General features: G+C 40.6%; 3 protein-coding genes and 1 long non-coding RNA gene across 9 annotated transcripts; 2 read left to right on the top strand and 2 right to left on the bottom strand.

The window, feature by feature from the left end:
• Positions 1–19,252: 19,252 nt before the first annotated feature.
• dnajc12 (DnaJ (Hsp40) homolog, subfamily C, member 12) lies at positions 19,253–120,701 on the top strand. Of its 5 annotated transcripts, XM_065959548.1 has the most exons (7): positions 19,253–19,533; positions 35,794–35,872; positions 44,040–44,090; positions 79,550–79,689; positions 79,785–79,902; positions 118,005–118,092; positions 118,416–120,701. In XM_065959548.1, exons 1-7 carry the CDS (start codon positions 19,456–19,458, stop codon positions 118,420–118,422), a joined length of 561 nt encoding a protein of 186 aa, XP_065815620.1. In that variant the 5' UTR covers positions 19,253–19,455; the 3' UTR covers positions 118,423–120,701. The 5 variants fall into 5 exon arrangements, with proteins under 5 accessions (XP_065815620.1, XP_065815623.1, XP_065815622.1 ...); XM_065959551.1 differs by lacking the exons at positions 118,005–118,092; positions 118,416–120,701 and adding an exon at positions 91,556–96,917 and having other exon boundaries at positions 19,254–19,533; XM_065959550.1 differs by lacking the exon at positions 44,040–44,090 and having other exon boundaries at positions 19,258–19,533.
• On the bottom strand, positions 53,281–56,175 carry LOC136180399 (uncharacterized). Its single transcript, XM_065959800.1, has 2 exons — positions 55,180–56,175; positions 53,281–54,902 (listed from the first exon to the last, which is right to left on the bottom strand). Exon 2 carries the CDS (start codon positions 54,853–54,855, stop codon positions 54,223–54,225), a length of 633 nt encoding a protein of 210 aa, XP_065815872.1. The 5' UTR covers positions 54,856–54,902; positions 55,180–56,175; the 3' UTR covers positions 53,281–54,222.
• On the bottom strand, positions 56,371–60,068 carry LOC109999423 (uncharacterized). 2 transcript variants are annotated; one of them, XM_065959798.1, is made up of 5 exons: positions 59,119–60,068; positions 58,532–59,030; positions 58,173–58,352; positions 57,097–57,968; positions 56,371–56,915 (listed from the first exon to the last, which is right to left on the bottom strand). In XM_065959798.1, exons 4-5 carry the CDS (start codon positions 57,570–57,572, stop codon positions 56,435–56,437), a joined length of 957 nt encoding a protein of 318 aa, XP_065815870.1. In that variant the 5' UTR covers positions 57,573–57,968; positions 58,173–58,352; positions 58,532–59,030; positions 59,119–60,068; the 3' UTR covers positions 56,371–56,434. The 2 variants fall into 2 exon arrangements, with proteins under 2 accessions (XP_065815870.1, XP_065815871.1); XM_065959799.1 differs by lacking the exons at positions 58,532–59,030; positions 59,119–60,068 and having other exon boundaries at positions 58,173–58,509.
• On the top strand, positions 79,909–84,414 carry LOC136180352 (uncharacterized). Its single transcript, XR_010667044.1, has 3 exons — positions 79,909–83,086; positions 83,266–83,315; positions 83,672–84,414. It is a non-coding gene; the product is annotated as an uncharacterized lncRNA (long non-coding RNA).
• Positions 120,702–140,391: the final 19,690 nt, after the last annotated feature.

Below are 140,391 nucleotides of genomic sequence, written 5' to 3'. Positions count from 1 at the left end.
CAGTGTTACAACATGGAAGCAGATCACCACGTACCCAAATCAGAAGCCATGGATGAACAAGGAGGTGCGTCTCCTGCTGAAGGCCCGCAACACCGCCTTCAGATCAGATGATGCAATGGCCTACAGCGTATCCAGGGCAAACCTGAGGAGGGGCATCATCAAGGCCAAGCACTGCTACAAGCTGAAGGTAGAGGAACACTTCTCCAACTCCGACCCCAGACGCATGTGGCAGGGCATCCAGGCCATCAGTGATTATAAACCCAGAAACTCCACCCCGATAACCACAGATGTCTCCTTCCTGAACGAGCTAAATCACTTTTATGCTCGTTTCGATAGAGACAACAGGGAGACGCAGACCACGACCAGACCTCCTGCAGACAACCAGCCCCTCTCATTCACCTCCACAGACGTCCACGCTGCACTGAGCCGGATCAACGCTCGAAAGGCTGCTGGTCCAGACGGCACCCCCGGGCGCGTGCTTAGAGCATGTGCGGAGCAGCTCACTGGGGTTTTTACGGACATCTTCAACCTGTCCCTCGCCCAAGCAGCTGTGCCAGCATGCTTCAAAGCCACCTCCATTGTCCCAGTGCCGAAACACTCCAGCCCGACAGGCCTGAATGACTACCGCCCTGTAGCACTCACACCCATCATAATGAAGTGCTTTGAGCGACTGGTCCTAGCACACCTGAAAAACTGCCTCCCACCCACACTGGACCCATACCAGTTTGCCTACCGCAGCAATAGGAGTACAGAGGATGCAGTTTCCACTGCGCTGCACTCTGTGCTCACACATCTGGACAATAACAACACATACGCACGAATGCTGTTTGTTGATTTTAGCTCAGCATTCAACTCTGTCATCCCCTCCAAGTTAAACACTAAACTCGGAGACCTGGGCTTCAACACCTCCCTCCGTCACTGGATAATGGACTTTCTGACCAACAGACCCCAGTATGTTAGGTCAGGACACACCTGCTCCACCACCATCACACTCAACACAGGCGTACCACAGGGCTGTGTGCTGAGCCCATTCCTCTTCTCCCTCTTCACCCACGACTGCAGACCTGTACATGGATCCAACACCATCATCAAGTTTGCGGACGATACGGCGGTGATTGGCCTCATCAGCAACAACGATGACACAGCCTACAGGGAGGAGGTACAGCATCTGGCCGCCTGGTGTGCTGACAACAACCTGCTCCTCAACACCAGCAAGACGAAGGAGCTCATCGTGGACTTCAGGAGAGAAAGAGGAAGCACGCACAACCCCATTCACATCAACGGGATGGCTGTTGAACGTGTCTCCAGCTTCAAGTTCCTGGGGACCCACATCACAGAGGACCTCTCCTGGTCCACTAACACCTCCAGTCTGGTTAAGAAGGCTCATCAACGCCTCTTTTTCCTGAGGACACTGAAGAGACACCACCTGTCTTCAGCTGTACTGATGAATTTCTACCGCTGTGTGATCGAGAGCATCCTGACCAGCAGTGTCTCAGTCTGGTACGGAAACTGCTCTGTCACAGACCGTAAGGCGCTACAGCGGGTGGTAAAAACCGCCCAGCGCATCACAAGGTGTCCACTTCCTGCCATTGAGGATGTCCAAAGAAAACGCTGTCTGCGGCGAGCTCACGGCATCCTTAAAGACTCCTCCCACCCTGCCCACAGACTGTTTACCCTCCTGCCCTCCGGCAGGCGCTTCAGAAGCCTCCGGACCAGAACCAGCAGACTGAGGAACAGCTTTTTCCGCAGAGCTGTCTCTCTACTGAACTCTACCCCCCGAACTCTGAACTCTGTCTCTCTCTCTCTCTCTCCCTCTCCCTCTCTCTCTCCGCCCCCTGCTGACCCCCCCCTTTCCCCTGCATATCACCTCACACCCATCATCCCCCCACCACTCCTCCTGGTCACACACACACATCTCTCATCCACCTGTATTATTGTATTATAGTATGTTCATATTATGTCCATATTCTTTATATTATCTGTAAACTAGTATAGCATGCTCACTGCATCTTAATCTGTATATTATTAGTATAGCATGCTCACTGCACCTTAATCTGTATATTATAATCTTTAGAATACACTTATATTTATAGCATCCCATTGATCCAGCCATCCAGATATACATAATTCACTTTTTTATAGTCAACATCTGTAAATTTTGTAATTACTGTACATAGCACAGACTCTTGCACTTTCTGCTTATTTGCACTTCTGGTGAGATGCCAAACCTCATTTCGTTACTCTATACTTGTATATGTGTAATGACAATAAAGTTTAATCTCATCTCATCTCATAACTAGGAGCTGGTCTACACCAACACCGGCCCTAACTATAAGATTTATCAAAAACAAAAGTTTTAAGTCTGTTCTTAAAATTACAGACTGTGTCTGTCTCCCGGACCCCGGCTGGAAGATGATTCCAGAAGAGAGGAGCCTGAAAATTGAAGGCTTTACCTCCCATAGCACATTTAGAGACTGTAGGTACCACGAACAGGCCCACATTCTGGGACCGTAATGTTCTTGAAGGATAGTACGGCACTATTAGCTCCTTAAGATATGATGGTGCCTGGCCAGGATCTTGAATTCTATTCTAGATTGTATAGGGAGCCAGTGCAAAGAAGCAAACAGAGGAGTAATGTGGTCCTAATTCTAGTCAGTACACGAGCTGCAGTGTTCTGGACTAGTTGAAGAGTCTTTAGAGACTTCCAGAGCACCCTGACAAAAGAGAATTACAATAATGTCTGTTGTTGTCCAATGACAGATGAGATTATGCTTCTTACTGAGCGAATCAGGCGCTCCCAAACACCGCCTTGATGGGAGGCTGCAGGCGTGTTAAAGCTCCGTTTAATTCTATCATGAATGAAGGTGCTCTGGATTTTGGCATGATTCAAAGCAGCCAGGCCCTGCTTCAGCTCCTTATTGGTTGCAAAGTTTGTTTGTGCCATTCTCAGATCTCATCGTTGATACAGGACCTCTTCTACACATAAACCGTCTCGCAGCATTAATGCAAGAGTCCGTATTGAGGGAGTGTGCCACCTCCAGATGATCCGCACGACTTGTCACACAGGTGAAAATTACTCCATACCTTTTCAGAAGGTATCTTCCTCTTTTGACCTCCAGGGGGCCAAAATAATCAACTCCTACATCTGTGAAAGGAGCGTTGTCTGGCATCACCTTCTCCACAGGTAGATCTCCCATTTTCTGCTCTTCAAGTCTCCTTCTGTAGCGCCTACACACAGGGCACCTGTTGATCACTTTTCTTGCAACTGAGTTGGCGTTAACTATCCAATATTTCCGTCGCAGCATGTGATTCCTGCCAGTATGTGATTCCTGCCAGTATGTCCCAGCTGCTGATGGATATGCTCAAGAATAAGCTTGGAAACATGCAGGTCTTTCGAGAGAATGATCGGATGCTTGGTCTCAGATGGTAATGCAGACTTGTGTAAGCGTCCTCCAACTCTCAAAATATCCTCCTCCAGCACTGGATCCAGCTTGTACAGAGGGCTGTCTTTGGAGACATGACCTGTGCCATTCTTCAATGAGGTTATTTCACTGTTGAACTGGCTCTTCTGAACAAAACGAATGATTTCTCTTTCTGCTTCATCACAACTTTCTGGATCTGAAGCTTCTCATTTTCCTTTCCACACCATCCTTACTCTCTGTGCTTTCCAGCTCTTTCCTCTTTTGTCTCAGGCTCCCAAGAACCCTTCTGAGCTCAAGACACCATGCAACAGATGTTCTCAGCTTCTTCCAAGATGAAAAGTAATGGATGAGATGGTCTGTGGGATTCACTGGATGCATGACAATGGCACACACTGTCTGCTCTTTCTTCACCTCTGGAACTGTCGTTGGTTCCACATCAGAGGTAGGCCACTCAGTTTCTGACAAATCTGGGCCTTTTATCCATTTTCCTTGCTTGAGAAACTCCACGGCTCTCAGTCCACGAGAACTTTTGTCTGCAGGATTATCCTTTGTTCCCACATATCTCCACTGGTCAACCTTTGTTGCTTCTCTTACAGCAGACACTCGGTTGGTGACAAAAGTATGGAAACGTCGAGTCTCATTTGCCACATACTTGAGGACTATAGTGCTATCAGTACAGAACAGTGACTTTTCCAATGGCATCTGCAGCTCCTTTTGCACCATTTTATCCATGCGGAGAGCAAAAACCGCCGCTGTGAGCTCAAGCCGAGGAATGTTGATTGGCTTCAGGGGCACAACTCTGGCCTTTCCAGCAAGAAATGAGACATGCACCTTTTCTCCATCATCCAGTCGCAGGTAAGATACTGCACCATAGCCGGCTTGACTGGCGTCAGAAAAGTTGCAGATTTGTGCCGTCACAATGGCTCCAAAACCCTCAGGTTTGATGCAGTGATTCACCTTGCATTCACTCATCCTTTGGAGGTCACTCAACCAATCAGACCAGTTCTTGGAGAGGGAAGGGGGAATTGGTTCATACCACGTCAGGTTCTGCAGAGCTCTTGCAATAGCAACTTAGCAGTCAGGGAAAAGGGTGCCACAAACCCTAATGGATCGTACAGTGAGCTGACCACAGACAAGAGGCCTCTCCTGGTCTCAGGCCGCTCCTGTGCTGATGCTCTGAAGCTGAACTTGTCAGACTCTATACACCATCTCAGGCCAAGTGTTCTTTCGATGGGAAGCTGGTCTTTATCCATGTCCAGTTCCTTCATCTCCTTTGCTCTTATGTTGACTGGAATCGATGCAAGGATCACAAGACTGTTGGTCACCCACTTTTCAAGGCTGAATCCGCCTTTGTCACAGAGCAGTCAGGTCCTTCACTATCTCAACTGCCTCTTCTTCGGAGGCTGTGGACGTGAGACAGTCATCCACATAGAAGTTATGATTGACTGTGCTGATGACTTTGGGAGGAAAACGATCTGTGTTATCCTCTGCTGTTTTTCTCAAGACATAGTTGGAGCAACTTGGTGAGGAGATGGCACCGAAAAAATGTACCCTCATATGGTACTCCATTGGTTCTTGGCTAGTGTTGCCATGAGGCCACCAAAGGAAGCGGAGAAAGTTTGCATGCTTGTCAGGGACCTTTACCTGATGAAACATTGCCTAAATGTCGGCCATGATTGCAACGGGTTCTCTCCTGAACCGCATGAGGACTCCCACAACCGTGCTTGTTAGATCTGGGCCCTACAAAAGCTGAAAATTCAGTAATGTGCCCTTGAACGTGGCCCCACAGTCAAAGACCACCCTTAACTTTCCTTTGGTGGGGTGATGCACCCCGTGGTGGGCGATGTACCACATCTGTCCTCCATCTTGTTACAGCTGATCACTGGGAACCAGTTCAGCATAGCCATTATCCAATGTCATTGAGAAATTAAGTGTATTCCTCCTTGTACTTGACATCCTTTCCAAACTTCCTTTTCAGACCTTTAAGTCGCTGCTTCACAACACATTTGTTCAGAAAAATGGGCTCCTCTGCCCTGAAAGGTAAATCAATGCAATAATGCACGGTTTTCAACTCTGCTGATTCTTTCACAATCCTCATGAATTCAATGTCCTCCCTTGACATTTCCAATTGCCCCTCTGATGTTCTGTTAAAATCATGATTGTATTGCTTTGCGAGCATTTCTTCCAAATGTTGCACAGAAATCCGACTGGATGTCACAACAGACCATCCAGTCTTGACTCCATTGCTCTCTCCACCACGCAGTGGTCCATTGATGACCCAGCTGACTCTTGTCCGTACTGCGTATAAGCCTTCACCTTGACTATTAATGACCTCCCAAGGCTCCACCACTTTGGGTGCATCGGTTCCAATGAGCAAATCAACATCCACATCCAGATCATGAAGATTTACACTCCTCAGGTAAGACCACTTCTCAACATCCTTCTGTCGTGGAACATTTGCTCTTGACTCTGGCATTGATTTCTGAGTTATGACACTGGGCAACTCAAGAAAATCATCCATCTCTATGCCAGACTCTTCCAAACCATTCACTTTGGTGTCGTTCACAACCTTTGTTTGACCTATTGTCTTTAACAATATGTTGGTGGGTTTTCCTGAGGTTCAGCCGCCTTGCCAAATCATCAGTACAAAATGTACATGAACTCCCAGGGTCCAAAAATGCATGCGTTAGCACCACTTCATTACTCATCTTGTTTTTAACCTGAACAGCAACAATGGAGAACACAGAATTGTCCTCATGACCGGCCCCTATATGAAAGGGCTCTTTTTGAAACTTATCTTGTCCTTGTGCATCTTCGGTTTAAAGCGTGAGCAAGTATCCAATGAGTGACTGTTTTGTTTACAAAATAAACAGCTTTTGAAAGTGCTTGAGGCAGAAGAGGATTTGGGGGCTGAAAAGGGTTTGACCTTCTCAGTGTGCGCAGTTCTTCCTTCCTTCACTGTGGAAACACTTTCACTCTTCCTTTGCTTGACTTGGCCAACACTGGAGGCTGTACTGTGACTGACAGGTGACACATGCTGGATGTTGCCAAAAAGTGGATCAGAGACAATCTTGACTTGTTTCTCTATGAAGGCCACAAGATCAGTGGACATTGCTTTGTACCCTCTTCTCTCTTGTAAGTCACATGCAAAACTTATGAATTTTTCCCTTAATTTCTAAGGAAGTTTCAGCACAATTGCTCTGATGTTGGATGGTGTGTCAAGCTCCTTCATGTACATGATTTGCTCCGTCAAGTTGGAACAGCCTCGGAGAAACAGAATATGATTGTAGTGCTTTTACATCTTCTGATTTGATAAGAGGCCAGTTTAAGATCTTCTCTAAATACGCAGCACCAACTTTGTGCTCATTTCCAAAGTGTTCAGCTAGAAGGGCTTTAGCTCTGTAGTATCCCTGGTCAGGGGGTAAGTGCTGACAGCTCTTCACAAGATCCTTTGGCTGCCCCCTGGTGTACTGTTCCAGAAATGTCAGTCATGTTGTCAGTTTTTCCCTCCACACAATTTTCAAAGGCTTTAATAAAAGATTGATACTGAAGGGGGTCACCCTTAAACACAGGAAGATTCCTTACTGGCAGAGAAGATGCAAGATTTTGTTGAACCAACAGTGCAGTAATGTCATTCTGACGCTGCATGATGTTCACAATGTCATCACTGGTAGCATCAGATCTTGGGTTAAGGTGAGACTGATACACCTTTTGTGCCATTTGTGCTTTGGTGTCAACTTGTGTTACTGACTTCTTTTTAGGCCTCACATTTTGAGTCACAAGACCGGTTGTACTTTGAGCATCATCATTCCTCTTCGGTGGGATAAAATCCCCTGTATTTGGATTCAGTTGACTGATTCCAAGGCGATTGGATTTTTACAGCGTCAACCAAGAAGAATTAATCGAAAATGAGCAAAACAGTCTCTTGAGTGTCACAGAGCGGAGCTCAGACAGAGTGATAACTTTTGTGTTTCAAATGTTGCTGTCGGTGTTTTCTGCTTTCTCTCTGTCTTTACAAGTTACTAACAAGCCTATCCACTCGAAGTTCACCTGTTGTGATAACGGAACCTATAGGGATTAGGCTAAAAGACGTTACGGAGGGAGCGTCCATGCATGCTGCTTCAAGTGTTTTCAGTCAGCAGCTCTTTCTACTCTCATTCCGTATGCAGCAGGAAGTGAGAGTGAGTAACCATGGTGACTGTCTGTCTGTCAATCAAAGATGTCCCGCCCTCTCTATGAATAAAACTCACTTACTTTGATCATGTGTCACAGAATGAGCACATTCTGTTTTATGTTTGGTTATATTTAAACAAAACTAAATTTAGTCCAATGATGTCATAAAAACAAAATAGCCTCTATGAAGCTCCAGCTGTAGGAACTCTGCAGGGCTAAATACAGAAACACAAGAACTTGAAGTCTACATGTTTTCAAATGAATGCATCACTGCATGAAAATGTTCCTGATGAACACAAAAAGAGGACACATTACTAAATCAAAATTTCTAAATGGTGCAGAAAAAGGGAAATACATTTCTGATGCTTAAAATGTTCTTGGGGGGGACCTCCAGACCCCCAACAAAGACGTTTTTCAAATATAGACTAAACTTATTCGCAAAGTTTCTGTGCATTTAAAAAACTTTTACAGGGAAATAAGTTTGGTTGAACTGGTCAGTAACTTGCAAATTAGTCATTAAGATCAGTATGAAAAAAATTGTGATTGTGAATCAGCCATAAAAATAAATTGTGATATGACATTTTTTACATATCGCCCACCACTACTATTGCTGTTGTTTTGTGCTTCCTTTTTGTATTTGTCCCCTGATAGTTGAGGGGCCCATGATGATGAATAGACTGACTGAAATTGCTGACTGTATATATATATTTTTTTGTTTTTGAGCTAAGCAACTGTTATGTCAAGTTAATACTACAAAGTATAATTTTGGCTGGCATTAGTTATTGTCAATTTAGGTTAAGGTGTTATCACATTGTAAAGGACATCTATGGCATATACATTTTTCAAATAAAAAAAATGCCCAAAGTAAGCGCAGTCATAGTGTAAACATCTATTAATGTTCATAAGTAGAAGAATTAGCAATACTACAATTGCTGAAGTGTTCTGTTGCAAATCACTTGCTTATCTGTAATAAATACTAAACTCTCAGGGTTAGTCACTCAAAACAACCATCTTGTCGAGGAATCTATTTGCTAAATCGTCAGTAATATCCATTTACACACAAAACCTACAGCATCATCATTTTCTCATTACTGACAGTACTTTTGTACAGTTTAGATACCAAATAATCTTGTTTGTTGACACGTAAAGTCATACAGGGAAGATAGGAATATCTGTAGTAAAGATCACTATTTTGTTTCCTTTCACTTCCTCTCTTTTCCTACTGCACCTCCTTTAGTACACTTCGTGGTTTCTCCCTTTCTCCCCTCCCCCTTGATTGGTTACTGTTTACACTCTGTCCCTCATTAGTTAGATTGAATTCACCTGCTAGCTGCTTATTTAAGACTGCACTCCCTTACACTCTTGTTTTTCATCTTCACATGGGGCGGCAGTTCAGCACTGCACTGATGGTCCAAACATCCTGTGTGTGTTCTGTTACTTTCGTTATTGAAATGAATTGGACAAAATAAACTGTTTACCTAAAACTCAAGTTTCCTTGTTGGTTTCATGCATCCTGTCCCGATGCCCAGGGTGATAGTATCTGAACTTTGAACCCTTCCTAAAAATATCTGTAAGAATCATTACAAGAAAATCTTTGTCCTGACTGTATATCTTTTTTTGTTTGTTTTGTTTATAAGAAATTACCATGTTGTTGCATGGACTGTGTCGTCATGTTCTTTTATTGACAATGTTTTGAAAAATGTAGTACTGTAAAATATATGGTGCACACTTTTACAGATGCATCTGTACTTAAAGGGCATGCGCAAGGCAATCCGGGCAATATAACAAAAGTTCCCTCTGTGTGCACTTGTGTCACCAAAAACAAAGATAATAAAAAGACCAGGATGTTACTAACACTAACATGTAGATGTACAGCAACTGACCACCCACAAGGATGTTGAATAACCAAAATCAACTAATGAATAATAGAATATCAGGATGTATCAGCTTGCCAGGCGTACTCCCACTGATGAACAGCGTTGGCCAATGCTTGCCATGCACCGTCACTGTCTCTACACAATCGGCAACACCATGGACAGTGGACAGGTAAGGTAATGCAATTTCGGAAAAGCCTGCGAATTGAAATGATTCAGCACCATGGACAGCACCCTGCCCACAGACAGGAGGAGTGCGTTTATTCCTAGGATATCAGACTGTCAATTAAGAATGAGATTGGAATTGCTGGTGTACTCTGATTTGATTAATTTTGTTACATTTAACTCTATATTTACAGAAATATTTTGTACACAGATGAAGTTTCATATAAACAGCCATTTCTGATAACAAAAAGCATTTATTATAAAGTGGCATTTAATGATTTAAATAGGCTAAGTAAAGCATGTGTTGTCTAGAATGAAGAAAAAATGTGAACTGGAGTATAGCGTTGAAAGTAAGTACCTTTGTTGGGTAGTATAAGGCTATATAGACATGGAGCTACAAAAACATCAGCCTATAATTTAAAGACAGTGTCACTAATTTATACACCCTGTGTGCCTGTATTTCAGATGGCATGCACATTAAACAATTCAGGGCATATTCATTTACAATGGTAGGCCTATTTGACAAAGTCTAAGATAAAGGTCAATAAATTCATACACATCATCAGACATTGCCAGGTCGTGCTCTTCATTTTATCAGCTGGCTGCAAGAAAGTCTGAGCCCAATAAAGATGAGAACTGCATACATTATGGAAGGGCGACCATTAGGAGCCCGACGATTGTTGGTTGTTCTTATGTGATGGTCATTCCAGGCAGTTACAACTTCATCAAGCTCCTCCTATATAATGGACAGAAGAAGAGTGAAAACGTTTGTTAGAGAAGTTAGTTACATTTGTGTTGATAAGCAACGTTTTTAGGATACTGTACACACAATTCTACAGGCGCTGAGAGTCGGCAGCCTGTTGCAGCAGCTCCGACTCTTTTTTCTTTATTTCGTCTATTTTCTTACTTTTATTAAGTATTTTTGCACTGTTTCTGTGTTTATTGTTGGACACTGCTGCAGCGTTTTAGTTGCGGTATTACTTGTGGAATTACGTGTTTCTTTCGGGACTTTTTTTTCTACTGTTGGAATGATCACGTACACTCGTGAGGAACTACTGAGCTTCAGGCATGGAGCCGGTGTTCCTCCTACATGCATCCCTGAGGAGTTATGGAGAGGTGTCCGCCGGGGGAAGAAAGCCGGCGCTAAAGTCAGGGAGCGGATTGAGAGAGACAGGAAATTTAAACCCTTTCTACCGTCAGTCATCATGGGGAACATCAGGCCAACAAAGCGGACGAACTTACAGCTTTAGTAAACAGCCAGAGTGTCTACAGGGAGTGCAGTTTACTTTGCTTCACGGAGACATGGCTACATGGGAATATACCGGACAGTCACATCGATCTGGCTGGCTTCACCCTGGTACGAGCGGACAGGGGGAGAGAGAGCGGTAAGAAGAGAGGAGGAGGTCTTGCTGTCTTTATTAACTCTAAATGGTGTAATCCCAGACATGTAACTGTGAAGGACTGTGTCTGTACCATAGACTGTAAATATTACTGGACGAACCCTGACCCGTCTGTGACATAGGCAGAAAATGAGTCCAATCGACGGCCGCATCCATATTGGATTTGCAGTTTCAACCTAACTTCGGATCAACCTAACGACAGCAGTAAGGCGGGACCGGCGGGACTTAACTCTGCCCATTCAGCTCGACGTTAGCAGTCCACTTGACAGCATAGCTAACAGCTAGGCTGCTATTATCCCCGATTCCTGCTCGTCCTGAGAAAACTCTACAAACAGTAAGTTAACGTTTAACTTTTCTACAACACAGTTAAAACGAATTATATTCAACCCAAATATTTAATTAAAGTCTTAAAACTACACTTTTTTTAAATATACAATCATGGTTATTAGTTATTTGTCAGAGCAGTTAGACTTTGTCACCCCTGAGCTGTCACATGTAGTTAACTGTACATTTTGTCTTGTCTGAGGTATTAATTGAACACCTTTGTATTTCTCCTATAGACACAGTGTGGATTATTGGTGACTGGTCCATCGAGGTGCCCAGAGAGCTGCAGAGACATAGGAAGAAACCTGAGCCTCAACAACATCTGCATTTGTTGGTTCTTCTGGGGTGGACTTCAGTTGCTTCTCTTCAACAGCTCGCTGTGAGGGAGGTCTCCCCCGGATGGCCTGAGTGATGTCACCCACAGGCTGAGAGCTGGAGCTGAGGCGTGTTTTAAGCCTCTTGACAAACCGTTACACCGCGCCCGCCTGTCAAGCTGGTCAGCTACACGCCTTATTGTGAATAACTCTTATTCTTCATCAAATCAAAACTGATGAGTCATCAAAACATTCACCCCCCCGTACAGTGTCCATCGAGACATGAGCTGATCACACCTATTTGTTTGTTTTGTACCAAGCTGTAAACATGTTCATCTCTGCTGTAAAAACAGACTTTTTTTAATGTTGTTTTTCAGATTAAATAAATATTTCTATATAAATGCACTCCTTTATGTCTACTTATGAGTATACATTTCAGATTTGAAATGACAAGACTAAAATGTGCATTAATGCTCAACTTAATAGCTAAGGGAAGGAAGTCTACTTTTACACAACTTCTTATTCTTTCGACATTTTTTTTTACCAAATACTAATGTAGTTCATTTCTGAAAATGGGATGGAACAGAGTCATTGCAAAAATATGCCCTTAAACACAGTCCCATTCTTAAATCAAGATACATGGAGAGTAAATAAGATCAATCACTTGTGAATAAAAACACAGTTAAAAATGATTTAGAAATGTAGTCTTCCCTGATCAATATCACATAATATCAACTTCTCCCATCTAAACTGGACAAAGGGTTTTAAAATGGGAAGAAAATGGTTTGATTGCAAGTTGTTTGGAGGAGATCTATTTTTATTTGAACAGCATGAATACAGTCTTCCAAAGTGCAAACCCTCCTCCTTCTTCTGAAGCTTGTGGAGCTCGTTGATGTACTGCTGTCCTATCTGCTGGCCATCTTCTCTCAGCAAAACTTTGACTGTTGAAAAGTCATTCTGAAGAAGCTCGAGCGTGTGACATGGATCCAGGAGAACATGGACTTTTAGTGAGAGGTCTTCAGGATGGCAAAGAAAGAGAGAAAATATCAGTTATTCATTAAATAATTTTTTTTGTTCTCATCTATTTTTCTGTATTCATCTGTGTGTAAGAGCACATTTATAAATTCAACAGTGTACTACCCAGACAACAAAGGTACAGTATTCAGGTAATCAACATCTATTCAAAGTGAAGAAGATAAACCTTATTGTAACCATGTTGTATTCAGCTCTCTCACTCACTTGCACAATGATATTCCACATCAAATTGTCTCAGATTTTGTGAGGAAAAATTAAGCAGTTTATTGTGGATAGTACTTCATCTTTACATGAAACAAATATAATCTGAATTATTTAAATCAGTAACAGGTCCCAACTCTCTGTGCTTTAGTACAGAACATACAGTAGCTCATTTATGAGCTCAGTACATGGCTGTATTCTTCAAACTATTTCTTATAATTTATATCTATGTGCTTTATATCTTATTTTCATTCCATATGTTATTTATATTTTATATTTCTACTGCTATATTCTGTGTATGAGTTCAGTGAAAATTAATATGGTTATTAATATAGTTCTTAATGGTTACAGATGCTCTTACAAAGTGCATTTTTTTTAAATTTGTTAACAGTTTGCTCAAATCTTAAGACACTACATCAACCATGTAACTTTAATGTCATCCTCTATAACCTACACAGCAGATTAGGTTCAGTTCAGTTTATGTAACTGACGGATAATTACTACACAAAGTTTGTTTTTTAATGTCCACATTATGTGGAGTATAACATTCCTCATAACGTCAGATAACCATATTTACAGTCTGTGGTTAACCACCGAGATGAACCTTTAGCTTCTAACATCACACAAACTCATTATTTTCAACATCTTAACAACAAACATTTCTAAACCATTGGCCGTAAATAATGAGCTACACAGTTAGTCGACTGGTTTACAAGCTAATGCTAAACAAGCTAGGTCCGTAAATATAAATACAGACACTGAGTAAGCAGTAAATATAACACTACTATGTCACTTACCGAAAAAAACTGAAGCATCAACTTCTTGGATGGTCTGTTAACCGCACAGCAAGCCATGTATGTTGTCAGATATGTGTTAAACAAACTCTCCAAACGAAGTAAAAAATAGGAGAAATCAGACGGATCAAGCTGTTAGCCTCCTGACCTGCTGACCTGACAGACAGATGCAGCGCGCAGAGCTGTCAATCAAATCTGACACAACCAAATATGGGCATAGCCGTTTTCCTTAATAGAATAAAATCCGATGAGTTATAAAAAAATTCACCCCCCCACCCCACAGTGTGAGGAGAAGGGGCTGTCAACTTATCAGATATATCTCGTTTTTTGAACCAGGCTGTAAACATGTTGATTCCTGTGGTAAAAACGGGCTTTTTTGGCTGTGGGCTTATGGCACTTCCGGCGCTGCAGCCAGCCTCAAGCGGAACCTCGAGGAACTGCAGTTTTTTGTACTTCCGCATAGGCTTCATTTTTCGAGACCGGAGGTTGCCCCTTGGTCTGTACCCCAGACGTTGAAATGCTGGCGGTGGGATTACGCCCGTACTATCTGCCACGGGAATTCTCACATGCCATTGCTGTTGCTGTTTACGTCCCACCATCAGCTGTAGCCGCTAGCGCAAGTGACATCATCCACACTATGATCGCGGGACTACAAACCCAGCATCCCAGCGCCCTCATACTGATCAGCGGGGACTTTAATCATGTCTCTCTCTCCTCTGTCCTGACGAACTTTAAACAGTATGTGCACTGTGCTACAAGAGGGAATAAAACCCTGGACCTCCTGTATGCCAACGTGAAGGGAGCATACAGCTCTTCTTCTCTCCCCCCTCTTGGGGAATCAGACCACAACCTCATCCACCTTGAGACCACCTACAGGCCCCTGGTGAAGCAGCAGGGGGCCAACACAAGGACTTTGAAGGTTTGGTCTAAGGATACAGAGGAGGCCCTGCAGGAGTGCTTCAATGTCACAGACTGGGAACTGTTTAAAGAGGAATATGGTGATGACATTGACGGCCTCTCTCACTGTATTACAGACTACATCCGTTTCTCTGAGGACACCATAGTCCCTACCAAAACGGTCCGCTGCTTCTCAAACAACAAACCATGGATCAATAAAGACATTAAAGCTCTCCTCAACAGAAAGAACAGGGCCTTCATTACTAGGGATCGTGAGGAGCTCAAGGCTGTCCAAAATGAGTTAAAGAAGAAGCTGAGAGAGACCAAGAACAACTACAAGGACAGGATTGAGGCCAAGATGGGACAGAACAACTCAAAGGAGGTGTGGAATGGCATGAAGCAGATGACGGGCTGCAGCAGGCCAGAACCCAGAATTAAAGGAGACCCAGTATTTGCTGCTGAGTTGAACCTATTTTTCAATAGGTTTGACACATCCCCCGACCCAGTGAGCTCAAATAGTGGGTCTAGGTCTCCCCCCACCACCTCAGCCCCCATTCACACCTCTGCTGGAGACTCTGCTCTTCCTCTTCCTCCCATCAAGGTCCTGACTACCTCCCCCCCCTCTCTCAGCTCCTCATCAGCAGCTTCAAAGGACAGCCCACCCTCACCCCCCTGCTCCCTCCCTTCAGGTACCTGCATGACAATAGACAGTTCCCCACACCCCTCACTGTCCCACTCTCACTCTTACTACCAGCCAGGTACAAAGAGAACTCTCCAGACTCCACATCAGAAAAGCCAGTGGACCAGACAACAGGAGTCTTTCAGCACCTCTTCAACCTCTCCCTGAGGCTGATGAAGGTGCCTGACCTGTGGAAGACCTCCTGCATCGTCCTGATACCAAAGAAAGGTCGTCCCAGCGCTCTCAATGACTACAGACCTGTGGCACTCACGTCACATGTCATGAAGACATTTGAGAGGCTGGTTCTCCAGCACCTGAGGACCCTGCTCACTGCTTTCCAGGATCCATTGCAGTTTGCATATCAGAGGCACATTGGTGTGGAGGATGCTATCATCTTCTTGACCCATAAAGCCCTGTCACACCTGGAGACGAAGGGAAGCACTGTGAGAGGCATATTCTTTGACTTCTCCAGTGCTTTCAATACCATCCAGCCCTGCCTCCTGAGGGACAAACTGTTGGATATGCAGCTGCGCCCTGACATCTCAGCCTGGGTCTTCAACTACCTCACGGACCGGCCACAGTATGTCAGAGTCGACGGCTGTGTCTCTGATGTAGTGACGGGCAACACAGGAGTACCTCAAGGAACTGTTCTGGCGCCTTTTCTCTTCACTCTCTTCACATCAGACTTCAGGTTTAACTCTGGTTCCTGCCACCTCCAAAAGTTTTCAGACGACTCCTCCATTGTTGGGTGCATCACTGATGACGACGAGAAGGAGTACAGAGGACTGTTAGAGAGCTTCATCACATGGTGTGAAAGCAACCACCTGAAGCTCAACATCAGCAAAACAAAGGCGGTGGTAGTGGACTACCGGAAGAAAAAGAGGCCCCCTGCCTCAGTCATCATCCAGGGGGAGGAAGTGGAGAGGGTGGACTCATACAAGTACCTTGGGGTCCACATCAACAATAAACTGGACTGTTCTCACAACTCTGACGCCCTCTTCAGGAAGGGACAGAGCAGGATGTTCTTCCTGAGGAGATTCAGATCGTTCAGTGTCTGCAACAGAAGACCTTCTACCAGTCTGTGGTGGCCAGTGCCCTCTTCTTTGCTGTGGTGTGATGGTGGGGTGGCATAAAGACTGGTGAGGCAAACAGACTGAACAAGCTGGTGAGGAAGGCCCGCTCTGTAGTGGGTCTGGATCTGGACAGTTTGGAGACAGTGGGTGAGAGGAGGATGAAGGACAAAATCTTTTCCATCCTGGATAACTCCTCTCACCCTCTACATGGTGAGCTGTGGCAGATGGGCAGCTCCTTCAGCCAACGCCTCATCCCCCCCAGGTGCAAAACAGAGCGCTTCAGGCGCTCCTTTGTGCCCACTGCCATAAGACTGTACAACAGCAGCCTATGACAACAATAACAGTCCATCCTTGACACTAAACTTCACCCCCATAAAACACTACCCATATGACCTGCTTCATTATTATCATTGTATTATTGTATTATTATTATTACTTAGGTCAATATATATATACATATATACTGTACATTCTATATATTTATTATTATACTAGTCTATATTATATAACATTTCATTATATTACACTATATTGTTCATATTGCACTATATTATATTTTTACATTATATTATATAACTGCACTCTGCATTACTGTGGTACAACACTGCCTCTCTTCTCTGCTGTTTACATTACTTGCTGCTATTTATTTATCATACCAAGACACTTTAATCATCACTTGTCACTTTATCTTGTCATTCTCTTCAAATACTGTTTCAATTCTCAATTCCCCCAGTTAACTTCAACATTCATTTTTGTACTGTATATACCCCCTGTTTTTATTTTTTATTTTCATTTTTATTTATCTTATCTATTCTGTTTAATATGTATTTGAGCTTTCTTGTCTGTGCTGCTGTAACGCCCGAATTTCCCCTCTGGGGATCAATAAAGTATTATCCTATCCTATCCTATCCTATCCTATGGTATTTTGGAAGCAAAACTGGATCAGTGATTTGACAATGAAGCTGTCAACAAAATAGCCATCTGCTATCAGCTGGTAGAAGTGGTCCATCCAAACTGGGCGAATTCACTTCTCAAGGTGCACCACCAACATTCAATCCTTTGATTGCCAATACTTGGACCTAAAGTGACACACTCTGAACCTTTCTCATCCTCTTGCTTCACTGTAATGTGGGTATTCTCAGTACCGTGATCGAACCTGACTTTTTTGTGGACATACATTGTTTTCGGTCACAGGATCTATAAAATTACCTGCAATAATACGAGGGTCGCTGTTGGTTTTATATGCTTCTAGCCATATCATTTTCAGGAGAAAAACAACGTGACAGCCGGTTCCATTCACAGAGCGCTGGCTACGGATCTCTGACGTGCTCTGACCGGACCTGACTGTGAGTGGTTTTGAACTGAACGGACAATTATTTCTTTTGGACTCTTTTCATTTAATTTTTTGACCCAGAAAGACTGGGACTTTTTGTTTTTTAAACTGAACATTAAGGGCCTGAAAAAGGATAACTTTTGTTGATTGTTTGTTTTATTACTGGAAGAGTGAGAGACTGAAAATCTTTTGTTTTGATCAGAGTTGCTGGAAATATATTTTTGTGTTGTTGTTTTTTTTTTATGTTACCTAATACAAGAATGATTTATTGAAGTGAACTTGGGTGGCAGTTTCTGTTTCATTCTTATTATTTATTTATAAGGTGGTTTAGTTTAATACTTTTACATCCTTTGTGTTGGTTTTTTGACAATAAGTGTGGTGACTTAAAATAACAAACCAAAATGACTTTTGCCAGGGACAGCCTGACTGGCAACCCAGAAAACAAACAAATTAAATTAAAAGTCTTGCCACTAAAACCGTCACAGTACTTCCAACGTCAGTGTGTTCACATGATTTCAGTTCGGAAAGTCGGAATGATGTATCAAAAGCTAAAAATTGCGATGATGCTACGAAGAACATATGTGAAATTAAATGTAACTGTTAAAAGTTATATTTGAGAAAAAAGTTGATTTGCAATACCTGAATTTAAAAAAAATATATTAACATTAACAAAAAATATTTTTCCCCTGAAGTTAGCTTGTTAACCCCAAATCCTGCTTCTAACCCTAATATAAGAGACTGCGATTAACAGTCATACAAAGCTGGTTATCAGCCTAATAGGTAAACCCAGAGTTTCCAAGAGCCATTCACATAAATGGGGCAGTTAGCTTCATTTTTTCCTGCCGTAAGCAGGTCGTCATATCTAACTCTGAAGAAACTATTAATAATAAAAAGACGAAGTTTAAGACAAACATGCTCCCGAAGACTAAAGTTACACAGCTGCAGGAACAAATGCAGGATGGACAATTGGCAGATAAAATAAAAATCTGCGTGTATTAATGTGCATAGTGAGGCTTATAATATTTTTCCTGTCGTTATTTCACCTTAGAACTGACTAGAATAACTCCAGTTTTTTCCCTTAACTGAATGTGTTGCTCTGAGTCTTTCATTTTGCGAGTAGGCTATAACAGTTTGAGAAGTTATATTTCAGCGATAACTAACAGAGCGGCATGGAGAAACTGAACACTAAACTGCTCCGGAGCAGGTTTGTCAGTTTTTTGTGATTGTGGACCAGAGCAAGAAACAGTAGAACATGTTATTTTGTATTGTCAGAAATATAAATCCCAGAGAGAAAAGTTAAAGGAAAGGCTGACAAAATGTGGGCTTGAAATAATGAGTCTAAAATTGTGTTGAATAATGGGGAAGGGAAATATAAAGCCTTGTTTACATTTCTAAAACTGGAATAGTTAAGATAATTAAATTTGTTTTCTTAATTTATTGTTATTATTTTTGTTGTTGTTGCGTGTATTATTTTATTTTTTCCTTTTAATAGTAATAGGTATTCTGGTTCACACTCCAGCATAGTAGGTGGCGGTAATGCACCCTAAAAGCTAGTTGCCAGCCGCCAATAAACAAAAAGAAGAAGAAGTCTTGTAATAATTAAGCATCGCGATCCTTCTACCAGCTGGCCGAGGGCTATCCGACGAAATAAAAATTATCTTCTAGAACTTCGACAAGATTTATTAAAAAACTAAGCCTTAGAGAGGGACGTCTCTTGGATCAAACAACTGTGATCTAAGGTAGCTGCTCCCGTTCATAAACTCAGGTTGTTATGGAAGCTGTTTTGAACTACAAAACTGATGACTTGGAGGATTACTACGGGTTATTAGGATGTGATGAACTATCGACGGTAAGTGCTGAATCGTTTGTATTAGGATCTGCTTTTTTGTTGGGCCATATGCAGCAATGTTATCCGTAGCAGAAAAATAATGCTTCAAGAAATCAGAAATAGGAAAGGAGACATTTAAGCATTGTCATGAGAGACAGTGATATAGGCTAGCCTATCTAAATTATTAAGTAATTAGGTCATTCAGTTTCTAAATTGAAGGCTAATACATGTGTACAAGCTGAGTTGTACAAACACTCATTTGGCTCAATTACTAGGCTTGTAAGCATCCCTCCGAAAGATGGTCAACTGTTGATCTGATGATTTTAGTTTCTGGTTTATTTTTACAGCACTCAACGTTCACATAAACCACTTAAAACCACCATGAGAGATTAAAACTTCAACTTTCACCGTTCCTTTTAGCTGTTTACCTTTTCTTATTACCTTATCACGTTCATTTCTCAAAGTCAAGTTACCTTAACAATATTCAAAACCGGAAGTTCCTTCAAAATAAAAGTCAAATTTTAACCAAACTGGAAGCAAATTAACCTTAGCTTGACACTGTCTAAAATAGAAAATAAAAGCAAGACAAATATCACTCTTGAGAAAGTCTCCCATTTTTTAGCAAACCTTAACTGGGTTACTTACACTCCCACCAAAATTATGAATTTTCATTTACATTAACATGCATAAAGGAATAATTTTCACATGAGATAACATTGTGTTCCTTTTACAATCTGTATCTTAAGAAGCTTCTAACAGTAGAACACTTCTGCACTGGACACTAACACTGTAAATTTACCACTACGCTCACCCTTCTTGTTTAGTCTCTTATCTCCAACTGAGATTTTCACCCTTCCTTCCTTAACACTGACAGTCGCTAAGACCTTTGCAAGTCTCCATTCTCCAGTGGGGGCAGTGCTGGGCTGGATTTTATATTGATCAGATTATTTAGGGTCAGTGGTTCAGGGCTATCAGGGCTGTTTAAGTTATCCACAGTGAGGGGTCAACTGTTGACTATGGCCATGGCTTCAGAGAAGTGTGCATAGTGAAGCATCATTGAGTCTGCCATGGAAAGGTGACAGAGTAGAGTTTAAAACACTCCTATCAGTTTTTATCTGGCGCTCCCACACACCGCCAGCATGACTAGAGTGTGGCGCATTCATGACAAAGTCACACTGCTTTTGTGACAAAAATGTACTTAGGGCCAGATTTACTAAGTTCCCAAGTGAAGAGTACTAAATTGCTTGTTCACTCCAAAAATTTGCACATTTGGTTGGTGGGCGTTTTTTTTATTTTTTAAAAATATATAACATCTGTGATATGTAACGTGCATAATATAGGCTATAATAAAAACAATTAAAATACTTTTAGTTTAAAAAACCTGGTCAGACCATACAATCGCTACAATGTAGCCTAGTGTTGTGTCTTAAAAGAAGCAGCTCCTGGAGCGGACCGGAGGATACCAGCCGGACCCCACCTGAAATTATCCCAGATCGTGGAGCGAGTGACTTCTTTCATCGGTTCAGCCTCAATATCAGGCACAAGTGGTGCAGGCGAACCTGCATCTGTGTCGGATAACGTCGGCTGCACTGGCAGCTCGCCATTAATGAGACTTTAAAAGACAAGAGAAACCTGAAACGTCCTGCATCACATGAATAAAGTGTTTGATCAAACGCTGTGTAATGTGCACTTCTCATCCGATTAGCCTTCTTTCCAAACATAAGAATTTAACACTTACATAAAAGAAAGTCCTGACTCCGTCTTACAGCCCCCGGATTTATTTATTCGTTATTATGTCACATGTAGTCTGGCCTATGTACTTCTGCTGTGCGCAATTACGCATGTGGCACATCAGCGTATTTATTATTTTAATCTCCGGACATACTGATTAATTATGATCTAATGTTAATGTTCTGTATTCCTAAATATTTCATATTTCCGAGGCTAAAAGTTGTATTTAGTATCCTCTGGAAGTCTGTCTACTTTAAAGTAAGTGTTTTTAGTTTTTCTGTTTTCATTTGTCTCAGTATTTTCTGCAGTGATATTCCTGTGCGCTGAATGTTTAACATGTATTTACTGAAAGCAGCCTCTTTAATCTTTAAAGTAAATCGATTAAACAAACAAAAATTTATCAAATAAAACACACAACTTAATAAATCACCTGACAGCTCGTGCTGCTCAGCATTATTTAAAAAGCAATATAGCCTACAGCAGGGGTGCCCAACCTTTTTTTAAACCAAGATCTACTTTTAAAGTTGCCAGTCTGCAGAGATCTACCAGTCCACATAGTGAGCCGTAGCCTTTACCGACAGCCAAATGCATTTAATACTCACACAACAAACAGAAAATAATTTCAGATATAATAAATGAGAGTTCTGTAAAAAATAATGCACATTTTTTAAACTCTTATTTTAGGGTAGGCTACATTTTAATATTACGTTTGTATTTATATCAAATATGTTTTTCCCTTAATTTAGTTCACAACAAACAACTTTAATCTGTGTGGAGATGTTCACAGACTACAGCAGGCTGCTGTGAGATGATGTTGCTTTTGTTAAATTAGCTGCAGACACGGTGAGAGTGAACGGAGTAAAGTTGAACCGACCGTTTGACGGATCACGTGTGTTCACGCCTCGGTCCGTACGGATCACGGATCAACTGTGTGCTGTAGCACTAAAAGTAAAAAGGTTTGCGTGGTGGCTGGCGCTCCTGTGCGTGCGTGCGTGCGTGTGTGTGTGTGTGTCTCGTGCCCCGCGATGCTCACAGTCATGACAGCAGAGAGGAGCAGAGAAAAGTAGCTGCAGCTACATCAAATGCGCTTAATACTCGTTGCATAGTTTCTATATATGACTTTTTGGTAAAACATTTAGCCCCCCCCGGTTTTACCTGCACGTCCTTGCGCATGCCTGCTCATGCATGCACGCAGCAATTTCATGAATAAATGAAAAAAGTGTGTGTGTGTGTGTGTGTGTGTGTGTGTGTGTGTGTGTGTGTGTGTGTGTGTGTGTGTGTGTGTGTGTGTGTGTGTGTGTACAAGCCTATCAACTTTTTTAAGTTAGCAGTACTGTTCGGGTTTACAGTGTAGTGCTCGCTCCAGCTGCATTTTTTTGAATGTTAAATCCTTTGTCTTGGTATCGACTGCACACTCTGATGGCGGTATGCTTTGTAGCACAGTTTGGTGAATATTTGTGAAGACGAAGACCACCTTTGGCACATATCTCTCGTGTCTCTTGTGCCAGCTGAATGGCATTTTCAACAGTGTCTGTGCTTGTGACTCCATCATCCACACAAAAGTCTCTTTCAACAAACAGGGAACCTACTGGATGTGAGTTTTCTTTGTCTAGGTGTTTCAGCCTATAGTTTGCACAGCCAGGGGAAGACACTGTACAGAAGAGATGCACGCTATATCTGCATGCATTCTATGCTGTTGTTGGTGTGTGCTCATATCGCCATTTCTCCACCAGGGGAACCGTAGGTAGTTACTGTTGTTCTCCGGTACATGAAACTGGTGAAACATTTTCTCTATGTCACAAGAGCAATTGGATGCTGTCTGAACCTGAGGAGGACGCCTGTCAGGTTAAGATAAACTTTATTGATCCCCCGTGGGGGAAATTTGTGCATTACAGCAGCTCAAGAAAACAGGACGGGAATATAATTATTAAAAATAAAAATAGAAGTTAAAAATCAAATCAAACATATTTACATCAGTTAAATAAAAGAAATACAATAATGGAAAATTACACAGTAACTACACTGGAAAGAGTTATTGTTATTAAAAAAAACACAGTGTGTAGCATGAGGTGGTGATGCTGTTAAAGAGTCCAATTAAACAGTCTGATGGCAGATGGAATGAAAGACCTGCGGTAGCGCTCTGTCTTGCAGGGTGGGTGTCTCAGTCTGCTGCTGAAGGAGCTGCTCAGGGCCCCCACAGTGTCATGCAGGGGGTGAGAGGGGTTGTCCATGATGGATGTCAGCTTCACTAACATCCTCCTCTCATCCACCTCCTCTACAGAGTCCAGAGAACAGTCCAAGACAGAACTGGCCCTCCTGACCAGTCTGTTCAGTCTCTTCCTGTCTCTCTCTGTGCTCCCTCCTCCCCAGCAGACCACTGCATAGAAAAGTGCTGACGCCACCACAGTGTCATAAAAAGTACGTAGCAGAGTCCTGCCCACTCCCAAGGATCTCAGTCGCCTCAGCAGGTGAAGTCGACATTGGCCCTTCTTGTACAGGACGTCGTGTTGTGTGACCAGTCCAGTTTATTGTTGAGGTGAACACCCAGGTATTTGTACGTTTCCACCCTCTTGATGTCCAAGCCCTGGATGTTCACATGTCGACAAAGTCCATGATGACCTGCCTGTACTCCTGTTTGCTCCCCTTAGACACACACCCCATGATGGCTGTGTCATTGGAGAACTTCTGCAGGTGGCAGCTCCCAGAGTTGTAGCAGAAGTCCGAGGTGTACAGGGTGAAGAGAAAAGGGGAGAGAACTGTCCCCTGCGGGGCCCCTGTACTGCAGACCACCATGTCAGACTCACAGTCCTGAAGCCTCACGTACTGTGGTCTGTTGGTGAGGTAGCCCGTTGTCCATGCAGCCAGGTGACAGTCCACTCCCCTGAGCAGTGCAGGCTGGATGGTGTTAAAGGCACTGGAGAAGTCAATGAACATGACCCTCACAGTGCTGCCGGTGTTCTCCAGGTGAGTCCAGGATCTCACAAGATTTGAAGTCACCAGGCGGTGGAGGTTGTTGAGGGTGAGCCTCTCCATGGTCTTCATCAGGTGAGAGGTGAGGGCCACAAGTCTGAAGTAGGCTCCCTGCGGTGAGATGTCTTTGGGACTGGCACCACGCAGGATGTCTTCCACAGAGTCAGTACCCTCCCCAGTCTCAGGCTCAGGTTGAAGATGTGCAGAAGAACCTCACAGAGCTGGTCTGCACAGTCCTTCAGGAGTCTGGAGCTTCGCAGGAGGAGGAAGAGGAGGAAGAGGAGGAGGAGGGGGTTGTTGGGGGGGCGTCTGTGGAGGAGGAGGAGAGGGCTGTTGAGGGGGGTGGCAGGGTACTCAGATGGAGTGTCTGGGAAGCGGGCTGGTCTGCGCGCTGGTGGGTGGGGGTGGGGTTGGGAGCAGAATCAAATCTATTGAAGAACAGATTCAGTTAATTTGCCAACTCCCTGTCTCCTGCTTCAGGGCCCCTCCCACGACCTCTGCTGTGACCTGAGATGTTATTCAGGCCCCTCCAGACTTCTCTTGCATTTGTCTGTCGTAATTGCTCCTCCATCTTTTCCCGGTAGCTGGCTTTCCCCTCCTTGATTTTTTTCTTGAGCTCCTTCTGCACCCTCCTCAGCTCCTCTCTATCTCCAGATCTAAAAACCCTTCTCTTTTCATTGAGCAGGGTTTTCCGCTCAGGGGTCACCCAGGGTTTGTTGTTGGAGAAACACCATATTTTTTTGGTGGGTACAGTGTTCCCAACACAGAAGTTTATGTAATCTGTGATACAGATGGTTAAGCCGTCGATGTCCTCCCCATGTGGGCTGCACAGCACCTCCCAGTCGGTGGTGTCGAAGCAGTCCTGCAGCGCCTCAGTGGCCTCCTTAGACCATTTCTTCACATACCTGGTTGTGGGGGGTTGTTTTTTCACCATAGGTATGTAAATAGGCTGCAGTCTCACCAGGTTGTGGTCTGAGCGGCCCAGGTGGGGGAGGGGTGATGATCTGTATGCATCCTTGGTGTTTGCATACAGTAAGTCCAAAGTTTTATTTTCCTTTGTATGGCAGTCAACATACTGAGTGAAAGTAGGGAGAGTGGCAGACAGGGAAGCGCGATTAAAGTCTCCTGAGTGTGATGTCTGGAGCTGAGACACTACACTGTGGATGAGTTCACAGGCTGCAGCAGCGTCTGCTGAGGGGGGGATGTAAACAGTGACAGAGATCATGTGTGAAAACTGCAGATAATATGGCCGAATGCTTACAGCAAGCAGCTCCACATCCTTATTGCAGCGCTGTTCTATAACGGTGATGTGCCCAGAGTTACACCACCTCTCATTCACATACATCGCTATTCCCCCGCCTTTCTTCTAACCGCTCTCCCTCGCGCTCCGGTCCGCTCTGACGAGGTGAAAGCCGTCCAAGTTTACGAGCGTGTCCGGGGTGAGTTCATTCAGCCATGTCTCTGTGAACTGTATGATGCTACACTCTCGATACTCCCTCTGAAGCCGGGTGAGCGCCGTCAGCTCCTCCATCTTATTAGGGAGAGATCTTACGTTCCCCATAATTAAAGACACATTAACACGGATGGTTTGTACCGTCTTTTCTTTTCCCAACAAGTCACTCTGGCTCTGCATCCCCTTCTCTTCCTCCGTAGTTCTGCGGGGATGTACGGTCTTTCGGCTGGATGTATCTGAGGTTGGCACAGCGCAACCAGCTGTTCATGGGTGGAAACAATGGAGCCATGACTGAATGAGTCTCCTGAGGAAGTTTTAAAGAGTCCACAGAGAAAGAAAAACAACACCAATACTCCAAAAAGAAGAATGTCCATGTTTGTTGTTTGGAGTTGGAGTTACTCGCGAAGTTACAGCAAAAAAAAAGTCAATATAAACTAAAAAACAATAACGAGGGGGGTCGGAGCTGCTGTAACAAGCAGCCACCCAGAGCGGCACCGGATACGGAATGTTGATCATGTGAGAAGATGATCATTAAGACTTGTGCCACCGTACTTTGCAGAGCAGTCAAACACAACACACAGTTTTTCAGGTTTTTTTAGGGTGGTATATGCCATGATGGGGAATGTACCACCTGGCTCGCTTCTGACTCTCTCTCTAAGGCTCTGAAGTGCCCATGTTCAGAGTCCCCATGTGTGCCAAGTCTGATCTGATTGGTCGGCCTGTCGGCTCTACCGTAATTGGTCAGTCGCTCAGCCACTCTGACTCCGAGGGCCGGGGAGCAAAAACATTAGCACCTTAGCACTACTGTGCTACCGCAGGCTGCGGTGCCACTGAAGTTAACGGGCATACAACATGAGCTGCTGGGCTTGCCACAACGAGCCAATGGGCTTAGATCAGTGATATCACACTGACAAGACGTCACACTGACAATTTTTTTCCGAAGGGGGCTAGAACCGAGCGTTACATGCAGCTAATGCTACAGCTAACAGGAGGACATAGGAGAAGCTGCGTTTCCGCGGACTTTGAATTTTTGCAAATAGATGTGCCTAAACATGCACAGGACACATGGAAAACACACTAAAGAGCATATAGAACTAGAAAAGCATAATATGGGCCCTTTAACATGCTTTTATTATAGGCCGATTCATAGTCTTTGCATGGGTTGGCCTACAATCTGTGAGCAGATGTTTAACTGCTGGAGCAGTTTAGACTTCAGAGTGGTGGACAGACACACATACCATGAGGTATTACAATACTGTATGACACTTAGAATCACAGAGGTAACAAACAAAAGAAGAATTTGTCGACTCGCCCCAAAAGATCTCAGACGGCGGAGGAAATAAATTCTTTGTTTTGTCTTTTTACAGATGTAGTCTATGTGATATGTCCAGGACAGCAGATACTCAATCATTATACCCAAATATTTGATGACGCTTGATTTTTTCTTTATGAATGAGAATAGGGGCCTTATGAGCATCAGATGGTAAACCAAATACAATTTCTTCTGTTTTCTTTGCATTGATCTCTAGAGCGTGTTTATCTCTCAACATAACCATTTTGTTCACAGCATGTTGGTGCAGTCCAGGGTCGTCAGAGTTACTTAACAGAGAAATCAGAGCTGTATCATCAGAATACTTCAGAGTGTACTGATTTTGTGAATAAGACCGACAGTCATCTGTATAAAAAGTGAAAAGCACAGGTGAGCTCACTCTCAACCCTGGGGAGCTCCAACATTAGTCGAGATGAAAGGGTGTTATTCACCTTCACAAACTGGACTCTGTTGTTGAGAAAAGAAGCATACCAAAGGGTCAAGTAGGGATTCAGGTTTTTTCAAATCATTTTTGACACTAAGATGTCGATCACAAGTTACGTTTAATTTGCAGAACAATCTTAAAAACAAACTCGAACTAGCAAAGTTGTCCCATACTGTGCTTAAGCACAATTGTCCCCCCTCCCCATTCCCCTGCTGGCCTGCACTCGCACTGTTCCAGGACCAACCGGACCTGAGCACGGTCATTTCTTGTACATAACGTCGTAATACAACACACATGCATGGCTTTATGTTATTATGAAGCGTGCTTAGTTTACAAGACAGTAGGACTGAAAAAAAATTAAATGAAGCGAGGGGCTATTGGGTCCGTGTCCGCTCATCAGAGAACAACACAGAGACAATGACAGCTACTTTACTGACTTTATAGCTTATTTTGAGTTACTTCAGTCAGATCTTGTAGTTCTCCAGTGATGTGCGCTCCGCTGATGTCCCCGAAAATGGTTAAGTGTGAATGGGCGCGAGCCGTCCGACGGACGTGGCGCTGATGGACCACGGCGTGCTCGGAGTATGTTTGAATTGGGGGTAAGCCGCGCCCCCCGCTGCCGCCACCGAATCTTGGACTATTGGCTGTTGATAACTACCGAATCTCCGGAGCCCAAAAAAATGGTATTCGGGAAAGCCCTAATGATAAATCATCAGTAGCTAGACATTTGAGTAGTTACAATCACACTGAGCGACTTACATTACACGAGCATAGAAGTTTAAATATGCCACGCAGAGGTGGGGACAGAGACAGAATCTTTCTGCAGAGAGAAACTGTTTGGATTCATTCTTTAGATACCCTCATTCTGAATGGTTTAAATGTGTCAAGGTTGTAGAAAAACAAATGCAGAATTTACTAAACATTTATTTTAAACAAAAAGGCAAACAAAAACGTACGATTCAAAATGTCCAACAAAAAGCCACAAAGATCAAAATCTAAGGGAGCCACGAGGAAACACTTACATCTGACATGGACTGGGCACATAGCCAGGAAAGTTCAGGACGACAGCCAGGAGGCCAACCAAACATGGACAACAGTTCAGGAGGGCGGACAGGAGTCCGACCAAACACGGAGAACAGTTCTGGTGGGGAAACTGAGGTGGGCAGGGCCTCCCACAGAGACACAGGAGTGCAACTGCAAAATAAATCATGAAACATTGAAGACACTGAAACTCAAGAATGTAACATCAAGACACACTAAAACATAAAGAAACACAAGGATAATAGATTACAAAATAAAACAGGAAACACTAAAGATTAAACTAGGAAACACACTAGGGAAACAAACAACACTAAGATAACAACAATAAGGAAACCTAAACTTTGATAGAAACAAAATACTAAACCAGATCAAATTATGACAAAATTAGGAAGTTTCATTTATTTGTTTTTTGTAAACTGATCACATATATTTATTTACCTGCTGTAAGACTTGTATTTATGTTTTTTGTTTTTGTGTGTATTTATATTCGATATGTACCTTGAGTTAAAGAAGCTCATATAATGTAAATGTACTACTTGGGTTTTGAAAGAGGTATGGTAGTGACTCCTGCTATGACAAACCCTTTTAACATTAAACCAGTCCGGCTGACAAATAGCAATTTTAGTTTTTACTAGTGGAAACCCTAACCCTATTTCAACATGTCAAAATGTAATTTTGACATATTGAAATGTTAATTCAAGATATCTGTAAAACCATTTTTACATGTTACAAATACATTTCAACATGTTCAAATTGATTTGCAGATATCAGTAATTAATCTTTCACTAGTAAGAATAAAGATTACAGACATCTACAATTGAATTTCCACATGTTGAAAAGGGATTGTTACTAGTGGAAATGTAATTTCCCATTACAAATATCAAAAATTATCAAACCATTTTGGATATGTGTAATTGCAGATATCTACAATGACATTTTTACATTTGGGAATCTTCTTTGATATCAACAATTCAATTTTGAATAGTTAAAAAGAAATTTGTAGATACCTCTAATATAATTGTAACACGTAAGAACATAATTACAGATATCAAGAATTGCATTCCAGATATCTGAAATTCAATTCTTGATATCTGTAATTACATTCTTTCTTACGTGTAATAATTCCAGGTCAAGTTATCAATAATGTAATTTTGATTTGTAAGAATTGCATTTTAGATATCTATAATTAATTTATGATAACTGTAATGGAAGAACAATTGTAGATATCATAAATGAACTTTGCCACTAGCAGTGTTTCCCCTACCACTATATTGGGGGGGGCGGCCCGTAGTCCGTAATCAGGGAAAGAAGTCATTTAAGGATACCTTTCCGATAGATAAGGACAGCTGTCATTAAAAGTAACCCATGAACACCAAGATTCCTTCAAGTGTTTGTGTCGGCATGGAAATGTTCATTGTAGATATCTGTAACTTAATAACAACTTGTCATGTTGTGCCATTGACTTCAATTCAAATTGAATTACAGATATCTGTATTTCAACTTTTACATGTTGTAATTCAAAGTCCCCAATGCTGTAAACCTAGGGGAAACACTGCCACTAGAATTGAATTGTTGATATCAAGAATTAACATTTTTACTAGTGAGAATTGAGTTGTACATATCATGAATTAGAATTGCGCCATGTCATTATGTATATGTCGACTTTGAATTACAACATGTACAACATGAATTGTTACATGTTAAAATACAGATATCGGTAATTCAATTTGAATTGAAGTCAATGGCACAACCTGACAAGTTGTTATTAAGTTACAGATATCTACAATGAACATTTCCACTAGTGAAAAAATTATATGTAGATATCTTTAATTAGAATTATTACTAGTGTAAATTGCATTGTGGATATGTCTGCTTGGAATTCTTAAATGTCAAGAAGCAATTATTGTTATCGACAATTGCTATTATCGTTAATCATTTAATGTTAAAAGGGCTTGCCATACTCCCTCTGCAGGGATGGACTAGTAACTATTCTGGACAAGTATAAATTAGTCTCACCTGTGTATATTTGAATAAATTGCCTGTTACACGTTGAAGAGTGTCTGCTCGAAACGGCTTTGTGGCAATTAGATTACAATTTTGAAGTGCTGTCCGTATTTTTGTTCTTGTTTCTAAATATATAATATCGGCATTCAGCACCCATTTGTTTTACGTTAAAAGGGGGGTGAACATGTTTTTTTTACCATCACTTTACATAGCAACCACTGCCATCAGTGTGTGAACGGGTAGGTGTGACATGCGGTATAACATTTACCAAGTCCATTAACCATCCTCACTTTTAACAGGTGACCAGTAAATAATCTTTTTACAATTTACAATTCACTTAGCAGACGCTTTTATCCAAAGCGATGTACATCAGAGAGTAAGCCACCGAAGGAGCTTGAGCAATGCGGGGTTAAGTGTCTTGCCCAAGGACACATCGACATGTTGTTCAGCTGGGGATCGAACCCTCTGGTTGAGAGGCGACGACTCTACCAACTGAGCCACAGCCGTCCCCATTTCACTAGAAGTAACAAATACATTTCTTCTACACATAGGTATGATTTCATGTGACCCTGTTTTATAAAAATATTACATTGCGGTAATAATAATACATTTTGAAGCGATATTTAGTATTTTCCAGAGAGTTACTGTAACATCTTTTACATCAACAAATTCATTGTAATTTGTAGATTTTTATGATATCAATGTTGTTGCGCTGGCATAAATCAAAGCTCACTAATCTTGTCTTATACAACAATTTATTGCAGTGTTAGAAGAATTAAAGTTAACTCAGAACTGAGAAGAAATATTACAGCCTAATTTTAATGTCATGGCTACAAGTGTGTCAGAAACTTATACCAAAAGGCAAAGAAATTTACTTATTCTAAACTAGTTAAATGTTATTTTATGTTAATCATTAATGCCAGTATAATTTTTGAGACAAGAACCTCACCAATAAAATCACTTTTAGAAAGTAAAAGCCTAGTAAAAGCTAAGAACATGAATTATAGCAAGTTCAAAAGTAAAACAATAATGTTGAAATGCTGTAAATGCCTGAAAGGTGCAGCAGGCCATGCATAGCAGCAGGTCGTTCCCACCAACATTCCCGGGGAACCTACAAGCTGTAAGAGCTAAGGAGCTCCCAGGAAAATGTGTCGTTAGTAACTAAGATTTACAGATGGCAACAAACAGTAGTAAGATGTGAATGCACAAAGAAGAGAAGGAGAGATAGGAGCTCAAGGTGCCCGTTCCATCTGTAGTCTAAGCCTACAGCAGCATAGCTAGGAGTTAACTTGTAAGATTTATCAAAAAGGAATGTTTTAAGCTTACTCTTAAAAGTACAGTGTGTCTGCCTCCTGGACCCTGACTGGTAGATGATTCCAAAGGAGAGGAGCCTGATAACTGAGGGCTTTACCTCCCATAGTACGGTATTGGAAGTATCGGAAGTTAGACTGTAGCCACTAGCAGGCATTCTGGGAGCCTAATGTTCTCGAAGGGTAGTACGGCACTAGTAGCTCCTTAAGATAAGATGGTGCCTGGCCATTAAGAGCTTTCTTAGTGAGAAGAAGGATCTTGAATTCTATTCTAGCTTTTATAGGGAGCCAGTGCAGAGAAGCCAACACAGGAGTGATGTGGTCCCTTTGCCTAGTTCTCGTCAGTACACGAGCTGCAGCGTTCTGGACTAGTTGAAGAGTCTTTAGAGACTTACCAGAGCACCCTGACAAAAGAAAATTACAATAATCCAACCTGGAGGTAACAAATGCATGAACTAGTTTTTCTGCATCATTTTGCAACAGGATATTCCTGATCTTAGATATATTACGAAGGTGAAAATAGGCTGTCCTTGAAATTTGAGGTTAAAGGACATATCTTGATCAAATGGAACTCCTAGATTCCTAACAGTGGTGCTAGATGCCACGCTGATGTCATTAAGGACAGTCATATCAATAGAAAAAGTCTCTCTGAGGTTTTTAGGGCCAAGCACAATAACTTAAGTCTTTTCTGATTTAAGTAGCAAAACATTTCTGGTCATCCAGGTCCTAAAGTCCTTAAGGCGTGCTTTCATTTTACATAACTGATTGGTGTCATCAGGCTTCATTGATACGTACGTATAGCTTGGATGTAAGTCCATAGTGTTTTGAAATACTTAAATTTATTCCATACATTTCTAGATTCTTCACATATGATGTTTTCATAGTCACATCTCATAATGAGTTGACAAAGACTGGGCAATAAGAGGGCACAAATGTAAAAAAATAAAGAAGCTAGGCATAACAATTTCTCATCCTCTACTCAGAGCTCTCACTTGCCTTCATTTCCAGTCATATATTAATAGATACATTAATTAATCCTCTAAATTAGGCCTACATTTTATTCTATGCTAAAACAACTGGGAACCCTGGGCATGTGGTAGGAAACGTGATGGTGTAATCATGTTTTTTCCACTACCACTACATTAATTATACTATTTTGACAATACTACTAGCTATTATTAGGAAATACAATTTTTAAGTAAACGCGGCTTCTCCTACGTCCTCCTGTTAGCTGCAGCGTTAGCTGCTGCGTAACGCTCGGTTCTAGCCCCCCTCAATAAAAATTTGTCAGTTTGACGTCTTGTCAGTGTGATATCACTGATCTAAGCCCATTGGCTCGTTGTGGCAAGCCCAGCAGCTCATGTTGCAGGCCCATTAACTTCTGTAGCATGCCCACGATATGCCGTAGTCTGCGGTAGCACGGTAGTGCTAAGGTGCTAATATTTATACTACCCTCGGACGGAGCCAGTGGCTGCATTCCCAATATGGTAAAGGGGGCCGGACATTTCCAAGAACCGTGCTGAGCGACTGACCAATTACGGCAGAGCCGACAGGCCGACCAATCAGATCAGACTTGGCACACGTGGGGACTCTGAACGTGGGCACTTCAGAGCCTTAGAGAGAGTCAGAAGCGAGCCGGTGCATGGAGCGGCAGTACATGAAAACAGACACTTTTTTAGAACTTTAGCTATTGTGAACATACTTTAGTAGGTACATAGATTAAATATATGAACCCCAAAAAGGGCATAATATGGGCTCTTCAAAACAAATGACTCACTCCCAAAGTGGTTTGGCACAGTGCTGTGCACCTTCACTGGTCTCACAATTCAATTCGATTACAATTATTATTATCCAGTCAACAACTTAATTTCGATTTGATATAACGATGCATCTCGATTCATCGTCAGTTTTCTGCAATACTGCACATGGCTACTATTTCATAAACAAAGACGAGCAGTCATACATATATTACTCCTTTTTATCATTTAGAACAAGCTTTAGACATCAATATCAATGTCTACATAGTAAGCCAAAATGGATACATTATATAGATTATAAGTATAAGTTTCTGTGTGTTTGGGTGGCTGTGGCTCCGCTGGTAGAGTCGTCGCATCTCAACCGGAAGGTCGAGGGTTTGATCCCTAGCTGGGCAACATGTCTGATGTGTCCTTGGGCAAGACACTTAACACAAAGCTCCCGCAGCTTCGGTGGTGGTGTATGAATGGGATTAGTTACTTCTGATGGATGATACTACATAGCGATCACTACCATCAGGGTGTGAAAGGGTGGGTGTGACCTGCAGTGTAAAAGCGCTTTGAGTAGTTGGAAGACTATCAAGTCCATTTACAAAACTGAAGGTTTTTGCGGCCATCTAGGTGGCGCTCGCAGCCCACACCCCATGCTCAAGTATCACTGCATTATAAAGATGGATAAATCCTTTATTATGCGCTTATTAACAGTTAATAAAGCTCCTTCGCAGCTACTGGATCTAAAGTGGGAACAGTGTCTTATAAAGATGAATAAATCCTTTGTTATGCACTTATTAACAGTTCAGTGTGGACAGGGTCCAGATGAGTAAATATTTAAAATAAATCATTGATAAAAGAGGGATGTGGAGTTTTTCATATTTCACAACTTTCAAGTAAACAGAATCAAAAAGGATGTCTATTTCACCTTCAAATCAAACAGTTTTTGGAAAAAACAAATGCTATTACAAATAACTTTATTTGTAATAGGGTTAGGTTTCTTTAACATTAACTGTAAACAACATTATGAAAACATTTGGTGTGTCATAGCTACCACCATATCGAGAAAAAGCATAGTTGTATGTAACCCTTGTTACTGTAAATAGCTGTAAATAGCGTGTTAAGAGTAGACCAACATCAGAAGACTAGAACATCTGGAGCCCAAGATCTGAATACCAGGAAAGAGGCACACACAGGAATACATTTGCAAACTTTGTATGTAAGGAACACAAATATTGCCATGGTCAATATTACAATAATATAATTTACCCAATGAAAATAACAACTCAAGTAAAAAAGTGTGCCAAGAAACAAAAAAAACCTTTGCAGTGTCTTAAGTCCAGTCTTTTTCGTCAAGACCCAATCCAGATGTGTGTTTCTTTTTAATCTGTGCTTCTGCACTATGAAGTAGTGAAGGAAGTTCATCCTGCACTTATTGAGCACTTCAAGTCTGTCTTTACACGTCATGGAATAACAAAGTGGTACGCTCGGACAACGGACCACAATTTGCCTGTGTCAAAGTTTGCACAAGAGTGGTTTTTCAGCCATGTCACACCCAGCCCACAAAAAAACCCATAGAGACACGGGAAAGCTGAGTGGGCTTTAACAACTATGTAAAATCTCCACAAAAAACCCCACAATCCCTACTTGGCCCTCATGACATACCGCTCTGCTCCTCTGGCTAATTGATACAATTCCACTTAACTTGTAATGGAAGGAAAATCAGAACCCCCTTCCATTCATTAATTTCCCAGGACATCCAGACATAGTAAATGTAAACAGAGCTTAACAGAAATGCACACAAAAACAGAAGCAGAACTTGGATCAAAGACACAGAAAAACACGTAGCACCTGCAAACTGGCAATCATTTGTCGGTTAAAGTTGTGCTGGTGAGAGGCACAGTAGTATTTACAACAGAATAATACCCACACTAAGTTGGAGGGTTTGGATAATCTACTCCATGCAGTAATGGTTTATCTCTGAAAATATATTGTTTTGTTATACCTGTATGGTAATGTATTTATAAGAGCAAATTTCTTTGACTGCGTAAATTTTTTGGTTTGGGCAAAAGGACTGTAAAGCCATACTGTAAGTGTTGTTACAGATAATTCATCTACATTACATGTTGTTGTTTATCTGTTTTAGGGTTGTAGTATTAGGTTGATACATGTGTGGAAACCTTTGACATGTGTACTGTGTTGCCTTTTTGTTTTTGTGTTGAATCTTGAAGATTGATAAAAGCTAAATATTTGTTTAATCTCTTACCTTTCAGACTGAACAGATTCTCAGTGAATACAAGATTCGAGCCTTGGCATGTCATCCAGACAAAAACCTGCAAAACCCAGGAGCAGGTAAATTTACTGTGTATTTTGTGGATGATTTTTTAAAATACAAATAAAAAGGAAAGTTTGAAGACAAAAATGGTTTATTGAACAGCTATTCTGTTCCCTAAAAAAAGGAAAGCTTACTGGCTTCAAGAGGAAGTTGGAGGCTGAACAAGATGAATGCCAAATAGCAGCAGGAGAGCTTTCAAAAAGCAAATTTACAATTATAGTCAAAGTTCTCTGTTGTTCCAATAATTTCATTATTGTGTTTGTATTTGTGATGAGCAGTTAGAAGAAAAAATAAATGGGAAGGGTATGACCAGAGTGATCAAAAAGTTAAGTTGTAAACTATTAATCGGTTAAGACGTTAACTTCAATAGCGGTTCATAAATGTATTGCGTTAACGATTAACTAGTTCTGCTGTTACAGTTTAAAGCAGTGATTCTGAACCTCAGGGTTTCGACCAAGATCATTTCTGGGGGTTGCCAGAAGGTTTTGGAGCTGTTTGATAGTGCTGTTAGGAGGATGTATAGGCTGTGTGCTAGGCTGGCTGGTATTGATAATTGCCATGTCATGATTTACTCATGTTTAGTTTGTTTTTTTCATTGTTGTTGTGCTCTCCTGTTTTATTTTGCCAATAGCATCTTTGTGTTTCTCTGTTACCTTTTGTAGTTTTCTACAAAAGGTAACAGATGGTAACCCGTGTGTAATGTCTATAGTGTTTCTCACTGCCTCCGTGTGTTTCCCTACAGTTTTGATTGCCCTCATTTCCTCACCTGTGTCTTGTTGGTCTCACCTGTGTTTGATTACCCTGTCTATTTTGTCTTGTGTTCATTGTCCGATTTTCTTTGTGGTCATACTCTACCTACCTGTGTCTCTGTGCTTCGTGTAACCTGCCTCTTTCCAGTGTTCTATTTGTTTTGCCTTTTGTGGATTTTGTTTGGACTTTTAAAAATGTAAGCTTTCGTTTTTGCCTGTTGGGCTTTTTTTGTAAAATAAATATTTTTTTGTTTCTGCACTTGGGTCCTCTTCTGTGTTTTTTCAACGAATATGACAGAATGAACTGACTTGGTTTCTAAAATTAACTACATTCAGGACAATTTTTTAAAGTCTTCCTTGAGTGTGAACGATAATGGAGGATTTAAGCAATCACCTTGGACTAGTACACGACTGGCCAATTTTCCTGGTAGTTGTGGAGGCCAGAGATTGGCCACCATTGCTCCCGGCTCCATTTTCTGCCTTCACTTCATGGTCCAGTGCCCCAGAGTCTTGGCTACCTAGAGCCATCGCTGCCCAGTGCTCCAGAGAGAGAACCAGCCTCCAGGCTTCAAAGAGCCTTGACGGCGGTGTCCTGTCGATGCCTGGTCCCCCCCTTGAAGCTCCAGAATGCATGTGTTCTCGTTGAATGCTCTGCCCAGTCCTTTTTCCTCATGGGAGATGACATCTTGTCTACTCCTGTGTCTCCGAGGGAAGTCCTGCAAACTCCTGTGTCTTTGGCGGAGGCACTTATTTCCCTGTTTTCGCCATATCTATCATTTAAAATTGATGTATAATTAATTATGACGATACTTAAAACAGACGCTAGATGGCACCATGAGACTGTGTAGTAGGAAAGTGAAGTTTCCCTTCCAATTTTTTCTATCAGTAAACACACCGTCTGAACAGATTGAATGAGACAGTCCAGCTGTGTGCTGAACATTTAAGGAGCACTGTAAACATTTTGTTAGTGAGTACTAAATCTTATATTCCTGGATTGTTGATGTTTTTTTTTTTTTGGACGTCGATGTTTTGATTTGGATTTATCATTGAATCTCCGGTGAGCTACGTTCTGAATAGTAGCATTTAAGCTAGCGATTAGCCACGTGTTAGCCATAACGTCGTTATACTTTGAGACCACAGTATTATTTTTATGTTGTGTATTTGATTTGTGAATATCATAAACCAATCGCTGATATTTATGTCAACATTTGGAAGTGGTTTTCTATGTTTAATTTTAGTTTTGTCATGAGTAGTAAACTTGAACGGTCTTTGAAAATGACATTGTTAAATGCAATTTTGTTTCTCCCTAGTGTAGTAACGAGGCAGATTTGTTATAAAAGAGAAATGGGTTTTACTGTGTTCGCATTTTTCGAAATTGCATTTGTCTCCGTCCCGCGGTGCAATACAACCAAAATAAGGTAAAAAAGAGATAAGGTAAAATAGATAAAATAAAATGAGGTATAAATAAGATAAATAATATTTACAGTAATAAATTCTAAATTGTGCAAAAGGTACAAAATGGTAAATAAAATAAAATAAAATTTAAAGAAAAAGTAAACTTGCGCAATATGTGCAATGTGCAGTAAACTGAGTGTACTTTTGAATAGTTAGCTTCAGAGTTATTAGTTATTAGTTCTTGGTGGCAAAAGGGAGGGGGTTTCAACGTCCAGTGTTTGTGGGGGTAGAGGGGAGGGAAGGAAGAGAGGGGAGAGAGTTAAGCTTCCTGACAGCTTGGTGGAAGAAGCTCTTTCCCAGTCTGGTGGAGCTTGCCCGCAGGCTGCGGTACTGTCTCCCCGATGGCAGGAGGCTGAAGAGGCTGTGTGAGGGGTGGGTGGGGTCACGCACAATGCTGGTTGCTATTTATTTTTGAGGCGGGTACCGTAGAGGTCCAGAAGAGAGGGGAGTGGGACACCGATAATCCGTTCAGCAGCCTTCACTGTGCGCTGCAGGGTCTTGCGGTTGGCAGCAGTGCAGCTCCCAAGCCACACAGTGATGCAGCTGGTCAGGATGCTCTCGATGGTGCCTCTGTAGAAGGAGCACATGATGGATGGGGGGGCTCGTGCTCTCTTCAGCTTGCGGAGGAAGTAGAGGCGCTGCTGGGACTTCTTGGCCAGTGATGTGGTGTTGGTTGTCCAGGAGAGATCCTCACTGATGTGAACCCCCAGGAACTTGGTGCTGCTCACTCTCTCCACAGCAGCACCGTTGATGGTCAGTGGGGGTTTAGGAGTGGGGACTCTCCGGAAGTCGACAACAACCTCCTTGGTCTTGTCGACGTTCAGGAAGAGGTTGTTGTCTCTGCACCATGTGGCCAGTTGGCTGACCTCCATCCTGTAGTGCGTCTCATTGTTGTTGGAGATGAGACCAACCACTGTTGTGTCGTCCGCAAACTTCACAATGTGGTTGCTGCTGAAGGATGGAGCGCAGTCGTGGGTCAGCAGCATGAAGAGCAGGGGGCTGAGCACACAACTTTGGGGGGCCCCCGTGCTCATGACGGTGGTTTTTGATGTGCTGCCGCCGACCCGCACTGTCTGAGGCCTCTCACTGAGGAAGTCCAGCAGCCAGTTGCACAGGGAAGTGCTGAGCCCCAGCTGGTCCAGTTTGCCGATCAGCGGGATGATGGTGTTGAATACTGAACTGAAGTCTATGAACAGCATTCTGACGTATGAGTTTTTGGTGTCCAGGTGGGTGAGGGCTGGGTGAATAGCAGAACAGATGGCATTCTCAGTGGATCTGTTACCTCGGTATGCAAACTGGTAGGGTCCAGGGTGGCGGGGAGGGTGGATTTGATGTGGGCCATGACTAACCTTTCAAAGCACGTCATGGCGATGGGGGTCAGTGCAACGGGTCGATAGTCATTGAAAGTGGATGGTGAGGGCTTCTTTGGAACGGGTATGATGGTGGTGGCTTTGAAGCACGACGAAACAACAGCCTGACTCAGAGAAGCGTTGAAAATGTCTGTGAAGACATCTTTGAGCTCCTCTGCACAGTCCTTCAGCACACGGCCAGGAATGTTGTCTGGACCTGCAGCCTTGTGGGCACAGGGCACAGAGTCAAGCACAGGGTCTGGTCGTGGGGGGGGGGTGGTTTTCAAAACTGGCAAAGAAGCTGTTGAGGTCGTTCAGCAGAGAGGTGTTGCTGTCACAGGTCTGTGGCTTGGGTTTGTAGTCCGTGATGGTCTGGATACCACACCACAGGCTCTGCGTGTCTCTGCTGTCCTTGAAGTGTCCGGTTATTTTTAGTGTGTAGCTGCGTTTGGCTTCCCTGATGCCACGGGACAGGTTGGCCCTCGCTGTTCTCAGGCAGGCTGCGTCCCCAGCTCTGAAGGCGGTGTTCCTGGCCCTCAGTAGCCCGCGTACCTCTCCTGTCAGCCATGGCTTCTGGTTAGCCCGGGTGGTGATGGTTCTGGTGGTGGTGACATTAGCAATGCATTTGCTCATGTAGGAGGTCACAGTGTCAGAATACTCCTCAATGTCTGTGTGGTTGTTGTAGGTGGCTGCCTGCTTAAACATCTTCCAGTCTTTGATATCAAAGCAGTCTTGTAGTGCAGCAGAGGCCCCCTCTGGCCACACACATACCTGCTTCAAAACTGGTTTGGTGACTTTAACCCTGGGTCTGTAAACTGGCATTAGCATTACACTGATATGGCCAGAGTGGCCGATGTGGGGGAGGGGTGAAGCTTTGTAAGCACCTTTAATTGATGTGTAAATCATGTCCAGAATGTTACCTTCTCTTGTGGGACAGGTCACGTGTTGGTGGAAGTGGGGTAAAACCGTTCTGAGATTTGCATGGTTAAAATCCCCAGCGATGATGAAAAATCCATCTGGGTGGGCTGTCTGTTGCTCACTGATGGCGTTGTAAAGTTACCAAAGTGCGTCGATTCTATCAGCGTTGTTGGTGGTGGGGGGAATATACACAGCGACCAGCAAAGTCGCTGTTATCTCTCTCGGTTGATAGAAAGGACGGCACTTTACAATCATAAACTCCGCCAGCGGTGAACAGTGTTTACATACCACAGCAGCATCTTGACACCAAGCATCACTGATGTAAACACAGACTCCACCACCTTTCTTCTTTCCTCCTTTAATAAGGATTCTGTCCGAACGGTAGCATGTGAATTGTTCAAGCTGAACGGCGGAGTCTGGGATGCGTTCGTTCAGCCATGTCTCTGTGAAAATGTACGCACAGCTGTCCCTCACGTCGCGGCTGCGCAGCTCTCAGTAGCTCTATATGGTCCATTTTATTGTCCAGAGATCTTACATTTGCCAGTAGAAGAGTTGGAAGAGCAGACCTGTGTGGTATTTTAGCCAGTCTCGCTCTTATGCCTCCACGTTTACCTTGCTTTTGTTTCCGCTCGCACCGTTTACGTCTCCTCTCCGGGGGGTAAACCGGCTCGCGAAGCAGTCCCAAAGTTTGAAGCTGTTGTCTCAGTGATTCGGGTAATAACTCCACAGAAAGGCTGTTACTGTTTAAGTCCAGTAAAAATCGACGACTGTAATTGTGTTTTTCCATCGTAAAACATGGAGAAAAGTCAAAAGAAAAGTTAGAAAAAGAAGAAAACACCGCTCTATCGGGAGAGGAAGGGGCCGCTGCGCTTTCTTCGACTTTCTTCTGAGTCTGAGACTATTTCTGAAGTGAGGTGATCCAGTTGATGGCAAGCTAGAATCCATACCACGCGCAGGAAGCAGATTATTGAGAATCATCCTGGAGTATCAACTATGTTATTTCTGTCAGATAAGCACATGAGATCTCATTCAAACTTAACACTACCTGGGGAGAGTAAAAGCTAACCCTAGGACACACCTGAACTGAACGGAAACTATAAAGAACTTTGAACCTAAAAGACTGAACTGTATGCGGACTGATGAAAGGAAACGAAAGGACTAAGAAAAACAGCGTCTTGCTGTGTAGAAATACATTGTATAAGATTGTTTGTCTTTATGTTTTGTAATAAAGCGCTTGTTTTTGTAAACCTTGTTCGCTCTATGTATCTTGGTCCTTGATCGAACCTAGAGGTGATTTGTTGAGCTGTGATACCAGGTCACAGCAAACTGTAAATTCATCAGTGTGCTAGTACTCAGTGTTACACTAGTCTGAAAATGAACACCAACTCAAAAAGGTTGAGAACCACTGGTTTAAAGAGCGACCGTGTTAACTTGTGAATGCGTCCTTGGTCTTAATGGTGAGACAGGTATTTTTGACATTACAATAAATAATAAACAGAAACGCATTTGTTAGTACACTCTCCGTCTTTAATTTCAATTTTAGCTATCATAACAGACGCATATGGCTAAAAGTCGCCAGTTACCATGGTCACTTTGTTAACCAATACACTTACATTAAACAAAGTTCTTAAGAGGTCATGATGACTTAGAAAACTCAAAAATGCACAAGTATCTCTTGAATATATACAAACAATGGAAACTGTTTTTTAAAATACCAGAACTATCGTCATTCTAGCGGCTCACCTGAAGTACCTTCATGTAGGTCAAAAAGCTTTTTACAATAAAAGCACCCAAAGCAGAGATGGTCATTTTAGCAAATTATTCAAAAAGCTCTCTAAGGGCGCGGTCACACTGGTCATCTGTACCGTGCTGTACTCAAGCACGATTGCCCCCCCGCTGCGCCAGCACGGCCCGCGGTCATACTGGCCAGGACTAACCGTGCTTAAGCACGATTACCTCTTCCTAATTCCTAACACATGCACGCTTTATGTTACTAGGAAGCGTGCTCAGTTTACAAACAGGCGGACGAGAGAGAGAGAGAGAGAGAGAGAAAGAGATGTGCAGTTGAGTCCTCATTAGTCCAGATTATCCAACACACAATATGAGTAAAAAACACAATGTTAGCAAATGTAAACATAATATAATATTAAATACAAAGTAAATAAGTACTAAAAAATATCAAAACTAAGAATGTGAATATATACAACCAGGATTTAACTAAGCATTACTAGTCTTAAATAGGAAGATTACATATGGAAGATTAAATGTAAATGTGCAAAAAACAGTCGTAAATGGTTGTAAATTAAATATGAAAGATTAAATGTAAATGTGCAAAAATAGAGTTGTAAATGGACAGTACTGACATAAGTTAAAGTGCATGAGTGTAGACATATTATAAGCAGAAACTATACAATATAATGGCGAGTAGACAGCCAAATGAAGTGAACATGAGTGCAGGGATAATTTGTAAATTTAACATGTGCAGAACAGATTACAGTATGGAGAGACAGATGATGACAGTTCTCTGCTCGCAAGAGGTGAGCTGTTGTACAGAGTTATGGCCTTCGGTAAGAAAGATTTCTTATATCTGTCCTTGTGACAGCGGAGTTGTATCAGTCTGTTGGAGAAGCTGCTCCGCTGATTGTCCAGTTTTATTGTCTGGCTGGATGTGTAGAGTGGGGACACTGTGCTGACTACTCTTCTTCCTGAGAGACGGGAACAGATAGAGTTACCAGTCATCTGAGTGGAGGAGCTTGTACTCCATAGTGCTATCCATGTTGTACCTAGTGGATAGATGGATAGAAGAAATTGGAAGGGAAAAGTGGGAACTTTATAGAGGAGAACAAAAGTGAAGTTTTAATTGATTACACAGTGTGTCTATTAGAGCAGTCAATTCATATTCCAAATTTGAACATTCATTCAAACCTGAGGGAGAAAGTTCACATTCAAACAGTATTGAGCCGTTCTAAATATACAGTCTATCAGCGCATCAGGCTTTCTGAAGTAGTTTGCAGTTTGATCCAGCAGAGGGTGCTCTCAGCGTAACTTGACTACTTCATGAACTCTTGAACTTAGTAAATTACGACATTAATGTTGTAGCAATAGAAATAGGGACACAATCCAGTGATTTTTCCCGGTCGAATTGACTTGCAGATGTTCAGTTGGCTGAAGTCTGTGAAAAAGCTGTGGTCCACATACCTCACATGGTATGGTCTGGGATTGGAGCGAGCTTCCCGGATCACTGCAGCGTACTCAGCTGGAACAAAGATGTCTCTGTTTCTCAGTCTTCTCTCAATCACACTATACACACAGTCGCACTCCATTTGTGTGTGATCTCTCTTTAAGTACTTCTGTGTCACTGGCTTCTGATTTTGAGTAGCAAACTTGAGTAGGGCATTGCTTAGGAGCATATTTCGGTTCTGATAGCTACATCCATCACTCCACAGGATGTACTCTTCATATGAAGGGTTTGTTTCCAGAAAGTGCACAATGCATTAAGCAAACTCGTTGGCAAAGAGACCAGCTTCACTCTCATGCCATAAGTAATTTGTTGCATCGTGATGTCATGTTGAAGATGCTAAAGTTATGGACACTCAGCTTGGTTTTATAATAGAGGGCGCATGCTTGCAGAGCAGGAGCCCCTGTAGATCCATGCATACCACAAAGGTCTTTTTAAACTTCTTTGTCTTTCTGCTTTGTCTTTTTTAACACAGTGCTCCTCCCATGTGGCAGCTTCCATATTCCCAGCCTTGAATGCACAACAGGTATCACACTGGTCTTTCTTTGGATGGAAAATAGACAAATTTAAATCGTTGAAACATTTGTGAACACTTGCCGTGACAGAGGCTGGAAGCCATGTTTTTCACTAGAGCGCTTATACTCTGCATGGAGGTGGCTGATGGACTAACACAGAGGCACCAGGTACATTTTCCATGAGGAGGACCTCCAATAGTGCGATTGGAACTTTTGGAAGGTGCAGAAGGAAAGTCTTCAGGAAGTCCTTCTCTTCTGTCCTCACCCTCACTTTCTCTGTCTTCTCAGGACTTTCCCCTCTTCCATTTCAAAAAAGTCCACTGCTTTATGCCTAGGGTTGACAGGAACAAACACTGACACACTCTGAGTCTTCTACCATCCAGCACAAGGTGACAAAAAGTAGATGCTGACCTCCTGGATATATCTGCTTCTGTCCGGCATCACTTTACACTGCTCACCTCTAACACAAACTTTTCTCTCTTTCCAGTCTAATTTATGCCAGAAGTACTTAAAAGATATTCTCCCTCTTTGACTCTTCTAATTCTCTGCAGTGCATCGTTTTAGACTTTTGACAGGCAGGATTGGCATGGCTTCCCGATTTTTCTTTCCTCCTTCAACACTTGCTCTGGATTCTTCCTCCCACGTTAGGACTGGCCCCTCGTTCTTCTCTTTGTTCACCCTCCAGTTCGCGGATTTCCCCTCTTCCTTCCCTGACATGCCTCATCACCTTGTGACAACCTGGACACTCTGTTGTTTTTCACCACAAGTTTACACCCCCAGATCACCTACATTCACACCCACTTCCCTCTGTCTACTCACCAATTCGCTCCCCGTTCGTGCCCCATTCAATTTTCCCCTGTATTTCATTCACTCGGGCTGGGCAGTGGAGGAGGCAGCAGGAGAGGAGAGCTGAGTGCTATAGAAAGATTGTCGGTAAAACAATCTAAAAAGCAAGGTCGAAAATCAGCAAGGCAGTTAATCCCTTCACTCATTTTCCACCGTCATCAACAACTCCAATCACTCTCATCTCCATAACCCTCACAGATAGTTCGCCTTTACTCTTTACCTGTCATCCAAACACGGAAGTCAGTCACATCCCTCAACACAGCAGCCAAAACCAGCACTGGGTTCCAGATTGACTGGACTGGACTGAACTTTTTGACAAGACTGACTGACGTGAGTAGCCTCCAGCTAAAACTGACTTCTTTATTTTCGCCGAAAGGTAGATATTATTTTGTTTGTTTTCATAAACTGAACTGAAGATCTTTTTTGTTGGAAAAAGTGGAATTTTGAGTTGGATTGTTTTTTTTACTTTGTGAGGACTGAGGGATTGTGGGATATTGAGTATTTGTTATTTTTTGAGTGTGGTTTGAGTGTGTGAGTTTATATTGTGGTTTATTAATATAATACATTGGTTGTAGAGTTTTTATTTGTGGTTTTGTCATTTAATGTAAGGGTGTACACTTTTTGTGTACAATCCTTGTGACATTTTTTGGTTCAAATAATCCAAACAACAATACGTAAATCTCCTGAAAAACTATCCGCAGAAAATCTGAGTGAGCTGATGTCTGAACGAGGCAGCATATACTCCGGAGATTTCAATTCAAGCCAATGAAAAGAGAGTGACGTTTACAGTATATACAGTGACTGCTTAAAGTGTCTGCACGCGACTACTACGATCCCCGTGCACGTAATTAAACGGCTGCATTATGTTTTCTGTTCGTCAGTATGTTGTTCTCCACTCTTTTGTGGATGTTGTCATTCCATTGGATTACACAGCGTTGATATAAAGCCAAATATTCTCATTATAAGGTCGCGTAGCGGACTCTGTTGCTACGGCTGCTACTTCCGGCTTGTTTATTTACGTCACGTCTTCCTCCTGTAATTATCTAGATATTATCCAGAGTGCATATGTGAAAACGGATAAACAGTAGCTTGAAACCTTTGAATCAGGTTTTTTTGGAGACACATTTAAAACATTTCAGGCAGTGAAGCACCATGGCAGGATTGAGAATCATTAGGATATTCTTATTCATAATAAAAATAATTACCTTAATTTCCAGATTAATCTGGGACAAAATCAGCATCCAGAGAATCAACCTAGTTACATTCAAGTTCATCTTTAAAAGAAAGAGGAACACATTTAGTACATTGATTGCTATGTTGACATAATTCATTGTTGCTAAGAGTTTGCATGGCTAACTTAATGTCTAACTTAAAGGGGTCATATTATGCTCTTTTATGGGCTCATATATTTAATTTATGTGCCTACTAAAGTATGTTCACAATCGCTAATGTTCGAAAAACGTGTCTGTTTTCATGTACTGCTCCTCCTTGCACCCTCTCCGCTCTGACACTGTCTGCAACGCTCTGTTGTGCCCACACTGCAAGTCCCCACGTGTGCCAAATCTGATCTGATTGGTCGGCCGGTCCGCTCTGTCGCAATTGGTCAGTCGCTCAGCACAGTTCTCAAAAATGTCACGCCCCTTTTACCATATTGAGAATGCAGCGAGAGCAGCAGAAAACTCCGGTAAACAAACAACAATGGCGGCGGTTTTCAATAGGGATGGCACAATACCACTTTTTTGTTTCCGATACAGATACCGATACCGATACCACAACTTTGAGTATCTGCTGATACCGAAACCAAAATCGTTACTGAAGTAGCAAAAAGTCAAAATCAGGTTTGTCTTGTAACCTCTTTTTTTGTTTTTACCACCTTGGAAGGATCGGGAACGGTTCATCAAACGCGCAGACTTCCTCCAAAATAAATCCAGTGAGCGTTGATTCTTTAAAGTTGCTGATGAGATGAGATGAGATGAGATGAGATTCAACTTTATTGTCATTACACATATACAAGTATAGAGTAACGAAATGAGGTTTGGCATCTCACCAGAAGTGCAAATAAGCAGAAAGTGCAAGAGTCTGTGCTATGTACAGTAATTACAAAATTTACAGATGTAGACTAAAAAAAGTGAATTATTAGGTATATATGGATGGCTGGATTAATGGAATGCTATAAATATAAATAAATGCTATAAATATAAATGTATTCTTAGGATTATAATATACAGATTAAGGTGCAGTGAGCATGCTATACTAATAATATACAGATTAAGATGCAGTGAGCATGCTATACTAGTTTACAGATAATATAAAGAATATGGACATAATATGAACATACTATAATACAATAATACAGGTGGATGAGAGATGTGTGTGTGTGACCAGGAGGAGTGGTGGGGGGATGATGGGTGTGAGGTGATATGCAGGGGAAAGGGGGGGGTCAGCAGGGGGCGGAGAGAGAGAGGGAGAGAGAGAGAGAGAGAGACAGAGTTCAGAGTTTGGGGGGTAGAGTTCAGTAGAGAACCAGTTCTGGGGAAAAAGCTGTTCCTCAGTCTGCTGGTTCTGGTCCGGAGGCTTCTGAAGCGCCTGCCGGAGGGCAGGAGGGTAAACAGTCTGTGGGCAGGGTGGGAGGAGTCTTTAAGGATGCCGTGAGCTCGCCGCAGACAGCGTTTTCTTTGGACATCCTCAATGGCAGGAAGTGGACACCTTGTGATGCGCTGGGCGGTTTTTACCACCCGCTGTAGCGCCTTACGGTCTGCGACAGAGCAGTTTCCGTACCAGACTGAGACACTGCTGGTCAGGATGCTCTCGATCACACAGCGGTAGAAGTTCATCAGTACAGCTGAAGACAGGTGGTGTCTCTTCAGTGTCCTCAGGAAAAAGAGGCGTTGATGAGCCTTCTTAACCAGACTGGAGGTGTTAGTGGACCAGGAGAGGTCCTCTGTGATGTGGGTCCCCAGGAACTTGAAGCTGGAGACACGTTCAACAGCCATCCCGTTGATGTGAATGGGGTTGTGCGTGCTTCCTCTTTCTCTCCTGAAGTCCACGATGAGCTCCTTCGTCTTGCTGGTGTTGAGGAGCAGGTTGTTGTCAGCACACCAGGCGGCCAGATGCTGTACCTCTTCCCTGTAGGCTGTGTCATCGTTGTTGCTGATGAGGCCAATCACCGCCGTATCGTCCGCAAACTTGATGATGGTGTTGGATCCATGTACAGGTCTGCAGTCGTGGGTGAAGAGGGAGTAGAGGAATGGGCTCAGCACACAGCCCTGTGGTACGCCTGTGTTGAGTGTGATGGTGGTGGAGCAGGTGTGTCCTGACCTAACATACTGGGGTCTGTTGGTCAGAAAGTCCATTATCCAGTGACGGAGGGAGGTGTTGAAGCCCAGGTCTCCGAGTTTAGTGTTTAACTTGGAGGGGATGACAGAGTTGAATGCTGAGCTAAAATCAACAAACAGCATTCGTGCGTATGTGTTGTTATTGTCCAGATGTGTGAGCACAGAGTGCAGCGCAGTGGAAACTGCATCCTCTGTACTCCTATTGCTGCGGTAGGCAAACTGGAATGGGTCCAGTGTGGGTGGGAGGCAGTTTTTCAGGTGTGCTAGGACCAGTCGCTCAAAGCACTTCATTATGATGGGTGTGAGTGCTACAGGGCGGTAGTCATTCAGGCCTGTCGGGCTGGAGTGTTTCGGCACTGGGACAATGGAGGTGGCTTTGAAGCATGCTGGCACAGCTGCTTGGGCGAGGGACAGGTTGAAGATGTCCGTAAAAACCCCAGTGAGCTGCTCTGCACATGCTCTAAGCACGCGCCCGAGCATGTGCAGGAGACGCACCTCCTTGTTCATCCATGGCTTCTGATTTGGGTACGTGGTGATCTGCTTCCATGTTGTAACACTGTCGATGGTGGTATTGATATAGTCCAGCACAGAAGAAGTGTAGGTGTCAATGTCTGTGTGAGAGCCCAAGGTAGCCTGAGAAGCAAACATACTCCAGTCTGTGTGATGGAACTTGTCCTGAAGTACATAGTCTGTCCCCGCTGGCCACACTTTAATCGTTGTCACTGATGGCTTCACATGTTGGATGAGTGGGGAGTACTTGGGGATGAGGAACAAAGAAAGATGGTCTGACTGTCCCAGGTGGGGGAGGGGGGTCGTGGTGTAGGCTCCTGCGATGTTTGTGTAAACATGGTCCAGAGTTTTGTTTCCTCTTGTATTGCAGGAAACATGCTGGTGAAATTTAGGGAGCACTGTCTTTAAGTTTGAGTGATTAAAATCACCTGCAACTATAAATGCAGCCTCCGGGTGAGCAGTCTGTTGTTTACTGATAGCGGTGTAAAGTTCCTTCATAGCAGCTTTTGCATCGGCATCAGGGGGGATGTAGGCTGCAGTTACAATAGTGGAGCTGAGCTCCCTTGGCTGATAGAAAGGTCTACATTTAACCATGAGAAACTCAATGTTAGCTGAGCAGTGTCTCCCAATAATGACAGAGTCTGTACACCAAACTTTGTTAATATAGATGCACAGCCCTCCTCCTCTGGTCTTACAGGAGTCCTCTGCTGTTCTGTCTGCCCGGAGTGTGTGGCGACCGGCTAGCTTGATAGCATCGTCCGGTACTCCGTTGTTTAGCCATGTTTCCGTGAAGATCATGACATTACAGTCCATAAGTCTCTTACTGTGGATGATGCGAAGTCGTAACTCGTCCATTTTGTTCACCAAAGACCGCACATTAGCGAGGAAAATGCTGGGTAACGGGAGACGGTGCGGTGTTAGCTTTAGCTTAGCTCTTATACCTCCGCGCTTCCCCCGCCTTTGTTTACGGTCTCGACGCCGCCTGCGAGCACTTCCGCCCGGCCGGGTAGAGTGCGTAGCCTCGGGTGTTTTGGCGATCTCGGGTATGAGTCGAAGATTGTTGATTAGATCGTCAGGGAGGTGTATTCCAATATCCAAAAGTTCCTGTCAGGTGTAGGATGTTAAGGCGAGGCTGTTCTGTGCGAACAGACCCGAAATTAACAATAAAATTACTGCAAAATTGCAAATCTGAGAGAGACGCTGGGCCTCACGATGCGCTCGCGCCGCCATCTTGGTCAACAAGATGACAACTGATAGTTTTATTGCAAATAAAAGTAAACCAAAAAGTATGTGTGGTGTCTCCAATGACCTAAAAAACATGTAATTCATATAATTAAATGCGACTGCTGAGCCTGCGGTCAATGACGGTATGCGCCGTGACCTGTCTTCCTCCCAGGTGCGCTCTGCACTTCCCCTTATAGACGCGCCACTCTGCCTATAGAGGGCGCACACAAAATTAGTAATAAATTAAAATGCAAACACAATAAACTTAAATGCTGCTCCTACAGATACCCTTTTTACTCTTGTTCGGAAACTTGTTGAGAATAAATTTGTATGGATTTGCTCAAGATAGCCATCTAAAAAGCATCATGGTCAAACTATTAGACAAACATTCTGTGTCCCTAAAGGAAAAAAATACAATAGCCCACAACATGACTCAAGTTATGCAGCAGTACGGCTGCTGCATTTTATTTAAACTTTAATTTAATCTTTGGTCAGCAGCCTCAGCACCATTCAACATCAAATTTAAAGTGCAACTTTGTGTAAAAGTTTTAATCTGAGTATTAAAACAAATTTAAAAAATGATAGCTCCAGTGTAAAGTGACATGGCTTAGCACTCAGTGTAGCCTGAATATGCCTCAATGATATACAGTGGCAAAAAACAAGTTGCTATGTAGATTGTAACTTAAATAACTATAACTTAAAATAAATAATAGCATCACAAATAGAAAAGGTATAGTGGAACACAGTACTTAAACATTACAGGCACTCACAACAGAAACTCTAGGCTGTTACACCTGATGTCTAATTAGCTGCACTGAAAAAACAAATTAATAAAAAATCTAAAGGTAGAAAATGAAACAGTGCCAGCTCTGTTTCCCTTTTCACATAAAACCTTTGGGTTGAACTGTATGTTTATAATAATAATAATAATAATAAAGTTTATTTATATAGCACTTTTCGCAGACAAGGGTCACAAAGTGCTTTACATCAACAAAAAACACAAAAACAGCATACATACAATGAAAGAAGAAAATAAAAAATGAGTACGTCATGGACAACATTATAAAATCCTGCTATAACCAGGAACAATAAAACATAGGTAGGTACACTGGGTGGACCTGATTACCCATAGGCCTGTCTAAACATTAACGTATTTAATTGACTCAACAGAGACAGAAAGACGTAGTGAGATGGGTAGAGAATTCCAGAGGATTGGTGGTATGGACTGAAACGCACAATCCCCACTAGTCTTAAAATGTGTCTGCGGGACAGACAGCAGGTGTAGGCGTTTGACCTTAGTGAACGGGTGGGTGAATACAGGTGAATGAGTTCTGACAGATAATCTGGGGCCTGACCGTGAATGTCTCTGAAGGTGAGAATGAGAATTTTAAACTTAATCCTATATGCCACAGGGAGTGCAGTGTTTTCAGTATCGGAGTGATGTGAGACCGTTTGTTTGACCTGGTGAGTAATGGAGCAGCAGCATTATGGATTGACTGGAGACGGTTTAGGGCGGAAGTGCTAAGTGAGGTGAAAAGAGCATTACAATAATCGATACGAGATGAGACAAAGGCGTGCAAAATCATCTGAAGTTCTGTGAAAGACACTAATGTTCTCAGCTTACTGATATTTCTTAAATGAAAAAAGCATGATTTGGTTAGCTGTTTAACATGGCTGTCTAGTGATAAAGAAGAATTTAAAATTACTCCCAGATTACGGAGGTTGGAGCGAACAGCAGAGGAGAGGGGCCCAATGTTTTGCATGATTGTTGAAACATACTTGTCTTGGGCAATAACTAGGACTTCTGTTTTTTCTGCATTTAGTTGTAGGAAATTATCGGTTGCCCAGTCGTTGATAGTATTTATACAGTCTAGGAGCTAACGTAGAGGCTTCGCTAGGTTTAAATGAAAATTGCAGTTGTATATCATCTGCATATAGATGATATGCAATATTAAAACTTTGTATAATCATTGCTAGGGGAAGTAGATAGAGAGAGAACAACAGAAGTCCCAGGACTGAGCCTTGCGGGATTCCACATGATAAAGGAGAGGAGTCAGACATAAACTCTCCAACAGAGACAGTGAAGGTCCTTTCACTTGGATACGAAGAGAACCAGTCCAGGGCTGTACCTGATATTCCCACCCAGTCATGTAGTGTCTTTATGAGGTTAGGGTGGTCAACCGTATCAAAGGCGAAGCTGAGATCAAGAAGAACCAACACTGAACAATCACCTCCATCAGCAGACATTAAAATATCATTGGAGACTCTTAATAATAATAAATACTTTATTGATCCCGCGAGGGGAAATTTGTTTTTACACTCTGTCTAGTTAACATGCTACACAAACACAGGCCGAAATACACACACGCACAAACAGGACCCTATGGACATGCACTAATGGAGAGGTCTCAGAGTGAGGGGGCTGCCCGCAGTGGGCGCTCCTGAGCTGGTGGGGGGGTTAGGTGCCTTGCTCAAGGGCACCTCAGCAGCGCTCAGGAAGTGGACTGGCATCTCTCCAGCTACCAGGCCAATTTCCGGACTTGGTCCGTGCTGGGACTTGAACCAGCGACCCTCTGATTCCCAACCCAAGTCCCTACAGACTCCGCTAAAGCTGGGGAACAATGGACTGTATGGGGGGGGGGAGAAGGGGGAAGGAGGAAAAGGAGGAAAAGGAGAGGAAAAAGAGGAAAAAAGAGAAAAAAGAGAAAAAAGAGAAAGAAAGAAGAACTCTTAATGGCCCTTCTGCAAGTCAAAAGTTACTCCAAGTCATTAGTTTTCATAAAATTTTAGAAATTACTCAAAATGATGAATATTTCTAGTTTTCATAAGGGGCATAATAGGGGAAGATTGGATCCGAAGGACGGGGGTTCGAACCCTGCCTGGACCAAAACAAACTTCACAAAGTGTTTTGGATTGTTCAGATGAAAAAGTAATTTTAAATAAGAAAACAATACTTGATTCTGTTTAGCATTCAAAATGTGTAGGAAAGTGATATTGTGTTTGTTTTTCATTTCTTCTCAGAAGTTAAGTGGTATTGACATAAGTCATCTAATTGTTTTCGATATAAGACTTTACTTACTAAAAAATAGCAAATATTATTGTAATATAATTTTTATATTACTGTGTCAAATTGCTAAGAAATAAGTCAAATGTAAGAATTGGAGTAGAAGCACACACATTTATTGAAATATTTCAATTAAAAAATCTAAAAACATTTAAATAAAAGGCACATTTCACATTTTAGGACATTTCCTTTAAACAAAATAATGATATATTTGGTGTTTTAGCCTCTAGCCTCAAACAGACTAATGCTGTAGATTGAATCTGAATCTCTGAACTTGAGATTTTACACCTGCAGCAGACTCTGTGAGTCATGACTGTCTACAATGAGTGGGACACTCGAGTCCAGCTGTGGTTGATTTTCCAAGCAGTATCTACAGCGTGTTTACATGGACGGGACGGTACACACTCCTTATTTGAATGCCATGTAAGCATTTTAAAAAACTAAAATGTGAAGAGACAGACAGGACGGGGCAGACAGAAGGGGAGAACAATGAATCATCATTTATTCTCGGCACTTTTCCTCCTCATTTCTTCCAGCCACTGCTCCAGTGGCATCCCTGCGAAAGTGGGGCAATAAATGTATCCATGAAATTGCCTGTGGCCACTGTCTTTGTTCCGGGGCTGATGGCATTTGCGGCACTTATTATGTTCCACCTGACGATTGTAGGGCCTCTGGGAAGGGGGTGGAGGGGGAAGAGGTCCAGCAGGGGCGATAGGCCTGGGAGAGGGGACAGCCAACATTAACAACAAGGGGCTTTGGGCAGGGGTAGGGTTTACAAGGGCAGGAGCAGCTGTAGGCAGAGGTGCAGGCAGGGAAAATAACTGCCTCTGAATGGGCACCTTTGGCTGGACAGTGGCTGGAGCAGCAGTGTGTGGCGCAGCATACTTTCTTTTTAAAAGTGCCTGTCCTGCAGTGGATTTGGGCAGACTGTAGACATGCTGAGGTCCACACTGCTGAGGGACAAAGGTGGGGCGCCCTAGAGCTGGTGGCAGAGGCACAGGGGCTACAGGAAGAGGGGCAGGCAGGTTGACCCCCAGCAGAAGGACTGCCAAATCCTGCCTCTTCACTCTCTGATTGTGCCACTGTGTGAGGGTGGTCTGGTTGACCTCATACAGCTGGAGAGTGGTGGCCTTCATTAGAGCTCCATTGTCCCTCACCAGCTGCCTAACCTTCCGATAGTCCTTCAGCAATGAGAGACCATCTTGTCAGGCTGCCCTTTCCCTTTTTCTTTGGGCTCTTGTGCAGCTGACAGAGCCTGACAAAGATGGCCTCCACAAGCCGACAACAGTCGGGCCACTGTGCAGGTGATCCACTTGACCCCAGGACGCAGCGCCTCATGCTCTCCGCACCGGGGGTGAATTCCAATTTATTTTTTGGTGACCTGAAGTACCCCGTCTTCAGCCCCGTTGGAGCTGGGTAGCCAGAGGTCATGCTGGTGGTGGGAGCTGGGTAGCCAGAGGTCATGCTGGTGGTGGGAGCTGGGTAGCCAGAGGTCATGCTGGTGGTGGGAGCTGGGTAGCCAGAGGTCATGCTGGTGGTGGGAGCTGGGTGGCCAGAGGGCATGCTGGTGGTTGGAGCAGGGGGGGCAGAGGTAATGCTGGTGGTGGGAGCTATGGGGCCAGAAGGCAAGCTGGTGGTGGGAGCTGTGGGGCCAGACTGGCTGAGGGTTTTACCCAGAATAATGTCAAATGTGGGGTCATGTCCGCCATCATCAAAACCCTCATCCTCTGGCTCCTCAACAGCCACATCCTCCAACAGTTGCTCCGTCTCCTCTGTTTCAGGGTCAACATTCTGCATTGCCCTTCCTGTCTGGCGGTACAGGTAGTCAATACCTATCAGCTCTCCTGGGAACGAAAAGAGAATACTCATTGCTCATTTCTGAAAATGTGTTTTTTGGCTTAACCATGGTTGAATTAAACAGAACCATACAACACAACAGAGCTTCTGAGTTTTTAAAAAAGCAGGTTAGCTTCTTCAAAAGACAAAACCGTTGCAGGGCCTTTTTAAATATGTACTCTGAGTTAGCTGTTAAACTTTATTATAAAACTCACTCAGTAATGATAATGATATCTAAAAGGTATGAAATAAAACCATTAATTATGATGGGAAAGTGACACACACCAGTATACACTGCAGGGGGTTGGAAGGAGGGGGCAAGTTTCCTTCCAAGCACCTTGACACTGAAGGTGTTGACACAGTGCACAAGGTCCCCTGAGTAGGTGAGGAGTGAGGGAGGTTTGACAGCCAGTGCCACAGCACCACGGTCCTGGTTCCACCTGTTCAGGCCTTCCAGGAGGTACAGCTGAAAATTCAAACTGTTGGCACTGGTTCCTTAAAATAAAAACAACATATATTTTAAATTCATACAATGAGCTATTTGTACAATGTCAGGTGACACATGTTCTATGCTAAATACTTTATGTCAAAGAGCTAGGTTATACTTAATTGAAACTGACCTGGAATGAACCTGGCCAGGTGGCAGTGGAAGGACTCCAGTGATGTTTAGCCCCTGGCACACCTGTAGGTGGTGAGGATGATGCCCTACTTGGTGGATGATCCTGTCTCTGTGTAGAGAGGAACACCTGGCTCATCCTGGATGCATTTTACATGCTTCCTCTGCTGTTCCCAGATGTTCGCCATCCTATCCCTGTCCAGGAGTGGCACACCAAGGAAGTCACTGCCCTTCTCCCCCATAAGCTCTTGCAAAAGGAGGTAAATCATTGAGATGGTCTCCTTCTCTCCTCTTGTCCTCCTTCTGCAGTAGAGCACCAACTCACTCTTTCTAATGTTCTGGTTCACAAGGCCATCAGTGATGCCAGGAACCCCCTCCCGTTTCAGCTGCTCCCTCTTGACCCGGCGCAGCAAGGCAACGTCACCTGCATCCCACTCAAATATGCAGCAGGACAGACGGGCCATGAAGATGGGGTAAAGGGGATGGGCATCCTTGGTGCATCCTGATGCCAGCCGCCGCATGAAATGATAAATGTCCAGCTTGACCACAACGTCTGGCCAGCCACCAAATCGTGCCTTTAGCTTGGTCTCCTCCCCATCCTTCTTGCAGCATCCACAGTCCACATACAGGAGCTTTGGAGGAGCCACACCTGCTTCCCTGTACCTCCGGATGAGATCAGCCACCATCAGGTCCAGCCCAGAGCCTTCCTGAGCAGTCAGGACACGGATCAAGATCTGACCCACCTCGTTACTAACTGAGGAAAGCCAGAGGGCAGTCCCCTTGGCAATGCCCGATAACTTCCTGGTGATCTGAAAGTATACAGAGGAAACATTCAGTGACTTAGGTCTAACTAGCATATCATTTTGTCTGGTATTGACTTATGTATTTACATTTTGTAAGTATACCATTCTTTTTCAGTACAGTTTAACAGCCTTTTACAGGTAAAATCATTTTAACATTGCGACTTGGGGATGAAGAATATCCCTTTTTAGTCATTTTGTCAGTTTGAGTGATGCTTTGATACACGTTTTTGTAGAATTGTGACATGAGAATAAGAGCAGTGATGAGGAATTGTATCTTCTTTGTGGAGTCCATCTTCAGGATGGAGCCAAAGGTAGATGTAATGCTGGCTTTGATGTGCTCCAGCCTGCTTAAGATGTCCCGCCCGTAGACCGCCAGCATCCACTTATAGGTGGGAATGGCCACAGGCTCAGGCGGGTCCTGAAACACCACAGGGAACAGGCTGGGCCGGCCCACAAAGTCAGAGCATGCCCCGAGGTACTGGCAGAGGCGCTGCAGCCACTCCTCGCTGTGGTTCTCCCTCAGCTGCTTCACCAAGCGAGACGGGCTGTTGCCCAGGGTCCTCTCCCGCAGGAAGCGGATGACCCGAATGTCACAAGCATATCTGTATTAAAAGAAAGGGAAGAGACAGAGACATTTAGACAAACACAAAAAGACAGTCCAACCTCTTATATCAGTCTGTTTCAATTACAGACAATTTTCAAATAAACAATGTAACACAATAATATGTATTCTCATTAACATTTTTTTGTACATGCTTGTTACAGTGGTGTCTTTATATTCACTTCTGAGTCAGGATGAGCCTGAATTCGAGCCGGTGAGCCAGGTCAAGCTGGTCCAGGATGGTCTTGCTGCTGGACAGGTAGTTGGTTTTGCAACCAATGCTGTTGCACCTGAGGGTCTCTGTGACCATCAGGTAGTACCTGTCCACGTCAAGGACCTGACAGGCTCTCTTGTGGGCACCGTATCCCACCAGCTGCTTCCCACACACAGGACAGGTTAGCCTGACCTTCCACAAGTGGTACGGCATCCACACAAGCAGGCGATGATTAAAAAAGCGCTCTGGAGTGGGGGCCTGATGGTAGATGAGCGCTGGCCCGGGTGGATCGTACCACAGCTTGAGGTCGGTTCGTAGCCGCTGGTTTCTCCACAGAGCTGCAGAGATCCATCTCTGGTCCTGGAGGGGGATGGTCTTCCTCATCTTCACTGGCAGCCAGGGTAGGTCAGGGCCAGGGGCAGCCAACACATCCTCCGCTGACATATTGCTGAGAGGATCAGGACCAGGAGTGGTAGAGGAGGCACAGACAGGAGGGTCTGAGGAGGCACTGGAGGGAGCAGCTGTTACAACCTAATAATAAACAAATTATGTACAGAAAGACACACACAAGTAAAACATTAACACATCATAAATCACTGAACTGCTTAGGTTAGGGTTTGATGTTTGGCAACAACAACAAAAAATTATCAATAGGATTCTTACAGCGGCAGTGGCTGGGGGGATTATTGAGGCTGATGACACAGGAGAGGGGGGAAGAGAGAAAGGGGAGCTGGTCCTAATATATTTTCTGGGACTCTGGGCAGGGGATGATGTCCTCCCTGATGTTGGTGTTGCAGTGCCAAAGTTTGTGGTGGTACTGGTCGATGTGCTAATAAGGGGCTGAGAGAGAAACAGGAGGAAATACAAGGTTATAAACTAAATTGTGTATCATTATTGGGCATATAAGATTAAAACTTGAAGTATAGCTTCATGCAATGATAAGGCATTTAAGCACATGAACACACCATTGATCACTGAACTGCTTAGGTTAAGTTTGGCACACAAAAATTATTTGTGAACAACACAATTGAAAAGGGTTCTTACAGCTTTAGCAGTGGCTGGGGGGATTATTGAGGCTGATGAAAGAGGAGAGGGGGGAAGAGAGAAAGGGGAGCTGGTCCTAATATGTTTTCTGGGACTCTGGGCAGGGGATGATGTCCTCCCTGATGTTGGTGTTGCAGTGTCGACGTTTGTGGTGGCACTGGGGGACGTACTAATAAGGGGCTGAGAGAGAAACAGGAGGAAATACAGGCTAATGAATATCTACAAAATCATGTATCACTACTAGGCATAATAAATCATTGTGTCATAATAAGACATGATAAAGCATTTAACCAAGGAGAAATTATGTCACAAGCAATACTATAAATCAAATGTATGCCTAGACTGTCACCATACAGTACCTTTGCAGGCTTCCTAGCCACAGTTAAATTTGGCTTCAAAGCAGCACCATGCGACCCGCGACCTTGCTAAGAAAATGAACAGGATGCATGATCATGTTATTTATTCTGTAAAACATAGAAGTCAGTAGTTAAGAGTCATTGGGTAAAAATCACAAACAGAATAAAGATTTACCATAGCTAGATTCAAAGCAGGCCTCTGCACAGGTCCAGCAGATGTTGATGCTGAGGAGGCAGCAGCAGCAGCGCTTGAAGGGCCTTGCCCTTGACCAGTGCCAACAGTGGTACGGGGAAATGGGGTGTCAGGGACTGAGCTGGAAGGCTAAAGATTTACAGAGACTTTTGAAGTCATTTCAAGCAAACGACACAACAACAAAAATGTGCACACAACAATTTGATGTTAGTTTAAAAATACCTTCTTAGTGTGGAAACCACTGCCACATGTCTGTGGCCCCCCAAACAGAGATGCCTGTCCCCTCCGTTGCATCGGGCATTTGTCAATCTGTAATATTTCATGACAAAAAATAAGCAAGTGTTTCTATTAGCTTTATCATGTGTGACTGTATTGTAATTGCTTAATACAACTATACCTTCAGATAGAGGTCATTCCACTTCTTCTGGCGGGGAGCAGGCCTGTTTCCTGCATCAGAGGGCCAAACCCCTGAAGCAGCGAATCTCCGCAGGCGTGACATCCACTCCTCATCACCCATAGCCTTGTGCTTTTTTTGTTTTGTTGCCATCTGTGGCCAAAAGAGGTCAAAATTAATATCCCATCAACTCCCTTCATATGTACACATAGGCTAATGCTGTGACCATAAGATGATGTAATATAAGACAGGACTTTATAAATCTCTGTGGGATAATACCATTGTTAGACCAGCATAACTAGAACAAAAACTGGATAAAGTATGGCAAAAGTAAAATACAGAACTGAATAAATTCAACGAGGGGGGGGGGCAGTTTCCCGCTCAGTTTTTCCGTTATTCAGTCGTGGCTATTATGAAATCTATTGATAAACAGCCTACCACAACTAAACTCTGCATTATGTTTTACTAATACATCTGCTTTTCGCATTAAGCTCGATGCAGGAGCCTGAAACCAATCGCTCCCACCTAAAGATAGCTATGGATGATGACGATGTTAACACGGCAAAATAAGATAAAAACATAACTTACACGTCTCTAACTCTAGCAGCAACAATCATTTTAGTGAATGAAGATATCCTCTGTGTTAACCAAGGTGACTGGCCGGCTTCTTACCGTCAAGTTATTCAACACCGTCAAGTTCACGTTAAACTTGGATAACAAAGTTTCTTTAACTAGCTAGCGTTTACCCTGTATACATTCAGTCAGTCAAACTAACCACAATGAACAATCTAACTACGGGAAAATAATATATTATGAGTGACAATAATTTAATTGATGACAGTTTACCTTGAGAGATGAAGTCGAGTCCCGTTCAATGGATTCTCCGCTACCGGCGAAAATGTATGGGCGGGATATCGAGGCGAGCGCTCATTTCCGATTGGCTCGCACGTGCAGCGCAAGCTTGCAGGGCTGCGATTGGCTCGGAGTCAAAAGATGCAATGCCAGCCACGCGATTGGCTAACATTTTTGAGGAAAGATGAGAACGGGGCGACGCGATTGGCTTACAATGATGAGGAAAGATGAAAACGGGACAGAGCGATTGAAAGCTGAGATACAGTCGTACTGCCGTCGCTCACCGCTACTGCCGCCCCAAATAGAGTGGTTTCAGTGGAGTACCCTTTCCGGAACCCTGACTGGAATTTGTCATAGATGTTATGTTCCTCCAACACAGCAGTGAGTTGATTGGCCACAACTTTTTCCAATATTTTGGCAACTTTGAAATTGGCCTATAGTTCATAGTCTAAATTTGGTTTCTTTAAGATGGGCTGAATCATTGCATGTTTAAAATAAGTAGGGAAACATCCTGTAAGCAATGAGGAATTTACAATGGATAAAACAGCTGGACCAGTAGTAGGTAAAAGTTTTAAAAACAGTGAAGGTGGTAAGACATCCAAGGAGCTATTAGTCAGCTTTGTTTTTATTGTCAAATCCGTAAGATCCTCAAAGCTAACAAGGTGGAAGGAGTCCAAGACAGTAGGGGTAGCAGAGGAGCTGTCTCTAGGTGGGTGAGAGTTCGGCTGCATATTGGACCTTATAGCTAATACCTTATCAACAAAGAAGGAGAGGCACTTATTGCAGTCATTAGTTGAGCAGCATGGTAAGGTGGATGGAGATGGTGAAACAATATTGTTGATTGTGTCAAATAAAACTTTTGGATTCCTTCTAGAGGAAGAGATTCAAGTGCCAAAGTACCGTATTTTCCGCACTATAAGGCGCACCGGATTATAAGGCGCACCTTCAATGAATGGCCTATTTTAGAACTGTTTTCATATATAGGGCGCACCGGATTATAAGGCGCATAGAATAGAACGTGTTTACAACTGAACAAGGCTGGGAGATATTGTGAATATATAAATATAAATACTTATAGTGCATTCACAATAACTCAACGTTGTTCAAACGTTAATGTGCATATTCACAATATCTCCCAGCCTTGTTCAGTTCTAAACATGTAAAAGAAACACAGTCTGATACCGCTAATTCAAACGTTAGTGCATAACTCAACATTGTTCAGTTACGTATAACACGTAAAGCTCACTTTTTCAGTTCATTCCCCGTCCACGAATCCCTCGAATTCTTCTTCTTCAGTGTCTGAATTGAACAGTTGGGCGAGTACGGCATCCAACATGCCCGGCTCCCTCTCATCATTATCCGAGTCAGTGTCGCTGAGCGCCGTGTACAACCAGTATGGATCAACCAATTAACCAATTGATCCATATATAAGCCGCTCCGGATTATAAGGCGCACTATCGTTTTTTGAGAAAATTAAATGCTTTTAAGTGCGCCTTATAGTGCGGAAAATACGGTAAGCAGTTCTGGCTTCCTGTACTGCTTCATTAAAAGAATGCCGCAAATGTTTGTGATAAAGGCAATGTACCTCTAGTCCAGTGGATTTCCATAGTCGTTCAGACTTGCAACATTGCTGTCTCAGGCAGCGGACAGCATTGGTCATCCATGGGGATGGCCTTAGTCCTTGTCTTTAAAGGTGTGTCCAGTAAAGTGGCACAATGAAGATTAAAAGATTGTAATAAAAGGTCAGTCTTGTTTAGGTGTGAATGACAATCCCAATCATATTGTGCTAAGAACTGATCGGCTGTATCTGTTGTAATGATGCGGGAGTGAAGTGTTCTTACAAAACTGGGAGGATCAATGGTTACACAAAGATCAAAGAAAATACTTCTATGGTCACTGATCAGTAGGTCTTCACATCGGACATGGTTGACATCTATCCCTAGAGAAAAACCAGGTCCAAGGTGTGGCCTTTTGTGTGCGTGGGGCCTACAACATGTTGCTTGAGGTTAAAAGAGTCTGTGATATTGAGAAATTCAGTGGATGCAGAATTGGAAACATCATCAATATGCAGGTTAAAATCCCAGCTAAAAGTATTCTGTCCAGTTTAATACAAGATGTTAAAAAGTCAGTGAACTCAGTTTAAAACTGTCCTGCTTGACCAGGAGGTCAGTAAATTAAAATACATTAAAAGGGATTGATACTTCCAATTTTGGTAAGTTGTAGTTCAAAGGTGTTGAAATGATCTTAGCTCACCAGTTGACATGAGAATGTGTTTTTCCAAACAACAGCGAGACGTCCCCCACGGCCAGACAAACGTGGGGTCCCAATAACGGTACAGTCACTGGGGCATAGTTCATTTAAATGAACATATTCCATATCCCTCTGCCATGTCTCAGTTAGGAGTAGAAAAGACAAATTTTCTCTTGAAAATAGGTCATTTAAAATATGTGACTTATTTGCTACTGAGCACTGATCAAACACATTTTAATAGAGTCTGTGTTAGGAGCTTTAAAAGCTTTGGGGGAGCGAGAAATTAGTCGGATCACTTGCCCATGATGGTGATCCTGACAATCACGAAGGCGTGAGTGGTGGTAAGTGATTCTGACTGGTATGGCCATGGTAGGAGTAGCAGCCCCACCTAACCTCAAAAGGGAGCTATTGGGGTCTGCATGAGGGAGAGAGCGTAAGTTAGTCTGGTGAGTGGATGCTTGTCTGGGGGAGGTACCTGGAGAGCTGGATAGTGACGGCTGAGGTCGGAGGGAGGAGTGAAAAAAGTGATGAATCATTGAGGGCGTGGAAAAAGGTGCAGCAGGTGGTGAGGGGGTGTGTTTAACACTAGAATAAAATGAAGAACTAGTAAAAACACAATTACAATCTGAAATGATAATTGTAAGGTAAACTAAAATATTTGGTTTTCCCTTAAGATGACAAGACATAGCAGTAGCTGCCTGACCTTTAAACTGTCACAACCACTTGCTATTATAGTCCTTATGTGACACAAGTTAGGTCACTTCAACATAAGGGGCAGGTTCTTCTTCAAAAAGATTAACACTTCAGCCTTCTCAGCCGTCAGCCTGCTCCTCCTTTCATCAATAATAATGGAGGCTGTGCTGAAGAGCCTTTCGCTCTCTACACTTGTTGAAGGTGCACAGAGAAATGTAGTTGGCTCACCTATGTAGGTCTGCACTTCAATAATATCATAATATAATTTTGTCCTCACGAAAACTCTCAAAAACAAGATTTCCCAACTCATACACAACTAGAAGTTGTCATGAGTTCATTCCACAAAACCAAATTCCAAGTCTGGACGCAGCTCTCAAAGAGAGTGACTGGAGTGAAACTCTCGAGTGAAAATATAGAAAATGGTTGTGATATATTTGGTTTAAAACTAAGAAAAAATAAAAGGAATCCACTGCCTTGGATAGATGGAGAATGCAGAAAACTAATGAAAGACAGAAATATGTTGCTTAAAAATCATTAAAATCAGGTATCACCACAGACAGACAGAGATTTACCTCAATTAGAAATAAAGTAATAAGCACAATGCGGAGGGCGAAGACAAATTTCTTCATGACCATTATTGAAGATGCAAAAGGAAATAACAAAGTTACATGGCAAAATTTTAATAAACTAATTGGTAGGCAACCTAAAAATGGCACTGATAATTTTGAAATAAAACTTAACAACGTACCTGTGCAAAATCCCTCAACTATAGCCACTGAAATTAACAAACACTTTATGAATTCGATTAACACAACAGTATACCCCCCCTAACTGTATACATAACCTTCCTAATCCCATGCGGCTTTTAAGATACCGGAAATATCTGAAGTAGAGGTGATGACTATTATTAACCCCCTCAAACAGTCAAAATCCAAAGATGTGTCTGGACTTGACACACATAAAAATAAAAAATAAAAAATAAATAAAAATTGTATAAAGAATCATTAATTTTACCAATTACACATTTGCTTAATTTATCCTTTTAAACAAAGTGTAGTGCCCTCAGCGTGGAAGCTTGCTGTTATCACCCCTAAATCTGGTGATAAAACAAATGGCAAATTACCAACCTATCAGTATTCTACCTGTAATCTCCAAAATAGCAGAGAAGTGGGTCGCAAAACAACTGAATATACACTTAAATGATGGCCACACACCCCTGCATCTGATGCAGTTTGGGTTTCGTAACCACCATTCTACAGAGTCTGCAAACTGCATTTTTGTTGAAAAAATCAAAAGCCTTCTTGATAGGAATGCCTGTGTAGGTGCTGTAATCCTGGACCTCTTACCTTGATTGTCCAACAGGGGTCCCACAAGGCAGTATTTTGGGACCTATTTTATTTACTATTTATAGAAATGACCTTCCGGAAGTGTGTAAAAATGTAAACATTCAAATGTATGCTGACGATGCCGTTGTTTTTACACAGGGCAGAAATACTCATAAAGTTTCACAAATTTTAACAACAGCCATGACCCAAGTGCAAAGCTGGGTCAAAGATTCATGTCTTCAATTAAACACAAAGAAAACGGTCTGCATGATGTTCACTAAACAGCCAACCAGCTTTCAGCAGTCCGGCATTTACCTGGAAGGTGTAGAGCTTAGTCTAGCTAATGAGTTTAAATATTTAGGCCCAACATTGGACCCAACATTAACATTTAAAAAACACATCAAACAATTAACAAAGACGGTAAATTTTAATATAAACAATTTTAGACAGGTAAGATCCTTCATGACTATCAATGCTGCTCGAATGTTTTTACACGATGATTTTTTCACATATTGAATACTGTATAACCACATGGTCACTTTCTGCTGGCACAACACTTAAACCAATACAATCTCTTTTTAAAATGGCCATAAAAATCTTTGACAAAAAGCCATTTTCGTTTCACCATTGCACTGTTTTAGATAAACATAATTAAACCATAACCCTAGTTATAGTTCGCCTTCACTCGTCACCTGTCATCCAAACATGGAAGTCGGTCACATCCCTCAACACAGCAGCCAAATAATCCAAACAAGAAACTCAACTAAAACTTAAAACAACAAAAAAACAACCGACTTATCTTAAATGCCAGGAGAGAGACCTGGCTGGCACCCCTAAAACAAAATATTAAAGGATCATCACATCTCAAAGTCAAACTGTCACAGTGCACGCACGTACGCTCAACTCCTCGAAAGGGGCTATAATTGTAACAGACTTTTCCAGTAGCCACCACTGGCTTGCAGTTAATGTGGCTGGCAGGTCATACTCTGCTGCATATATGTTACCACGTTACTGGCATTGTCTTGTAAAATAACATGGACTTGGCTCTTCTCAATTTTCCATGCATTTAACATCTCCTCAGTTGCTGTAGCTATGGCCTCTCCTGTGTGTGAGCCACGAAACTGTTTAACATGTAGCATCTATCCACTGAGCTGTCAAACTCATTAAGGACATTAGACACACGTCTGAGCTCCATAGATCAGTTGTGAAACCACAACAACGTTTTCCAAGCATTTCGAAATTAACTCACAGACTTCTTTGTGCTTCAACGGGATAGCCGTTTCGGAGATGAAATGTCGGTTTGGAATTTTGTAACAAGGCTCCAAATGTTGAAAACCCACATTTTCAACAACAGAAAGTGGTTGGTCATCCAGCAAAATGAATTCAGTAACTCTCTTCGTTATTAGCTTTGCTTTGTTGCTGTCTGGAGGGAGTTTCTGCCGCTTCTCAACAGTTTCCTGTAATGTTTGTTGTTGCGGCTCACTTTTTCTCTTGGCACTTGTTGCTAGCACAAAGTTGGCATACTCCTTTCCATGATTCTTTCACAAATGTTTTAACAAGTTTGTGGCGTTGAAGCTTCCAGTGCTGCTGCCATCCCTCGACACACTCGCGTTGCATAAATAACACTCGGCTCGGTCTCACTCTGGCTCTAGTTTCTGCTCACGGCTATCTCTTGACAGCATGTCGCGTAAAGTAATGGTAGCGGCTTAAGGATCGGATTGGACAACTTGTACTATGTTGTCCAATATATCCGATCCCGTAATTTTGGCTAGTATCGGACCGATACCGATACTGAGTATCCCTGATACGGCGCATCCCTAGTTTTCAACTTTACCAATCTGACAACTGAGAGGAGGAACAACCACCACAATCATGAGCATTAGCACGACGTTTCAGTGTTGCAGGTATTTATTTTGCAGCCTTTTCAGATGTAATATGTGTGTAGTATGTGCTCATCGGGTAGCTTCATTGTTGTGGTGTATGTGTGGAAACTGCAGCTAACTGCCTACCGAAGCAGAAAACGTGTGCTGCAGAATACTATAACCGGGATATAGCAACGTAGCCTATGTTACGTTTGTATCAAGTCTTTTTATCATTAAAACACTCACTGTTATTGTGTTGAAAAATATGTTGGCCTCTTCCAATTTCACTGACTGGAGCTACCAACATATTTATCTCATATTTATCTTACTCGTGGCTTCACAAAGTTTGGCTTGATTACAATATGATTATTGGCCACAAATGTGTTCTGTACAATAAAATTTTTTACTGTTTGTTGTTGTACTGTTAGAACTGTTGTTTTGTTGTTTATTGCAGCGACTCACCTTGTTCTGCATTGTAAATCACCTCCTTGATGTGATTAAAAATTCAATGAGCAATTGTAAGTATCAAGGTCATCATAGACTGCTATAGTTACTTTTACTACAAAAGCCCAGGTGATAATCACATGTTTTTTGGATCAATATCTCATGCAATAATGTTTCCTCTGTCATTATTTTCCTTCTTATTGAACATTATTTCATTTTAATCAGTATCTTCTTTCGTCAGGAGAATGAATCCGCTGCCTGTTCCTTGTGCCAAAAATATCCAGGGCTAGAACCAAACTGTTATAGAACTAATGTATCCGTAGCAGCTCAAAAGTTGTTTTCAAACAAATAAAAAAGACAATAACTTAAGCGTACTTACATGTTGTGGTTGTGAACTTCCAGAAGCATCAGAATCTCCATAGCTGCCAAAGAGAGTAGAAGCTGAAACTTCTTTCCAAGTCCATTTTTTGCTCAAGCTTACATGTCTTAGCACCTATGCACTGTATGGCATATTGGGGGTGTGCTACAGAAGTTAACGGGTGTGCAACATGAGCTGGTGGGCTTGCCACAACGAGCCAATTGGCTTAGATCACTGACATCAAACTGACAAGACGTTACACTGGCAAATTTTTTCGAGGGGGGCTGAGCGTTACATGCAGCTAATGCTGCAGCTAACAGGAGGACGTAGGAGAAGCCGCGTTTCTGCAGACTTTGATTTTTTTCACATAGATGTGCCTAAACATGCATAGGACACATGGAAAACACACTAAAGAGCATATAAAACCAGAAAAAACATAATATGATCCCTTTAATCCTCATTTTCAACAAACCTTCCTCCTCACTGCTGTCTACCACTGCCCCTGTCTCAAGCTCCCTGTCATATCTCACACTGACCAATGCACACAGCTCCTCTAATGAATAAGACATGTCTATTCTGAAAGAGAGAAAACAGAATGCACGGTGCAATAAACAATCAATATTATGTTAATTTACTCGATCGGAGAAATCAGATGTTTATGAACATATCCCGGTCAGTAATAAAATGCATTTGTATAAAAATAAATACAAAGGGATGTGGAGATTTGATAGACACTTCTGACATCCAAAGGACATGCTTGTTATATGGAACACCAAATAAAACTTATTTTCATTGGTTATCTGGATTTATACAAACACCAGATAGAAGGTGACAAGTGCATCCCATCTATCATAAAAAGTCAAAATCATCAAAAGTGGAGATACATGGACAGCGACGATATATAAACATTGCACAAAAAGTAAGGGAATTTGTGTTTGGTAGATTATTTATTTGTTGTAACAATGCTTCTTGGCAATAAATCTTATACTGTTGGAAAGCCTGTTTATTTCCCATTTAAATGGTGCCACATTTGTATGGAACATGCATTTGTGAGATAAGCAGTAGAGCTGAGTATATGGGTTGCGCCCATGAAAAACTTGCCAAATCTTCTCAGCCAATGCATTTGTGTATGAGTCTACACTCTATGATGTAATACAATTATTACACTATTAGGAGAAAAATATTTACCTGCTCCGAAACTTTGTTGGCAGCAATCCTGTACAGCAGCATGTTGGTCATATGTATAAAAATATATACAGTATATATGGCGAATATATTCAAAGTTATGTACATAAAATAAAAGGTTGTTCTAGAGTGAGAGAGAGGCAGTAGCTATAAATAAGTAGGCATTAATAATAATTTTTGTGCAGTGACTCAGTTAATAAATAAACAGTTATAGTACAGTGAATAATTAAACAGTTGTTGTGTGGTGACTAAATTAGTATATAAAGAAATACACAGTTATATTGCAGTGAATAAATAAACAGTTAGTACAGTGACCAATCTGTAATAAAGTTGGGGTGCAGTGACTGAATTAGTATAAATAGACAGCTATAATGCAGTAACTAAATAAACAGTTCTAGTGCAGTGAATGAAATAGTTATTGCACACAGTAAGAAGATTATTATTATTACCCCCTTGAAATTTTCAAAATGGCCTCCCCATCGAGGTTTTTTTCACGTAAACTCACTGAAATTGGTACACATTGAGCTTGTCAGGACCAACAAAAAATCCTCTTGCACCGTTTCAAAAAAACAAAATTGCAGATTTCAGCCTTCCTATTTCAACAAACTTTTCCGAGGGTGTTCATCCAATCGACTCAAACTCAGTGTTAGTGTGTTCTAGACATGTTGGAGATATGTAGTTGTGCGACGCACAAAGATTTGTCAAAGGGGGTGGCTCAGTAGCTCCCCCTTCACTATTTCAAACATGTAGCCCGTTTAACAAACAATTCAGAATTTTACTATGCATAGCCATCATGACAACACCTACGAAAAAGCATCTTGGACCCATGCCCAAAATCAAACAGGAAGTCCACAAATTACATTTGATTTTCAAAATACTGCCTACTGCCTAAGTAATAAAAATTGTGTTTATTTGAGTCATCTCCTCGGAGGGGCTTGATCTGATAGTAAAACTGTTTTGGTTAGCTTATTGTACACATCGAGCAGATCCATAGTTGTTTAGTATGACTGTACGTCAAGGGGTGTGGCCACAGCAGGAGGTCAAACTTTGATGTTTTCAGTGTTTGCCTGTTTTAAATCATAAAAACACTGTTTGTTTAAATCATCTGCTCGGAGGGGCTTGATCTAATTGTTATTTTTTGGGTCAGCTTATTGTACACATCGAGAAGATCCATAGTTGTGCGCAGCATGACTGTATTTCAAGGGGCGTGGCAACAGCTGGTTTTCAAACTCAGTCGTTTACACTGTTTGCCGATGATATCAAATCATTGTAACTGTCATATACAATACTCTATCTTCCTCAACTTTCACATGTATGATCTTGGTTGGCCCCTGAACACATTGGAATAAGCCTAAACAGCCTGTGTGACAATGACGAAGGATTTCTCGCCATCAAACAGTAAGTGGCTGTAACTCCCATATACTTCGTCTGTGATTCACATGTATGATCACAGTTGGCCTCTGAACACAGTGACATAACAATATCTAACTGTAACCATAGTGCCCCCTACTGCAAGGACTAAGTACTACCTCCCCTATAAAATGTCACATTTCCTTCAAATTTCACATCAAAAATGTCAGTACTGGTCTGATCACATCTAACCTAATAAAATGATACCGTTAACATAGCGCCCCCTACTGGAAAGAGGCTGTACTACGTCTCATATACTTTTTCTGATCCGCTCCAAATTTTACAGGTATAATCAGGGTTGGCTTCTGAACACAGTCACAAAACAATAATAAAGTTTAACCATAGCGCCCCCTACTGCAAATAATAAGTACTACCTCCAATATACAATGTCAGATTTGCTCCAAATTTCACAGGTATAATCAGGGTTGGCCTCTGAACACAGTCACATAACAATAAATAACTGTAACCATAGCGCCCCCTACTGCAAGGACAAAGTACTACCTCCTAACAATGTTTAATTTGCTCCAAATTTCACAGGTATCATGACAGTGCCAGCCTGAACTGCTCTATGTAAAAATGGTCTTTCATCTTTATTGCGTTGCCTATTTGAACATGCCAGTACTACAACTTTTACACAAATTGATCTGCTGGCCTCCTCCATGCCGCCATGTCGCTTCTGCTGCTTTCCCCGTGGTCGCGACACACCCCGACATGCACGAAGTGCGAGGGCCCTTCATCACGGCTTGCAGTTTTAATTGCACATTGTATTCCCGTCTTGTTTTGAGGGGGTTATGGGTTGAGGAGTTTGTCTACAGCTTTGGGAAAGAAGCTGTTCCTTAGTCTGTTTGTTCGTGTGCAAAAGGTTCTGAGTCTGCCCAAGGGAAGGGTGGTGAAAATGCCGTGTCCAGGGTGAGATGTGTCATTTTTGATGGATGAGGCTCGCTTGTGAAGGTGGCTCAAGTGGATGTCTCTGAGACATGGGAGCCAACAATCCACTGAGCCGTTTTGATGATCCGCTGAAGATCCTTATTTTCTGCTGTGGTGCAGCTGGAGTACCAGACAGTACAGCCTTATGTCAGGATGCTCTCGATTTTGCAGCAGTAAAAGTTCTTCAGTAGCTCATGTAGTAGTCTGTTGCGCCTCAGGGTCCTCAGGAAAAAGAGGCGTTGCTGTGCCTTCTTTACCAGATGTGCTGTGTTCAGGCTCCAGCTCAGGTCCTCTGAGAGGTGCACTCCCAGGAACTTAAAGCTGGAGACACGGTCCACCTGTTCCTGGTTTATGTGCAGACTAGTGTGGAGTGTTTTTTGATTCTCTTCTGTAGTCAATAGTTATTTCCTTGGTTTTCTTTGTGTTGAGGTGCAGGTTGTTGTTTTCACACCACACAGAGAATGTTTGGACCTCCTCTCTGTAAGCCGCCTCATCGTTGTTGGAGATCAGTCCTACATTGGTGGTGTCGTCTGCAAATTTGAAGGTGTTGGAGCTGTGGGTGGTTGTGCAGTTGTAGGTGTACAGGGAGTAGAGGATTGGACTGAGGACGCAGCATGGGGTATTCCAGTGTTGAGGATGATGGTCGAGGAGATACCGTCTCCTAGCCTGACATCCTGAGGTCTGTTGGTGAGAAAGTCCTTGATCCAAAGACAGAGGGGGGTTCCTAACTGCAGTGTTTGCAGTTTGCTTGGCTGGATGGAGTTGAATGCAGAACTGAAGTCAACAAACAACATTCTGAGTGTGTAGTGCAAGTGAGATGGCGTCTCTGTGGATCTGTTGGTCCTGTAGGTGAATTGGTGTTGATCAAACCTAGTGGGGATGTGTTTTGATAAATGTTAGTACCAGTCTCTCCATGCATTTCATGATTACTGTAGTCAGGGCAACTTGCCGGTATTCATTCAGGCTTGAGACTGCTAATGTTTTTGGTACTTGGATGATTATTGCTCTTTTCAGGCAGTTGGGGACTGTGGCTTGTTGTAGTAACTTGTTGAAGATTGGTGTGAAGACTGCAGCAAGCTGGGGACGCCATCTGGACCGGCTGCTTGGCTGCAGTCTATATTCTGAGGAGGGCCCTCTACACCTGATGGGTCTGTAGGACGAGTGGCTGGTTGTTCTCTAAGGGTGTGAGGGGGGTGGCTGTTTCCTTGTTAAGACCCTGACACACCAAGGAGGCCGTCGGTCCGTCGATGAGTGGTCGTCACCCTAGTTTTAGTGGTGTGTCCAGCTCCGTCGCTACCCGTTGAATCGCCGTGAGCCGTTGCAGTTGGGGGTAGGAATCTCTCTGATTAGCTGTTCAGCTAAGCAAAACAGGAAAGCCAGTGCACGAGAAGACATACGAAAGCGCCTCTTCTATTCTTGTTTCACTAATAAAACACCAAGGGCTGACAATGGCAGCACCATTTTCAAATTTTTATCAGACATTATTTTCAATTAGAAGTACCTATATTACGAGTGTTGAGCGACAGTGGTGAGAAAATTGTATTCTCGTATCACAACAACGGTTATTTATGTTCTTCTTTGTCGTTTTCTGGTTTCTCCTTTTTGGAATGACGATTACAGACTACTGCCACCTGCTGGCATTGAGAGTTATTGCCTCTCCCTCTTTACTATTTCTTTAATGTGTGCTATTACTAATCTTGACCTACTTAAAAATATGACTTATTATCCCACTTTAATTATATGGCTTTTTCAGTGAAGTTAATAGCTTCTTGTCATACTCAGAGTCGCCATAGAAAATTGAATGAATGAATAATTAATAGGGATGTTAATAATAAACTATATCACGGATAACCAACTAAAGGCCTTTTGGCTGATTGATACTGTTAAATAGGTAAAAGGCCACAACTAAAAAGTTGTTCTAAAAAAATATATTTAATGGCAAAAGAATATAAACATATAATAATAAACATATTTTTTATATTGAAAAATACACTCTTTGGGAACTTGTCTAACCACATGCCTTTTATTGAAAATAGTATCAGTTTCTTGGATCCTTATAAAAGGAAACAAGCAAAAAAAGAAAGGATGTGGGAAGATTTCTCCTTAAACGGATGAGAATGTGATTATTTGTGAATTGTGCAATTCTGTTGTGAAATATAGCAAAAGTACAACAATTCGTTACAATTTGATTCAGTACCATTCGTTCCAATCCCATGCAAATTCATTATTGAATCAATGTGAGTTTTTACTTTATGGAACTCACAAAAAAGAAATGTATAATTTCAAAAGAACAATTCCTGATGTTTCTTACTTGTCCAAGAGACAAAAGACTATACTATCTGAACAAACAAATATTCTGACATATATGCATTGTCTCAGACAAGGTGTCTAGAAGTTTAACATAACATTGCTTTATAAGCAAGAAATCATTACTTTGTTACTTAATAGTGGTTTCAAACACATACTATGCCAGTCTCGTAACCTGAAGTGATAGGTCTGGGATTTGGATTCATTCTCAGACTGTTGTACTGTTGTACCACAATTGGTACGCACCAATTGTGGTACTTGGGCTCACTCTTGTGGTACGCTGGGAGTCTGATTTTTTTTTTTCTTTCTTTTTTTGTTAATGAAGCAGAAACTGAGGTCGATGCAAGTGGAGACGTTAGTAGCACCGTTTACATCAAGTTTGGATTTGTTTGGAGTGGCACAGAGAATGAGCCCAGGCCATGATGTGCGGTGATATTCTCTGTAATGAATGTATGAAATCTTCACCCATCCTCAGACTGCATCTTACAACCAAGGGCGTTTCTAGGTTTCTGAAACACCTGGAGCTTAGCCCAGAAGGAAATGGCAAATATGCGCGGTATGCACGTGCAGCAAATTTATTGTATGCTTTATTGCGCATGCAAAAATTTTCATAATGCTTTACCTAAATAAACAAAATACACAGTTTATTATAGCTTTAAATAACTACCTGACTGCTGGGCTGCTTATACCCAGACATCTAAAGTTCCATTCAAGTTATTTCAGAGTAAAATGAATACAAGTGAGACAGACCTTACATTACCTATATGGATCTGACTGGGGATAGGATAGGTTAATTCACTTGAGGTGGTAAACAGTCTGGTTATGTTTTTAAACCGTTTATTCTTTTGCCAGAAGGACTATCTAGAAGGACTAGGCTACTTTATTTTGAGATGCCCCTGGAATCCCCATGTTTCTTTCTAGTGTAAAGCACACGGGACATCCAACAAATAACTAACTACCATTAGTGACTAGAATAATTTCATAACTTCTAGACTGAATTGAATTAATGCATTCTATGGTTACCAGTAAATATACCAATAAATACCAATGGTAAAAATACCAATTCCCTTTGCCCAAACACAAAAGTGCCTCATTCACGAAACACCAACAGTAAACATTAAGCAAAAGTAAACATTGAGATGTTTAATGAGTCACACAGTCATGTATGTATTCTTTACATGTTTTTCTTCATTAATTTCTTATCTTGTACAGTGTGTCTCTGTCTTAAACGTTACTCTCCACTTTACCTATTGTTTTTCCTTGTACATTTATCGTGTACAGTATGTTTCTGGTCTTTGCCTTAACTTTTACACTTTACATATTGTTTTACTTTGTATATTTAATGAGTTACCTAGGCTGTGACGGTAAATTTGACAGCGGTGCGTTCAGAGACACTCGGAAATTCCACGGTTGAATACAGAGATTTTGTTGCTCTGTTGTCATGCGGTAAACGAGGGGCGTTCAAGCACCGTCGGAAATTTGAATTTTTTATTTATTTTATTTTTTCAAAAAAAAATTATTCAGGGCTTATTGAATAATATCCGGGGCTTTAGCCCCAAATAAAACAGCCTAGTGACGCCACTGCTTACAACCATGCACTCAGTTGCTTAAAGGAACCCCAGTGGATTTGTATCTAAGAAAACGTGAGGAACAATTCAGTTTAGTGCTACACCAAAGCACAAGAAGCTTTGTATCGTGCCAGTCTTCGCATAGCAAAAGCCGATACCGCTTTCCAATGAAACTGTTGCAGAGAATAGAAGCAATGTCAGAGGATGTTAAAAGCACACTGATTCAGCGTATTGAAAGTAGTGGTTATTTTTTATACAGCTCGATGGGACTGCAGATGTTGCAGGTATGGCCAATTTTCTCGTTAACATAAGAAATGAACATCATAGCACAGCTCAAGAGGACTTTCTGTTCTGTCAGTCACTTCAGACCAGAACTACAACTTAACACATATTCCAGCTCCTGAATGCTTGTTGCAAAAGAATGAGCTCGATTGGAAAAAGTGTATTGGAGTGTGCACTGATGGCACAAGGGCTCTGACGCCCCAACGGAGTAGAAGGAGTAGAAGCGGAGTAGAAGCCCGAATTTGTGACTTTGCACTGGAGATAAGATGGACTCAATGCAGCATCCATCAGGAGGCCCTCGCAGTGAAGAAAATGCCCAAAGAGCTTAAGTTTGTACAAGACTCAGCTGTGAAAACAACTTCATAAAGGCAAGACCGATGCATTCTCGTGTATTTTGTGTGCTCTGTGATGAGATGGGCAGTGACTAACTTCTGCTCCACACAGAAGTAAGGTGGCTTTCAAGCGGAGAGGTGCTTTCGAGGCTTTTCGAGTTGCATGGAGGTCAACATGTTCTTACAGGACAAAACGTTTTTGAAGGCACAGTGTGGCTCAGTCAGGTGGCATGCCCGTCGGACATTTTCTGTCATTTAAATTAGCTGAATTTGGGGCTACAGTGATTTTGATGTATAGGACAAAATCAAGGCAATAATGAAAAAGATGGTTATTTGAAAACAAGGTCAAAACAGGTTATGTTTTAGCTTTCCCAAACTTGAAGAGTTTTCTGTCTGACAACGACCTGACCCTTGCAGATGAAGTCAGGGACAACATTGTTGCGCACCTTGTCTCTCTCATGAGAAATTGATGTTGGAGATTATAAATCATTACAATTTCTATGAAAATTACCTGTAAAATCAAAAATATTTAAGCTGTTTAAGCTGACACTCATCTGAAACACCAGAGGACAGTGAAATAAAACAGCAAACCACTGGACACAAGGACACAAGTGAATGTTTGGAATGGTGGTGAGGCTGGCGGCGTTCAGGAGAGCTGGTACAATCAGAGCGAGATACTTGAAAAGGAAAAACAGAACAATCGTAAGAATCTCATTAGAAAGGACAACGACAATCTCCAAAGATTCTAAGAGGCCTATATACCACAGAAGTGCAACGACAATCTGCGTTGCTGGAAGTCGAGGTGGGGTATAAGTGCTGCAGATGATGATGCAGCCCCACACCTCTGAAACTGGAAACAGAGGAAGAACAGATCCAAAAAACACACAACAAAAAAGCCCTAACCTAAGAATAGTAGAACTTTAGAAAAACATTTCACTAAAAAATAACAAAATAAACAAGGAGTCAAAACCATGATATTTGAACCATGATACCATGATACTGTAAATATAGCCTACAGAGACTCCTACATTGATTTTTGTGGATTCAGTGATGAAAGCAGTAAATCTTTAAATACACTTAATAGCTCACATCCTTGTCTTCTTGCTGTGCAGACAATAAGGTCGAGAGTCGAACAGAACGTTGGAATGGGTTGAAACAAAATTGCTTGTTATAAATAATAAATGTTGAAGTAACAAACACTGCATGTAGTAAATGATAAATGTCTGTTGGATGTAATGAATGGTGAAGATCTAATCGATGCATTATCAATTTTATTTTCAATTCACACACATTTTCAAATCACATGTTTTTCATCACCTTTTTTATTATCACTTGTTGTTACTTCCACAGTTAAGGACGTTTTCTTTTAATGATAAATTAAAATGTCTGTGTTGAGAGTGAAAAATGATGAATGAAAGACAATGTCAAAAAGAGAAATAAGACTAGTGTGCACTCATCCAAGCAAAATGCATACAGGTGCAGGACAAAAAAATAAATAAATTGTATTAAAATAAATCTTAATACTTAATGAAGGACATTTGAAACTATTTAATTAGTCAATAATTTTATCAAATCAGAAAAAAAAATCAGATTGACCTAAAATTGACTAACTTATCTTTTTAACGTATTTACTGTGATTGTTGAGTCAACAATGACTTACCTCAGACTGGTGTCCCTTTTCCTTATCCTGATGCTTTTCTGTCAATTTCTGAGAGGACTCTCTGAGTATCCTGAGTCACTTCAATACAGCCAGGAATTCCTCTTGCTACTTTGGGACTCCGATACAGGAGTATTGGACTCCACGGCATTCCTCTCAGAAATCATTCGGCATGGTTGTTCCGTGGGGAGTAGGAGTTGGAAATCCAAACCAACGGCGGTGAGGAAAAGGGGCAGACGTGGCAGAGTGCACCAAAGTGCACAGTCCATCCGCAACAAGATTGACATTCTACAGGCAAATGTCCACTTTTTATTGGAGTATAAGAACGCCTGTGTTATTGCCCTGATGGAGACATGGCTCAAGCAGCATGATCTTCAATCTGATCTGGAAATAAAAGGCTTTGGCGAACCGCTGCGATTTGACAGAGACCCGGCAGTGACTGGGAAATCACTGGGTGGTGGGCTCTGTTTATATGTTAATAAAAACTGGTGTAACACAGCGTTTATAAGGGAATCACTGTACAACCCTGATATAGAACTTTTAACAACATCTGTTCTGTTATTACTCTTGTTTATATCCACCCAAAGGCAAATGCTGATATTGCAACTCGGACCATTGCGACACCTGTACACAGGCTACAGAGCATTGCACCAGATGATGCACCCAGCTTTGTTATGGGTGATTTAAACTCTTCAGGGGAGTGAAAGAAAGGAAAAGTCCTGGCCCAGATAATATCAGCAGGCGACTTTTCTAGAAACTCAAAGACGATTTGATTTCTTGAAGGAAGTGAGTGTGGGGGAGTCTCAAATGTTTTTTGGAAGTGAGTTACAGAGGGTGGGAGCTGCAATGGAGAAGGCCCTGTGCCCCCAGGACCGATAGTTTATCCTGCAGGGGGGATGAAGTTTGCATCGGCAGACCTGAGAGTGCGGGTGGGAGTGTTCCGGTGTAGGAGCTCAGACAGGAAGGGGGGGGGGGGGGGCAGGTTGTGTAGGGCTTTGTAGGTGAGGAGTTTGAAGTTGATACCTTTAAGAAGATTGCTAGGAATTACAATTTTTGTGCAACTCAGGAAAAATTAGACCCGTTTCAATTTGCTTATAGGGCAGGTAGGGGGTTGAGGATACTGTAGGCACCAGAGTCACCTGGATGGTGGTGCAAAAAATTGTGCACGGTTGCTTTTTACCGACTTTTTCGACTGGTACCATTGTTGTTATACAATATTACAAAAAAATAAATAAAAGACCTTACTAATTTCTATATTACAAAGACCCAATGGTAATCCATCATAAGCACAGCATTAAGCAACATTTAGCAAAGTTACAGTGGCAAGAAAAAACTTCCTTTTGAGAGGCAGAAATCTTGGGAAAAAACAAGACATGATGAACAGCCATCTGCCCAAACTGCACTGGGATTGAAAAATGGGATAGAGGAAGAAGCAGAAAGAAGGACAGGGACAAACTGGGGTGGGGGCAATGCAGCATGCGATTCCCACCAATGATCCAGAGGAACCTATGAGAAAAGAGAGCTTCGGAGCTCCCTGGAAAATATGTGGTTAGTATGTTACATAGTACATGCAGGTTTACAGATAGTGACATGCAGTAATATGATGGGAATGTGAAGAGAGATGGAGAGATAGTAAGTCAAGGTGCCAGTTCCCCTGGAAGTCTAAGCCTATAGCAGCATAACTATGAGCTGTTCTAGTGCAGAGAAGCCAATACAGGAGTAATGTGGTCCCTTTTCCTAGATCTAGTCAGTACACAAGCTGAGAGTCCGGTCGTAGGTATTCATGAAAGAGCTGGGTCTTTAGCTTTTTCTTAAAGGTGCAAAGGGACTCAAATGGAGTTTGGTAGTTCATACACATCAATCTTGATGAGAGCAAGTAGGATCCAATTGTTTTTTTTTTTGTTTACTACAGTATATGGTGTACTGCAGAGTGAGAGTAGAGAATTAGTGTGTGATTACTGACACAATCCCAGTGTTTGGTAACCAGCACTAACTTCTAGCTAAATATGAGCGTTGAAGAAGCAAATGGCAGCACTGACTTCTTTGCACAGTGATGTAGACCAGAAGGACTGAATGATGTCTAATAGAGGGAAGACATTATCCATTAACCGATATCTTGAATTGGAATTTAGTAAAATAAATCCATCTCATATACTTTTCCAAAATGGTGTCCCCCTGTGATAAGGAGAGCTCAATCCTCAGTGTTTCACAAAAAACGTTTAGATAAAAGGCCAAAATTATTCTCTTAATTGTTGTGAATTAATACATTGATTTCTATTTTAAACTTTTACATTTTATAGTTTTTAAGATATTGCAATTTAAACAGTGATGAGTTAACATTTGCTCAGATGAGAAGAGAAGTTGCTTACCTTAACTTTCTAGCTTGTTCAGCAAGCTCTTTATAATTTTTGGTATGAGAAAGTCCACAGTAACAAGATACCAGCCACTTTATAGATCAATCTTCTAAAGGGAAACCCAGATCAAGACAACAGAAACAGACGCTATCTTTATGTGTGCATCGAAAGCAGCTGCCAGTTCATCCTCCTTAGGTGCACTGGCATCTTGATGTTCAATAAGCTTATTGAACATCAAGATGCCAGTGCACCTAAGGAGGATGAACCATTGGAAGTGACGGCCAGCTCATGCAACCTAGGTCTGCCTCACAAATGCAGTGGCATTGGTTCTTCTGTGGTCGTCACACGTGAAATACATTTTCAATGTAAAATACTCAATAAGGTTTGAAAGTCATCTCTAATCTATGACCTAGCTATGTCACATGACTAAATCAACAGATGAGAAAAGTAAAATAGATTAGAATACTGGCTTAATCCTACATCACTAGTATCGGGGGAAACAAATTAGATCAAAATGTCCCTGCAGACCATGACACCAACTTTCTATTTTTATTGAATTTATATGCAGTTTTATCTGTTTGTAAGAATGATCCAACATGGACTTAATGTTTTTCTTTTTTCCCCACAGTGGCAGATTTCCAAAAGCTACAGGAAGCAAAGGATGTTTTGTGCAATCAAACCAAAAGAAAAAACTATGACCTTTGGAAAATAAGTGGTATTACTGTTTCATTTCACAACTGGTGTGCCTTAAATGACTCTGTAAAAACGGTATGTAATACATCTTTTTGATTTAGATTCATTAAAGTAGCCTCTAATCTCTATCATTTAGAAAAGCTGGTAACCTAACATATCGTCATTTGCAGTCAGTACACTGGGCTGTGAGAGATAGGAAGGAACCAATGTTGGAGGCCTCAAAAGCACAAGTCCCAGGCTCTGCCCAATCAGCAAGGACCTCTTTATGTGATGCCTTACCATCTTCAAGTAAGTCAATGTAAAACTGTCGTTAAATTATTATTTTTTGAAGTAATGTAAGGTATAGTAACTCAAATTATATTTGTGAATGCAAAACAACGTGACCCATGATAAATTAAAATATGATATGTAAGACAGTGTTAAACACCTGCAAAAGAGAGGAAATTACCTTCAATTTGAAGTCAGTCAATGTGGCTTTGAATTTTATGTGCTGGAAACTTCATTCCAACTGAAAATGGTATGGCGGGTTCAGGAGATGTGCACTATTACTTTTTTGATGCTAAGATGTAAGTAATCTTTTATGAATATTTTCAATATTAAATACTACAATGAATCCCAAGGGACACATCTTTGAAAGCTCATAACTTCAAAACTATGGGTGCTCAAGTATTCATACTTTTTAATATAGTTCCTAATGGTAAAATGCTTAAAATAATAATATCATATCATATTATGATACATATAGCGCCACCATGTGGTGAGATATCAAGCATTTTGTTTTCAATGCTAATAACTCACTAACAGTTAGCTGTAGGAAAATATTTTTCACACTGCCTGTTCCTTGGATGCTGCTGATCGTTTGCCAACCTATGGTCAATTCAGAAGTACATCACTCTGTATTTTGCAAAATTTGCAATTCATTTTTGCAACTTATCAAGTCTTTACATCAGGGGTGCAAACTTGTCACCTTTCGGCAAAATTCGCCGTTTTGGATCTCAATTAGCTAATTTGTGTGATTCACTATGATATGCAATAAAAATATTTGGGTAGTGGGGGGGTAAATCTGCGACGCGAGCTGTCATGCTTCTTACGGTCCCGTGAACGTTAAGTCATTTCTGATTGCTCAACACGGCCTGAAAAAAGTACTTCCGGGCCCTGCAGCCAATCATTGCAACGCAGTCGGCACGAACCCGTCCGCGTTGTTACAAAATCTCAGAGATGCGCGGCTGGGCGCTCAGACCCTCCGCGCCCACGGACCATTCTCGCGCCGACCGCGTTTGCGCAATATCGCCGCGCCAACCGCATGAAGCATGAAACCTGATTCAATGAGTCGCAGTCATAGACTGTAAAAATAATGGACAGGACAAGGTCCCCAGTCTAGTGAAGCTTTTATTTTTAGAGTTCCCCCTACTGACTGGCTGCTGTATAAACCCCGCCTCCTCAATAATAACAGACGGGATGTGGGTCAAAATGTAAAGCTAAAATACTCGTCACATAATTTTTTTTCAAACCTAAACTCTGCTGTGATTATTAGTTATTATCACCCTACATTGTGTTCAAGTGCTCATTTTTCTGTGAAGTTTGTTTTAAATAAGTTATTTGAGGTTGAAAAACGGGATTTTACGTCATATTTGACGATGATTGACAGCCGCTGATCTTGCGTAGCTCTCTTTGTGAATAACAAAAGTTATGTAGTGAAGGAAAGCCGAGACGCCATTGAATTTTTCCGTTCAGTTTTTTCGTCTTTTTTGAGCTGGAAAATAAGTTGTTCTGCAGTAAACTGTTCTAATCGACCTGTGGGAGCTAAGAGGATCTTTGCAGTTCTTTCGGTAAGTAAAAAAGTGATTTATGTGTCATTGGTTAAAGTCGTTATCTAGCTAGCTAACACATAAGCAGTCTAAGGTTAGCTGAAATGTTGTAAAGTTAGGTTACTTATCCGGCATGATTTTTTTTTAAATTTTATTTTATGAAATGAGCAAACCTAATAACTGACATGCTATGTTTCTTGATATTGTTCTATCGTTATTGTGATTGAAATTGTATTTAAAACCAAGAATTGTAATATAAAATCCGCTCACAGATGCGGTTCATTGACTGTACAGTTATTTTACAGCAAAAATAAAAACGTCTGGTAAAGTCTCAAAAAAGTATCGAGGGCAAAAACAAAGCCAAATAATTGTAATCTGGCCTGCATCATTACTAATGTGTACATGTTTACAGTCTGAGTGATAAGTGGGCTATACCGAGAGTAACAGGTTTTACTTTCACTGTGCAGGCTGAAATTCATAGTACTATATACGAGGGTAGAATATTTCTCTATGTATCCAGATGATTTAATATAACTGTTACTGATTTAAGAGACTAACCGAAATGTGAACGCAAACATCAACAACCGGCGGTGGTGTAATGTAATATTAACCGAGCATCATACTGCTTAAACGTGATAAATATTCTGCATTGTCTTCCACACACCAATTCAACAGTCACAAGTTGATCATATTGTACATTTAATGACGCTCATTCAGAATTTGTACGAAAAAATGTTTCGGTGATTGTGACTGTGTCTGTATTTAACACCTTTGAAAGGAAGGTGTTAATGCAGGAGACCAGTGTTACACACAACAGGCTGCTGTTACGTTAGTTAGGAGGAGACAGAGGCACAATCAAAGAAGACATAAAGATCGTGTTTTCCCCCACACATGTTAATATGTTTTAAATGTCATGCATTTATTTTTGATTTCGCTTCAATAATCGTTAACGAAGAGAAACACCATGATTAAACTACAGGCTATTGTTGCCTTTTTATAGCCATTCACCACAGTGAACATTCACAGCCTCTGTATTCAAAAGAATTTCAACATTGATATTTATTTCTTCCTATTTCCCTCTTTTCGCCAACATTATATTTTAAACTGGGGATTTCCTTTTTCTCGGGTCGTATCTCTCCCCCAGCTCGCCCCCTCCGGTGCGCTCCTCTCCATAATGCACTCGTCTCTTCCCTCTAAAGCTGCTGCTACTCTGTAGGACACTTTGATTGGGGCACCTCACCAATAAAATACTATTTTATATTTTATAAGCAGTTTGCCACCACACTGCACTTTTATTCTCCAGATGCATATGAGTATGTGCGTGACAACTTTAACAAAGCTTTACCACACAGTCACACCATCCGCACAGCTGATCCAGGATTTACTGTAGCATCTTTTACAGCACTAAAAGGTCATGTACAGGCAAACAGAGAGAAGGGAAAATAAACTTTTTGAGGAATTACAGCTAAAAAAGATTCTACTTTGCATACAGTACATCCTCTGATAAATAAAGTGAAGTACTTTGATTGAGTTTCTGTGGTGTTCCTGTAAGTGACCATGATGCAGCCAGGCTGAAGCAGCAGGTTGTGAAGGTGGACGCCATCATCTTGTCTTTGCAGTGCTGATTCTGAAGAGAACGCCTTCACATAGGACTCAACTCAAAGGTAAAGTTATCTCTCATATGATTGGACTGTGTTATTGTAACCGCTATCGGCATCAAAGTAATTTTAGTAACAATTTATAATCCTTCTTAAAATGTAAGGAAGACTAGCAGAAGATTTTAACAGCCTCTATGGTTCTGCAAGAAGTTCATGTTTAAATTGTTCTTCTTTCTGTCTTCAAGGAAATCAATGCCCAAAGGAAACAGCAGTCCAGAGTCTGATTCCAGCTCCGGTGAGGTTCTGCACACAAATTGGCTGTCTGATTATATGAGAATGTTTAACATTAGTTTAATTCATCAGGCTGGCCCATGTGATGACAGTTTAAAATAATCTTCAATAGAAAGTGGCAGGAACACTTTTGTCTTAAAACATAAATTCATAAAGCTGATCATATTATTGAATTCATCATGTCTTATTATATATTTTGTTTTTCCTTTTTAATAGTTCTCCTGTCTTTAAAATAAACTTTAGAAGCTGAAGTTTAGCAGAACCTGAGGACAGATCTGATTTCAGGTCTGAGGCATAAACATCACAGTAAAATTTATTCTACTTTACATTTAACTCTGTGATTGTTTTTCTTAATTACAGAAGATGCTCTCAGATTCAGATCCATCAGCAACCCCTGACAACATGGAGGACTCGTCCCCTGAGCGTTTCCTGTCCTCCCTCCATGGAGTTCTTCTCTTCAGTTATTAACTCTTGAAAACAGCAGCACAACATGCCAGACTGTTTGACAAGTGTGTGATTGAATAAATTGAAATGGAATCTCATGCGTATCTTGCTATGCTTATTGGCTTTAAATGTTTAATATTAAATAAGTTTGAAGGCCATTTATCTCAGACGAGACCGGCTGTGACAAGCTGAGCTCGTCTGTTAGCTTTGCTGTTGTCTTAGCTGTTGTTGGTCAAGAAGAAATTCATGTCAGTTCAAGGCCTTTTCAAATGTGAGCTATAAACTTAACTGCTAAATTATTTTACTGTGACCAACACTTTGTTGTACTCCAGTTAATCAGAGACAGTCATATCAGATTTTTAAAAAGTTTATTTAAACATTTTATGAAAAGAAATCTTTTCAACCCCTGGCTTCATTAACCATGTGGAAAATAAGTATGGGAGACAATCAGGTCCAATTGCTGGGACATAGGAGAAAGTATAAAAAATAATTTAACAAAGGAATCCCAAGAAAAATCAAATGAAGCATAGAGATCCTGGATGATTGTTTGACTGTTAAAATATGATGGAAAAGCAAATCCAACACAACCCTCCAGCATCTGGCCTTTCAAACACAGGGCAACATCATGTAAAGAAAAATAAATTAAATATTGACCTGGATCTCTGTGTTTTATCTGAGGATGACTATGGTAGCCTTCTCACTGTTCACTGTTACAAAGCACCAGACTCTGTCCACCTTCTTCAGACGTCGATCAGCTCCTCTGGGTGATGGCAGAGAGGACTCTTCATCTGGGAGAGCTGCTGGTGTAAGGTCATTTCTACCACAGTGGGTGAGCAGGGCATCTGGCACAGCTCTTAGTCCAAGCACAGGTGAAAAAAGGAGGAGGTTCCTTCAAACTAAGCGACCCCAGCCTGACCACTGTAACAGGTGTGCAGACAAAGGTTGAAATTAGTCATTTTTAGGTTCAGTTGATTGTAAAATGGAAAAGAAAACATCACCTTTCTATTTAATATTTAGCTGGTGTATGACTCAGTGTGATTTTTATTTTTAGAAGACTGTAGTGTTAACAATAGCTTGTTTTGACAATCCTCTTATGAAACTTAAATAAAAATCACAGGATATATAACTTTTAACAGATGATTTTAACTTACACTTCACCTCTGGAAGATGTCAGACCAGCTGCTTTTATCTCTAATTTGCCTAAATGAAGACACAAAAAACAATTGATTTATTGTTCACTTAAATATATTAGAAAAGCAGACTTGAATCACATTGCAGACTATCAGTTTCTAACAAAATACAACATATCTTACCACCTGTAGCCTACGGTCTGTGGTGCTAACCTAGCTTAAATATAGCTTAAATATAGAACGATTTTGTTAAAAACAGAGGACCCAGCAGCCCACGTATTTTCAGTACTGATCAAAATAGCTGGATTTTTAAAAACACAGTGTGTTTAAATATTAGACTTTGAATACGGCGGTTTGTTGTACTTACACATTTCTTCATCGTAGACCGGCAGAGCGCTTTCGGCGTAGCTGGGCTGCGTAAGTCATCAGGGCAGTACGCTAAGTGGGCGGGGCGTGTTACCAGGGCTCCTGCCCCCGGACCCTACTGCGCAGACTCTGGCTCCAAATGACGTCAAAATCGCAAGATGGAAGCGCCCCTAAGCGGCGTATTTTGGCTTCCAGAACGTTGAGTGGGAACAGCTACAGTGCGCGCCCACTGGTCGCAATGTGCAGCACATGGCTAATTTACATAACGTTATTTTTGTGGAAACCCATATTTACTGTTTGGTAGCCATAGATAAAGATGTTGAGAGAAATGTGTGCTAGCTTGAAGGTAACTTATCTCAGGCAACATTAAAGTGACAGCAAATGTGACAGTGTCAACACATGTAATAAGATAGACCAGAGGGAATATAAACTTAATGAAAACCAGCAGGAGCAAAACATCAGGTTAATATATTGATAATGTTACATATTTTATGATAGAAGATATTTGACAATATTGTCATACTTGATGACTGCATTATGTTCTCTCAGACTCTGCCCTGTGAGCTACTTGCATAGTGACTGCCCTTCACATCAACCCTTGGGGGGGGGGGGGGGGGGGGGGGGGTGGACACCCGGACCCCCGGACCCCCCTAGGGAGTTTGGATCCATGTTACCTTTTTCATCCCTGATGAGCTTGCACCCCTGTTCCATTAACCATACCAAAATTGGTACAGACATTGATAAGATACTCCACATCCCACAAATTCAAATAGTGTGCCTGTAAAGACAGTGAACACTTTACTGTAATCAGTACTGCAGGCAAAACATTTTCTATTTTGCTATGTTTGATCAAATTTTCCACTGTCATCAGGAGACTATCAAATTATTGTTTGACTTTTTTCAAAGTTTTACTGTCAATATTTCGAAAATTTGAAGCTTAATGATAAAAAAAAAGTTTTCCCCTTGTGATTCAGTGCCAAATATAGTGAAAGTGCATGCACAAACACTGTCTTTACTGTGGTGCAGTGGTTAACATACTCATAAATTATACTATAGTGCCACCATATGGTAAGTCATCATGTGTTTTTTGTTCGAAGCTCATAATTTGTTTACCATTAGCATTAGGAAAGTAACTTTCGCACAGCATGTTTGGGATTGTACTGATTTTTTTACTGTGCTGCAATTCAGAAGTTCACTACACTATATACATTTTTTTGTTAACATTTTGAAAAATCAAAGTGTTCATTTATAATTGGCTTGTAAGATATTAGTTAACACAAATAAACGTCTTTATAGACCACTTATCAACGCTCATAATATGTTTATTAACATCGATAAGACTTTATGAGGTTTATATTAATGCCTTATTAAGATTAATTAAAAAATACTTTATTATGCACTTATTAAGAGTTAATAAAGCTCCTTTGCAGGTACTGGATTTAAAGTGGAAACACTACTTACAAAGATTAATAAATACTTTATTATGCACTTATTAAGAGTTCAGTGGGAACAGGGTCTAACTTTCAACTAAAGGCAGAAACAAAAAGGTCTTTTAAACTTCAACTCAAACAGTTTTTGAAAAAAAGGTCTTACAAATACAAGTATTATCTGTAATGTTAACTGTAAAAAACATTATGAAAACAAGAGACGCACACAGGACTACATTTTCAAACTTTGTATGTTAGGAACACAAATATTGCAGGTCAAGATTACAATATACAATTAACTAATGCAATTAACAACTAAAGTAATAAAGTGTGCACATGAAATAAAATACACAATTGAAGTATCTAAGCCCAGTCTTTTCAGTTTGGGCTCAATCCAGGTGTGTGTTTCTGTTTAATCTGTGCTTCTGCTCTATGAAGTAGCGAAGAAAGTTCTTCCTTAGAAGAAACAGTCTTCTTAATCCCTCTCGAGGTCTCGAAGGTTCGGCTCACTATCCAGTTAACTGGCATTTCAGTTCTATGGTGGATGCTCTTGTCGACGGAGGTCACACCACCCCTATAAAGATAAACATGCACTTCAGTAGCAACACAGGCTTTATTTCCATTTAAGCAGTTAGCATTTAAAAAGTATTAAAATAACATCTGTTTTTATTCAACATTTTCTATTAGCTCTGTTGTACTACAAAAAAAGGTTAAAGATCCTCTTGATCAATTTACTGTTGAGCTTTTTATTGATTTGACAACATAGGACACTTTACTATAATAACTGTACTATAAAACACTGAAGCTCTGTGTGAGAGGGTCCAGCTTATATCAACAGCCTTGATCAACAGTGCCGCCCCAATAATTTTTTTATAGGGCGGGCCAGATGGGGCCGCTGAAAATCTTGGGGTGGCACAATCCTTAATTGAATTACATAAATTCTGTAGTGCTGTTGTATTGTTAGGCATAGGCTGAAAAGTATTTAAGAAACTAGTTTAATTTTCCTGAAAAAGAAAAGTATACTGCTTTAATTTACTAAGTTGCACTAACTAATTCTGCACTTTTTGTTCATTTTCAATATAGGCTATGTACAAAATGGAAAAACATTACAAAATTAATTATAGATACATCTTAACTCATATTTGCAGCTTATTCATATGTCTGCATTTTGGGCCACTTCTTTTTTCAGTACAGCTTTATGTGTCTGTTACTGTGTCTTTTGGCAAACAAATCAACAAAATGATCAAGATTAATGGCCTTAGCTCTCCTTGACTCTACACTCAACAGTCCCAAATTGCTCAATCGCTCATCACTCAATGTGTTTCTCAAGGCGGTCTTGATTAACTTTAGCATAGAAAAACTGTGCTCACATGCTGCAGTGCCCACAGGTAATACAAGTGCAATTTTGCAAAGTTTAAACATCTCATGGAATACCTCCTTAAATGGCTCAAGGAAGACTGCAAGGTCTAATAAACTGGTCGGTGTGTCCTGGCCACTAGCTTGTTTCCTTGAAAGAATTCGCTTAAGGTATCTCATACTCGTATTACTCGTACTTGTATTGTGAGGCAAAAAGAAACACAATACCTTTCTCACAAAATGTGGTACTGTAGGGATTCAGTGGTTGTATTCCTTGCATTATTACACAGTTTTCTTTCGAGAATATTCTCTTCAACTCAGACAGCACAACAATCGAGAGGAATGACCCTGTGCGAAATGACAGTTTATCTGTGTTAACTTGTCTTTGAACTATTGGAGTGGAAATGTAATATCCATCAAGTCTAGTTCTCAAACTTTTTAGACTGCGTACCAAAATATTTGGCTCTCCAAGTATCACCATTATGGTAGACGTTAAAATACACTGTAGGCCTATTTCAACACAAGAGGCAAATATATTCGTAAAAATAATATTATTTATTATTGACTGTTGGCAGCCACGCTGTAGGACTCCTAAGGGCTAGCGCTAGAACTGGCACTTCAACTCCACACAACACTGACATTTGCCCAAATCAAAAAAAGTGCAGAACAATAAAAATGACAACTTTATACCAACAACCTGTTTGGAAATATTTAGTCTCCAGTGTTTCCCACACAAACACGATACCTGGGCCCAAGTATATTTCCGACCTGTTCTTATTTCATTTTTCATTTATTCATAAAATTGCTGCGTGCCTGAGAGAGCGAGAGGGAGCAGTGGAGAGAGAGAGAGAGAGAGCGTGTGAGAGTGCAGGCGCGCGCTCCGCAGGCTCTGTACAACCAGATCCGCTGTATTATAAGTCTCTGCGTTCAACATAGCAAAACTGCCTTTTTTTTTTTTTTTAATCCCTCTCAACTCCTTCGGACTGTTAAGACAGCAAAAGAGAGCAGAATCACATCAGCTTCAGAGCTACAGAGAGAGAGAGATAGAGGGAGGGGGAGCGATAAGGTCCGCTGTCCGTACATGCATCAAAACTGAAGCTTCTCCTAGTTTCGTTTTAAAAATGTACAGCTGCTTGCTGCCGATTGTGTGCTGAACTCCAATAAATAACAGAATATCTGTTAATGTAGGCCTACATGAACAGAATATATGTTAATATAGGCCTACATGAACAGATATTCTGTTCATGTAGGCCTACAGCTGCTTGCTGTTGTTTCAGGACTGAACCATAAAGGAATATCGAGTGGAACTTTTCAAAACGTGATGCCTACTCCTGTTGTTGTTTGTGCGTGCAAGCATAAATTGAGCAGATTAAAGTTGTTTGTTAAAACTAAAACTAGATTAGTTTAGAGGGAAAAACACATTTGATATCAATAGATACAAGACAGGTAAGATAAGAGTATGACAAAAAAATGTTCATTTTATGCTGAATGTTTTTTTTTTTAATATATATTGTGGAGATTTCTTTGCGTACCACCACAAGTAGCCCGCGTACCACCGGTCTAGAGCTTGGTTTTACCTGACGTCCTGAGCACTCTGAGGGAGCAACGCAAATGTTGCATTGATTGCTTAGCAAGGGTCTCTGTACTGTCCCAAATCTGATTGAAAAGAGAGTCCTCTCTATAGCTTTTTATTGTGTCAACAAGAGAACCGATAAGGGTGACAGCTGTTACCAAATTGAGTTGTGGGGACTGTAAAATATCTCATTGATGTTTTATCTGACCAAAACACTTTTAGAACGTCTGAAGGAGGGCAACAAACTTGAGATCTATTTGGGCTAATAGACCTCTTGCCTCTACAGCTCTGTCCCTGTTTCTTTCTTCAGATATATTTGTCAGAAGACAAATGATGGCTGGCAGTCTGTCCCTCACTGTCTGCCCACCGTGTTTCTATCAACCTTTGTATCGCTCTTGGAGGCCTTTCATACATCTCCTTCTGTACCTCTAGCCATCTTTGGTGCACATATGACCCTGACACAAAGACATACATTTTCTGTAGAAGGGAAAATAAACAGTCAGCTTCAGGGAGGCATTTCACACTGTCCACTAATACTAAATCTAAGCAATGCACATTGCAATGAACATAAAAAGCTAATGGGGCCTCTGATTTGGTCCGTGCTTGCACACCTATGTTTTTTCCACTCATAACAGAGACGCAGTCATATGCTTGCCCTACAAGGTGATTTTTGTAGTCAAGTCCATACCTCTGTAAGATTTGTGTAATTTTCTGTGAAAGGGCTGCAGCATCCAGTCGCTCTGCTGCTTCAAAGGTGAGGAAACTTTCACATATGGTCCCATTAAAATAGTACCTTATAACGAATGACATTTTTTCTGTCTTTGTCTTTAGTCTCATTGGCCATAATGCTGAAAGCCTCAGTTTGTTCAACTTCAATAATGATTGTTTTTCTGACCATTTCAGCTAGACAATCAATTATCTCGTTTTGTGTACTATGTCCAAGGTATGTTGCATTTCTTTGACTTGTCATTTTCTTTTTCACAATGGGATCATGCTAGCATGGCTAGCAGGTCCATGATAGAGAGGAAATTCCCCTTATTTTTGCCTTCTGTTTCTTGATGTGCTCTCTGTGCAATGTTTTGTGTAGCTGTGAGGAGCAGGGTTTCCGCAACAGTTTTAATCTACTCTCTATTTTCCCTCACTAACTTAAATATATTCAGCATTTAATGAAACTGAGAGAGCATTTTTTTAAACAAGTGTGTTTATTGAGAATTTTAATATTACACTTTCAATATAACAAAAACTACACAGATATACAGACAAACCAACAATTAAGATGCACTCAAGAACATTGACAACAAGGTAGAATACCAGGCTTTGACAGGGCAATACATCAAACCATTTTGAAATAATTCAATTTTTTTCAATTCAATTTTATTTGTATAGCGTCAACTCATAACAAGTGTTATCTCAAGACACTTTACAAAAAGCAGGTAAAATACCTTACTCTTTGTCTGTTAACATCACAAAAGAGCATGTAAAAAGACCTTACTCATTGTTATGTTACAAAAAGCAGGTAAAAGACCTTACTTATTGCTATATTACAAAGACCCGGCCTATCCATCATGAGCACTTTAGCAAAGCAGCAAAAGTTACAGTCGTAACAAAAAACTGCCTTATTAAAAGGCAGAAATCTTCGGCCGGATCCCCGGCTCATGACGGGAGGGGGGCGGGGGGCGGTTGTTCTGGCCCCTAATCTAAATACAATTTACATTTCTCAAGGACAACCATATAATGAGGAAAGAAAGAAAAAGGAGGGTCTCCAGTTTTAAATTCCTGGGTGTGCACATTGCTTGAACACCTCCAACATCATCAAGAGAGCCCAGCAGAGACTGTTCTTCCTGAGGACTCTGAGGCGCAACCGGCTCCCACAGAAACTGTTGATCAGCTTCTACCGCTTCACAATTGAGAGTACCCTGACCTATTGTTTCACTGTATGGTATTCCAGCTGCACTGCTGCTGAGAAAAAAGATCTGCAGCGGGTTGTGAGGACGGCTGAGAGGATTTTCGGTTTCCTTCTCCCAAACCTGAACGACATCCACTCAAGCCGTCTCGTCACACGGGCCACAAACATCCTGCAGGACCCCTCACACCCCGGTAACCCCCTTTTCACCACCCTCCCCTCAGGTAGACTGAGAACCCCCCAACATATGCACAAATAGCTTCTTCCCCAGAGCTGTGGACACACTACAAACACACACACACACACACACACACACACACACACACAGATAGAACTCACCCCCGGACTAATGGAATGTGCAATAACTTTTGTGTTTTAACGCCCTATATTTCAATTTATAGAGTATTTATTACATTATTTTTTACAAATGTTTAAAGGTATGAATGTGTATGTGGGTATGGGTGAGATGTGTGATTGCTTCAACTGAGTTTCGTTGTATATCATGCAATGACAATAAAGTTAATCATCAAGAAAAACACATATAAATTATATTAATCAAGGCAAACAGGCATCTACATACTTTTTCCCTTTTATAAATTCTATAAAAGAACCCCATATTTTCTTAAACTTCGAATGTTTTCCATTAATTACCATAGTAAGTTTTTCTATTGCAAGACTGTGTAGTAATCCTTCGAGCCACTTCTGTAGGCTTGGTCTGTTAACTGATTACCAAAACACAGCTATAGTATGTTTCACTTGAAGTTAACAGAAAATAAACAATTTCTTGTCTGTATTGCTCAGTTGACAGTTTGTAGGGAAAATTCCAAGGATACATTTTTTAGGGCGTACTGTCAACATTATGAGTTACGTGTGAAAAAATGTCCAAAACCTCTACCCAGAATGTGTGGATAAGTGGGCAGACCCAGAGACAATGAAAAAGTGTGCCCTTTGCTCCACATTTGCAGCAGAAATCAGGAATACAAGCCTTTGTTTGCCCATATTTTAAAACCCATATCTCTTGTACCAGGAGTGAAGTCATTGTTCCCCCAGATTGGTGTAAATTGTGATAATACTGGAGTTTCATTCAGAAATGTATGCAGCTCATGCCAAACCTGTATTATATTGTCAGCAAAAGGGTTTTGTGTAGATTTCTTTAGAAATTTTAATTTAGCTGAGTACAATAAGACTACAAATAAGACTGCAGAATGCGGGCTGCCCAGAAATACCACTGAAGGTTTGGTAGTTTTAACCCACCTCTTTCAAAGGGTAAATATAGCAGGGAGTGCACGTTGCTCCATATAAAATTGCAAAACATGCGTTTCATTCTTGTAATTCTTCCCCTTAGAGCAGGAAGTCTAAGGGGAATGGACTGAAAAAGGTAAAGAAATTTGGGGAGAACCATCATTTTGAGAATATTAATACGCCCAATCATGGATATTGGTAATATTGACCATCTATTTACTGATTCAGACACAGAGTCAACTAGTGGTTCATTATTTGCAGATATTAAGTCCTTGATTTTAGGGGTAATTTGGATACCTAGATATGTAAAGCTATCTGAGACTATTTTAAATGGTGTTTGGTGGGTTTAACCTCTCTAAATGTTTAAGGAAAAGAATGGCAGATTTGAATTTGTTGATCTTATATCCTGAGAAAATACTGAAGGCTTGAATAGTATGAAACAAACTGCGAGTAGACTTTTCTAAATGTGATACAAATAATATAATATCATCGGCATACAATCCAATTTTATGCTCAATGTTGTTTATCATAATACCCTTAATATCTTGATTGCTCCTGATTGCGATTGCCAGAGGCTCCACTGCAAGCACAAATAGTAGTGGGGAGAGGGGGCATCCCTGGCTGGTGCCCCTGGAGAGATTGAAGGCTTTAGACAAAGCATTATTAGTCATCACAGATGCTACAGAGTTATTATACAAAACTTTAATCCATTAAATGAAGTAGCTACCTATACTGAGTCAAGCAAGAACATCAAAAAGATAGTGATGTTCCACCCGGCCCAGGCCATCTCTTCCTTAAGCGAGCAATTTCACAAGAGAGCAAATGTGTTTCTTGTATGAATACAAGTTTTGGATGAAGTTGTTTGAGTCTGGTCATTAATTGTTTCAATTTAACAAACTTCTTCAGGCCTCTAACATTCCAAGAGATCACCCCAATTTCAGAATCCCTAACCTTTCAAAAGAACACAAAGTTTCATAGTAAAGCCCTGTCTATGGAGTTTTTCCTTATGTGTGTGAACATACACCTTGTAACTTTAATACACTCGTAACCTAAGACCAAAAGAAATGACCAAACCTCCCCACCTGTGTGAAAATTACGCAGTAATCCCACCCTCCAAAAACAAAAAATTAGTCAAACACTCACGACCATGGTTCGGCAGAAATTAACTTACCTGACTATTTATCACTGTATCAAAGGGTTTGCAGTGAAATTCTTGTTCGATAATGTCAGGAAGAACGGAAGACATTAAAATAAAATGATGCTTATAGAGCAGCAAATATCTTATAAACCATGGCTGGATCGGATGAAAGTGTGACCGTCATGGAGAGATATTCAACGTATCTTCTTTTGTAATACGACATTTCAGAGTTTTGTGTTTTTGGTAAAGTTACACATCTTTCTGTTGGCGGAGTCGCCGAATGAAATCCTCCACCTCCGCGGGGGTGCCGAATAGGTGGCGACTTCCCTGCTGAAAAATCCTCATCTTGGCTGGAAATATTAGTCCAAAATCTATGTTCAATTTCCAAAGTTGCTGTTTCACACCATCGTAAAGTTTCTGCTGTTTCTGTACCTCTGATGAAAGGTCTGGAAAAAACATGATGTGGCGGTCCTCGTACATCACTTTACCTTCCTGGCGAGCTGCTCTCATCACTCGAACCTTGTCTTGGTAGTTAAGGAACTTCATGATGAGAATACGGGGGGAGCGTTGCACTTCAATATGTTGAGCACTTTCCTGACGAGAGAGTGAAGAAATGTCGTCTTCAGTTTTGTTAATGCGGGCTTTGGCAGAGGTTAGCCTCTCGGAGAATGCCCCAGTTGCCTCTTTAATCTCTTGGTTAGAAGATACCACTTCACGTAGCTGACTGGAAAAGTCTGCTCTCATTGCCTGAATAGCTGCAAGAGTGTTAGCACTGTCGGCTTGGCAGGTTATGTTATCATCCTCCACCTCAGCTTCACTGTCTTGCGGGGGTTGTTCCATGCTAACATCGTCTTCCTCGCCAGCCAGGTCTGTTTTTCTCGACTTGCCTTTTGGTTTGTAATCTTTGCTGCTCCAAGTGTCAAAGTAAAATTTGGATGTAATACAAGTTAAATTTGTGACTTTTCTAGTGAAATGGCGGTGTAAATATGGACCACTTAGTCTAGCTCAGACTCTTGCTGCCACTCAGGTTGACGCCATAACCAGAAGTCCGAGACAGAGCATTTACTTGCAGTAGCTTTTTCATACTCTGCCCATGCTAACATAGCATTGGTATGTGACTCTGATTTGATATGGCCTACAAATCACCCATCTTTGTAAGTGGCTTTTTTCCAACTCTTGAACTCCTCTTCAGATGTGAACACTGAATCTCCTGAGCAGGGGAGACTGAAGTGCCTGCAGGCATAGCAGAAGGCTGAGTCTTTACTCTGAGAGTACTCCAGCCATTTATGTGTGTAGTACCACTCCTTAATGAAGCCTCGTCGCAGAGGGAAGAACCTCAGATTTGGCTGTTTGGGCCCTTCTGCTCTTGACTGGGATATATCTCGGATAGAACAATATGAAAACCTGGTTTAAAAATCATTATACATTTTTTTTAAAAGATTTTCATTTAGTAGATAGCCCCTATTCATATAGTTATTACTGATTGTATTTGTAATATCGGCCAACAGTTACATTCAGACTGTTCAACCTAATTTACCTAACATGAATAAAATGCGTCATGTGATTAGGTCATGACTCACAGTTTATTAAAACTATCCAGATAACATTTCTCTAGTCATCCTTTTCATCAGGGGTAAACTATCATAACTTTTACCTGTAGGTCCAGGAACAGGATGGAGAGCTATGCCTGAGTCCTGCCTGTTGTCTCTGACTGCTGTTGCTTGACATGCTGTCTGTCCCTGTTCAGTTCTGTCACTCTTTCTTGCTGCCTTTTCCTTGTCACTGTTTTGCTCAGTGATATCATCATCTTCAACTTCATCCTCACTAACGGTCACTCCCTGCTGCTTCTCCCTTGTCAGATGTGTCTTCCCTGTAATCACTTTATTCTTAAAGAAAGAAGAGATGTCATTCTCAGTGGACTTTCTCTTCATCTTCTGCAAATTGACATAACACTACAAATTGAAACATAAGCTAAACCGAACAGTATACTCAATACAGATTTCTATTTACTATAGGTAAGAAATGTAGCTCCTACTTACCAGTTAAATTATATACAGTGCTCCACTCTGTCACCCAAAAAGTCTCTGTTCTCTTCGTTGTTGCTGCAGTCTCTAATGCGGCAAACTCTGGCAGCTGCACAGAGCGATTTAGACTGCTGCATTCGCTGACGCTCGGACAATACAGTTGCATTCACTGACACTTTGATTTCATGACATTACTAACTACCAATCAGATCTGGGGTGGCCATGATATTCGGCCCCCTCTTGACGGCGTCTCTGTTGATCAACAGTCAACATTGTGTCATTTTTTCAACCTACCACTGAACACTTTGGATGTTTGTACCCTCAGTCAGGACAGAAGAGTTGGATTTAAGCTAACACGTATGTTCTCAGCACAGAGGCTGGGCTAAGTAGGAATATATGGCTGGCAGGCAAAACAACAGGTCTCAGATCCGCCAGCTAGGAATACTGGGAGTCTCACTCTTGGTTAGAAAGTTCACTCTCATTCAATCAATCAAATAACTGCCTGTAATAATAGACTGTAAATATTAGTACATTCCTCCAGATTTTCTATTTTATTTAATTATTTATTTATTTATTTGTACTCTTTTAAGTCTGGGTTACATTTAACTATATATATATATACGACGTACTAGTACAATGAACAAGAGCCCTGGGTCTCAATTCTCTCGAAGTTGAGGAAGCACGGCACTAAATATTTTAATAACAGTTAGGCTGGGTGTCGCGAAAAAGTATGTGCCTGTTAAAGCAGCTTTCAGTTTGCAAACGTTATCATGAATGACAATTAATTTAACTTAATATAAGGCTACATGCAGAAAATATGCATGGCAACGAATATATCCTATGCCAGAACAGTTGTATTTTAAATTATATACGCAGGGCAGTAAAAATTATTTAAAAAATAATAATATTTAAAAAAAAAGAATGGGCTTAGGCTACTTTATGAGTCTCTCTCTTCCTCTCAGTCAGTCAGTGAGTGATTTGTTCACTGAACGTACTGAACGGGAGCTCTGAGTCTCTCTCTCCCTCTCAGTCAGTCAGTGAGCGATTTGTGTTAGAGCTTCAGTCAGCACGTTCAGTGAACGGATCACTCACTGACTGACTGAGAGGGAGAGAGAGACTCAGAGCTCCCGTTCAGTACGTTCAGTGAACGAATCACTGACTGAACGTGAACGAGCGAGACTGCGATTCACCAGCCTCAGTCACACACACACTGTACTGACTGAAACACGATCATTAGTGGATGTTAAAACAATCAGGTGAGTGAAATTAAGTTGGATATAAAAGCCATTTGCAAACTGACAGCAGCTATGAAAAGCACATACATTTTCGCGACACCTCAATGTTAAATAATATATTTGCTACTTCCTCAATTTTTGAGACATGAGAGGGAGAGGTAGGGGCGGGCTTGAGCGACACAGGGCTCCCGACCGACTCCGTCCTGTTGGTTCAGTCAGTACATATCACTGACATAAAAGGGAGAGGGAGTGCGGGCTTTGAGCGACTCTCGCAGTCTGTAGAGAAAGACACAAGACAGGAGAGAGGAGAGCTCAACCGAAGTTGAGAAATGAACGACTCTTTTCAGTAAGTGATTCAGTTCAGTTCTTTCACCCAGGTGATTCGTTCGTTTTGAACGAATCATTCACGAAGGACACATCACTATTGGGTAGGCATTGTTATAAAATTGATATTCTGATTTGTTTTAAGAATGGAAACTATTTGTTGATGGCGAGCACTTTACAACAGGGTTTGTGTGTTAGATCGCTTACATGTAACCTGTTGAAAGATAGAATGTTGTGAAATGTTTTATTTATTTACACTTCCGAGTACAATGAGAATGGAGATGGTGATCGTCGACTAACAGTTACCTTTTTTGCTTTTTCTACAAGCAGGCTGTCTAGCCGTACATACCGTGTTCATTGCTGTTGGCTGTGACCAGGCTCACGCCACATATCCCCTCTTAATTTTTGTGCAACACAAAACAATGTTTCATTAATTCTGAACGTTAATCATATCAAACAAACATTCCAGAAAACAACTTGACAATTGTGGGCTGTGGTCACCATTGTGCGTTCTTTATATGTCCACCAAATGTCCCTTATTTGGTCCCCTTTTTTATGGTACATTTGTGTTACAGCAACGGCCACAAACAAGTTTTAAAGAAAACATTTCTAAACTACAGGTTAGTGGGTAGACTACCACCCCTGATGGAAAGGGAGGGGGTTATTTTGCCCCATGGCGCTCCATGTTCAAAAAACGAGTAAGTCAACTTGATGGCATCTTACACAACACGCCCTGGGCGTGATGTCAAGACTTCAGGTGGTGATGGCACGCCAACAGTCTCAGTGTCCGCAGGTACAGGGCTTTGAGAGACTGCTGTCCGACAGTGTGAGTCTCCACATGTTTCTGGTTTACAATCTGCAAATACCTGCAATTTCTTCTTGTGATATCCCCATGTGGTGTTTTCACGAATGAATGTGGACTGTGACCCCACCCTCATTCCATGCCTTCTTTCTGTCAGTCTTAAATTCCACTGTCACCAAAACCCAGGACAAGAAGCTGCTCTGCAGAGTGTCTCCTGTCAAAGATACTTTCATAGGCCCACTTGGCCTTGGCGTTTTTATGTTTAACTGTAGACAGATTGGGCCAGGCTGGCCTCAGCTGATGTTTGTGGACTGTGGTCCGTAATCTTATTCCAATAAGAATACTGTACTCTCTTTAGTTGGTTCAGTGGCTGTGTCTCTGTGGCTCAGTAGAGTGAGCTGAGGGTCAAGCTAGCTAAGGATACTTAAAGAATAGCTGTTTTCTCTGCCATTCCGTTAGCTTATGGATAATATGAGCTTGACGTTGTGAGTTGGATGATGTATTCACACATCTCGAAACTACTGGGGGTTGATTTGAGGGCTGTTACTGTCATTAGCTCTCCAGGTATCCCGAACCATGCAAATATTCTAACCAGCTTGTTTATACCATCTTCATTTGTAGTCCTGGTGAGGTTTAGTATTTTTGCATAGTGATGAGTCGTTTGCAGTGCTGGCTGGGTTTGTGCTCATTGCAGTGAAGACATTAAGACTAGGGAAGTTACGATTCACTCAACTCACGATACATTTCACGATACTGGGTTCACAATACGATTCTCTCACGATTTATTTTACAAAATGAGACTGAAGAAAAATGTTGTGATAAATCAGCATCAGCAGTCGGAAATATACATGGGCCCAGGTATCGTCTTTGTGTGGGAAACACTGGAAACTAAATATTTCCAAACAGGTTGTTGGTATTAAGTTGTCATTTTTATTGTGCTGCACTTTTTTTTGGATCTGGGCAAATGTCAGTGTTGTGTGGAGTTAAAGTGCCAGTTATAGCGCTAGCCCTTAGAAGGCCTACAGCGTGGCTGCCAGAAGTCAATAATAAATAATATTCTTTTTATGAATATATTTGCCTCCTGCGTAAAATGTGTGTAGAAATATGCCTACAGTGTACTGGAAAGCCAAATATTTTCGGAGGTGGTACGTAGTCTAAAAAGTTTGAGAACCACTGATATAGGATTCAGTATTTTGGGGGTGACGTAGAACCATATGCAACATTAAAACCTCCAACAGCCCCCCGGAAGTTTTTACAGCAGGAAATGTGTCTGGTTAGTTATTCTATTCATGGGTGCACAGTCGCACACTGTACAAGTGGACATCCATTTTGATTTTATGAGTTATCCATAGTTGGCGCTTAGCTTACAGTAGCTGAGCTGATTGACAGGCGAAAGTGATGTAATGGTAGGTCAAGAGGCTTAAAACCCTCCTAAGCTGAAACTCTCAGCCTGAAGTTAGGTTGACTGAAAGTTAGGCTGTGACAGGATTTCCAATGAGCCTCTGGAGCCCCCTGCGGTAACAGATGGATGACATTACTCAGTCTTCATCAATTACTATTTAGAGTCTATGATTAAAACCCAATTTTCAAAGATTCTGTTTGAGATCCCAGAGAAAAATCAGTGTCCTTCAGATGTAACACACAGAGACCTGTTGTAAAATGAAGCAGTGTTAAACTGAATGTTTTCAAGAAGATATTTTTTTCCTTACATAAATTCTTAAATTGCATAATCCCTTATTCTTTAGAAACTACTTAAGACATTATATTCACTTTGCCTTATTCAATATTTTACACAACATACTATGCTAGATCCACATATTCTCTCCACTGCATAATAAATCTTTAAAAATTAACAAACTTTTATCATCTTTTTCTAGGTGATTACTGCCATCAACTTTGGCGTTTGGTTCCTGACTCATCTACCAGTCTGCTGCAGAGGTTTAGAAATTATGAAATATAACCAAATGACCTCTGAACAAGCACAAATTTGACAGTTTAATGTTAGTAAATGTTAATGATTTTGTTATTTGTTACCTATTGGTTATGTGTGTTGTCATTACTAATACTGAAGTACCTTAAATGGTGAATTTTGGGCAAGTTCATAATATTGGGAAAACATTATTTTGAATAAATTTATAATTTAATGTCTACAATGTCTTCTACATGGAAACAAAAAATGCCTCTGCAATTATGAGTTTAATGTGAAAAAGATTAACTGTTTCAATGGGCATCAACAAATATCAAATTGTGAAAATTGTAGTGGAAAAATATTTAATGCTGTGTATTACTTAATACTTTATGATTTGTGTGTTTCCACTGTTCAATGTGACTCAGCATGATCCTCTCTACTGAATAACATACTTTCCCTAATCAAAGTACATTGACAAGAAACCCCTGTAAATTAACACAGATGTACCCTAGCAAGGTACAAAGTCCATCTTCTACTACTATGTGGCATAAGATATGTAAACATAACCCTGTGCCTACGTGACTGTCTAGTATGTGTGTATGTGACTGGTAAGGTATTAAACCTCTGGATGGAGACAGAAGAGGGAAGCAGACTCCTGAACCTTATTTTGTTGTGACTTTGTCTGTTCGATTGTAGTTTTGCTGATCAGATTTTGATTAATTATCTGTTTGATTAACTTTCATTACAATAAATTACTTTAAATATATTTGACTGATGATATTATTTATCACCAGGAAATCTATAGACATTTCCATAACGAAAATCATTGCTTTGTATCCCACATACAATCATTCCTTTGTGTATTCTTGTGTACAGTAAAGCCTATGGAAATTTGAGTTGAAAAAGTAAAACATTTAAATGTGATATCAAAATGAACTGTTTCATTGGGCATTGGCAAATATCAAGGGGAAAATGATTTTTAAAAACTGTTTAAAAAAACTGAATAGCAGTTAAACCTAACCCTAACCCTACCCTAACCCTGAATAGCAGAGACATTAAAAACAAACAATACAAAGAAAATAAAAGCTTAACAGAGGGACAGTTGACAAACAAGAGTTTTGCAGTGATGAGTTGATCTCAGAAGCTTAGTGTCTGGGTAATTTTCTGCTTCATCACTCTGAGAGCAGCTATGAGCAACTGTACACAAAAAGGTGATCTACAAGATCACGCAGGAATAAAGAGAAAAACTTGCATACATGTTGCTTTGTCTTTCCGAGGATGATTTGCTGTTCATTCTGTGCCTGTTTTCAAAATACGATCATGAATCCGTATATTGTGTTTAATTTCCAAATTGACCGGATGCTCTACAGCTTGACGTGTGCTTGCAGTGGGCTCCTTCAAAAGTATACTCGGAGTGCATTTGAAATGGAGCACAGCGTAGTTGCACCGCACAGCGCACACTGAATGTGCTAATTGACAGTCCCCTTTTTCAGTTTGTAGTCTGCCGCAAAACCAAAGAAGACGTCGATAACGTTGACAACCAGCTGCGTTTTTTTAAAAGACAGCCTTGGAAGGAGTGTGCAATATGGCGTCCTGAACACACCAAATTAACTGAGAGCTGTTCCCCACAGGTTAAAAGTCAAATGTGAAAGATAACCTACAGAACAGTTACTTGCATAGAATTATACTGTTACGGTTAGTACAAATTCTGGACCCAAAAGCACGACTCAGATAGGCAGGATCAAGTTGATAACAAAAAGGTTTATTTCCAAAAGTGACTCAAAAGGTGCAAGGAGGAGGGGTAGTGCGAGGTTCCCAGTGGCAGTGTCCGTGATCCCAGAGTGGTGTCCAAAAAGCACAGGTGAGGTGAAGCAAAAAACACGAACAGTGATCTGGCGCAAGGCAGTGAAGAAAAACAGGGTTAGCTACACAAGCTATCACAAAGAGCACTAGAATCCAAGAGAGTCCAATGCCACGTGAGCAGGTGAAACAATCTGGCGCCGAGGTGAAGCAGAAGGAAGTCTTTGTAGTCGAGATCCTGATGACCAACTAGCTGCACCTGGCGCCACCTGAGAACATCAGCCCCGCCCACCAAACTCATACAGACAGGGGAGAGACACGAGGATTAAACAGACAGGGGCCGTATCCGAATTGCCAAGTACATACTCAATCTTTCAGTAGGCAGTAGGCAGTATGCAGTACGTACTATCCATGCTGCATACTGTTAGTACCTACTATTCAGTATGCACACAAAGTAGGCAGATGTTTGTGCCTACTTCTTCTGATTCATTCAGTATGGAAGTGACGTCATTTACGTTTCCCGAACCAACCGCATTCACCCGTTTTTTCTTTTTTTCTTTAGTTTTATTCATGCGCATATACAGTCAGGTAAAGAAAAAACAATATCACAATGTAAATCAAGTAAAAGGCAGATTGAATAACTAAATAACATACAGTACATAAAGAAAAGTACAAATGAAAGACAATAAGATACAGAATATAAAATAAACCAATAAAGACACATTTAAATATTTAAATCATTATTTAGATAGAGGGGGAAAGGTTTTATAATAATGCAGATATTTGTTATATTGTCTGTTGTTAATTTAAAGTAAATTTAAAGTACTTTAAATTAAGATTAAAAATTGATTAAATTAATCCACGCTCGTTTGTTTTGATTTGGAGGCAGACGTGACGTGACGATTTACGTTTAATTTCGCACAGCATTGTGGGTGGTAAAATACAATTCATTTCCTGAAAGCACGCATCCGATCCATACTGCGTAAAACCCGGAAGTTAGTATCCATACTGAAATGTTCAGTATACTGCGCGGACCCAAAAAATGCATACTGAATGACCACGAAAGTTCAGTATACTGAAATTCCATACTGAATAGTACGTACTGCATACTGTGACAATTTGGAAAGGGCCAGGGAATGACAACCAATCCAACAAAAGGGGAAGGAAAGGCTGCCATGATGTGAATCATGACAAGTACAGCTGTTTCATCTGATTTTGTCTGAGTTACTCCTACTAACAGTATTTTTACTTTGAAACAACACTTTGAGTTAGAAAATGTAGTCAGAACAGGTATTCATTGTAAGTGTCACTTTATGTCTGAGAAGCATGTTTTATGTCACTTTCGATCTCAGCTTCACAAGATACGTTTAATTTGATCAGTATAGCTGGTAATAGCGTTGTCTGGCTCAGGGAATGTTAATTTTGATTTTATTTCATGTAACTGCGCTCATTTTTTTAACAATACAGCTGTGTAATGTTTGTAAAACCCGAAGATGAACCAGGCGGAAAACGACGTAGCAATGTATAGGCTTTAATCCAGAGGCTGCTGGTTACATGCACGAACAGTGACTAACTAGCCTTGACTGTGCTTACATGACTGCTCTATATAAATGTGTCACCCATAGCTGGCGTTGTTGCTTCACTTAAAGCTGTCATCAATATTACATTGCTCTTTTTTTTTTTCTCTAACAAAGAAACAAAATGATACAAATGTTGGTATGCTGAACCTGCTCTTCAAACATACTTCAAAACTTGCCTGATAACAGAACATTGCAAATCTGAAAATAAAACAGAATAGATCAAATCTGTCTGAAAACAGAAAAATCAAGTTTTCTTTTTTTAACTGTTCTACTTTGTTGTTTGTTTTTTTAAACTGTAGAATAATTGAAATGAACAAATGAACAAAAGTTGTCCATCTTGGTATTCCAATGTCATTGTCTCTCCACTCCACACATTTCAAGTAGCAATTGTCATTTCAAGTAGCAATTGTTTATTTGTAGTCCTTCAAGTATGTGGGAGGATGTCTGAGTCGTGTGGGGTATCTTGCTGTATTCACGACCTTCGTCATCAGGATCAGCTGAGATGTCCAGTAGCTGTGGTGGTATCTTCTTGAAGGATGAAGAATTCCTGACGATGCAGTGCCCATCTCTAGCCGCTGTAACCATGGAGCCTTTGGTATTGGTCACAGTGTATGGCTTGTTGTTGTATGGTGTGGTGAGCTTGTTTTTCTTGTGCTGACGATGAAGTGCAGTGTCCCCTGGAGTAAGTGTGTGTGGTTTGGCATGATGATGAAAGTCAGCCTGAGATTTCATTTTGTTTCATTTTTTCATTTAGTCTGCACTCACACTGTGCCATGGAGATTCTGGTAGAACTGACATTTTTAGTGGCTCAATCTGTGTAACTTACGGTGGCCCTGAAGTGCAAAACACAAGGACAAATAAGAAAACACAACCACAAATCACATAACACAACCACAAATTACAAAACACAACAATAAATCACATAACACAACCACAAATTACAAAACACAACAACAAATAAGAAAACACAACCACAAATAAGAAAACACAACAACAAATATGAACACAACATCAAAAAAGAAAACATAACCACAAATTACAAAACACAACAACAAATAAAAAAACACAACAACAAATAAGAAAACACAAGGACAAATAAGAAAACACAACAACAAATACGAACACACAAGGACAAATAAGAAAACACAACAACAAATCACAAAACACAACCACAAATTACAAAACACAACCACAAATTACAAAAAAATACCACAAATAATAAAACACAACAACAAATCACAAAACACAACCACAAATTACAAAACACAAACTCAAATTACAAAACACAATCACAAAGAAAAAAAAAAACACAAATAAGAAAACCCAACAACAAATCACAAAACACAACCACAGATAAGAAAACACAACAACAAATCACAAAACACAACCACAAATCACAAAACACAACAACAAATAAGAAAACACAACCACAAATAACATAACACAACCACAAATTACAAAACACAACAACAAATCACAAAACACAACAACAAATTACAAAACACAACCACAAAGAAAAAAAAAACACAAATAAGAAAACCCAACAACAAATCACAAAAGACAACCACAGATAAGAAAACACAACCACAAATAAGAAACCACAACCACAAATCACAAAACACAACAACAAATAAGAAAACACAACCACAAATAACATAACACAACCCCAAATTACAAAACACAACAATAAATCACAAAACACAACAACAAATTACAAAACACAACCACAAATAAGAAAACACAACAACAAATCACATAACACAACCCCAAATTACAAAACACAACAACAAATCACAAAACACAACAACAAATTACAAAACACAACCACAAATAAGAAAACACAACAACAAATCACATAACACAACCCCAAATTACAAAACACAACAACAAATTACAAAACATAACCACAAATTACAAAACACAACCACAAATTATAAAACCCAACCACAAATAAGAAAACACAATGACAAATCACATAACACAACCCCAAATTACAAAACACAACAACAAATCACAAAACACAACCACAACTAAGAAAACACAACCACAAATTACAAAACACAACAACAAATTACAAAACACAACCACAAATTACAGAACACAACCACAAATCAAAAAACACAACAACAAATTACAAAACACAACCACAACTAAGAAAACACAACCACAAATCAAAAAACACAACAACAAATTACAAAACACAACCACAAATAAGAAAACACAACAACAAATTACAAAACCCAACCACAAATTACAAAACCCAACCACAAATTACAAAACACAAGAACAAATAAGAAAACACAACCACAAATTACAAAACACAACAACAAATTACAAAACATAACCACAAATTACAAAACACAACCACAAATTACAAAACACAAGAACAAATCACAAAACACAACCACAAATCAAAAAACACAACAACAAATCACAAAACACAACCACAAATTACAAAACACAACCACAAAACACAACAACAAACTACAAAACACCACCACAAATCAAAAAACACTACGACAAATCACAAAACACAACAACAAATTACAAAACACAACCAAAATTACAAAACACAACAACAAATAAGAAAACACAACCACAAATCAAAAAAACACAACAACAAATAAGAAAACACAACCACAAATCAATAAACACAACAACAAATCACAAAACACAACCCCAAATTACAAAACACAACAACAAATCACAAAACACAACAACAAATAAGAAAACACAACCACAAATAAGAAACCACAACCACAAATCAATAAACACAACAACAAATCACAAAACACAACCCCAAATTACAAAACACAACCACAAATTACAAAACACAACCACAAATAAGAAACCACAACCACAAATCAATAAACACAACAACAAATCACAAAACACAACCACAAATAAGAAACCACAACCACAAATTACAAAACACAACAACAAATTACAAAACACAACCACAAATCAAAAAACACAACAACAAATTACAAAACACCACCACAAATCAAAAAACACTACGACAAATCACAAAACACCACCACAAATTACAAAACACAACCACAAATCAAAAAACACAACAACAAATAAGAAAACACAACCACAAATCAAAAAACACAACAACAAATTACAAAACACAACCACAAATCAAAAAACACAACAACAAATAAGAAAACACAACCACAAATCAATAAACACAACAACAAATCACAAAACACAACCCCAAATTACAAAACACAACAACAAATCACAAAACACAACAACAAATAAGAAAACACAACCACAAATTACTAAACACAACCACAAATAAGAAACCACAACCACAAATCAATAAACACAACAACAAATCACAAAACACAACCCCAAATTACAAAACACAACCACAAATTACAAAACACAACCACAAATAAGAAACCACAACCACAAATCAATAAACACAACAACAAATCACAAAACACAACCCCAAATTACAAAACACAACAACAAATCACAAAACACAACAACAAATAAGAAAACACAACCACAAATTACAAAACACAACCACAAATAAGAAACCACAACCACAAATTACAAAACACAACAACAAATTACAAAACAGAACAACAAATCACCAAACACAACATCAAATAAGAAAACACAACCACAAAACACAACCACAAATAAGAAACCACAACCACAAATTACAAAACACAACAACAAATTACAAAACATAACCACAAATTACAAAACACAACCACAAATCAAAAAACACAACAACAAATTACAAAACACCACCACAAATCAAAAAACACTACGACAAATCACAAAACACCACCACAAATTACAAAACACAACCACAAATCAAAAAACACAACAACAAATAAGAAAACACAACCACAAATCAAAAAACACAACAACAAATTACAAAACACAACCACAAATCAAAAAACACTACGACAAATCACAAAACACAACCACAAATTACAAAACACAACCACAAATCAAAAAACACAACAACAAATAAGAAAACACAACCACAAATCAATAAACACAACAACAAATAAGAAAACACAACCACAAATTACAAAACACAACCACAAATAAGAAACACAACCACAAATAAGAAACCACAACCACAAATCAATAAACACAACAACAAATCACAAAACACAACCCCAAATTACAAAACACAACAACAAATCACAAAACACAACAACAAATAAGAAAACACAACCACAAATTACAAAACACAACCACAAATAAGAAACCACAACCACAAATTACAAAACACAACAACAAATTACAAAACAGAACAACAAATCACCAAACACAACAACAAATAAGAAAACACAACCACAAATCACAAAACACAACCACAAATAAGAAACCACAAATTACAAAACAAAACAACAAATTACAAAACATAACCACAAATTACAAAACACAACCACAAATCAAAAAACACAACAACAAATTACAAAACACCACCACAAATCAAAAAACACTACGACAAATCACAAAACACCACCACAAATTACAAAACACAACCACAAATCAAAAAACACAACAACAAATAAGAAAACACAACCACAAATCAAAAAACACAACAACAAATTACAAAACACAACCACAAATCAAAAAACACTACGACAAATCACAAAACACAACCACAAATTACAAAACACAACCACAAATCAAAAAACACAACAACAAATAAGAAAACACAACCACAAATCAATAAACACAACAACAAATCACAAAACACAACCACAAATTACAAAACACAAAAACAAATCAAAAAACACAACCACAAATCAAAAAACACAATGATATTAACTTTAATGGAAAATATAGGTACCTGCAGTCGTCAAGGATCGTCGCTGATTGGACGAACGCAATGTCCATCTTTTCAACCGGAAGTAAACGCTTCATACGCCTTTGGCAGAGAACTGTCAACGAAGTAAGCAGAGATTTAAAATTCATGATGTATTGCCCAAATTGTGGCTAAGATCTCCCAAAAAATGTACGGCCGAACTTTTGCAGTGGTTGTGGCAAGAGGTTACAAGATTTGACATCCATTAAGAGTGATTGTATTATCCCCTGTGACTGCTGATAAACATTGTTTGACTCTGAGGCAGTCACTGACAGACCTGGGGCCCGTTTCTGAAAGAAGGTTGAACAAACCCTCAGTCTAACCCTGAGCTCTGAGCTGATTTGCTCTCAGATGGGAAACTCTGAGTTTTTGGTTCCAGATCAGCAGATTTGAATTAGTTAAATCAACTCTGAGTAGGTCCACTCGGTGTTCAGCGAGTGCACCACGACAATAAAAAGCCAACATGAATGGAGCCCCGATACTAGGATTTACCATGGCAATAGGTGACAAAAAAGAGATCCTCCTAATTTAACCATCTCGAAATACATCAATATCTTCATGTGGCCACAGGCTACGGCGGCAAAGGAGAGAAAAGTGGTGTAAGAGAAAACAGCTGCTCGCGTCAGCACGTAAAGTCTATTAATTTAATATCTAATCAGAATTATAATATTGCAGGTCAAAACTGATGGAATGGTAGGCTATTCAACCTATACAATTTATTTTCATTAAGATGCAATCCAGCAGAAGAAAATTGACTTTTAAACAGCTCAAAATGAAATATAATAACATAACAGGCTCATATAGATTCATAGTTAACTTCATTCAGAGTTTATTTGAATGTGCATTAACTTTATCCTCAACATAAAGCTGTATTCACACACATAGGCTAGATGTCCTCTCACCTTTATCCTGTTTAGTTTAGAAATTAACCCTATCAACATCTCCCGACGTTAATGTAGCATAAGCTCTAATTCTCTGAGGAGTAATGCAGCCCCTTCTTACCGACTTAAAGACATGCCATGTTCGATAAAATAGTTTGTTTTATACGCTGTAGTAGGCTATTGCCATCCTAACATATCATATTAAAACAACTTGGATTTTTATTCAGACAAATGGTCACTAACACGGCGTGATACGGACTGAATGAAAGAATGAGGAAATGAAATGGCATTTCTCTCTGAAAGAGGGAGGAGACCTAGAGAAACTCGAGGTTCATTGAAGAAAACCTGCTCCCGACCAGGTTAAGTTCACAGACTCAGTTACTATAGTAATTGACTCAGAGGTAAAGTAACCTCTCCCTCTGAAACAGCCTGGAGTTACCCCTCTTTCTTGGGTTTGAGTGACCTCCTCTTCTGAAACGGAACACCCAGAGTTTCCCTCATTTCAGGGTTAACTGACTCAGAGTTTACACAAAACCTTCTTTCAGAAATGGGCCCCAGATCTGTTAATGTATTTAGATGTTTTCAAAACTTGGAAACGGTTCACACTTCACGGTTCTTGTCCTGATTTTAGCTCCTTGTTTTTTATTTTGCTGTTTCTTTGTTTTCATGGCTTACTCTCATTCGAAAAAATACTATGACAGTGTATTTACTAACAAATATAATGTATTCTGCAACATATGTTGGTTTTCAATAAATAAAACAACACTTTATGATGGTAAAATACTGGTGTGTACAGATGTCAATTGTGTAATTTGTTGTGAATTATTTAGCTTGTGACTTCTGTAGCATTAATGCACAGTATCTGCTGTTAACATGGCATACTATACAAGGAAACTGTCAACTAGATTTTCTACATGTAGTGTAAATAGTGATATCAGTTCACACAGACTAAAATATTTTGTGCTTGCAAGAATTCCAGTTACCAAACCTGAAAATTGAAAGTACCACATTTGAGAATTTTGGTAGATCGTCCTTTTATTAACAATTAAAACCCTTTATGCCACTTATATGTCAGTTCACAATTAAGACTCTAGAATTTCCCAAAATATAAGCACTTACAGTCCAGTCAGTAATGTATGGCCCTAAAGCCATCTCCTGCTAAAGCAGAAACATTTTTTCTCAGCTATATGTTTACTGTAACATGGAATATGTGATAAGGGCTTCAGTATAGTCCATATCTATAACCCAGCTATTTTGTGGCTGCTGTAATCCATTTGTTTCACAGCCTGTTGTAGATAATCCTGAATGTCTGGGTCACCGCATGAATCAATTGTTTCCCTGGCCTCCGGAAACACATTTAGTTCCCTGTCTTCAACAGCAAATCCACAGTCCCTTGAAACAAACCTGCAAATTCAGGCAATTATAGAATTATGAAAGGGTTTTTACCAAGATATTAGAAATGTAGTTTCTTGTTGATGCAGAAATGTGAAAGTAAACAAATGCAGGACAACTAGCCTATAAATTATATTAAATACTATAATTTCCAAAAATATACAATAATCCAAATATAGTTACCATAACGAGTGCAGTGCAATTTGTTATAATACAATATTCAGTTTATGATCATTTATGATGTGGAGTACCTGTGAGGCAACAAATAGAGTTCATTTGGAATCCCTCCAGGACATGAGGCAAGTCTGGATGGTTGAATCCTGTCCAGAGGTCCCTACATTTTTATTTATTTTTTATTTCTTTATTTAAAAGGGACAACACACATTAATTAACAAGAGCAACAAAGTCACACATGTAAATGTGCCAGATTTAGCCTTGCAGGCTAATTTTCATCTGCAGTCCCTGGCAGGTTGATGACATTTAAGAAAACATTAAAAAGCAAACAGGAAAATGCAACACAAAAACATAGACACAAGAACACATAAGTATAACAAATTAAACAACACATATGCATGGAAGAAATTGATAAAGCAGCACACAGACATAAAATAAAAATGTGTGTAACATATAGCACATTTAAATACATGAGCATTTAAACACTGACAAAAGCACAGACTACAAGTAAAGACAAAGTATATTAATCCAGATTATGGCAGCATGTCTGATTTTTGAATAACCATTGTTTTATAGATTTAGAAAAGGATTTCAGAGATGTTATGTTCCTTAGTTCTGTGGGTATAGTATTCCAAGTATGTGTTGCTCGATAAGAAAAGACTGATTGCCCAAAACTACTTTTTTTACATGGAATTTTACAATCCCCTCTTGCAGATGCTCTGGTAGATGTATTTAGATTTTGTTAAATGAATTAATTGAGTGGAGGGGGAGCCATATGATGAAAAAATTTATATACAAGTAAAATGTCGGCTAATTTAATCATTTTTTCCCAGTTTAATAAATTATATTTAGTTAGGATTTTACAATGATGATATGAATTTGACTTTTTATCCAACATTTTTAAGGTCTGTTTATAAAGTGTCTCAACTGATCTTAATGTGGTCCGTCCTGTTTGTGTCCAACTGGTGATACAGTAATTCATATGTGATAAAATCATGGCATTCATGTACAACTTTGAGGCCTCCGTAGTTAAATTATTCCTAATGTGTCTGAAATTCGCTAAATTAAATTTTATTCTATTCACTACTTTTTAACTTGTGATTTAAATGTAAGTTTTGAATCTATTAATATTCCTAGATATTTAAACTCTTGTACCACTAAGAGTGTTCTTCCTTCTACCGTAACAGGAGGATCTGGATCTTTATTTGCAGATTTTTTTTAAAAACATACATACTGTGTTATTGACATTGAGGTGCAGACATGAATTTGCTAACCAATTTGAGATGTTGACCATTGTAGCTGATAACTCTTCTGCAGCTTGCCTCTTGTTTTTAGTGTGTAGATATATGACTGAGTCATCAGCATACATCTGACAAGTTACAGTAGGTGGACAGACTTCAGGTAGGTCATTAATATATAAACTAAATAACAGGGGACCCAAAATTGAACCTTGGGGTACACCCACATGAATGTCAGTTATATTTTAATTTGTATGATCCACACGAACACATTGTTTCCTGTCTGTTAGGTATGATTTTATCCATTTAATGACATCAGGTGAGAAATTAAACTTAGATAACTTGGCAATTAAAACCTCATAATTAACCAAATCGAAGGCTTTCTTTAAATCAAGAAAAACAGCTCCCACAACTCCACCCTTATCCAATTTAGACTTAATACTTTCCAAAAGAAAACAATTAGCCGTTTCCGTAGAGTGATTTTTTCGAAACCCGAATTGCATAGGATGCAATGGGACAGAACCTATATTTAAATGGGTGGTAATCTGTTCAGAGATCCATTTCTCTGCAATTTTTGATGCTACTGGAAGAATGCAACAGTGTGATCACCTGATTTGAATACTGGTGTGATTATAGCAGTTTTCCAGGAGTCGGGAAACACTCCTTCATTGATGGACCAATTTACAATTTTTGATATAGAAGGGTTAAGTGCCTCCTTATGGGTTTTAATAAATACTGTATCCATCCCATATATATCTTTAGCCCTCGAACCATGAAGAGAAGAGATAATCATATTTACTTTAGAGTCTGTCACTTCTCTGAATATCAAAGTGGGAGCATCTTTGTTTAAAGGGGTAAGAGAGTAATTTGATCCAGAAAAATTCTGAGATAGAGTTTTTGTAGAATTAATAAAATAACAATTAAATGCGGCTGCCACTTTACTCGAATCATGAGTTAAATTTCCCTCTATATTAATTTCTATTGGTTTACTAATGTCATTTAGTTTCCCTGTCAATTTTTTAAAATTCTGCCAGATTTCTTTGGTATTTCCCCTGGCTTCATGAATAGCATTAATAAAAAATGTTGCTTTTGCCTGCCTGAGCTCTTTTAAAACTTTATTTCTCAGTGTAGTATAAAGACGTCTCTCATGGACCAGTTTATTTTTAAGAGCCATTTTAAGGGCATGGTCCCTCTGTTTCATTAGTGACCGAATAGCCTCATTTATCCAAGGTAGGTGGTTTTTTGTAACTGGTTTACACCTAATTTTTCTCTTAAAGCTGTGTATGATTGTTTCAAGTTTAACCATGAAAGAATTACAGTTATCATCAACACTTTTATCATAGTGAATGACATTTGGGCAGAGAGATTTAATTTGAGAATAATACATTCCATGTCATTAACACAGGAAAAATGAATTTGTCTACAATTTATACTGTCTTTGACATTAAACAATACACCGCTACCCTGACCATTAGATCTGTCTCTTCTAAACATATTGTAGCCATGAACATTTAATACGTCAGCAGGAGAATTTTCGTGTAACCATGTTTCTGACAAGCAGAGGAAGTCCAAGTTTGATTCATATAAAAGATGCTGTAGCTGATCATTTTTAGGAACAGCACTTCGGATATTTAAATGTCCCCCTAATAATCTGCTTGGTTTGGCCTGAGGATCCCACAGCATGCGAGCGTGGTTTACAGTTCTGAAAAGTTTAATACTTTACAAGTTTAATACTAGTAAACTTTTGTTCCAATTGTTCCACAATTGCAGGATTTATTTTGCGCTTTATCCTGTTTATTGATCCACAGTTATTTTGTTGCACATGATTTTCCGTGCACTGTGTCATAGCGCACGATAAAATCACCGCTGGTAGTGTAGTGAAGACAGTATAAAACTCACCCAGACTGGCGGCTTCGGGTTTCAAGCAGATTGTTGTTTAAAACAGTAAACTCAGGATAGTGATGGATATTCTCCACGAGTGCATCTCGATGGTAATCTGGACCCACATCTCCCTCAATTGGCCCGGGATTAAGATGAACATCTCCCTCAAGCAGAAGGGTAAACAACAGGTAGCCAGAGAGTTTCCGCAGTAGTTGGGGAGCCTTGCGCGTAATTGTTTTATTTGAAAAAGCAGCATTTGGGATGGTCGCTTTTCCGTTGTTAAGGACTTTGCGATATAAAGCAACATTTCCGGCAGGAAAACATATGTCAGCAGTATATCCACAGAACAAAGGGAGCTCAAAAAGTTTGGAGCAGCTGTTGTCATTCCCCGTGCGTTGATTGATTGCATTGAAACACGGCCGTACTGAATTAACAAAAAGAGCAACAGTATAGATGGCGATCAAAGTGGTAATCTTGAAATACAGGAAGGTGCCTCTAGATACATTACCACGTTTACTGTATCGCTTGTTCAGAGAATGAGTTTGAGAGTTATTGAGTTTTTTGGAGCTGAATGGCAGCGAGGCAGCACCTGCCTGACCGCACGCCGCCATACTCTCCACTTCTAGTGGACACTGGAGGAGGTCTTTCTGCAGAACATTACTGAAGCAGAATCTCAGTAAGCACTGGTGTTCATGGCAACCGTTGAAATGTCCAGAGTCTCTTAGGTCTCCAAACAGGTCCATCCAAAACTGAGACCTAGGAATACATTAAATGCAAAGAGGAGAAATGTTTAATTGATTGAATAATCCAGAGGGCTGAGATGAGGAATGTTATCAGGATTTTAAAGAGTGGTCTGAAAAAAATAATTCATAATAGTCACCACTTCTCATTTTGATCTGATCACTAGGCAATACATAGTTACATACCTTCCTCTTCTGAAAAAGGACCATCATGACTCGATACGCTAATTCCCTATTGATGAGCCGTCACTGTGGCTTGACGAGCCTCCATAGTAGTCCGTATGTGCATGGCGGAGGGCACATTGTATTGCTGCCATTGTCCCATTTTCTGTTCTGAGGTCAGTTCTTAATCTCATTGGGATCACACCAACACTTTTAATATACAATTAATATAATTGTGCGCGATGACAGATGGGTTGTTGTTAGTATTTCCACAAACAAGCCACATTATTCTTCTCGAAAAGCCATCTATACATCCTGAGAGGGCCAATCCAAAGGGTTTCCGTTTGTCATAGCTATCTGCATGCCATATGTAGTTCGGACCGATGGAATGATACATGCGTCTTGTAAACCTCCAGCATGTTCTCAAAGCCGTCCCACGTGGATTTAGTTGTTTCAACAAGTTCATAACTACTTCTCGTTTCACACGTAGTTTGTGTTTTTGTTGAAGAACTTGCCACATAGTCCGATAGCCGAAGAGTTGCCAGAGCCCCTGCAGCTCAGTCTGAATGGCACGTCTCACCTCGGCTAGTGGAGAATAGTTCCGTCGTCTGTACAAACCTGCTTCTTTTAAACGTGTCTTTAGCGTACGGCTATTTTAATGTTGTGATAGGTTGACAGCATATCTAATATCACCTCATATGTATGGCCTGCATCAAAATATTCTCTGAGAGTAGAGACTAGAGTCTGATTCCCTGGTTTCGTTCATGTTTGAAATCAACTCGCGGAAGCAACATGCTTCCGGTTGAAAGATGGACATTGCATTCGTCCAATGAGCGATACCAGGTACCTACCTTTTCCGTTAAAGTTAGTGTCATTGTGTTTTCTTATTTGTTGTTGTGTTTTTTGATTTGTCGTTGTGTTTTCTTATTTGTTGTTGTGTTTTCTTATTTGTTGTGTTTTCTTATTTTCAGAATAAAAAAAAATCAATATTGGAGCAGAGAGTATTTGTGTTGATGTCCTTTATATTCCGAAATGAAATGAGACATGGAGACTTGATTGCAGAGAGGCAAAGTGCAGCATTGAATGAAAGGAGGAAATGGTCAGTTACATGGTGGAGTTCATCAGCTGTGCAGTTGGAGGGGGTGAGAACAGAACAACAGATTAAGTCCAGATTATGACCTTTTGTGTGTGTCGGAAAATCTATGTATTGATGGAATCCAAAACTCTCCAGGCATGATGAAAAGTCTCTGGTAAGAGGCATATTGCTATTGTCCATGTGTATATTAAAGTCCCCCAACAATATTACATTTGGTGAAAGAGTAGATAAATGGGTGAGTAGAGTAGCAAAGTCATTTAAGAAGTCACTGTGTGGTTTAGGGGGGCGGTAGAGTGTAGCAACAATGGTGGGAGTGGGTCCAGGCAACTTAAATACAACACGTTTTACAACATTAGTCAGACATAAACTACAAACACTGAGAGTTTCGTCTTTTTTTACAATACTTACTCGTTCGGGTTTGAATGAACAGAGTTTAAGTCATGCCAGCTAGGTAAAGGGACGCCAGTGGTCCGCCATGTTTGTTTACAGTGATGTCACGAGACTGGTCCAACTACAGAACCGAGGGAGATAGAAGAGACTCACCTGTCAGCACATCAGCTTATAAAAGATATAAATATTTATATATGTATGTTTTATTCCTTCTAAAGGTAGGGAGCCTTTGAAGTCTCAAAAAGTAAAGAAACTTATCGTGTACACATCTATCTTTATTCCTTCACTGTCGAGTTGTTTTTCCATGTACTCTAATTCTGTCTCTAATAGTTGTTGAGATAAAATACATTAAATGCTTGGACGGACTTCCTGCTGGAGTAATTATTTTAAATTTCAATGACTTTATTTCATTAATCATTTGGAGTCCAAACTAAAAGTTCTGTGTTACATATTCTGAACTTATTTTCAGCTGGAAAACAGATTCTGAAGAACAATGTGTGTGTGTGCAGGAGTCGTGCTCTCAGCAGCTGAAGACGGAAGTGGATCTGGGCTGTAACTTCTACGTCCAGGCTGAATTTTAAGCTGCTGATCTAAGACTCTGATAGACACAAACTATACAGACTCAGAGACGGAGGGGATCATCAGGATCACACACACACACACACACACACACATCTTTAGGTCCTGTTGACAAGTAGGAAAGGAGTGACAGGTCGGACTTGAACCAGGGCCAACAGCTTGCAGGACGCTAGCCTCCTCGATCGATAACGCTACTTAATGCCCATAAATAGGTTTGAATGAAGAGGGTCTGGGGGTTTAGTGACTCTTTAACCATCTTCTCTCTGAGGACAGACGACCATCTGACTGACGACTGACTGGTTTCTTCTTAGCCGGTTTCTACATTTTGTTGTTGTGATCTTTTTCTCCCAGGGTTTTTTTCTTTTTATTCAGCTGTAAGATCAGAACCAGAACTAAGCTTACCATGTATTTCTTTTAGATTTATCGTCTGTTAAAGCTGGAAGGATAGCCTCTCTTTAACCCCGCCCCTCTTTGTTCTTCTCTTGTTCATTCAAGTTCATTTAAATTATTTAAGGAAGTTTTCACTGAGCCTGAAATCATCCAATCACAGTTCTGGATTCTCTTGATTATATCTCTGACTTTACTTTTTTTTCCTCCTGACCTCCTCCTCCTCCTTTTCCTCCTCCCTCTCCTCTTCTTCCTCCTCCTCCTCCTTTTCCTCCTCCCTCTCCTCCTTCTTCTCCTCCTCCTATTCTTCCTCTTCCTCATCCTCCTTTTCCTCTTCTTCCTCCTCCTCCCTCTCCTCTTCCTCCTCCTCCTCCTCCTTCTCTTCCTCCTCTTCCTCCTCGTCTTCCTTGTCTTCCTCCGCCTCTTCTTCTTCTCTCCTCTTCCTCCTCCTCTTCCTCCTCCTCCTCCTCTTCGTCCTCCTCCTCATCCTCCTTCTCCTCCTCCTCCTCCTCTTCTTCCTTCTCCCTCTCCTCTTCCTCCTCCTCCTCCTCTTCTTCTCTCCTCTTCCTCCTCTTCCTCCTCTTCCTCCTCCTCCTCCTCCTCCTCCTGTTCCTCCTTCTCATCCTCCTTCTCCTCCTCCTCCTCCTCCTCTTCCTCCTCCTTCTCCTCAGTGGAGCTGTCCTGCCTCTCTCTCTGTATGACAAACTCCAAACAGGGCGAGCCCTGCTTCTACGTGATTGGACGCACTGAGAATTTGCGGTTGGTAACTTTCTCTGATCTTCACTGAGCCTCATCCCTTTCTTCTTCACGTGTTCCTGTAGCTGCTCCACCTGTAGATGGTTCCACAACATTTAAATCATCAGCTAGAGAAACTTGTGCCTTGTGTTTATTTCAAATGAAGCAAAGTTTTATTGTGGCGTTAAAAAGCTGTAGAGTTATGAGTCTCAGATTTTAGTTTTGAATAAGAACAGATTTAATGTGAGAGAGGTCAGCGTCGTTTTTCTGCAGAAGAAAGTAAACAGCAGCACCTGGTGGTTGTCTGAGGAACTGCAGCTCATTCTATTTCTCTTTCTGCCCTTCAGGCCCTGAGGAAGGAGCCCTCTCCCCCTCCTCCTCCTCACACACAGAGGAGCAGGATGCAGATACAGTAACCATGACAACCGCCTCCTTCAGCCAGCACAGGGGAGGAGGTGTTGGTACAGCAGGAGGAGAGAGCAGGAGGAGAGAGTGTGTAACCAAAAGAAGAACAGGAGGAGGAGGGGGAGAAGAAGTCAGACAGTCAAGCAGAAGGAGAAGAAGGAGAACCAGAGGGAGCAGGGGAAGAGGAGTAAGAGTTTACCCAGCCAGGGCGCGCTGGTGGCGCAATGGTTAGGGCGCGCGTCCCATGTGTTGAGACTCTCGTCTCAAGCGGTAGGCCCGGGTTCACCTCCACCCATGGCCCCTTTCCGCATGTCATTCCCCGCTCTCTCTCCCTGGTTTCCAACTCTATCCACTGTCCTATCTCTGTATTAAAGGCACAAAAAAGCCCAAAAATAAATCTAAAAAAAAAGAGTTTACCCAGCCATAGTGCCCCTTCCTGGGACATGGCCCTGCCGGAGGAGAGGTCGGAGGTGGAGGAGTCCGGAGGGAGAGCCAAGGAGAGGAGGAGGAGGAGCAAGACAAAAAGCAGGAGGAGAGTGATGGAGGCCGACCCGGAGGAGGAGAGAGAACACAGCACCACCGGCAACGGCAAGCATTCTGGGAGCTCCGCGTCTCCTCAGAAAGCAACATTTTCCTTCCTCATGCCGTTGAGCGACGAAGATGAGCGACAGCCCCTCGGCGGGAACTAGTGGGCGGTCTCTCTCCCTGATTGGCTCACAGAGAAGATGTTGTCTTTTTTTTTAAATCGACTATATAAGGGCTTTTCGATCGGCCAGCTGAGAGATGACCCGCCTCTGCCTGCGTCTGATTGGACGACGGACAATTTCTGTTTTATGCGGTTGGGTTTTGAGACCTCTCATTGGCCAATGACGTAACAGCGGCACACAGAGCCACCTAGTTTACGAACTGTTTTTTTTATACCCATAATGCCTCTGTGCATCCTGGGACCTGTATCATGAAGCCATATTAGAGTTGAATCGAGCTTCACATTCTGGTATAATGACGCTGGTTCACTTTAACCAGCGCAAGTCGTCATTGTGACCACGTTTTATCACCATGGTAACAGTTGCTAACCTTCTCCTGAGCAGCCGGTTAACTTCATCCTCACCACTGACCAATCAGCATCCATCCTACAGCATCCTTACAGAGACAAAAAGTACGGAGTCTACTGTAGAGAAATCGTTTTTAAAGCGACAGGAGGAATCATGCTAACTTGATAGCAAACAGTCACGCTATCTTAGTTTGGTTGCAGCTTTATTTTCCCTCTCTCTCTTTCTGTTGAATGAAATGTCAGAAGAGAAAAATAATTAATGAGAAAAGTAGAGCGAGCTCCGTGCAGAATAAAAAGTTGTGTTCAAACTAGACGACAATGGAGGAAGCAAATATGTTGCAAAGACTCAGGAGTGAGTGCTGCAGGCTGAAAAAACTTTCTGTGTGTGCGTGCGTGCGTGCGTGCGTGCGTGCGTGTGTGAGACAACAGCAGGTGAACACACACACACTCACACACCTGCTGTCGTTAAACCAGCGTCATGATACCAGACCCTCAGGACCCCTCATGTCGGGGCCGATACAGAGCTGCTCCTCTCTGTCTGCGATGATGTCATCATCTTCATCATCCTCATCATCCTCATCTTCCTCTCTAAAAACCTGTACGCAAACAACGTGAGAACCTTAGAGACTGAACCTCGCCCACCTGTGAGGGTGCCGTGTGTGATTCTGTAACCTGAGCATGTGAATATCACTGGAATGATTTTTTTTATTTTTATAAACATGTAAAGGCTCAATGATGTTATTATTATTCATATTATTCATATTATTGTTATTAGAGATTAAATAGAGATGAACTGATTTGCCTGCTTCCTTGTAAAAAATAAAATAATATAATAATTTAACCCTGATGATGTAACAGAGCCATACACACACACACACACACACACACACACACACACAGTTCAGGTCCGGCTGTGGTCCTGTTGGCTGTCAATAATCATAACATCGCCATGGCAACCTGGCTGACAAGGATGCCCTGTTTCTATAGCAACAGCCATGGAGGAGCAGGCGTCGACCTGTGGCTCCGATCATCAAAGTGCCTCTTTTTATTTCAGCCTCCGTCTGCACAGGGAACGCCGCCATGACACATCACATCACTTCCTGTTCACACCACATCACTTCCTGTTCACACCATGTCAGCACTTTGGGACCCTGTTTTTGATTACAATAGAACTGAAGATCTGACTCAATGGATCATTAAATTAACAGATCGTATCGTTTTAAATCTCGTGCTATCAGAGAACATATTGACGACCTTCATTTAGAAAATCGATGGTTGCAGCTGCTTCTTAAATGCTAACAGAAGATGTTTTTATATTTTACATTTTAAGACATTTCCCGTCATTGTGTTCCTGAACTTCAGTCCGGATCCGCCCTCTGCTGGGATCAGGATGATCCACCTAATTCTACCTGAGTACATAATCTTCTGACCAACCCAATTTCTAGATCATCCAATTCGATTTCTTTAAACCCCCGACCCCCGTGTACCACGAGCGTCCCTCAGTCATCAGATCGATAATTAAAGATGTAACGTAATTAAATTATTAAGATGTTATTTCTTTATTTAACCTCGGATTTAAGAAGGGACCACTTCCTGTTTAAAGGAAGAAAATAACTTTAATGGTTTAAGTTAATTAATTAATCAGTCAGTTTCATATCTTGAAAGAAGTAAGTTCTGGAAATGTTAAACAAAAAAACACACAAAGTCCTGAATTTTATGTGTAAAATTTAATATAAAAAGGGGTAAACAATGAGGTATAGATGAAAAAGATAAAGAATATGATTATTATGATCAGGATAATGCAATTATAATGTATGGTGACATTATATATTTAGTAATGAGATAAGACGCAGTATTGTTTGAATGACTTAATCAGAAAATGGTCAAAAAGGAAAAAGTTTATAAACGAATTTTGGGATTCTATTTGGATTTAAAGGAGGGCTCTGAATAGACACGACTCATTAATCTTCCAACACCCCTTGCCACCAGCAGTCTTACTGTGAGATGTGTTCGATTAAACTCCGCCGGCTGGTCCCGCATTTCAGTCTCTGGCAAGCGGTTCTTTTCAGGCCCAGAGAGGTCCACGGGCCAGATTAGATGCTCTTGACACCTTGGTCGGAGTGTGCAGCTGGGATGGAGATTGTATGTCGGTTCAGCCGTCGTCTCAGAAGCTCCAAGGGGATCCAACAGGGAAAAAAGTATTAAAGAGTCTTTTGATACGTCGATTTCCAATTCAGATTAACCGGATCTCCATCTCAATGAATCCAAACTAAGGAATTGGCGTTCAAAATTGAAGAGCAAAAACTTTAGAGAAGAAAGTTCAAAAGACTTGCTTGAGCCAGAAAGAATTGATGTTTCCAAAAATTGTGCGTGAAAATAAAAGTTCAGCAGAGTCGTCACTACGGCACAAACTTAGTGATTCCGAAGTCCGAAGAGAAGCGAGCAAGAGCTGAAGCTCTAATCTTCAACAAACCCAAAAAAACTAAAAACCAAAACTGGAGATCTGAGCTCAGTGTGAACTCTTATCAGCTGGATGAGGGGAGGGGGGTCTGCAGGAGAAGAAGGGCCGCAGGAGAAGAAGGGCCGCCCACGGGTGACTCCCATTCTGACCGGAGGACAATTGTTTAAACTAAACCGAGTTTACTCAGTAAGATTAAGAATAAGAATCTAAACATATATACGTCACCATACATTCATTTTGATATTATTTCTATCAGATCCACATTGATGTAGGTTCACGTCATATATTTAGACAAACATTTCTATCAGATTCATGTTAAGATGAAAATCACACCATCTGGGAACATCCTCAGCTAATCCCAGCCTGTAGATGAAAAAAACCATGTTATACAGTCAGCATTCTTAATAAGACATATTAATAAAGTAGGAGAAGAAATTGGTGTCTTTAAATAACTATATATATATATATATATATATAATATTAAAGAGTATGCTTTATAACACATCTAAATGTATAATTATGAAGGTTACGTATTCATGGATATTCTAACACTCGATGGCAATAGCGCTCCACGTCAAATTCCTATTAAAACTAATATAACTCTTATTCCTATTCTGAAAATCTGATTTTGAGTTTAAAAAGATGATTATAATACATTCAATGTGACAATTACAAATATCTAGACGAAGAAAGACATAAATGTTCATTTGATACAGAATTGAACGCTGTGGTTTAATCAGTTCTTCAGCAATCCTTCAACAGATGGTCAATTTTACGACTTTGCAGAGACTGCTTTCGGTCATAGTTCATGTCTTTGGGGTCAATTCGTAGATAGCAGAGTGTCCTGTTTCCGCTCGATTGTTTATTCCAGGTGTTGTAAAAGTTCATTATATCCTGTCTTCCAGAGCCTGTCTGAGAGGGAGACAGGCTCAGTTCCTTTGTTTCTTTGTACAAAGTAACCCAGACGTTAATCCACAGTCCTGAGTCTTGCAGGAAGAGAGGTTGTAAAACATGGCTGCTGATAACGGCTACAAAGACGATCAGTTTCAGGGTCGATGCAGAAAACATCCATCACATCATGTTATGACGAATCAAACATTATTTCACCATCTGTCTGTCACCTTCTCAGTTACACTACATCTCCCACAAACCTTTTGTGCTGCCCTTTAGCCCTGCCCCTCAGCCCTGCACTCTCTATGAGGATTATGATCTTTGCCTTCTATGCATTTTCTAAGACTGTCAGCTGATCGGTTCGATGATCAGCTGATCGATCGGAGCTCGGACTTTATGGATCTGCTCCAAAGACAAACAGGAAGCAACGAGGTCTGAACAGGAAACAGTTTGGTCTTCAGACGGCTGGAGGACGGTCACATGACTGTACTGTTTGTTGCTTTAATAAAACTTTAAACTGAGCTCTGAACAGTCAGCTGACTGCATCTGCCTCATGTCGTCGCTCACTGTTTACGTGTCTGTCTCGATGAGTTTGTCATAAACTTCTAGTTTAAATCATTAATGACTGCATATTCAAATGGACAGAGTGTCTCCGTCTCCTCCCGTTGTGAAACCAAAACACACCAAGCTGGCCGCCGACCTGTTGAGCGGGTGACGTCCTTTGTAGATAAGGTACATGCAGAAGGCAGCCGATTGGTGGAGTCTCAGTAGTGCCCTTTTAACTTCCTGCTAAAAGGTCAAAGGTCGCTCAGGTGGAATCAGTCCACAGCAGAACAGGACATGTCCACGTAAACACGGCTCTGACAACAACACAGCCAGCGGGACTCGAGCTTCTCACTCATTGTAGACAGTCATGACTCAGAGACACATTTACACAGGATAGACTGGATTTATGATATATTTATGTGGAACATGTCGCATATTCTTCCTCTTAAAAATTAAGATCTGTCCATCACCTCACATAGAAACAACCTCAGGAAGAGACCACCTACAAAGTCTGTTCCGTCAAATGTCGCTTCTCTAATTGCCTGTAAAAAAAAATTGTCCATGATTGATATTTATGATTCCAGATCGGGAATACTCCAGCAGTAAAATAATCGTAGTGACCTCACACACTTGATGATTATTTGGACAAATAACTGGTTGCGACCATAGACTGTAAATAATAACAAGCAGCAAATCAGGCCACGCCTCCCGCCGCCCCTTTTGTTTCAACACAAACATCATCCTAATAGGAATGCAAGAGTCCAGCCAATGAGTCACAGAGAGATTCAAAATGTATTTACAGATCAGAGACTCAAACACAGACGATAACAGAGGAGACGTTTTCACAGCCGAGGGATGATCAGTGAAGTCAAAGATGAAAGCTTCAGAGCAGGAAGTGACAGGACACATCTGAGGATTTCATTGGTCGTCCTCCTACGATTTCATTGGTCGTCCTGCTCCTATTGGACAAATAAACAGCTTCAATCATAGAGTCAAGACGTAGACTCTGTCAGTCCTCAAGAACACAACAACACAACACAAAGACACAACAACCAAACAACACAACAACACAAAGACACAACAACCAAACAACACAACGACCAAACAACACATCAACACAAAGACACAGAGACACAACAACCAAACAACACAACAACACAGCAACACAAAGACACAACAACACAACAAGACAGAGACACAACACAAAGACACAAGACAGAGACAAAACAACCAAACAACACAACAACAAAACAACACAACAACACAGAGACACAACAACACAAAGACACAACAACAAAACAAAACAAAGACACAGAGACACAACACAAAGACACGAACAACACAGAGACACAACAAAACAACAACACAACTACACAGAGACAGAGACAGAGACACAACAACCAAACAATACAACAACAAAACAACACAACAACACAGAGACACAACAACCAAACAAAACAAAGACCCAACAACCAAACAGCACAAAAACAAAAAAACACAACAACACAACAACACAACAACACAACAACACAAAGACACAACACAATGATACAGAGACACAACAACCAAACAACACAAAGACACAACACAAGGACACAGAGACACAACAACCAAACAACAAAAAGACACAACACAAAGACACAACAACACAGAGACACAACAAAACAACACAACGACACAGAGACACAACAACCAAACAACACAAAGACACAACAGCACAACAGCCAAACAACAAAACAACACAACAACGAAACAACACAGACACAACAAAACAAGACAAATACACAACAACAACACAACAACAAAACAACACAACGACACAGAGACACAACAACAGAGCACAACAACACAAAGACACAACAACCAAACAACTCAACGACACAACAACCAAACAACACAAAGACACAACAAAACAACACATATAAACAACAACAACACAACAACAAAACAACACAACGACACAGAGACACAACAACACAACAACACTAAGACACAACAAAACAACACAGATACACAACAACAACACAACAACACAACGACACAGAGACACAACAACCAAACAACACTGCTCCTATGGGACAAATAAACAGCTTCAGTCAGAGTCAAAACACAACACAACACAACGACACAGAGACACAACAACCAAACAACGCAACAACACAAAGACACAACAACCAAACAACACAACAACACAAAGACACAGACACAACAACCAAACAACACATCAACACAAAGACACAGAGACACAACAACCAAACAACACAACAACACAACAACACAAAGACACAACAACACAACAAGACAGAGACACAACACAAAGACACAACAACACAACAAGACAGAGACACAACAACACAACACAAAGACACAACAACACAGAGACACAACAAAACAACACAACGACACAACAACACAAAGACAAAAAGACACAAAGACACAACAACACAACACAACAACACAACGACACAAAGACACAGCAACACAACACAGATACACAACAACAACAACAACAACAACAACAATAACAACACAACAACACAGAGACACAAAAACACAACAACACAGAGACAAAAAGACACAACAACGCAACAACGCAACAACACAGACACAAAGACACAACAACACAAAGACACAAAAATACATCAACACAAAGACATAACAACACAACAAATCAACACAATGACACAGACACACAACAACCAAACAACGCAAGAACACAAAGACACAACAACACAACAACACAGAGACACAATAAAACAAAACAAAGACACAACAACACAGAGACACAACAACACAACACACAGAAACAACAACAAAACAACACAGACACAACAGAAGGACACAAAAACACAAAGACACAACAAAATAATACAACGACACAGAGACACAACAACCAAACAACACAACAACAAAACAGCACAACGACACAGAGACACAACAACCAAAACACACAACAACACAAAGACACAACACCCAAACAACACTACTCCTATTGGACAAATACAGAGCTTCAGTCACAGAGTCAAGACTGTCAGCCCTCAAGAACACAACAACACAACACAACGACACAGAGAGAAAACAACCAAACAATACAAAGACACAACAACCAAACAACACAACAACACAGAGACACAAAGACACAACAACACAGAGAGACAAAGACACAACAACACAGATACACAACACAAAGACACAACAACACAGAGACACAACACAAAGACACAACAACACAACAACACAGAGACAAAAAGACACAACAACACAGAGACAAAAAGACACAACAACACAAAGAAACAACAATACAACAACACAAAGACACAACAACAAAACAAATCAACAACATAACAACATAACGACACAGAGACACAACAACCAAACAACACAACGACACAGAGAGACAACAACCAAACACCACAAAGACACAGCAACCAAACAACACAACAACACAGAGACACAAAGACACAACAACACAGAGAGATAAAGACACAACAACACAACAACACAACAACACAACAACACAACAACACAACAACACAACAACACCACAACATAACAACACAACAACACAGAAACACAACAACACAAAGACACAGACACACAACAACCAAACAACACAACGACACAACAAAACAACACAACAACAACACAGAGACAAAAACACACAACAACACAGAGACACAAAGACACAACAACACAGAGACACAACAAAAAGACACAACAACAACACAAGAACACAGAGACACAAAGACACAACAACACAGAGACACAACAAAAAGACACAACAACAACACAAGAACACAGAGACATAAAGACACAACAACACAGAGTCAAAAAGACACAACAAAACAACACAACGACACAGAGACACAAAGACACAAAAACACAGAGACACAAAGACACAACTACACAAGAACATAACGACACAACAACACAAGAACACAGAGACACAACAACACAAAGACACAACAACACAGAGACACAACAACACAACACAAAGAAACAACAACAAAACAACACAGAGACACAACAGAAGGAAACAAAAACACAAAGACACAAGAAAACAATACAAGGACACAGAGACACAACAACCAAACAACAACAACAGCAGAACAACACAGAGACAAAAAAACACCAAAATACGAAGACACAACAAAACAAAAACACAAAAACACAAAGACACAACACAACGACACAGAGACACAACAACACAACAACACAAAGACACAAAAACAACACAACAACACATAGACAACAAGACACAACAACACAAAGACACAATAAAAAAAAATAATGACACAGAGACACAAAGACAGAAAAACACAACAACACAGAGACACAATAAAAAGACACAACAACACATATACAAAAAGACACAACAACACAAAGACACAAAGACACAACAACAACACAAAGACACAAAGGCACAACAACACAGAGACACAACACAAAGACACAACAACACAACAACACAGAGACAAAAAGACACAGCAACACAAAGACCCAACAATACAACAACACAAAGACACAACAACAAAGCAAATCAACACAATGACACAGACACACAACAACACAAAGACACAACAAAACAACACAACAACAAAGACACACAACAACCAAACAATACAAAGACACAACAATCAAACAACACAACAACCAAACAACACAGCAACACAAAGACACAGAGACACAACAACCAAACAACACAACAACACAACAACCAAACAACACAACAACATAACAACACAACGACACAGAGACACAACAACCGAACAACACAACGACACAGAGAGACAACAACCAAAAAAAACAAAGACACAACAACCAAACAACACAACAACACAGAGACACAAAGACACAACAACACAGAGAGACAAAGACACAACAACACAACAACACAACAACCCAGAAACACAACAACACAAAGACACAGAGACACAACAACACAACAACACAACAACACAACAACACAACAACACAACAACACAACGACACAGAGACACAAAGACACAAAGACACAACAACACAAAAACACAAAGACAGAACAACACAACAACACAGAGACACAACAAAAAAATAATAACACAGAGACACAAAGACAGAAAAACACAACAACACAGAGACACAACAAAAAGACACAACAACACAACAACACAGATACAAAAGACACAACAACACAAAGACACAAAGACACAGAGACACAAAGACACAACAACACAAAGGCACAACAACACAGATAGACAACACAAAGACACAACAACACAGAGACACAACACAAAGACACAACAACACAACAACAAAGAGACAAAAAGACACAACAACACAGAGACAAAAAGACACAACAACACAAAGACACAACAATACAACAACACAAAGACACAACAACAAAACAAATCAACACAATGACACAGACACACAACAACACAAAGACAACAAAACAACACAACAACAAAGACACACAACAACCAAACAATACAAAGACACAACAATCAAACAACACAACAACCAAACAACACAGCAACACAAAGACACAGAGACACAACAACCAAACAACACAAAGACACAACAACCAAACAACACAACAACACAACAACACAACAACACAACAACACAACAACACAACAACACAACAACACAGAAACACAACAACACAAAGACACAGAGACACAACAACAAAACAACACAACAACACAACAACACAACAACACAACAACACAACGACACAAAGACACAACAACACAAAAACACAAAGACACAACAACACAACAACACAGAGACACAACAAAAAGACACAACAACAACACAACAACACAAAGACAAAAAGACAAAAAGACACAACAACACAAAACAGAAACACAACAACATCACAGCAACACAACAAAACAACGACACAAAGACACAGCAACACGACACAGATACACAACAACAAAAAAAATAACAGCACAACAACACAGAGACACAACAACACAACAACACAGAGACACAAAGACACTTCAAACAAAAAGACAAAAGACAAAGACACAACAACGCAACAACACAGAGACACAAAGACACAACAACACAGAGACACAACGACACAATGACACAACAACACAACAACACAGACACACAACATAAAGACAAAACAATACAACAACACAAAGACACAACAAAACAACAAATCAACACAACGACACAGACACACAACAACCAAACAACACGACAACCAAACAACACAAGAACACAACGACACAACAACACAGATACACAACAACAACAACAATAACAACACAACAACAAAGAGATACAAAGACACAACAACACAGAGACAAAAAGACACAACAACGCAACAACGCAACAACGCAACAACACAGAGACACAAAGACACAACAACACAGAGACACAACGACACAACGACACAATGACACAATGACACAACAACACAGACACACAACACAAAGACACAAAAATACAACAACACAAAGACACAACAACACAACAAATCAACACAATGACACAGACACACAACAACCAAACAACACAAGAACACAACGACACAACAACACAACAACACAGAGACACAACAAAACTAAACAAAGACACAACAACACAACAACACAGACACAACAACACAACACACAGAAACAACAACAAAACAACACAGACACAACAGAAGGACACAAAAACACAAAGACACAACAAAATAATACAACGACACAGAGACACAACAACCAAACAACAACAGCACAGCAACACAGAAACAAAATAACACAAAAATACAAAAACACAGAAACAAAAACATAAAAACACAAAGACACAACACAACAACACAGAGACATAACAACACAAAGACACAAAAACAACACAACAACACATAGACAACAAAACACAACAACACAAAGACACAACAACACAAAGACACAACAAAACAAAAATAACGACACAAAGACAGAACAACACAACAACAAAGAGACACAACAAAAAGACACAACAACAACACAACAACACAGAGACAAAAAGACACAAAAAGATGACACAAAGACACAGAGACACAAAGACACAACAACACAAAGACACAAAGACACAACAACACAGAGACACAACAAAAAGACAGAACAACAACACAACAACACAAAGACAAAAAGACACAAAGACACAACAACACAAAACAGAAACACAACAACATCACAGCAACACAACAACACAAAGACACAGCAACACAACACATATACACAACAACAACAACAACAACAACAACAACAACAACAATAACACAACAACACATATACACAACAACAACAACAACAACAATAACAACACAACAACACAGAGACACAAAGACACAACAACACAGAGACACAACAACACAACGACACAGACACACAACAACCAAACAACACGGCAACCAAACAACACAAGAACACAGAGACACATTAACACAACACAAAGACACAACAACACAACAACACAGAGACACAACAACACAACACAAAGAAACAAAACAACTCAGAGACACAACAGAAGGACACAAAAACACAAAGACACAACAAAACAATACAACGACACAGAGACACAACAACCAAACAACAACAGCACAACAACACAGAGATAAAAAGACACAAAAATACAAAGACACAACAAAACAAAAACAGAAAGACAGAACACAACGACAGAGAGACACAACAACACAAAGACACAAAAACAACACAACAACACATAGACTACAAGACACAACAACACAAAGACACAACAAAATAAAACAACGACACAGAGACACAAAGACAGAACAACACAGAGACACAACAAAAAGACACAACACAACAACTCAACAACACAGAGACAAAAAGACACAACAACACAAAGACACAGAGACACAAAGACACAACAACACAGAGACACTAAGACACAACACAACAACACAACAACACAGAGACACAAAGACACAACAAGACAAAGACACAAACACACCAGAACACATAGACACAACAAAAGGACACAACAACAACAACACAACAACACAGAGACAAAAAGACATAACAACACAAAGACACAACAACACAAAAACACAGAGAGACAAATACACAACAACACAACAATACAAACACACAAAGACACAACGACACAGAGACACAAAAACACAGAGACACAGAGACACATCAACCAAACAACAACAGCACAACATCCCAGAGACACAAAGACAACGACACAACACAACACAGATACACAACAACAACAACAACAACAACACAGAGACACAAAGACGCAACAACACAGAGACACAACAACAGAACAACTCAACAACACAACAACACAACAACAACACAACAACACAAAGACACAACAACACAGAGACACAAAACTAAAACAAAACAACACAACAAAACAAATATACAACATAGAGACACAAAGACATAACAACACAACAACACAAAAACACAATAACACAACGACACAGAGACAAAACAAGACAAAGACACAACAACCAAACAACACAACGACACAGAGACAGAAGACACAACAACACAGAGAGACAACGCCATAACAACACAACACAGAGACACAACAACACAGGGACACAAAGACACAATAACACAGAGACACAACAACATCACAGCAACACAACGACACAACAACACAACACAGATACACAACAACTCAACAACACAGAGACAAAAAGACACAACAACACGAAGACATAACGACACACCAACACAAAGACATAACGACACAACAACACAGAGACACAAAGACATAACAACACAACAACACAAAGACACAATGACACAACAACACAGAGACACAAAGACACAACAACACAAAGACATAACAACACAGAGACACAACAACATCACAGCAACACAATGACACAAAGACACAACAAAATGACACAACAACACAGAGACAAATATACACAACAACACAGAGACACAAAGACACAACAACACAAAGACACAACAACACAAAAACACAACGACAAAACAACACAACAACACAGAGACACAAAGACACAACAACACAGAGACACAAAGACACAAAGACACAACAACACAACGACACAAAGACACAACAACACAACAACACAGATAGAACAAAAAGATAAAACAACAACACAACAACACAGAGACAAAAAGACACAACAACACAAAGAGAAAACATTACAAAAACACAAAAGATACAACAACACAACAACACAGAGACACAACAAAAATACACAACAACAAAACAACAACAAAGAGACAACAATACAGAAAAACACAAAGACACAACACAACACAATGACAAAACAACACAGAGACACAAAGACACAACAACACAAAGACACAACAACAACACAACAACACAGAAAACAAGACACAACAACACAAAGACACAACAAAAAACAATGACACAGAGACACAACAACACAGAGACACAACAAAAAGACACAACAAAAACAACACAAAAACACAGAGACAAAAAGACCCAACAACACAAAGACACAAAGACAAAGAGACACAAAGACACAACAACACAGAGACACAAAGACACAACAACACAGAGACACAACAAAAAGACACAACAACAATAGAACAACACAGAGATAAAAAGACAAAACAAGACCACAACACAGAGTCACGACAAAAAGACACAACAACAACACAACAACAACACAGAGACACAAAGACACAACAACACAGAGACACAAAGACACAACAACACAGAGACACAAAGACACAACAACACAAAGACATAAAGAAACAAAGACACAACAACACAACAACATAGAGACACAACAAAAAGACACAAGAACAACACAACAACACAGACAAAAAGACACAACAACACAAAACAACAAAGACACAACACAACAACACAGAGACACAAAGACATAAAGACACAAAGACACAATGACACAAAGCAGAGACACAACAACATGACAGCAACACAGCAACACAACAACACAACGACACAAAGACAGATCAACACAACACAGATACACAAAAACAACAACACAACAACACAGAGACACATTGACAGAACAACACAGACACAAAAACACTTCATCAGAAAGACAAAACACAAAGACACAACAACGCAACAGCAGAGAGACACAACAAAAAGACACAACAACACACCAACACAGAGGCTCAAATACACAAAGAAACAGAGACACAAAGACACAAAGACACAACAACACAAAGACACAAAGACACAACAACAGAGAGACACAACAAAAAGACACAACAACACACCAACACAGAGACTCAAATACACAAAGACACAGAGACAAAAAGACACAAAGACACAACAACACAAAGACACAAAGACACAAAGACGCAACAACACAGAGACATACCAACACAACAACACAAAGAGAAAACGACACAACAACACAGAGACACAAAGACACAACAACACAAAGACACAACAACACAGAGACACAACAACACAGAGACACAACAACACAAAGATACAAAGACACAACAACACAAAGACACAACAAAAGAATACAACGACACAACGCCACAGAGACAAAACAACACGACAACACAAAGACAGAACAAAACAACACAATGACACAGAGACCCAAGAACCAAACAACACAAGAACTCAAAGACACAACACAACAACGACACAGAGACAGAACAACAAAACACAGAGACAAAAGACAGAAACACAACAACATCACAGCAACACAACGACACAAAGACACAACAACACAACAACAACAACATCACAGAGACACAAAGACACCACAACAGAAAGACACAAAGACACAACGACACAAAAACACAACAACACAAAGACAAAATATAAAGACACAACAAAGCAACAACACAGAGACACAAAGACACAACAACACAGAGACATGGCGACACAAAGACACAAAGACAAAACACAGAGACACAACAACATCACAGCAACACACAACACAAATAAACAACAACAAAACAACACAGAGACAAAACAGAAGGACACAACAACACAAAGACACAACAAAACACAACGACACAGAGACACAACAACCAAACAACAACAGCACAACAATACAGAGATAAAAAGACACAACAACACAAAGACACAGCAAAACAAAAACACAAAAACACAAAGACACAACACAACGACACAGAGACACAACAACAACAACACAACAACACAGAGACACAAAGACAGAACAAAACAACACAATGACACAGAGACCCAAGAACCAAACAACACAAGAACTCAAAGACACAACACAACAACGACACAGAGACAGAACAACAAAACACAGAGACAAAAGACAGAAACACAACAACACCACAGCAACACAACGACACAAAGACACAACAACACAACAACAACAACATCACAGAGACACAAAGACACCACAACAGAAAGACACAAAGACACAACGACACAAAGACACAACAACACAACAACAACAACATCACAGAGACACAAAGACACCACAACAGAAAGACACAAAGACACAACGACACAAAAACACAACAACACAAAGACAAAATATAAAGACACAACAAAGCAACAACACAGAGACACAAAGACACAACAACACAGAGACATGGAGACACAAAGACACAACAACACAATGACACAAAGACAAAACACAGAGACACGACAACATCACAGCAACACACAACACAAATAAACAACAACAAAACAACACAGAGACAAAACAGAAGGACACAACAACACAAAGACACAACAACACAACAACAACAGCACAACAATACAGAGATAAAAAGACACAACAACACAAAGACACAGCAAAACAAAAACACAAAGACACAACACAACGACACAGAGACACAACAACAACAACAACACAACAACACAGAGACACAAAGACACAACAACACCGAGACACAAAGATACAAGAACACAAAGACACAACAACACAAAAACACAACAACACAAAAACACAAAGACAAAACAAAACAACACAACACAACAAAACAGAAACACAAAAACACAAAGACACAACAACACAGAGACACAAAGACACAACAACACAAAGACACAACAACACAACAACACAGAGACACAACAAAAAGACAGAACAACAACACAGAGACAAAAAGAAACAACAACACAAAAACACAAAAACACAAAGACACAACAAAACAACACAACAACACAAAGGCACAACAAGAAGACACAACAACACATCAACTCAGAGACACAAATACACAACAACACAGAGTCACAAAGACACAACAAAATAAAACAATGACTCAGAGGCACAAAGACACAGAGACACAGAGACACAAAGACACAACACAACAATACAGAGACACAAAGACACAACAACACAAAGCAGAGACACAACAACATCACAGTAACTCAACAACACAACGACACAAAGACACAACAACACAGAGACACAACAAAAAGACACAACAACAACACAGAGACACAAAGACACAACAACACAAAGCAGAGACACAACAACATCACAGTAACTCAACACAACGACACAAAGACACAACAAAAAGACACAACAACAACACAGAGACACAAAGACACAACAAGACAGAGACACAATGACACAACAAACCAACACAACGACACAGAGACACAGAGACAACAACACAGAAACACAAAGACACAACAACAGAAACACACAAAGACACAACAACACTTAGACACAGAGACAAAAAGACACAACAACACAGAGACACAACGACACAAAAACACAGAGACACAACAACATCACAGCAACACAACGACACAGAGACACAAAGACACAACAACACAAAGACACAATAAAACAACACAACGACAAAGAGACACAAAGACACAGCAACACAGAGACACAAAGACACAACAACACAGAGACACAACAACATCACAGCAACACAACGACACACAGACACAAAACAACAACACAGAGACACAACGACACAACAACACAGAGACACAAAGACACAACAACACACAGACACAAAGGCACAAAGACACAACAAAACAACACAAAGACAAAACACAAAGACACAACAACGCAACAACACAGAGACACAAAGACACAACAACACAGAGACACAAAGACACAACACACCAATACAAAGACACAACAACACAGCGACACAACAACATCACAGCAACACAACGATACAATGACACAACATAACAACACAGAGACACAATGACACAAAGACAAAACAACACAACAAAACAAAGTCAAAAAGACACAACAACACAAAGACACAACAACACAGAGACACAAAGACACAACAACACAACAACACAGAGACTCAACAAAAAGACACAACAACACAACAACACAGAGACAATAAGACACAACAACACAAAGACACAACACAGAGACACAACAACATCACAGCAATACGACACAAGGACACAACACAACAAAACAGAGACACAAAGTCACAACAACACAGAGACACAAAGACACAAAGACACAACAACACAACAACACAGAGACACAACAAAATTACACAACAACACAACGACACAGAGGCACAAAGACACAAAGACAATACAACACAAAGCAGAGACACAACAACATCACAGCAACACAACAACACAATGACAAAAAGACAAAGCAAGACAACACAGATGCACAAGATGCGCAAGACACAACAACAACAACACAACAACACAGTGACACAACAACACAGAGACAAAAAGACACACCAAAACAACACAACGACACAGAGACACAAAGACACAACAACACAGAAACACAAAGACACAACAAAACAATGACACAAAGACACAAAAACACAGAGACAGAACAAAAAGACACAACAACAACACAGAGGCACAAAGACACAAAGACACAAAGACACAAAGACACAACAACACAACAACACAAAGACACAACGACACAAAGACAAAACAACACAGAAACACAAAGACACAACAAAACAATGACACAAAGACACAACAACACAGAGACAGAACAAAAAGACACAACAACAACACAGAGGCACAAAGACACAACAACACAGAGACACAATGACAGAACAAAACAACACAACGACACAGAGACACAAAGACATAACAACACAGAAACACGAAGACACAACCACACAAAAACACAAAGACACAACAAAACAACACAAAGATACAGAGACACAAAGACACAACAACACAAAAACACAAAGACACAACAAAACCACACAATGACACAGAGACACAGAGAAACAAAGACACAACAACACAACAACACAGAGACACAACAAAAAGACACAATAACAACACAACAGAGACAAAAAGACACAACAACAAAAAAACACAACAAAAAAACAACACACAAAAAAACAAAAACACAAATACACAACAAAACAACACAACGACACAGACACAAAGACACAACAACACAAAGCAGAGACACAACAACATCACAGCAACACAACAACACAATGACATAAAGACACAGCAACAATACACAGATGAACAACAACAACAACAACAACAACACAACAACACAGACACGCAAAGACACAACAACACTTCAACACAAAGACACAAAGAAACAACACAGAGACACAAAGACTCAACAACACGGACACAAAGACACAAAGACACAAAGACACAAAGACACAAAGACACAACAACACAACAACACAACAACACAGAGACACAACAAAAAGACACAACAACAACAACACAACAACACAGAGACACAAAGACACAACAACACAGAGACACAGAGACACAACACAGAGACACAACAACATCCCAGCAACACAACGACACAAGGACACAACACAAAAAAACAGAGACACAAAGACACAACAATACAGAGACACAAAGACACAACAACACAACAACACAAAGACACAATGACACAAAGACTCAACAACACAAAAACACAACAACACAACAACACAGAGACACAACAAAAAGACACCACAACAACAGAACAGAGACAAAAAGACACAACAACACAGCAACACAAAAACACAAAAACACAAAGACACAATAAAACAACACAACGACACAGAGACACAAAGACACAACAACACAACAACACAACAACACAACGACACAAAGACACAACAACACAACAACACAACAACACAGAGATAGAACAAAAAGACACAACAACAACACAACAGAGACAAAAGACACAACAACACAAAAACAAAAACACAAACACACAACAACACAACGACACAGAGACACAAAGACACAAAGACTAAACAACACAAAGCAGAGACACAATAACATCAGAGCAACACAACAACACAATGACACAAAGACACAGCAACACAACACAGATGCACAACAACAACAACACAACAACACAGAGACACAAAGACACAACAACACAGAGACACAAGACACTTCAACACAGAGACAAAAAACAAAAACACAACAACGAAACAACACAGAGACACAAAGACTCAACAACACAGACACAAAGACAAAACAACACAATAACACAGAGACACAACAAAAAGACACAACAACAACACAACAACACAGAGATAGAACAAAAAGACACAACAACAACACAGCAGAGACAAAAAGACACAACAACACAAAAACACAAAAACACAAAAACAAAAACACAAAAACACAAAGACACAACAACACAACGACACAGAGACACAAAGACACAACAACACAACAACACACCAATACAAAAACACAACAACACAGAGACACAAAGACACAACAACACAAAGACACAAAAACACAAAGACACAACAAAAGAACACAACGACAAAGAGACAATAAGACACAACAACACAGAGACACACAGACAAAAATACACAACAACACAAAGACAAAACAAAAAGACACAACAACAACAACACAGAAACAAAAAGACACAATAACACAACAACACAGAGACAAAAAGACACAAAGACAGAACAACACGAAAACACAAAAACATAAAGACACAACAAAACGACACAAAGAAACAAAGACACAACAACACAGAGACACAAAGATACAACAACACAACGACACAACACAATGACACAGATACACAAAGACACAACAACACAGAGACACAATGACAGAAAAACACAAAGATACTAAAAAAACAAAGACACAACAACACAACAACACAGAGACAGAACACAAAGACACAATAACAAAACAACACAGAGACAAAAGGACACAACAACACAAAGACACAAAGACGCAACAAAACAACACAACGACACAGAGACACAAAGACACAAAGACACAAAGACACAAAGACACAAGAACACAACAACACAGAGTGTGTGTGTGTCTGTGTTTGTTGTGTGTGCGTTGTGTGTTTTTGTGGGTGTGTGTGTGTTGTGCCTCTGCATGTGTGTGTGTGTATGTTTGTTTGTTTGTGTGTGTGTGTTTGTGTGTTGTGCCTCTGCATGTGTGTTTTTCTATGTTTTGTGTGTGTGTTGTGCTTGTGCATTTAAATTAATTAATTCATACTTTATTGATTCCGCAAGGGGAAATTCATTTTTACTCTCTGTCTAGTTAACATGCTATAAAGACATAGGCTGAAATACACACACATGAACAAACACGATGCTAGGGACATGCACTAATGGAGAGGTCTCAGAGTGATGTATGGAAAGCCGATTGAAGATTTAATAGATATCCTTGATATCAAAGCTCAGTTTCCTGTACTAGTCAAGTCTTTGGCCGCACTAGTTTACTAGTAGTACGTTGAAAGACTTACTAGTAAACTAGTAGAAGGCAAAAAGTCCTACATGTTAACTAGTAAGGTGCAAAATATCTACTAGTTAACTAGTACAAAAAATTATGTGTCTACTAGTTAACTAGTGAGCCTAAAAATGTTTACTAGTTAACTAGTAAGAGCAACAATGTCCACTAGTAAGCTAGTTTGACTCTTTTTAACCTTACTTGTAAACTAGTGAGGTTCAAAATGTTTACTAGTTAACTAGTAAGACCCAAATGTCCACTAGTATCACTAGTGATGCAGTTACAAATTTTACTTGTTTACTAGTGAGGCTCTTAAAGTTCACTAGTTAACTAGTTAGTGCAAAAAGCCAACTAGTAACACTAGTTCAGGACA

The sequence above is a fragment of the Labrus bergylta genome, chromosome 10, assembly GCF_963930695.1.
Source record: "Labrus bergylta chromosome 10, fLabBer1.1, whole genome shotgun sequence".
Classification (NCBI taxonomy): domain Eukaryota; kingdom Metazoa; phylum Chordata; class Actinopteri; order Labriformes; family Labridae; genus Labrus; species Labrus bergylta.
This window is presented reverse-complemented; position numbering and strand designations above follow the sequence as displayed.

Coding starts and splice junctions, on each gene's coding strand:
- dnajc12 (XM_065959548.1), top strand. CDS start 19,456: ATGGAAGCTGTTTTGAACTACAAAACTGATGACTTGGAGGATTACTAC. Junction 35,873..44,039: donor CCTGCAAAACCCAGGAGCAG/GTAAATTTACTG, acceptor TTTTTAACACAG/TGCTCCTCCCATGTGGCAGC. Junction 79,690..79,784: donor TAAATGACTCTGTAAAAACG/GTATGTAATACA, acceptor CGTCATTTGCAG/TCAGTACACTGGGCTGTGAG.
- LOC136180399 (XM_065959800.1), bottom strand. CDS start 54,855: ATGCAGAATGTTGACCCTGAAACAGAGGAGACGGAGCAACTGTTGGAG.
- LOC109999423 (XM_065959798.1), bottom strand. CDS start 57,572: ATGTCAGCGGAGGATGTGTTGGCTGCCCCTGGCCCTGACCTACCCTGG. Junction 56,916..57,096: donor AGGCTCATCCTGACTCAGAA/GTGAATATAAAG, acceptor CTTTTAATACAG/ATATGCTTGTGACATTCGGG.